General features: G+C 38.2%; 1 protein-coding gene across 1 annotated transcript; it reads left to right on the forward strand.

The window, feature by feature from the left end:
• Positions 1 to 2095: 2095 nt before the first annotated feature.
• Positions 2096 to 107718, forward strand: LOC114065304 (threonylcarbamoyladenosine tRNA methylthiotransferase-like; the record flags this gene model as incomplete). The annotated part of the gene is made up of 5 exons (XM_027899108.1): positions 2096 to 2276; positions 18555 to 18617; positions 78948 to 79031; positions 83427 to 83591; positions 107033 to 107718. Coding segments are annotated over 5 exons (697 nt in total), but the record flags the coding sequence as incomplete, so codon positions are not given.
• Between the last annotated feature and the right edge of the window lie 36461 nt (positions 107719 to 144179).

The following is a 144179-nucleotide window of genomic DNA, read 5'->3' on the forward strand; positions in this document are numbered from 1 at the left end:
TGTGTGTTTTATATTTTTCTGTGATTATATCTTTTTTCTGCTCCTTTTTTTTTCATTAAGAAATTATGTTTCTCATGTGGAACTAATTGTACATATTTTTGTTCATCTGTGCTTTGAAAAAGTCTAAGAGCTTGATTTTTGACATTTTTTATTTTATTCTGAGTGAAATCTTGTGCTTTTCTCCCTGTTTTAAACTTCTTTGAAAACAACATATTCCACAATGATATAAAAATGCACTGTGCAATGTCATATTTTAGGCAGTTACACTGGATTGAACTGTAATTAATTGCTATTGCTGAATACACTGTGATTCTTATTCTCTTTTCATACCCAAGCTTTTCATTGTGTGTAATAATTCCATCCAGGAATAAATCTAATTACTAAGATAATTAACACCTTATCAGCAAATGGAGCTCAGACATTTGTGGAGTTTATGAATTTTTAAAATATGTAATTTCCTTTTAACTGAATGACAACTTGTGTTATGGAGAAAAAGAGCATATTTTATTGTATCTAGCTTGATTGGACCTTATAATTCATGTTGCTATAGAAACAACCAAGCCTTTATAAAGGGTGGTATTACTACTACCATTGGTAATAAATGCTTTGGCTGTTGCCAATAGTGTCATTAAAACGGTTAAAATAACTTCATTATAATGGTTTTGTCAAATGCAATGAATGTTCTGTTCATATTCTGAGAAATGGCAGCTGATGTTAGGTGATTTATACTGATTTATAAAGGAATGTGCTCTTTCTTCCAAGAGCTAACTATTGCTGCACAAGATGTTTGTGATATGAAAAAAATCATGTTGCAGAATACAGTGCTGCTGCTTTCTCAGTCCATAAAGCTAACAAATTCTGTTGCTACTTGATAGCAAGCAGAACTTCATACCTTGAAATTCATCAGTCAAGATCCTTCCTCTTGGTGTCAGAAGTCACCAGCTTCCACCCTTCCCCTTCTCCAGAGTTCTTGCTTCCCTTGGTAGTGAGCATTGACACTACCTGCTTCGGTACTGCAGATCAAGGGGCACTTCAAACTACTGAGTTGCAGAGAATTATAGAATCATTAAGATTGGAGAAGACCCCTAAGGTTATCCTGCTCCTTCGGGACAGAGAGTCCTCTCTCCTGGTTTTAGAGAGAGCCCTCAAGGACTCCTTGCAGCCTGGGACTTAGAGGGCTGCATCCACCATCTGAAGCCCAGTCTGGGTGCAAGCCTTGACAGCTGCTCCAGTGTCTACTGGGGAAAACACTCCATGGCCTGTTACCACCATGTCCAAGGCTGTTACTGTGGCACAATTTCAGCTAAGGGATCCCTTACTTCACCCCCTTTGGTACATCCTTCTGCAACCTTGGTACAACTTGCCGTGTCTGGCGGCTGCCTCTTGTTAGCTGCTCTCTCTGTTGAGCTGCTGTGTGTAAGGGTTCTACATATTCAGTCCAAGGGGAGCAGTTGGGAAATGCTGACCTTGCTTAAATAACAGGAGACCTCCGTGCCTGTGCATTTGTGAGCTTAACTATTTTGTTTTTCTTTTGAAGCAAGGCATAGGCTGATTTTTATAGAGTACTGAGTTAGAAATTAACTTGTGACTAAGAGATGTCCTTTTGACTTGTAAGCCAGTTTTGTTTGAATTTGCTGGGTTATGTGACGTGCCAGTCCCCCTCTTTTGGATACCCTGTTCTACTTTGATAGCAGCGTTGAAAAACATTAAATGGTTGACATTTTCTAGTGACTAAGTCTCAAACGGTTTAAATGTGATGTATTAAACAACGAGAATTCAAGAAATAATGAGCTCTGCTGATCACCTCTAATTTCAAATGAAGGAAGAGTTGATCTAGATGTTTTCACTCTTCTGTCACAGTACTAATCCAATATTTGCTGCAATATCTTTATTCCATTCACTCTCGACTGAGTACCAAATGCATCCTTCATTACCAAGCAATGGTGTTAAAATATCTTTTTTTTTTTCCAAAAATCATTTTAGGTCCTAATTTCTGTAGCTAAAGTTGAAGAGTTATAAGTCTGTGTAAATGAGCTTTTAGGGCAGCCAGACTTTTACATTCCTTATTAAGTTTTCCTTTCTACTTTCTTTACAGAGTGCCTGGAATAACAATTGCTACAGACATCATTTGTGGTTTTCCAGGAGAGACAGATGAAGATTTTCAAGAAACAATGAAACTTGTAGAACAGTACAGGTTTCCGAGCTTGTTTATTAATCAGTTTTACCCACGCCCAGGAACACCAGCTGCAAAAATGCCTCAAGTTCCAGCTGCAGTGGTAAGATCCATTTTCTTATGCTGCAGATGCGTTTGATACATAAAGCATGTACATGAAAATGGAGATTTTTCTGCAGAACTGGGCCACAATTCAGTTTAAGGTTTATTGCAGTCCAGTAAGTGAAATGATTGTTAAATTGCCTTTAGATGTTAGCTGGATCACTGAATGCATTTTCATATATACCTGACTTGTTCAGATTGCTAGGAAGGGTAAAATCATGGTTATACTGAAGATCTTGTCTGCTCAAGTTTGGGGTGAATGAGTACCAAGAGCAACAGCTGATTGTTTCGAGTATTAATTTTTTTTCCATTTTAAGACTTTTGTGACTCCCTGAATCTCAAGCTTATTGTGAATAATTATGCAGAGTATTAATGACAGAGCAATGATAATCTCTGATTTATCAATCAAATGGCAAATTTGCAGGCTAATTCTTGAGAATCTCCTTATACACTGGTCAGAAACTTTACTTCCTTCAGCATGCATGTTAGAGGCCATTAAAAAAATTACATTTAATCTTTCATTTTTTAGATGTTGCCCTTCTCTCTATCTCTCTTTCCCTCTTTACCCTCTCCTCTCTCTTCCCCTTCTTTCTCTCTTTCTTCCCTTTCTTTCTCTCTGTCTCCTGTCTCTCTCCTTTCTGCCTGCCTGCCTTCCTCCCTCCCTCTCCCCCTCCCTCCCTCTCCTTCCCTTCCTTCCTCTCCTTCCCTTTCTTTCAACACTTCCTGACTGCCAACATTCTCATCTTAAATTCCCATGAGGAAAACAGCCTGTTTTGATATAGAGGGTAGATGGCTATTGACTGTATTTTCCATGATATAAATAGCTATTTATAAGCAATAATAATAGCAATCATATCTGGAGGCATGGTTTGATTTATTTCAAAGAATTTGAATTTGTTATTTTTGTAATCTGAGTCTCAAAACAGGGAAGTATACAAGACTGATGCCTGTAGTAATTCTACTCATTATTATCTCATTATTATGGGCATAAATAACATTTATATTTCCTTTCAGTGTAAGAATGAAAGTCAGCCAGCAATGTAAATCAATTTAAATAAGAACCTGTTTCTTTCAGTGTATGTATCCTGGTACACCAACACAAAGTCAAAACAATATAGAAGAACTTGTGTCCCTCTGCTTATATGTCTGAAAGCTAAACAGAGTATTTCTGATTACTCTCAGTATATACCATGAATTCCATAGGATGTGTCAGCTGGTGGAGACATAAAAGGAGATTATATTTGGCTTCTTCAGTTTATTGTTTAGAGAGGTACAGCTTAAGCCATGACTGTTCATTCACTATACACCATCTCATAACAGGAAATAGTAAGTTTTCAAATATAAATAGCTGCTGTCGAGGTAGTCTACTTAGTGTATCCAACTCACACTGTTGCATTATTTTTGTTAGTTTTGAATGCTTTTTATAGACCTTGGTAAATGAAAAAAAAAAATTGTAAATGTAATTTTTGGAAGGTAGGAAGCTTAAAAATCAAAACATCAATTTATATTTTTGTTTTGCATTCCTTCATTCACAATTTCTTAAGCGTGCTATTTTCACAAGAGGTACAAAATGCTTAAGTTAATTTACCCAATTCTGTTTAACTGGGTGTTATGGGAAGGCAGTATGTGAAAAACTAAATTATTAGAAGAACATAAGCTGTTCTGTGGTTAGAAGTTTTACTTGGAAAATGGTAATTGTCAATTTAACCCAGTTTTACATTCTTTCTTCTTTGTAGCACTAGTACTTATTGCTTTCAGTGAATTAGAACCTTCAAAGAAGATGGGGCCTCTAATCCAGGGCTGATGAAAATCTGTAATTAATAGATTTTGTTTCCCTTTTTTCTTTTTTTTTCCCCCTGTAGTCCTTCAAAAATCCTATGTTATGAGATCCTTTGTTCTTTTATCTCTTAGGAGAAATGGAGAGTAACTAGTCAAACAGAGCAGAAAGAGCTTGTGCTAATCTCTTATGTTTTATATTCACATTACTTCTAGACAGCAGCTGATGGTCTTTCCTGCTCTGCCAAGAATGGACAGGCATTTAATTTGTCATTCCTTGCCTAGGGTAACTTAAGTATGTTTCTCTGCTAGGAAAAGGAAGTAGCACATGATCAGCCACATTATGCACTCTTACCCTTTCATCCTCTAGTAAAATATTATCCATGTTAATAAATTTATTTTATTGCATTTGCGTAAGGGAAGAAATAGCACGTGAGCTGACATAAAACTGGCCCATGCGAGTGTCAGAGTGTGCCTGTGGTACGTTGCATCACGAGTCTGAACTTGTGAGCCAGTGCTTTTACAGGATGTTCAAAACATTGCCCTCTGCAGTGCATGTGTTGGTAGGATCTATTTATAGGAAAAGAATTGGGACTGTGTTGTTCAACTACTGATGCTGGACCAGTGAGCAAGTTACCTGACAGTTGTTATTCTTGTGGGATGTTTTCTCTCGAGACTGCGTGTATATGCTGTATTATTTCAGTTTTGCAATACTCCTGCAATGGACAGATCTGTTGCTATTTAGTGAGTTCCACTTCTCCAGCTCTGGTTCACAGCAGCTTCAGTGCTTCTACCCAAGTATCACAGCCACAATAATAACATATTTGCCGTGTCACTTCCTTTTAGGTTAGTTTTTTTCAGAAGACCTTATGACTCCTGGGGACAATCGGTAGAATATTAAGCACAGTAATATTTAGTATTTTCAAATTTTTAATGCGTAGTTTGGGTGGAGATCTTAAATGTAACTGTCTTTTTGGAGAAGATCCTCATTTGAGTTTATCTTAATAGAAAAGAAAAAACAGTAGGTCAGCATGGAATCATCCCTTCACATAGATAATTTATCTTTGAAAGCCTCACAGGCTCCAGTATTTTTCTAAAAGGGCAGATGACACTAATCTAGGTGGACGGTTCTGCCACCATAAATTCAGAATAAACAGTTAAGGCTGCAGGCCTTTCTTAATTCTCTTGGAGAAAGAATGTCCATGGAGAATCAGACATCTGTCTAAACAGTCTCATCATTTCATAACCATCAGTTAGATTATGCTTACCATAAATACTGTCTCCAGTTTAGAGAAAAGTTAGAGCGAACCTAGATGATTTATTTTTTTGATAAGCAATTACGGTGATGCTGAGTCATGCATGTGGAAAATGAGTCAAGGTGTTGTTCAGAACTTAAATGCTATCCCATTTCTTTCCTTGCCTTTGCCCCCATTTTATCTACCTACTGCTAAATAAACTGTTTCAGAGATGAGTCTGAATGCTCGATATGTCCAGTGGGCTGTTGGTAGCAAATTCTCACTCTGAAGTGTGTTAATGAGGAAATGCTATTTTGAGTATTGTTATTGCTGCTATTATTATTATTATTATTATTATAAATCTGAATTTATCCATTTATTTACTGTGCTTAATTACAAAAATTATAGTGTTGATAATTGTGTAACTCAAATTACAGATTCTAGTCAAACTAATAATATAATAAGCAATCTAAGAGAACATGATTTAGATGTGTCTGGTAGGAAATTCATATTTAGCTGCATTGCAAAGGATCAAAATACTTTAATCCTAAGTGTGAAAATTACTCTTTTTTTCTAAAATTAAGGATGTGTAACACATTATGTTCTTGATAACTTTAATTTCTCTGTTCCTTATTTTTTCAAGACAGCTATTACTCATGTGGGGACTTGCAAGGAAATTGTTATCTCTGTCCTGTGTGATTTGATCCATTACAATTTCTGAAACATTAGGGGAGATTGTCATCTCAGGATCAACTTGACTTCTGTCACTTGGAAATTACATGAGGAAATAGCCATTTTGAAAATAAGAATCATAGTAAGGTACAATTAGGTTAATCTCTGCTGAGAATAGTAGATGGCAGCTGTTTTGAGAGCCGTAATGTGACTGCAGCTTCATGATTACACTGCCATCAACTGCAGTGTGGATTCTAATCTTTCTCCATCTATTTTCAATATGTAAGCAATTCAGTTTCAATGGTTGGTGTCATTACTAGATTAAAAAAAAAAAAGGCATTGTGATATCTAGATAAGACTATATGTTCACTTTCTCTTTCCTTCCCTCTTTTTGTATATCATCAGATAATTACCTTGCACCTACCTAGAAAATTTAGACAGTCAACTATTGAATGTTTCCTTTAATTCCTCTGAAGTGTCTCACTGAATTTTTCTCTCTGTATTAGTTGTATTAAGCACTATACTTACTATACTGAGGTGAATAACCAAGTTACAAACTTCATAACTGTTCTGATTTTGGCTGGGAGAGAGTTAATTTTCTTCCTAGTAGCTGGTATGGTGTTGTGTTTTGGACTTATTAATATGAGAATCATGTTGATAACACACTGATATTTCTAGTTGTTAAGCAATGTTTATACAAAGGCAAAGACTTTTCAGCTTCTCATGCCCTGCCAGCAAGAAGGCTGGAGGGGTACAAGAAGCTGGGAAGGGACACAGCTGGTACAGCTGACCCAAACTGGCCAAAGGGATATTCCATACCGTGTGGCATCATGTTTGGTAAACAAATCTGGCCAGGGGCAGCAGCTTGGGAACCGGCTGGGCATCGGTCAGTGGGTGGTGAGCAATTGCACTGTGCATTCCTTGGTTTTGTATATTCTATTTCTTTTATCATTATTATAATTATTATTATTTTCTTCTTTTTCTGTCCCATTAAACTGTCTTTTTCTGAACCTGTGAGTTTTATCACTGTTTCTCTTGTGATTCTCTCCAACATCCTGCTGAGGGTGGTTGGGGAGCGCTGAGTGAGCAGCTTTGTGTGGTGCTTAGTTTGCAGCTGGGGTTAAACCACAGCAGTCCATTTTAGCACACAAGGTGAGGCCTCTTCAACATGCATCACCTCCTTCTCTGGCAATATGGAAATTATTGCCTTCTTTACCAGTCCGTGATCACTTCCAAGACTGCTGGATGGCTGGCATTTCCTATTCAATCCCTCTGTGTGATCAGTGCCACACACTTACTCCACGTAGCATCAGTTGGGTGGTGTGTGGAGGAGACCTGTCCTTTGAACATCCAGTTCAGTGCTGCCAGTTAGGATGCTAAGAGGAGCTGTGCTACAGTACCAACCACTTCCAAAGCAGCTCAAACCCTGCCAGTATCTCTGTTTCAGTTGGGGTATGGCAGGCTTCAGATCCTTTGTATCCATCTCTTTAATCAAACAGTCACTTAGATCTGTTATTACATTTATCAATTGTAGGAGCAGCACATGATGTACTGAGATTTTTTTCTGTAAGGATAACATAATGGCAATGTACACCTTCTCAGTGTTGTCTGCCAGACAAGTTGTATTTGGCATTTCTGTGGCAGGAAACCAACCATCTTGTATTTTATGCCTTTATTCTATGATGGATGGCTACCTATTTTTCTTAAACTGGCTTGCTTTTGCTTCCCTTCAGGAGGTCTCCAAGAAGTTTTATGACACTTTCATGACTGAATGGCTGCAGAGCCACCATATCCCTCTTTGACTGAAATTCTGCAAGGTGTATTCTTGGGATACAGTGGATACAGTAAAATGTTTAATGGGATGGATTTAGAAATACCTTGTTAGGGTTTAAGGTACTCTGTGATACATGACAGAACCAGTTGCACTGTTAAGCACTTGCAGGTGAGAGAATGCAACTTGGGGTGGTGTTAATTAGTTGAAGTGATTTAAATGCCCAGAAAGGAAGGAACCGTCCAGTTTCTAATACGGGCATAGCAGGGTCACCAATACTTCTTGCCTTAGCTTAACAGTGACCGATCCAAAGATCATGCAGTAGGATTATGTAAGGATTTTCTTTTTCTAAAATATGGGGAGATCAGAAGGTGGGAGAAAAGGAAAGAAAAGTGAGCAGAAAAAGGAACAATGCCACTTATTCAGCAGTACTGCTACTCCAGCCTCCCATCACTACCTTTGAGCTCCCCTGTTAAGTGCTGGGACTAAATGGCATTACATGCCCCAGGAATTAGATGCAGCTGTGATAACTGTTTCTGCTGTATCAAAGATTCTTGGCCCCTGACACATATCCCCCCTCCCCAGCACATGCAATAATGCATGGTGTAACGTGCAGAATGTACTTCATGTGTACAAGAAGCCAAGACTGATTAATGTCTGAGTTCAGCTGGTGAACCTCTGTACTAAACTTTGTTTTTTCAGCGGTGCACTTATATTTACTGCTTGCTATTCTGCCAGAATAAAGACCTGAGTGAAGACTTTTATGGCAACTTTGGGACCAGGGAGTTAAAAATGTGAGGGCTAGAGGGGAAGGCAGACCATGAAGAAAAAATCTAATATATAATTCTTCATATTTTTCACTGAACTATTGTAGCATTCCAAGGTAACATTTTCCAGCAAGTTGCTTTCTAGTAGTTTTATTTTGTTCCCTTCTGATTTTTATGAGAAAAACACATGAGGTACTGCAGAAAGCCCTACAAACCACCCAAGATAGCTATGAATTCTCTCATCTAAAATCCCAGTTATTCTCTGATGAGATTTATTTTGGTTGGGATAACTGTTGGTTAGTGGCATATCAGTGTCTGTTCTTTTTGTTACTTTCTAGATGTTTACAAATAGTTTTGTATGTTTTCCTCCCTGGTGTTTTGGTTTTTTTTCAGAAACTATATAAACTGGCCGACCTACAAAAGCCAGGTTCCTCCTTTCCCCTCTTTGAAACACGGTCAGAACATTTGACTACTTTTATGCTGTATCTTTAAATCTACCCCAGTGCTCACCATTTGGTGTGTAGCCAGAACTGCGGGTTTTTGCCATGAATTCAAAGGCAAGTAATTACCTGTGAATAGGGGTTTTGTGGTTAGACAAAGCTGCTAAATAGAATTTTACAAAAGTTTAAAGATTGCTTTATTTTAGGGTTAGATTCAGCTCGAGTTCATACCACTTCAAGTTATTTGACCAGGTGCTGAAATGAAAATCTGGTTTAGTTGTTGTGGGAGACAGTTGAGCTGGTAGGTTTTAAAATAGGTTGTACCCTTTTTGGAAAGCTGTAAATGATCTGCATATGGAGCTGCTGAAAATTCAGTTCATAGCTGAATCTGGGGAATGAGTTAAATTGCACAGTAACAGCTGGACTGTGCACAGTCAGACCCTTGAGAAAGGACAAAACTATTTTTACTCTGGCCTGGAGCTGTGGCTGTTCAATCCTGCACTGTTGTGCTTCAGACACTCGGTAGAATAGAAGTCTTACATTTTCAAGGAGCACAACTGTCCTGCTTGAGAAAACAAGTCAAAATTCAAAGCTAGATTGGATTACACTTAGGAAACCAAGTTGGTGCTCCACATTTTTGAATTTTGCTTTATTTTTGCAGCAGGCACTGATTGGGATGAAAATTACCAACAGCTTCCTCATGAACTGTATAAACCCAATTTGAAAATTTGAGCGTCTCAAAGTAAAATATGGCTACGGGTTCAATCTAGGCCATGTTGTTAAGAAAATCAATTAAGGAGCATTGGAAAGTGAAATGTGGATTATATACATGTGGAGGAAGAGGCAAAGTTCTTTCTAAACTTGATTGGCAAGCCTGAGATCTTTACAGAATTTGCAAAGATTATGAAACTACTCTTAAAGTCATGTAATTTTGTTGGCTGATACTTGTAGCCATGTGCAGCCCACATGTTGACACTTAGGCATAAAAAAAATTACTTTTTGGAAACTGTAGTCCTGTAATATTTGTAGTGGCCATGAGCATTCATGACCCGTCATTCCTTCCCCTGTGAGTCTGTCTGAAAACTCTGATATTATTAATCTGATATTAAAAACTCTGTGAGATTTTTAGTTGCAAGGAAGCTGACATGGCATCAGGAGTTTGGAACAGCACGTGCTCCTGTGCAGAATAGAAGGAAAGGAAGATACTCTCACAGATAAGGTAGAATAGTCTTTTATTTTAAGGGAGAAAACAGTTTTTATCTCCAATATAAATATACATATCGGCAGCATCTAAGGGAAATTTCTCCTTTCACTGTAAATCTTTTTCTTAGAAAAGTTGAAAAGTAAAAAAAAAAATATGGAAATATTATTTAGTGGCACAAATCTAGTGGTGTCCTGGAGGGATTTTTAATTATTTTTTATTATTATTTTGGTAGGCTTTTATGGTTTTGCATCTATGGCAGTTGCTTATAAAAACTCAGAAGTGTATATATCATTCTGTGTTTCCCACCTAAGCTTAGTTCATTGACATTTTCAAGATTATAACATTTTTCTTCAAAGAAAGATTATGTAACATGACATCAGGGGAAAATCAGTGCATAAATTTGTTTTACTTCTGTTATATTTAAATCACAGTACAAACCGTGAATAGATACATAAATGGAGTATATTGGAAGCCTTTGCCATTAATTACAAGGATTGGATCAGTTAGCTGACATGAGTGCAATAAAAGCTGAAAATTGTGCATCTTTCTCCTTTACTAGTGATTATGAATTATGTACTTTGATCTGGGGCTTCAAGTTAGAGTGTTACAGGAAGTTTAAGGACTGTTTTGTAAATTCCCTCTTCCCTGAGAGGGAATTGAAGTGAGTCAGAGAGAGAACCAAACATTTCTTCAAACACCTTTTACTCGTTAAGCTTCTGTTATTGGTAGAACCAAGCCATTATTGTAAGAAGCAGGTAATTATTTACACAACACATTTGTTCAGTTGCCGGCATTGACTCCCATGCTCACCCGTGGTAACCAGAGGAGCAGCGGGTGAGAGGCTGGCTGCAGCTGTGTGCTCAGATGGGGAGGGTCAGCCTCTGGCTTCCAGGTGGGGTGCTTGGAACACGCCTCCGGGGGATCTGTGTTCCTTAGTGTACAGATGAAATCCTGACGTCCTCATCTGCACAGAGGAGGCGCCGCCCTCTTGGATGTGGTCCGAGTCTCTGTCTGCCACTGGTCGTAGTGGCCTTGGGCAGATTGAACATCAGGCTGTTGTTGTCTTGAATTTGTTAGTTACTGCAGATTTGGCATGAGTACTAACCTGCTGAGCTTATTAGTCCTTGGAAAATTTTCACTTGTACGTTTTCAGCAGGTAATGTTATTGCCTTTGGCCTGCTGTTTTCTGTTACAACTGCATCAGATCTATGGATTTATACAGAACCCATTCACACAAGCTCATACAGAAAGAAACTCTGTGCTGACTGGATGTTTAGATTAGATGTACTTTGTCCTTCTGTCCATTTCATTGGCTCACAGTGAAGTGGAAGAACCATGGAACTGTGCCTTTTTATAATTTTTTCCTTGATTTACAGCTAGGTAGCTTATGTAATACTGAAAACTTCCCTATTTTTTAATTTGGAATTTTAATTCACTTCATAAACCACACTGCTCAGAGCTAGAAACAGTGCCAGCCGCTGTAGTCACAAGGAAGTATTGCCCACAAGTTATTCCATGAAACTGGATGTAGGCATCAGAACAGAAAAATTTTCAAAATTCCAGACTTCTTCAAATGCCAGTGTAGCTTATATCTAACAGTTTGTGACTTAACACAGACAGCAAATTAATTTGTATCGTGGAGGTAACTAGGCTTGTCCATAATTCGCAAATAATGTAACATTTATGATGGCCCATAAAATGTGCTTTGGAAGAAGAGGACACTGAAATATCCTGAGGTGGGTTCTGGGTGACCCTTTTTTGAACCTAATCTGTCTATGATAATCCCAGTACACTCCTTCACAGCCGTCACAGTCAATCAGGTCAGTGAGTGCTTTGGAACTCGTGTCTTTCGCTGTTTTCATTGCTGTGCCTGCACCTCTGGTCACTGGGCTAAAAATCTGGGAACTTGGAATTGCTGAAAAACTGAAAGCAGAGTGGAGGACTGAATAAGAGATTGAGGTAAAACAGTGCGAGGCATTTTGTGTGACTGGTGGATTTGTGCGTGGTACCCGTTTGGTCCCTGTCACACAGCAAGCACGTGAGCATTGTCTGCTGCTCACTATTTGTACCATGCTGTGCCCTCTGCAGCACTTTAATTTTTGTTCTTCTGGGGATGCTGGAAAACCTGGTGCTTTCAAGGCTACTAACATGTGGTAGAGTACACATATACCTCACCAGATGGTAAAAAGGAAGTGTCTTGCAGACAAATCATTCCTAGGTGTATGGATGTAGCCCATATATGTCCTGAGCTTAATATGTATATATAAAAATTACTTTTCGTTACCAAAATGCACTTTTCAGTTCATTCTGGTTTGTATTATTGTTTATATTATAATATATATAACATATATATTATGTAATACATATAATTTATATTATTGTGTTCCTTGCTGCAGTAACTATATATGCTCAGAATCAGTCTGTCCCTCGTGACCGATCACTTTATTTCTGATTTAGTGTCAATCTAATTTGAAATATGGCTGATACCCCAGGCCAAGTTTCTGTCAGATACTTTTGTCCTACAAATTTTTTTTTTAGCTAAACAGTCTCCCTAATCAGTTACATCAGACATCCTTGTAAAATACCAACCTCGTATAGATTATGATATTTCTATATAAATTTCAGATATAAATATCTACCAGAAGTGAGACAAGAGCATTTTACCAACTATACCCAATTTAAGGACCATGGAGGTAAACAAGTGCTGAAGGCCTTTTCTGAAATTAGGGGTTTCTTTGTGAAAATCTTCAGAATGTATTTTGCATAATTTATAGAATCATAGAATATCCTGATTTGGAAGGGACCTGTAAGGATCATCAAGTCCAGCCCTTAGCCCTACACAGAAGGGCTAAGATTCCCTAAGAATCACACCATGTGCCTGAGAACATCATCCAAATGCTTCCAGAACTCCATCCGGCTTGGTGCTGTGGCGTTTCCCTGGGGAGCCTGTTCCAGTGACCAACCACCCTCTGGGTGAAAAACCTTTTCATGATATCCACCTCCCTCAACTCAGCTTCATGCTGTTTCCTTGAGTCCTGTCTCTGATCACAAGAGTGAACAGAGCAGTGTCTACGCCTCCTCTTCCCCTCGTGAGGATGCTGAAGACCACAGTGAGGTCTCCCCTCAGTCTCCTCTTCTCCAGGCTGAACAAACCAAGTAAACTCAGCTGCTCCTCCTATAACTTCTCCAGACACTTCACCATCCTCATTGCCCTCCTTTGGACGCTCTCTAACAGCTGAATGTCTTTCTTATATTGTGGTACCCAAAACTGCACACAATGTTCAAGGTGAGGCTGCCCCACCTTGAGAGCAGAGCGGGACAATCCCCTCCCTCGACCGGCTGGCGATGCTTTGCCTGATGCCCCCCAGAACACGGTTGGCCCTCCTGGGCTGCCAGGGCACTGCTGACTCATATTCAACTTGCCATCAACCAGGACCCCCAGGTCTCTTGCCACAGCGCTTCTCTCCAGCGTCTCGTTCCCTAATCTATAAACACAACAAGGATTGCCCCATCCCAGGTACAAAATCAGGCACTTGTCCTTGTTAAACTTCACGTGGTTGGTGATTTGCCTGTCTCTCTAATGAAAAAATGACAAGAATAAAAAATTAATCCTAAACTAAATTAAAATAACTGAAATGTACCAGGAGGAATAAAATTCGGCAATATTTGTAAAATATATGGGTTTGAAGAGTTTGTATTACATAGCTGAAATTATATGGGAGATAAGGAGGAAATTGTAATGCACATGGTTTAATTGAAAATGAATCCTTCAAGAAATTATTTTCAAATAGGTTGGCAGATGTTCTTATGAAGATCCTGTGCTGTTTTTTGAAAATATCTGTAATTTTCCATAAATCAGAATCTCTACATAAAATGTAAACTAGACTAAAGCATGACTATTTGTGTTACTCTAATCCTGAGGACAGGATCGCTTTAATGTTTGCAATCATTTTCTAGTATTAATGATTAGTAAAAGTGTGTACAATTTTATATATTTTCCCATTTTAGAGAAAAACTCATTGCATGAAATCATAAAACTGTTCTATTTTTTTAGAAAGAATCACTCAGTATAAAAGAAGAGTATGCAAAATATGAATTATCAGTTTATAGTTCTCTTGTTAATTGGAATTGGAAAAAATGTCCACTCTCCTGTAACGCAGAGGGGAAGTGCTGCATAACACACGGTACAGGGCATGGTATTTTCAATGTATGGATAAAAAACTATTAGAAAGGAGTTTCGTAAAGCAAGTTGAATATGTGTGTGTGTGTCAGTAATCAAAGTAGAACACTGCGACTGTTTTAATATAGTAAGTCAGGTAGGTGAGATCAAAAAGACTAGCCAATCACCGAATTATTTGGTATGCTTCATTATAGCTGTGATCAGAGGGACAGGAAGAATATCAGTAGAAGTGAGTTAGCTATAGTAAGCAGAAAACTTGTCAGGCCCATGTTGTCACTTCTACCCTTTCGGACCTTAAAGGGCACAGATGCAGGAGCATAATGAACACCAATGATGATTTTATCAAGAAATCTGGCTGGGGCACAATGTTTTTTTCAGGATCATTTCTAAGAGGGTGATGCACTGAATAACTCAAGGTCAAAAGAAATCGGTTCACTGGTTTCTGATCGCTTTTTTGAAAGTTGTTTTGCAGAACAAAAAGCAATCTGCAAACTTTGATAACGTGGCAGTTCCAGTGGCTTGGCTCATATCTGTATTGTGGTTAGAGGTGCATAGATTTAAGGCTTTATGGATTGAATCTCCAAGCAAGGCTTTTAAATGTGCCTTGATTGGAGGAGTTACTGTCTCTCTCGCTGGTGTTTTGCCAAGTAACTCTCTGGAAATTGAAGTTAGTCCAGTTGGTGTTTTTATATAGGGTGCTCCCAGCTCCATTCTCTTTTATGGAAGTTTCTGAGGTCACAGATGTAATGTGGGGGAAAAGAAGGACACAGCTTTGTTACTGGTCAGCAAATGCATGTTGCTGAAGTTAGAGAATGCCGTAGCACAAAACATGTTAGACATTGCTGTTTCAGAAAAGAAAGCTCCAATGTTACGGTTTTTGCAAGCATCTGTTATGCTGGAGTCTCTGTGCTTTCAGTTATACTGGTGAAGAAAACTGAAAATACTTGCAAAGCTGCTTCATTCTTCTCCCAGAGCCTGTCGAAGTTAATTTTTTCCTTGACTCACTAAGTTTAATGTGGTTTTAACTCTTAGTTATGTAATCCATGAGATACTGCAGGAGGAGGTATTGTGGTTTTCCAAATTTGTTTGAAAGGAAAACACAATATTGCTATTGGTTGTTAGCTTACTCAAGGGTGTGAGATGGTCTGTAAGCTCTAAATTAAATAAGGTTCTGGTGGCAATATAAAATTGTTTTATTAATTCTGGTCACCAGTATGTAGAAGAGAAATGAGGGAGAAGATTGGTAGGTGAGGGAAGAGAACTGAAATAAAGACATTCATTTGGGTGCCTTGACACGTTATTAATCACTGTACTCATGAAGGAAAAGAAGAATATTTGAACAGAACAGGTATATGTCCTTGTTGCTGAAGGCAGCCCCAATTACTGGAGGGATTTTAATTCATGGGAGCAAAAAAACAGAGATAGGAGAAATTTACTGGCGATATATTGAGGCTGAGAGTGCTAGAATCTGCAGATCTGTCACAGTATTAGGCTGAAATTATTGTGAACTTTGAAGGTGAAAATAGACTTTATTAAATTGAAAGTTAAGTCCAAAGGAAATGAGTAATACCTTCATATTGAGGACTAATTTTGTCCCTTTTATTCCTAGATGAAAACTGAGAATATTCCATTTAAGTAGCTTCTAAGTAGTCTGTAATAAAAATACCTTGGCAATATCGTAGTTCTCCTTCACAATAAACATTGTAGACCTACGATGCCATGCTTGAAAGGAAAACAAACAAGTTTTACATTACATTAAAATCATCTGAAAGACAGGTAATTATCACCTGAGTATGAAAAGAGGATTGCCAGTTAAATGCAAAATACATGTGTGAGCTTACAATGCTTAGCATTTATTATTCTTCTGAAGTACTTTCTGTTGAAGAGGTTACCATTAGAGCAGGATGAATTCCTTTTTCTGTCCTTAGTCTCTGTGTTTTGAAATGTCTTATATTTCTGTTTTTTAGAGATCTGAGTTTAATTGCACTTGGTGTTCTAGAAAGACACAAATTATCACTAAGCAACCTTAACTCTCTGCTGAAGGCATTTTTATCTCTGTGTATTCAAAGTCCATACAAAACAGTCGAATGCTGTTTAGATTTATATCAGCTAAGCACGTGGGGCATCCTGGGAATTCTGGGACATTTTTGCATGTGCATCTCAAAAAGTTTTATTCTATGTTCTTCTGTGTTATGGGTTTCCAGCATTTCCCCTGTCCAGGAGTGTTTTGGTTTTGTACAAAAGCCAGATTTTTTGTGGAAAGGCAGGAAAGTAACTGTAATTTTCTATAACAAAATGTGGAAGACTATTAGTGTGTTGTGAAAGGGAAGCCATCTCCATTCTTCATCGAGTCTAGCTGAGTGTGTAGCCAGCATTTTGGTGAGAGTCGGAGAGTGAAAGACATTTTCGGTCATACAGTTTTATTGTGTGTTGTTAAAGTTGTTGCAGTCAAAATGAATACAAGAGACATAGTCTTCAGTAACAAAAAGCAAGAGTTAGACTTTTTCTGAATTTTGTAGGGTTTTCTTCCTGGAAGGATTAGTCAAGGCCTCCATAATCCATAGTAAAATGCTTTGGTCTTCTTGCATGATGCAACATTAAATAAGTTTTTTTAGCAATATTTTTATTAATCATTCCGATATCTCCTTTGAATTTATTATCACATTTCTCCAAATCATCTTTATCATAATTTAAGCATTTTGCCTGTGTGTAATGGTACTACCAGGAAAGAAGCCATTGTATGTTGGTGATTTCAATTGTAGGTTGGTTGGTTTGGAGTTTGGATTGATGCTTTCATTTGAGCGTGGGGTTTTTTTCCCCACTGAAAGTAAAGGAAATATCAAATGAGGGTTAGAGGGGGAGGGAGATCTACTCTACTAAGGGAGATCTTTCCTATGGCAAAGGTACCTGATAGGTATTAATTGTAGTAACTGAATAGAACTGTGAATGGCAGAAGTAACGTTTGCATACTGAGAACCAAATTTACCTTTCTCCCTCACCTTAAAGAGGGGTAGTGAGTAAAAATTTTTTTTCTTGACTCTTTAGTGGTCTAAAGCATAGGTGTATATGCCTGACATAAGTAGTAGTATTAATCTGATATCTTCAATGATTCAGAACTATCCAGATGTCATAAATTTGTGCTATTAATACAAGTTACCACTTTTATGACTAAGTTGTTGAGTGCTTTATTGAAAATAAAAACTGTGTAAAGAAAGGAAATACGTAGCTCATCGTGTACAATCAAAAATTGCTAAATTGCAATTGCAAGAAGTTGAAATGAATCCTGCAGTCATGCAGCTGTCTGTTTAGTTCCCAGCATGCTGAAAACATAAACAGATCCTCTCAATTGAGCTGGAAAACTGCTTTGACAGAAATGATGGCTAAATAAGACAGTGGTACAAACTTCATGCACTTGTCTCCCCTTTACCAATTTTCCAACACGCGTAGCCTTCCCGAACTATGAGATAAGTAAACATTGATTTTGGCATAATAAAACTTTGAACTTACTTGTGACTCATCCCTGCTTTAAAGGGGAAGGGTGTTTTTCTTCTCTCCCTGCCCCCACTGCATAGGATGCAGCTGAGAGAGTCTATTAGCATCAGCTGAAATCACTGAAAGCTCTTTCATTAAATTCAGTAGAAGGTGGATTAAGTAGGTTTTGTCTTTGAACTATGCTCTTGACAGAAGAAAATTTTTTCCCTTTGCCTTGGCATTAAATGGCATATCACCTATTAATTTTCCACAATCAAGGCAATGAGAGAATTAGCATCAAAAGAAATGGAAAAATAATAAATTATTCTTCTTTTAACTGACTTCCTTTAAACCTAATCTCCTATAAGGCGAGACTGCATGTACATGCTAGAATGGCAGACAAGTCTTTGCAAGATTGTAGCTAATCTCTAAGTTCTGTTATCTGTATTCTAAAACATTATTTATGATTTATTGTGCAAAATTAAATCTAATCTGAATTGTTTAGACATTCAACTGATGTTCCACAGATTAGTGTTTATTATTTATTAAGGATATTTTCTTAACATTGTTAATATATATGTTAATTATTTCCTGTAATATTTAATATACTTAATCTGCATACACCACTCTTCATACCTACAGTTCCATTAACAAAGTGGGGAGAGAATGTGTTTGTACCTGAATACAGCTTTTTTAATCAGTAGTCTCTTTCTTTCTCCCTTAACTTTTCTAATATGGTCTATTTATTAATATTCCTTTACAGAAAAAACAGAGAACAAAGGATCTGTCCCAGCTGTTTCATTCATACAGTCCATATGATCATAAGGTAAGAAAAAAATATGCTACCTATATTTGTTGCTAAGAAAAAGTCCAAACATTTGTGATAACTATATCATGTTTAATGCAAAAATGAGAGGAAGTTATAAAATGGAAAGCGCAAGGGTATTCACTTTGTTTAAATTTTGCTATCATATAAATATTTTTTTGCTTCTCCAAGCAAAGCTTGAAAAGGCACATTTTCTGATTTGCGAAACCCATGATTCACATTAACCTCATAGAAGTATAATTTACAGACTGACACTAAATCATGCAAAGTGACCATATGTGGTATTGGATTCCCCTCTTTTTTTGCTCTCTGTTATATAACTGTATTACCCTTGATTATGTTGCTTAACCTTAGTTGTGTCAATTAGGCCCTAAGATACATGATACTAGTGAATTATCTATTGATTCTGGGAGCATGTTTCAAAGAGGCTGCTTTGCTAGCAGCCTGGTGGTTGTCTGGGGAAAGAAGAAGAAATGGACATAAACATTGTAACTTGATCCTTATTTGTGAAGTCTGGAAACTCTGGTAAAAAAAATGAATTACATATTATAATTCATGCTGTAGGGGGAAAAAAAAAAGAAGGTCACTTCCCTAAAGACATTGCAATGTGCATTAAAAAAATAAAGCTGGTACAAGAAGATTTTGGAGAACCAAGAGACAGAGATCACAGCATTTCTGTGCTATAACTATTCATGGGGTTCTTGTAGACCTTATGCAAAAGAGAGCATTAAGCAGCAAATTGAAGGAGAATTAAGTAGGTTTGTAAATATTTTTGGGGAGTTCCTCCTGTCTTGGATGCATCTGTGGGCATATTTTTTGAGCAAGTGCACAAAACTCTTTAACAATTTGTCAGCATCACGAAACGTCTGTCTTTGCTGCTTCTGTTACGTGAAGTGTGTGTGTGATTTTTCAAGTATCCATTAAAACAAAGAAAGATTTGAAACATTTCTGTTGCTGTATGGACATTTCAAAGGAAAGTTCTGAACTCTACCTCTTCTGTTCCTGGCCCTGCACCAAATACTTTGGAAAAATCGGCTAAGTTTTATATCTGGGAGAAGAAGGTGACAGAGCTGTGTATGTGTGTGCACCTCTCTCTTTGTATGAACACACGCATAAATGTGTGTAACTGCACATACGTCTGTGAGAAAGAAGTACAATGTGTAAATTAATGGATGAAATTTGTCAGATAGGCTGTTGCTATGAGAGTTCCGTAGTTAACAGCAGCTTGAAAATTTACGGTTTAAAAAAAATATTGTCAATCAGTAGGTATATTCTGTAATTTTAAAAATTGTATATAATTTCAAGTTAAATCCGTCACTTCACAGTACTTTTTTACAGATAGTCTCACATTATTTACAAGGGTTGGTAAAGCAGATATTAAGGGCCTGTGAAAACAGAGAAACATGAAGAATAAAGGAAAATAGTTTGATGAGATTTTGAATGGGATTGTTGCTTTTTGGAATTGAAGCATTTTAAGGTAAATGTAATGGTAAGTCAAGTAAGATCTAGTAAGGAGACACAACTGATGAACTAGAAGCTCTGATATTCCTCTCTATGTCTAGATTCTCCTGTACCAAACACTTTTTATTCATAGTACAAGGAAATTCCATCATTCTTTTATTAGCACTTTTAATGGAACTTGGCCATTTGTAACTCCTGCTGCCTTCCTGCTCATATCCTTTGTGGCATTATATCAAAGTATCCTTGAATGATTTTGGCTGCAGTTGTGAAGACTTGTGCACTCTTTACAAATTAGTCATCGGGCAATGTGGAATTGAATATAAATGCTTAGATATATTTCCTTTTGATCTTTGTTTTAGGACCTTTAACAAATTATTAAAAGTAGCACAATTGTTTGATGAGTGATTTTTGAAGCTCCACTCTTTTACTTCCGAGCACATTCTACATACATATATATGTGTATGTATATATATATGTATGAGTTTAAAAGAGGAAGGGGAAGAGAACAAAATAAAGTTTATTAAAATGATGATCTTTCCTCATTTTCCACTTGACAGGGAAGGTTTTCCTTTTGCTAACCACTTCCTGTTTGTGGTGGCTTCAACAAACTCACTGCAGATTTCTTGCTCTGTGCTTCTAATTCCACCTTCAGGTGCCAATTTCACAATTTTTGCAGCCTAGGGGAGGGCTTTTAGTTTTTATATTGAATCTGACAGTAATCAGCATTAGTTGGAAGTACAGTTATTTCAAGTGGAGGTCCATATTAGTTTTACTCTAGTTCTGTTTTGCTTGATTTACATGGTGTATAAAGGGAGATTTCATAATGGCTTTGTGAAAGTGTTGGTGAGGGGGGATCATGGCTCAAATGATTGGAATAAGAGATTTCCAGCATTCTTACTTTATTGATTAAAAGATGTTTCTAAAGTAGAAAAGGGATGAACTTAAGGATAAGTTGGTGCTTAGTGGCAGTAGTTAAAACAGATATAAAGAGCTTATGAACCACAGTGGCTGAAACAGGATTTGCTACCAAGATTTGATAGTACTTCTTCCTTTTTTAATAGGATAAAAAAAAAAAAAAAAACAATCAAAAAATCAGAAAATGTTCATTCTTGCATGCTTGTGTTTCACTCACTAAAACAGAAGGTGTTTTGTAACTACACTAGTGGAGTAACTACACTAATCTTACTTACCTTACTGCTATTTATGCATAGTCAGGAGACTAATAGCTCTTAGAAATAGTAGCTGTTCTGGGAAATTTTACCTCAGTATATATTTGCCTATCTGGTGTAAGTCACTGTATCCTGAAAGATTTAAATGTTTCTGGTCCTGCATTCCCAGGTGAAAAGCTAGCTCTTTTATGGAGGTGGAAACAACTTTTCCTTCCACTTCCAGGTGTGGAGTCTTATCCAGTAAGGCGTTAATTCTGCAGCAGAGGGGGGCAGAGCTTTTAAATTCTTCTCTGCAGAAGGGATGGAAAAGTGGGAGATATCCTGCTCCTGCTGATAGCAGGGGAGATCCAGTTAAGCTTCTCTATTACATTACCATCTAGTTGCCCTACTCATTCTTCAGATGAAACCATTCAGCAGCAAATCTCAAAAACTGCCCTTTGGTTGTATACTTATCCTATCCAGGGGGATTTGATCCTGCTCCCTTTAACCTGGTGTCACCATAGTGCTTGCAGAGCCTCCAACTACAGAACCTGTGGGTCTCTCAGCTCCTGTGCCACTGACAAAACTTGTTGCAGCATCAGTCTTGAATGCTGGCAAACATACTGAATTCCTGATGTCAGACACCTTAAAAGAGTTCCATTTTCATAGACTTTTCTTTTGCTGTTGTTAAAATAAATGTCTTCTGAAATCCATTATTTTCGAAACTAAATAATTAGTTAAGAAACACTGACTATATCTTGGCTATGAAAAACTGTTCCAGGTGTGTGATTCCCATTGTTCAAACTTATTTCCCTTAGCATACGTAAAAATACATAAAACTCTATTTGTAGATGAAGCTATTCCTTGTTCTGAAATACTTGCTTTTTCCTGTGTTTATGTAGAGTAGGAATATGTATAGTCTGGCTTTTCTTGCGTGTCAAGTTCTGATTGCTTTGTAACTTTTCTCTAGTTAGCAGTAGAACAGCTTTTCCAATTATGTGTACAGTTTATCTTTTTCTAGGACAGTCAGAAAAAGAATATAAAGTTGACATCCTCCTGAAGCTGTACCAGCAATAATTTTAGTGTTTCAAAATCCAAAAGGTAGTTGAGGAGCACTCTTTTTACCCTTAGCTATAATCTGGCCAGTTTGCAACTAGCTCATTTAATGAAATATTGTGTTTGCACACAAGTAATTTCTGCTGAATGTTTTTTTGTGTGTAACTGTGAGGTTTTGCATTGCACACAGGAAGAATTTTACTCTGCCTGCAGTGGATGTTTAACTTAAAAATCATAGAGTTGGACCTTTCTCCCAAATTATGTTTGTCCTTTAATATTTATATCCCATTTTTTTTCAAAGCTATTAAGGTAGTTGTGATAGTAGGTCACCTGGTCAAAAAAAACGGGTTTGAGAAGCTTAATAGGATTTTCAGGACTCCATATGCATCAAGTGTCCAAATTCAGCATCATAGAGCCCTAGTTCCTTTTCTTCTTTTTGTCAGATGAGTTTCAGTATTCAGTCTGGCCCTGGAGCAGTTGTTTAAAACTATAATCCTCAATTTATGCTCTGCAAAAACAATGTTTTTACATATAGTAAACACAGTATACCAGAACTACTCTTCATTTTGCTGCTTTGCCTCCTTGGGAGGAGAGCCAGGGAGACCTTGGGGCATGTCCATACATGCCTCTGGCAGCACGGTGCTGTTTGTTACAGTGAGAAATCCCCTGGGCTTAAAACTCAGCTCTGTATTTATTTCTGCCTTTTGCAACCTGAATCTCTTGCTCTCAAATAGGGCATGATCTATGAAAAAATAAGGTCATGTCTTACAGCGTTAGGGATTTATTTTAACGTGTACCGTGTCCAACCAAGTAAGAAATAAAGTCAATATTCATGTGGTTTGAAAAGAGGTTTTTGAGATATTGTCTGCCAAACTGAAAGTGCTCAGGATTGAAAACGATAATTCCTATTTCAAAACGTGCTCCAGTTGATGAAATACTACTAAAATAAGTGTAAGATCTTCAAACCTCATGCTTTTGAATGTTCTTTATTAATGTGCTCTGGAAATGTTAACTAAAAAAACTAAAACCCCCTAGACAATGCATTTGTATTTGGCAGGTTATATGGAGCACTGTTTTAAGGTGCACAAGTAAGTAACAAAAAGCTTTTTGTTTGTTTGAGGTTTGGGTTTTGTGTTGTTTTGGTTGGTTGGTGGTTTTTTTTTGTTGTTTGTTTTGGGTTTTTTTGGGTTGGGTTGGTTTTGTTTGTTGGGTTGGGGTTTTTGAGGGGGTTTATTAACTCTTAGCCTAGTAAGCAATTTTGGGAGGCAGGAGTGTGATGTCCTGTACTCTGTCAGCTTTGATAAAGATAGTTATGTACATAACTGATTCAAGGAGCGTCAATACAAGATTATGTATGTCTATCCTTAAGGTGCCTACAGACTTAACCTGTTTTCAGCCAATTATTTCAATAGTATACAACCTCTTGCTCCAATTTTTAATGGAAAATAAATAATCTAGCTTCTTTAAACTGAGGTTTCTTTCGCTGAGTTCTGTAGTTTCTCTGAATAGTTGATACTTTGTGTCAGAAAATTTCTGAAAATTGTACTTCTACACTTTGAAAGAGGCTGTAAATAAAGAGAGAGTGAGATTGTGTTTCCACAATGAAACAGAAAGGAGTGACTATCAAATGGGTGGGATCTCTTTTGGCACTGTATGCTCTAAGTGGTTTTCACTGACAGCACAACACATTAATCATGGCAATGCCCAAGGCTGCGGCATTGTCTCGTAATCATCATGGGACCCCAGGTGAAGGGTGAGGGTGTGGAGTCAGTTGGCTTCTGATAGAAAAAAAACAAAACTGTCTAGTTCTGCAATCCTTCCACCTCTGTGCTGTAAGTGGTGACCTCTGGGGACCACATGCTGCGGCAGGGGAATGGAGGGTGCGGTGGTGGCACTGGGAACCAAAAAAGGGGTCTTGCCATGGTGAGTTAAACAGCAGAAATGAGGGGAGTTGGAAAGTTCAGAGCTTCAGCTGGGATCAGTTTTCCTACCGATGAACTACATCCTTTCATTTTTCTCCCGTGGACAAGGAATCCTTTACAAATAAGGAGATTCAAACAAAAGGAATTTTGGAGTCTACGCCAAGAAACCACTTTAAAATGCCTTCTTTTGGTTAATTTTCTAATGGCAGATATCACCATCCTGCTCTTGTTAATTAGGTCCTAAAAGCTTTGGTTTTGAAGATGTTTCTGCACTGGGGTATGATGTGCTTTCATAAGTGGATTTGTAAATTGAAATGTTGGACACTTGTGGAGTTGGAAGTGTTGCTACGAGAGTATTTTCTTAAAACAAGCTGGTGAAAGACTAAAATGTAGTTGCAGCATTAAACATATCTGGCAGGTGAGATTTACATCTTTCAGTAATCTATGTCCCAGATCTCTCAGATTTTGACATCTTCTGCTTCTGTGTTTGTTGCTGTCGTCTTTCATAGCTACTGGCATTCTGAAGTGGTTTGTTTTATACGTGAGGCATGACAGCTAGCATGTGTAAGTAAACCAGGTTTGGATGCTTTTTGGAGCCTGGAAATGGGAAATTACAGAACCGCTTAAAACCGCAAAAAAATTGTTTTTCCTAAGGACGGTAATCTTGCTCAGTTATTAACTGTGTTAGAAAATGTGCTGTGGAAGTGCTGTGAATGTGTAGGTTTTACACTTGAGCCAGAAAAAAAGAAAGCAGTTTTGAGATACTGTGTCAGCCTTCAGATTTTTTGGATAATGACTTGGGTATATGATTCTGGAAAATAATAAAAATCCTTTTAACCTGCTTTCCATTTATTCCAGGAACAGCATTGTGCTAAATCATAAGGCAAGTGTGAGGTTGCAATGCCTGTGATAGAAGCCATGGTCTGGATTTCCTAAAGGAGGTGCTTTGAATTGTTCTGTAAGATGAAAAGGTTTTCTAGGCTATTGCTGAAAAGGGACAGAGCCTTTTGGTATCTTTTGCCTTGAAACAGATTTCAGGTTTAATTTAATAGCTCAGATGTCAGATATGACTGTGTTTTATGGAAATATTCTTATTGTAACCTGCATCCGTTCTTCTCTGCTCCCTTCCCCCATGTTCAGAACTGCTTTTTTGGAGGAGGTTATATAAAGCTGTTTTATGCTCTTGATATAATGTGGAGCTTCAAAGAAGGCTACTGAAAGAGAAAAGCAATTTTTATTTGGAAGAGCAGTGCAGTGGCCTTGTGCTAATGGCACACTTGAACATTACTTGATGATAGAGAAGAAAATCTAATTGCCTGAAAAGCTCCTGCTTATTCCTGGCTTAACTCTGAGCTGCATTGAAGTTCACGCCATCTCTAACACAGAGCAAGTTAATATACAGACACCACTGTTCAAATACTAGGAATTTTTTCAGGATTTGTAGAGAACAGACAAAGAAACAAGGCAAGCAATAGAATGAGAGGGCTTCTCCATTGAATATGGTATATAGAGGAAGACATATCTGCAGTGTTTTAGTTCCATAGCTGAAATGCTGGGATAAAAAAGTTACAGTCTTATTTGAAGTGTATATTGCGTCCAGGAAATGAAAAAACAAAGAACCCAATGCATGGATATTTTGCCCTAAACCCAGTGTTTTATTGGTTGATTTTGTTTTACACAAAACCTGAAAAATATACAGATAGGTATATATTATTAATATTTTGGTTAAAACCATATTTAATGCTAGTTTCTTGTGCTGTAATTAGATATTTAAAGCATCTAACCCTGCCTGATTCTAACTGCATTGTTTGGGATTGTTACCTCAATTATCAACCAGAAGGGAGGCTTTTCCTGGTTTAGGCTAGGTGTGTATTTTTTCTGTCTTTTTAAAATGGTTTTTCAAAAAATTGTTTAACAGTAATCCGTTAAATCACGTTTGCACCTACACATAATGGTGCTGCTGTATAATCATGTATGTCCTTAGATGTCAAACATGGTTTCAAAGGTAGTGATGTATTATCAAAATATCTTCCTTAATGATCTTGAGAATAATTGTAGTAAATGAGATGATATAATCCTTGGTACAGCATGCAGATGCTACCTGGTATAGCAGATTGCCTCAAATAAGTAAATTCTACCTCCAAAAAATACTGAAGCAGAAAATGAGAGGCAAGTTTTATGGTGACATTAAATATCTGCCATATGAACTCAAGTAAAACAAATTCTTTGATGCACATTAATCCTCTTGTTATTTTCCAGAGAGAGGCATTACCTTTTGCTGCGTGTCTTGTATCATTTATGTACCTTGTCCATCACTGCTCTGTTACTGGCACAAAAGTTCAAAAAAGAAAGGTATTGTAGGTTTTTTCAAATTAGTTGCTGAAAAGCCTTGACATCACAAAAAGATAAAAAGGCCTGGCCCTGTTACAGTTTTTTAAGCTCCCTTCAATCTTATCTTGGCAATGTGATGGAGTGTTTAACTATCAGTTCTATGGACATTTCAAGTTCAGGTATCTTTCCTTGTCCCGTTCCCTAACACCTCATTTGACCTATATCTCTCTGTGGCTGTACAATTTGTAGTGGATTGGATTTCGCAGTTATCTCTCACTTTCTCTCCTTTCCCCACCCTACCCCCACCTCTTTCTTTCTTCTATTGCCATTTCTCCCCTAAAAAAAAACCAAAAAACCCTCTATGTACTCTACCTTCTTTTTTGTGTTTCTTCCTACCTAACTATTCTTTCTTTAACATCTTCTTCAGGCATTAGCATTGTATTCTCTCTCTTATTTACTTTTATCCACCTGCCTTTCTGGTGGTTTTTTGTGGTTTTTTTTTACTTTTTCCTCTTTATGGAGTCCCTTAGTTCTACAGCTGTACTTTGGCATGGCATTAAAGTGGCTGTGGGAGGACAAGGCGTCAGTGCATCAAGTGTAGCAGTGCGTGAGTGCACAACAGTGGAAACCCATCCACAGAGCTGGTAGTAGAATTCTTCACTATTTCAACTTTGCTATTGACCTACATATTCATATAACCAAGCTCTTGAGCTTGCTCGCTTTTAACTAATGACGTATCAAGAGACCATCAAGAGACATATCAAAAGTTTTGGGAACTTCACCAATAGATATAACTATCTTTTTGTTCTGTTCTCTATCTTCTCACTGAAGAACTGTGTACTTGAATTAGTTTGATATATTATTTAAGATGTTAGATGTTAATAAAGAAGGCATCAATACTTTTATTACTGGATATTTGAGTACCCAGAATCTTGGGTGAGATTTTGACTTTCTTGCATGGAGGGAGGATATTCCATTTATTTTTCTTCTTACTTACTCCTGTTTAAATGTTCTTGTTTTAATGACCTTTGGACGTAAAGCTGTGAAGGAGGTGTGGATTTGCTGGCTTTGTGTCTGATAATAAGGTATGAAAATGTTCATCTCCTTATCCTTTCTTAATATTCTTCTGCATAGCCTTGCATATATGCACATACATACACACAAAACCTCATAATCAACAGAACCTTTGATTTGAGATTGATTCCAAGTATCATCCAGAAACAATCTGCTGTATTTCAAGTAAGTCAGGGAAGGATGGGATCACATTTTTCCCAATTTGTAATAAGTCAGCACTGGCTGCTATTCCATCTTCTGCTGTCATATAAACTCTTGGAACTAGAAACGCTCCATTAGGTTTTATTTTGTTATAATTTCCTCTCTGTGCTATATTCAATTTAAGAGCATGAAGAAAGGGTAGTTATACAGTTGAAAAGACAACTTTGAGTAAAGTGATCATGTAAGACAATAGATACGATTTGTCCTACACAGGAAACTAGTTCTGCTGCTGTCTATCTGCACAGTGCAGTTTGGCCACTGTCTGTGTGAGCTGAAGTGCTCTGCTTTGAATGGCAGCTGGAGGAGGAGTCTCAGAATTTGCCAGCAAACCATGTGGATTTTGCATGGTTAATCTGGGTGATTGACACCTGCAGAGAAGCATCTTGTTTTAGTTGTGTGTGAAATTTAGGGTTCTCACAAACAGGGCTCTCAGTGGTCTTGCATTTGGTCTGCCTGTACCTGAGGGCACCTCTCCTGATCTTAGGGGACAGAGAGTGTTTGTGTTCAGATGTAACTAGAAAAACATCCTGTGGTTTTTGCCAATTATTCATTCTTTCTGAAAATTGCAGGATGAGTGCCGAAGGATGTCAGTTCTGATGATATACATGCTTACACTAAAACTAGCAACATTCAGTTAAATTTCCCACATCCTAACATATACTGTACTCACATGAATTACAACAGGCCTGAAAGACTTTCAAACCTTGTTCCAGGGTGGAGGTCCAGAGTGAGTAGACTTTGAGTTCATCCTGCATTGTGGACATACCATGAAGGTTTAGTCTGCAGTTCAGGGCACAAGAAAGTACCTAAAACACATGATTGAATTTCAGCTTTACTTGAGCTTTAGTGTATCAGAAGGAAGGAGTGGTGGTGTCAGTAGGGAGAGAGGTACAGACCTGGATGTTGTCATAAACACACATTAGTAAGACCCATTTCATTCCCTTAATATGACATGCTCTTCATAATTTTTTTCTCCTGTGTTCTGGTATTTTATGAGCATAAAAGGGTTTTCATCCAAAAAACTGCATGGGTCCAAAGGTGTGATTCTAGAGACTACCTCTCATTGATTTGCGTTGTGTGAAGTGTAAGATGCTTGTGGGGCTAATGGCAAATTTAAGGTTTGGCATCTCATGATCCTTCAGGATAAAAATGGGGGGTTTAAATCTCCATAAAGGGCCAAAAGCATTACAATTTCTTCATGATAAGTGTGGCATTTTCTAATATCACTGAAAGCAAGTAAGAAGTTGATCTTTAACGATGACATTTTAGTTCATATAAATGCTGCTACAGGTCATGTTTAATTTTTCTTTTACCTGTTTCTCATGCAATGATGACAGTCATACCCAGTCACCTAGCCCTATCAAAAAAAGGGATGGATATGGAAGTAGTTGAGGCAGGTCTTTAAATCAGAGCATGAGATTTATTTCTTTTTACAAAATATATTTCTGTGAAATTTGATATATGTAGCACACATAAGAGATATGCTGTGATAAAACACTTCAGGTTGCAAATACAAGCAGTCATGCTGACAAATCCTTTATTTCATACTGTCATGCTAATTCCAGGAAAAAAACCATGTATGTGTTATTACTGCTGCTCGCTTTTTCGTCTCCTTTAATATTGCTAGCATCATTTATGAAGCATGTGTATGGTGAATTTTGCTTCTTTATGCCTTTTATTTCTACAAGCTGATTTTTTAAATGATAGGCCTGCTTGGTAAAAAACTTTGCAAGACATGAGCCATCACTGTTTTACATTGCAAACTCCAACCTTGTTTTCCATATAGCATTTGCAGAAGATGTGTAATAAAAGCTAAAAATATGAACCATTTGTAAGTCCTGTGTGGGAACAGACATTAAATACCAATTCACGTGTCAGACAGACAGTGGCAGCTGCTTTGTTTATGTATGGCACGATCCCATATTAAATCAAATGGCAAGTGCACAGTTTGACAGATACTGTCATCAGTGCAAACATTATTAAACTCATTAAAGACACTGCTTTTAATTTTTTATTTAAAGTACATATCTTTGGCTTGCAGAGCCTTTCCCAGGCAGAGCCTACAGCAGCAAAATACTAATTCTGAAGTGTTTTTTGCCTAACAAAGCCTGCTGTGTTTCTGCCTGTTCATCAGGGGCAGTGCCACAGTGTTTATGACTTTCCTTTCACATCGTGCATTAGGATCTGTGACCAGAAATTCCATTTGAGAGCACATCGCTCTGGATAGCACTCAGTGGTCTTTTCATTTTGATTGATGGCTCTGGTTTTGCACCATCTGGCTCCTGATAGGCTGCATTAATCATATTCCGAACTACGAAAATTTAGACAAGGTTTTTTAATGATGTATGTTGAAAAGTGCGTGTGATTGTACGTATTTGTGTATTTAATTCCTGTAGGTTCCATTCATACAAAAGGAGCAAGAAGCCTCTCATGCAGTTTGTGTTCAGTTAAATAGTCTCTAAATAAATCTCTACTTACGAATGCCCATATTTCGATTTTATTCCTAGTTTTAACTTTATTTTACTTTCTATCAGCTGTTTATAACCACTGCCTGGTATTCACATTGTTTTTTGTTAGGAACAGTGGACTTGTCTAAAGCACTTGAGTCACATTTCAAGTGTTTTATGTAAGTCTTAAAATTTCTTTCTGCTGCTTTGATGATATGCTGAAGTTCCTTGCTTCTTTTTAAACTTAGCATGAGATCACAGAATCACAGAATATTCCGAGTTGGAAGGGACCCACAAGGACCATCACATCCAACTGTTAAAGGAAAGAAAGACCCATACAGGAATCAAACCTGCGACCTTGGTGTTATTAGCACCGTGCTCTGAAACAGAATATCATCAGGTTTTGCAACAATAATTAAGTAGGGTTTCTTTATCCTAAATTTCAGCACCAATACTTAATTTAACAACAGATTATTGGTGAATCACGATTCTCTCCACCCCATATGTCTGTTCTAAAAAGCTGTGAGACTGTAAACAAACAAGCAAGCATTGTTTTTAAAATAAATGTATAAGAAAACATTAATGCATGAGACCTCACTACTGATCAAACTGTGCCCATTGTTGAATTACAGTTCTCTAGTAAATCAGCAACTGATCTTGAGTAATGTTGCCATGGCCTCACAGATACAGAACTCCCACCATCTTTTGCCTGAATCATTGTAAATAGAGTTTACCTCAGAGACGTTACAGAAGTTAAAAAGTTAAAATCTTGCCAACAGGCATAATCAGTATCTTCTCTTAAGCTCCCTGTTGGCTATTCATAAAAGCTTGGATCCTCCAGCCTTCAGAATGCTCCCTGGTGTTCCCATTATTCAACTTCCAGCTTGGAATAGCAGCTTCGCTGTACCTGTGGAAGCTGGAGCCACCCAATACATTGTTGATAACAAAGGTCTGCAGTGAAAAGGGCAGTTCATAGTAGCATTCTGCAAAGGATCCTCTGAGCTTTGTGAGGTATGAACAAGATATATTATACTTAAAAACATGAAGAAAAAAGAAGTATATATATATATATATATATATATATGCAAGTATCTTTCTGAGAACGGAAAGATTATTGATATTGTCATTCAGACACTGGGATGTAGCATCAAAGGGTGAGTTCAGGGCCTGCAGGATGGTTGATAGAAATCCCTAACAAGTGAAAGATTTATACTGTGAATCTCCTTTCATCTCTTCCTGGATTTGTATATGCCAGCTTAGGAAAATAGCCCACAACAACCTGCTATGCAGACTAGTAGTGTTTTTGACTTTGAGTAAGCAGCTTAATACGAAGAAACGTTGTATTACCATATTTTCTGAAATTCAAGACCATCCTGTGCTTTTCAGCTGAACAACTCCAGTCAATCTTATCTTAGCCCATGCAGGTTTGATGACCTAGCTTCCTGAAGTCAATGCAGTCAATTAATTCTGTAGAAATATGCCCTGCATTGCCATACTAATGCTGCATGTTCTCTTATCACCACCGTGGTTTTGTTTCTGTTTCAGTAAAGAGAATGGAGGGATTTGAATTTTGGTCTGTATTTTGGGGTTGAACTTTTGTTCTGTTCTTTTTTAGTTTCATTGTGACTCCTTATGTTGAAAGAAATGTAAGGAGTAAGCAAATACTCTAAAATTTTTTAAGTTTTACCGGCTTCTGTATGCATGTTCCATCCTTTGTGAAGCTTTCCATTAACAAATCAGCAACTGAGATGACTAAACATTTTAATGAACTCCTTTCCAGGGATATTTAATATACTGGTATCTGGTTTTGCTGTTGTAGTATGTTTGGGTTTGGAAAAGAGATGACGTTGGTAGTTATCTTTAGAAATCCTGCATGTTTATATTTGGGAATCTAGAGGATTTGATATGAATTATAATCTGGAAAAGTATGCACGTGAAGATTTCTTTTGGTAATTATTATTATTTCGAAAGATCCTTCTTCCTTGGGACTATATATACAGGTTTTTGTTGCTTTTTAAGTCCTTTATAAATACTGTCTTTGAGCAATTCCTTTTCTTGTGATGCATGTAGTTTTAAGGTAAGGAGAAACCTTTTACTGGTTGGATTCTGTGGGTATGTAGCATAGATTCATCTGCTAATAGTGGGCAGCTCTGTACACTGTGCAAGCTCAGTGCATCTGGTAAGAAATTGGGCCTGTACATCAAAACATTTTGTGGAAGTAGGGAAAGTGAAAGTACTTACTGTAAAACCTTTGTAATGCCTCATATCTAAATCAAATTAATATAGTTACTCATATTGGAAATAGGATAATGTGATTGCCAAAAAAGCTATTTTGTCTTTAGTGGTAGATAATATGCCATTATATCTCATATATATACATCATTTCTGTTGAGAATGTTCTCCAAATTATCTTTAGAAAGAGCTCTGCTGGGCCTTGGTGTATTTTTTTGATTTTATTACAGTTTACCCCAATTCTGAGAAGATAATTCCACAAAAAAATAAAACCCAAGAACAAACGAGAAGAAAAAGTTAATTGCTGATGAATATCTGTGTGTGTATATGTTGTGGTGGCGGTTGTGACTTTTGAGGAACGGTCTCCTCTTTCAGAATCTTTCCAAATCCCAGTTTCACTGAAATATTTGAAATGAGGTATCAGCTTGTTTTTTTTCTGGAAACTAAGATAGCTTTTGAATTCCAAGCTAAAGCCCATAAATTATCTAGAATCAAAAATTGCTAGCAGCTTATTTGTGGGGGGAAAAGGAATTTGCATCCCATAGGAAAAATAACAAGCATGTGAGGATGTATGAGTGTGTGGAGAAGACTTGGCTGACATGTATTTGTGTGTCTAAGTCAAATACCAGTCCAAAGTTATTGTTCTGCTTTATTTCCTCAGCAGTGAACAACAAAGTGACAACTGCTGTGGTACTCGGGCACCATCTGTCTTGTGAACCCTGACATTCTGTTCTTGCCTGAATATGATAAATTTTACCTTATTTTTCCAAGAAAATTAAAATAGTATTTAACCCACAGTTCAAAAGCTGGATAAATTCCAAGTGAGGCCCTGCTAGTAGTGATATCCCTTGTCTCTGGGGGTGTAAATTTGGGTTTACACCTAAGTGTGTATGTATAAATATTACAGATTTATTGCTGTGTGTGCTGTGCTATGCTGTGCTACAAATACAAGTCTGTATACAAACATGCTGTATAAGAAAAAATCTTTTTAACAATCACAGTAATGTGTATCCATAATAATTATCTTTAACTTGCATATCTACAGTGAAGATTTAAAAGGTTGGGGTTGGGGAGGAGGGATTAAGGTGGACTTCTGTGTGATTTTGTATTTTAAACTCTTTGCTGATGGTATATTGTGGACAGTGTCTTTAGGTAATTTTTAATCTTAATTTCAGCACAGTCAGATTTGAAATTACTGGATAATTTTTCAAATGCAACCTTAGTGTTTTCTTCCATGTAAACAAACTTCATTTAGGATGGATTGTTTTCTCACCAGAATTCTCAATGAAGTAGTATTTTTTTTTGATTGTCTTACTGCTACTTTTTCCACTTTCAAACGTTTTCATCATCTTCAGTTTTGTTAAGGTTTAACTGCACTCATGTTCTCAGCCCCTGAATTGTTATGCTGCACCACTTTCACAGTTAAATACATTGGACAGCAACAAAAGTACCTGAAAGCCAGCTGGCTCCATGGACGGCTTTGTCTTATGAGGGGTCTAATGAATAGACACTTAAAAATTGTAACCAAAGATCTGCACGTGTCTCTGCAGAAATTTAAAGCACCTGCTTCACTTTTCAATTTAAGTGTTTTTATAAAGTCTGTGCGTTCATAGTCTTTCTATCAGGGATACAGGATTTCCAGTATTAATTAAAAATCACATTGTGCCTTGAGAAAAGGTGACCTCATGTAAAAGACTTAATTATTTTGAACACTCTATTTTAAGAAAGTGATATCCACAGTGTAACTGCAGTTACAACACACATATTGAAAGCAGTGTGTGAAGCCATGAATCCCAATTGCTTGGGTTTATGTACCAAGTGGCAGCAAACTGTTTCTTAAGAACTGAACACAATCAGATACCCTTTATGTAAAGCAAAGCAAACTTTTGTAATGACACAAAATATACAAGATGGGGCATCTTTACCTTCGTTACTTTGATCAGTCGCTTAGAATTTTTTTTCTGAAAATGTTGTGAATATATTTTCGTCTTGAAAATGTCTTTTCGGTATAATAAAGTACTTTTCTTACACGAGTGAAAGAAGTCCTTTATTGTTTCTGAATATAATAAGAATTTCATGCAGGAATTGGTGTGGGAGCAGGTTGTTTAGAAAGGTAGGAAGGTACGTTCTCAGACGTGATTTTCTTACTCTGCATGCTCTGTTGTGTATCTCCAGTAGGTACTGTTCCTAGTGGAGCAGGGAGGGTGAGATGCTGCAGGGCTCTTTCTGGATCTCCATAAAAGGGCCAACAACGATCCACTGGAATGGACCATTCTAAGACAGAATTAAAAGAGAGATAATGGGTAAATCTTTTGTCCCTTCAGATGACGAGAACCCGACATACATGCAGCATAGGGCAGAGCCCAGATGAGTTTTCTCACAGCATGCTGCACACATCCCAACCGTGGAGAAGTTTCTCTCTGGGGTCCAGAAAGGAGAAAAGGTTGCTCCTAGAATACACTTCAATCTCCTGTTCTAAAAAAACTCAAAAGGGTCTTGCTACCTTTTTTTTCTTTAAAGTATTCTACAGAATAGAACTTGCATCCAGATATGTTATATGCTGTCTCTGCTCTCCGTGAAATAGTCCAGGTATAGGAATCTTAAAAGAAAAAGGGAAAAAAAGGAGAAGAAGAAAAAGGAAGATTAGAAAACTGTTGTAGTCAAAAATAAACACATATGACCTTTTTAATGTCTGGCCCCTCTCCTCAAAAAGTGATGTGAATGGGGAAATGCCCTTGTAAATGGTGTGCCTCATATAAACACTGTTTATGAATACCAAGGTGAATGTGCCTTCAGATATATCTCAAGGGACTTATATATGAGAAAAACAGAAAGTGAGGAAGCAAATGCTTAAGGAAAGAAAAAACAGTCCTGCCAGACTCACTGTCTGCTTCACTTGGAGGAAAGACATAAATATTGTTTGCCACATAACACTGAAAAATGTGTGATGAATCTAGCAACTGTAAAACCTTCATTGTTCCTTCAGCTAAAACAAACAGAATGTATAATTAGTTGGCTGCTTCTGCCTAGTCCTAAATCCCAGGAAGATTGCATGCCATTTGAATCATTGTCTACCTGGTTTTTCACAGGCATATTTCAGTTGTTTCCAATCATCTCCATGTTTGCATGCACCAAACCTCTGCAAAACAAAAGAGAACAGTTAACGCTGCCCTGACATGCTGCGCTTAGTTAAAGGGGACCTTCCTCCTCGTATTTCACTGACTTAAAGCCATACTGGTAATTTCCAAATGTTTATAGTATTTTTTCACAGCCTTCAACTTTGTTTGTACAATTGGTTTTATAGATGAATCTCAGTACTAATTTTATTTTGTGTGGTTTTGTGTTTTTTTTTATTCCTGCTTGATCAGGCAGTTAATCCATTTTCATTTGTATCTTCTGAAGTAAAATTCACTTCCACTTAACTGTAGTACACAAGGTTAAATTGTTTGGGGTTTGCATTTGCAAGGCCAAATTAAATACAGAATCTTTCTGTGGGTGCACCGTAAATTATTGGTTTTATTTCTCTGTGAGAATGAGGAAAAGTTTTCATTAGAATTAATATAATGTAAACTCTTGGTTTAACTAGGAGGACTCTTGAATGAGGAAACCTTTACGGATATTGCTTGGGGTTTTTGTCTTTTTAGATAAAATTTCGTGGAAGTCCATTTTCCTCTCCTACCCCATCTTGTCCAAGTTTAACTCTTGTATATTTTAATGAGTAGTGAAATGTCTGCTGCTTCAGAAAAGGCCAAGGTAGTTCAGTGGCCTTTCATAAACCTCATACAGAGAATATTCGAACACATTGTTTTCACAAACGCAGTGTCTTGGAAGAGGAAGTTCATTGAAGTAATCTATCAAATGTCAAATGTGCGGGTCAAAGCAATAGTTCTGAGTTTGATCACACTTGTCTGTAAACCTCAGCTAAATGCCATTGTGGAGCTGCAGATCACTGTAGAGGACGAATGCAATAGTCCTGCAATCTCCATTCATTTCTACAGGAAGAAAATCTTGGATGGAGAATTTGGGTAAGTCCATCAAAGCTGGTGAAGTTCCTATTTGTAGAACTGTTGTTAAATAAGCCTCATCCTGGCCAGGCCACAGTGCCTTGTGCCATTCGGGAAAGCTCTGTGGATAAAGATGACTGCGAAGTTTATAAAGGCAGTCTGTATATGCAGAGATAACATCATTTATAAGCCAAATTGTTACTGTTAAAAAAATTCTCAGACTGTTGAAAGCACCTCTGTTTCTTTCAACTGTATCAGGTAATATCAATTTATTTTTTAAAAAATAATTTACCCTATGAATTCTGCTGTTCTTGTATCCTGAGATCATTATGGCTACAACACCACTATTTTAAGATCAGCGAAAGGATACGTTATTTCTACCCATTTTATTTACTTTGTTTTCTGAGTCGTCTTGGATTTCCTGAGCTTAAGATGCCAGAACTGAGTTGAAGGGGAAAAAGGAGAATTCTCTGATTTCTGTCTTAAAACTTTCTTATTAAGTACCAAAGTACAACATATACAGCCAACTCCAGAATGTTTTGCAGCTTTTCTCTTCTTCATTTCTTTTTTGTAGTATTGAAAGGAAGAACTAGTGCACTTGTGCCTGACAAGGAGGAAGAGAGCAAGGCTGAGGTTGGGCAGTGGGTCAGGCAGCTAAGCAGATGGCAGAACTAGAGGGAAACATAGAGAAGCAAGTGGAAACAGAAACACTAACCAAAGGAAGCATGTTAATTTTGTGTTTTCTCAGCGGGGTATTTGGATTACATTTATTTGATTAGCATTGTGATTTATAGGTGTAACTGGTGCTTTATTCCTGACTAGAAGCAACTCCGTGTCTTGTCATACATAACATCGTACAATTAAGCTGGTCTCAGATTTGCATATTATGAAGTTGTATGAGCTTATTCAAGCCAACAAAAAGAGGTCTGTCTTGCTAGGCTAGAGCGTTATTTGAGCTGATCTGCCTGCTTGTGTACAGTAATGTTTTGCATATGGTTCTAAGAGATATGTGCAGCTGGGTGGCATAGTTCTGAATTATTGGAATGATTCATGGCCCTGGTTTCCATGCAGTCACCTTTTCCTTCTTTAATAAATGAATACAGGCTCAACTCAGTAGAAATCCAGGCTTTCTTTGCACTGCAGCACAAGTATTGTTTGTTCTTTATAGCAAAGATCAAAGGATTATTTTTTTTTTTTAATAGCAGCAGGAACCACAGATCATAACTCATTAAAATTACCTCTCCCCCTTTTAATCTTAGAACTATACTATTGTGGAGTATTTATTGTTTTATTGTGGAATATAGATGTCACTGACTGCAGTTATGTTGATTCAATATGGCCTTTTGTGTATGTTTTTTAGAACTACAAATGACTGCATTTAATTGAAACACACACATTAGACCAGATGCTCCTTTAAATGGAAAAACTCATAAGTACGGGCAAGGAAGGCTCCCCTTGTTTCTGTATAAGGAACTTTCTAACCAGGAAAATGCTTGAAATGAGAAGGTATCAATACATGGATGGTATTCTAAAAGCTAAGAGGTACTAAAAAAGCTTGGTTTGGTTTTAGCAGCCTCCTTGCAGACTTCTTTAAAAGAAGTCTGCTTCCCCCATGGAGCAGGGCCTGTCTGTGCCAGCAAGAATCCCAGCTGTTGTGCTGACAGTGGCCTTGGCTTGGTGTCTGTTGAAGTGAGAGGTGCAGGTAGTTGAATGTAACACACAGGTCCATGAAGCACAAGCTGCAGTGTTAAGGGGGAACAGAGTCAGCAATCATCTTCCTTATTTCCTTGTTCTTTTTTGTCACCATATTCTACCCTTGCTGGTTTTGTTCCTGGGCATGAGTAAGAGGAAGTATGAACAGCTTGGCATTTATCAGCTGATGGAAGCTCAAGGACTGAGCTCTTGTTATCAAGTCCATGGTACTGCTCCTGCCTTGGTGACCAGAGGATCTGCAAAGACACGTGCATTGCAGGCAGAGCCAGGGCTGTGCAGTGCTGCTCTTTGCTCTGGTTGCTTCTGGTTATATCCCATATTTGTCCTTCCTGTATGCCTGCTGCAGCCAGATATCTCTTTCCCCTTGACCATGCACATGTAGCATTTGTTCTCTAAATCCCTGTGGACCATCTGATTGCTGTGTTACAGGTAAGGAAGGAAAAAAAATGAAACTTTTTTTTATTTCAATATAGGATAAATTTCTTGCTTTGAATTCAGTTTCCAAGTAATCTCTTGTAAACTTTTTACTCCTCCTTTATTTTATTTTTTCTCACCTATACCTCCTTATATTCTGACTTTTTTTGCTAAAACAGACATTTCTTCTGTGCAAACACCCCTTATTTTTTTTTCAGAAGGAAGGAATAAGAAAAATTATTTTCCTCCTGCAGGTTATTCCCATGCTTTAGTGCCAATACTACCCTCCTACACTCCTGTTTTATGTGAAATTATCACATTGGCATTGGGTCAAAGAAGATAGAAACTTTCAAATAGGAGGTGGGTGGTAGGGAATGCAGTTTCTAAATAGTCTTCCTCCCAGTTTGGAAATGATATTAGCATGTGTGTTGAAGGATATGTACAGGCCTAGAAAACAGGTCTGTTATTTAAATCATATTGAAAAATATGGAAACAACTTGGCTTGGTTTACCTTTTCTCTTTCTTGGAGTGGAAACCACATGTTTTATCTTTGGTGTGTTCTCTTACACTTGCCAACTTCTGAAGCTGTAAAGGTGAAGGTTTAGGGTGATACTTAAGGACATTAGGTGTTTTATTTGGTTTCAAAAGAGACTTTTAAGCAGATCACATGAGAATTGTTTAAAAAGGATTGGAGGAGGGACTTGTCCCTGCATATATGTAAGAGATGTATACTCCTTTTCCCCTTACTTCCACAAAAAATACACAGAAGTGTGATGCTGCTAAAATAGCTCAGTACTGCTCAATTTTTTTGGGTCTTGTGCTCCTGGCAGGAGAGCAAATGAGAGTGAGAATCCCACAATTTTGTTTGCTGTAGGCTGAGTCTTCCCTTATGATTCCCATCTCTTTCATCTACCTCACCTCAAAAGCTTCCTCTTACCTTGCTAGACCGTAAGAGAGAAGAGGAGGAGGAGGAAAGTGAGATAGACACAATGGAAAGAAAGAGCCAGAATGCTATACAAAAATCTACACAAGAAGATTGCTTTCAAAAAATGTCCTGCTGGACTTCAAGTTAGCAAATCCTCTCTGGACTAAAACTGAAGCTTCTGCAACCTTACTTGTGTCCTCAACATTGATCTCTCTAAAGAGACTTGAGCAAATTTTTTGCCATTCTCACACCTTTGCTTCCCATATTAACAGTGTTACTGTCTGTATCCACCTAAAAAAAAAAGGAGGCCTTGCTTTTTGTAGCCACACAATTCTTGCAAGGCACGAGAAGGAAGTAAATACGACCTCATCTGTGTTAACTTGGTCAGGATTTTTCTACTAACAATAAAAAAAAATGAGGTAAATTCCCTAGAATTCTGGGGATTTGGGTCCAGGTATTTTCAGGGCATTGTGAGTTTGTGTAAAATAGTAGCAGTAACACCCTGCATAGCGGGATTTTGAATGAAGGTGGTTATTAATGGTGGTGGTGCAACGGTATGAATCTCCTTCAAATCATGTTTCTTAGAAGTTAGTTATAATGTCTTAGAGCTCAGACTACCTTTGGTTGTTCACTGCTGTTCTGCTGCCCAAGGTGATATGAACCATGAGAGCTGAGTCAGATTTACACATTTTATATCTTAAGGTCTTGTCTTGACTACAAAAAATTATCATCCTAAGGTCTTAACTCAGTTGAGCCATGTTCTTTGTGAATAGATGCCAACTTGCAGAATGCTGGAGCAGTAGATATATCAAATGCAAGGGACTGGAATAATCATACCATAAAAATAATTTTTCTAAATAAAAAGGATTGACTGAGTTGGTAAGAGAGGTAGTACTGGAGCAGTCAAATTCAGCCTTCTGGCACTGCAGTTAGGTTCACAAAAAGAAAGTGAGTTTAATGAGACAGTCAAATCCCACCTCATTTTTGTCATATACTTTCAGGAATTATTTGAACAGTCAGCAGTGCTGAACTGCTGTAAAACAAGTCAAGGAACTATTGAAGCTGTTCTTCTGTAACCTTCAGGCAAATGAAGTATAACTTACACCTGGCACAACTGCATTTGCAGCTGCGTAAAATCATGATTGTTCTCTGAGGTGAAGAATGCTATTGTGTTTTTTTTATTTGCAACATCAACAGGGGCAGTTGTTTAATAGGTGGAATTTGCAAATCAGAGTAACATGCCTTTTTACTACTGCTGTTTTTTGATTGTTATTTTTGTTGTCTGTATAATACGGGGCTGACAGTACAGACAGCAGGAACCCTCAATTAGCCTTGAGGTCAGGCATCAAAGATTAAAAATCTTGACATATTCCTTTATGGTTTCACCCCAATCTTAAAAGGGCCTTCCTTTCTCATCTGTATTTAATACCTTGTTTCTTCTATATTTTACAGCACTATCAGATTTGGTTCATGATACCCCTAAAAGACCTATTTCTTTGGGGTGCACAGTATCATTTTATTAAGCTATATGCTTGAAAGGTAGTTTTGCTACTCTACTGAACCAGTGAGAACTAGCCTTTCTGCTGCTCTATGATGAACAAAGCTTCATTCTGAGAAGATTTTAAAATGCTGAAGTGGCTAATGGACACCACTTGAAGTGGGCTTCTGAGTCTTAAGTTTCTGCTTACCCACCTGATGGGGAAAGCAGACTTTATTTAGGATGTCTGTGCTTCTTTTTCCCCATTGCCACCATCTTCGTAGCATAAGTAGGAATATGATTCTATCTTTATGACAGTGTATTTTCATGATTTTTGGCAAACCTAGAACATAACAACACAGTGTGGGTTTGTTTGGGTTTTTTTTTTAAATGTCTGAGATCTGAGAAAAGATGATCTTTTTCTTTAAAAATGGTAGACATTTTAAAATTTAATACTAAAGTTTAAGCAAGGCATTTTGACTTCTAATCAAGTGAATTAATACTGGGGTGTATGAAGATGGCACAGCAGATCTACTGTCGTGGTTTGTCTATCCCTTGAAAAAAAAATATTTCTAGAATACATCAGAAAGCAGAATGTATCTGTGAACGTCACTGTCTAGCTTTATAGTTCTTTTTAGTTCGTTATTTCCTTATTTACACATGGAGAAAGTGCAGCTAAGGAATTACTCTGACACATGAAGACTTTCTTGGACAAAAAAACCACATTCCAACTCAGCAGGATTTAAAGGAACTACACTGAGGGGATGAGTCTTTGTTTTGTATATAGAAATGTGTTCTAATCATATCTTCCAAAGGGTTTTTTTCAATTATGCTAATTCTTTGCAATGTAATGTTAATAACTGGAAAACTACATTTTTTACCCCTGTGTACTCTTTTGCTTCTTAGAAATTGGCACCTTTTTCATGGGGTTTCTTTTGTTTGGGTTTGGGTTTTTTTTGTTTTTTTGGTTGGTTGGTTGTTTTTTTATAAAGAGTGACAAAAATTAATGTACTCTCAGGAAATATGTGACTAAACAGTGTTCCTAAGTACTTAAGAGAATTATAAGATTTCCTGTTATATATGAAATGGATTTGCTATGATTCAAAGTCTAGAAGGACCAGAATATTGCTGGTACCATTATTTTCATTAAATGATTCTCATATTTTTAAGACAAATTGTTGAATTAATTTATTCTTCTCATATAAGGTCATCTAGACAGGTCTGTTAAATTTAATGGCTGTTTCATGATTAAGGAAGAGTAAGAAGTTCTTAATTGAGGAACAGATAAAAAGCAAACTAATTAACTCCAAATACATTTCTTTAGCAGCATCCAAACAGCCATTTCTAAGATGAACTTGGGTTACTCATCTTTTGAGCTTTTAATCATATTTTAGATTGCATTTTAACACCATCTGTACTACAAAAATGACTGTAATTTATGTCACAGTTGGAAGCATCAGTTAATAAATGTTTTCTATTTTGATCTAGGGAGGTGTTTGAATTGAGGGGAAAAATATTCTTAAACTAATTGAGTTAATTTACAGTAGATTGAGGGAGAGTGTAGTGGAAATGGTTTACTCCTATCCATACCTGGTTTTGTTCCAACTTGAGCTTGCTCTTTTTTATTTAAAACTGTCCCAAATGAATCTCTTGCCCTAGCCCTCTATCTTCTGTAAATTGCTGCATGCGTTGGGAAACCACTGGTAGTGCATCCGTGCTCTCTCACTCTATTTACAAAATATTTAGCAGTTTGAACCTTTCACAAGACCAGATGGCTCAGAGCTCCATTCAACCTGGCCTTAAACACTTCCAGGGATGGAGCATCCACAACTTCACTGGACAACATTTTCTAGTGCCTCACCAACCTAACAATAGAGAATTTTTTTCTGATTGCCTAATCTAAACCTACTCTTTTGCACCGCTTGCCACTAATGTCCATCAGGACTCTGAGCTGTTGACCTCTAGGCTCTAGATGCAACTACCCAACCATTTTCTTATCCATCTAACTGTCCATTCATCAAATCTCTCTCTCTTCAATTTAGAGAGGAGGATGTTAGTGGTGACTGTGTCACAGGCTTTACAGAAGTTCAGATAAATGACATCTGCAGCCCTTCTTTTGCCCACTGATGTAGTTACTCCATCATAGAAAGACATCAGGTTGGTCAGGCAGGACTTTGCCTCGGTGAAGCCGTGTTGGCTGTCCTGAATCACCTCCCTGTCCTCCATGTGCCTTAGCAAGGCTTCTAGAAGGATCTGTTCCATGATCTCCCCAGGCACTGAGGTGATGCTGACAGGTCAGTAGTTCCCAGGGTCCTCCTTTCTACCCTTTTTAGAGATGGGTACAGTGTTTTTCCAGTCAGCTGGGGCTTCACCTGACTGCCACAACTTTTCAAATATCATGGGAAGTGGCTTGGCAATGAAGTCAGCCAATTCCCTCAGGACTCCGGCATGCCTCTCATCAGGTCCCATGGACTTATGTACAGTCAGGTTCCTCAGGTAGTCAAGAACCTGAGCTTTACTTACTGTGGGAGGGACTTTGCTCCACAGAATCATAGAATCAAGTGGGTTGGAAAAGACCTCTGTGATCACCAAGTCCAACCCTTGATCCAACACAATCTACTGGAGCTTAGGGTCAAGCAGGATCAGAGCCACTAATCAAGAAGCATTAGGCACTGATGTATCGACTACTGCATTACAGAGTCTAAGTTAAAAACTCATTGGGGTAGGGAATGAAAGTAATGTAGTAAGTTGTGTTATGGCTAATTGGTAGCTGCAAAAACTCAGTGCTTTTGGTGAGGAAAATCATTTAGTGTACAAATGTATGGACTAGAATAAAAAACAGTCTGTGTTCAGAGCAGTCTGTGTTCAAAGCATGTATGATGTATAGAGAATTTCACATGTATACATGTCATCAGTGTTATGTATAACGTACACGAGTAGTAATAACTAGCTATGCATTCTTCAGGGTGCTCAATTTAATTTAATTTCTGTGACAGGCATAGGGAATATGGATTCCCAACAGGCAGGTACTATTAAGATCACTTAAGCATATTAATATTTTGTTATCCTGATTTATTCATTCATAGAATTAATAGATTTATGCTTTTGCATCTTCTCATGTTATTTGCTTAGATGTACTTATTATTTCTATGTCCTGCACAGTTTAGTGGGAAGCTATGTGTTTCAGTGTGATCTTATTGTTATTCTGAGAAACAGATTTTTTTCTGAATCCTGAATGATGTCTGAAGTCTCTTGCAGTGGAGACGGTGGAGTTGCTTTATTTAGTACGAAGTTCACGCTTCCACAAGGACATTGCTTTCTTTTTTAGGGTTTTTTTTGCTTAGTCCAACTTACTCATGTGTTCACGGTTCACAAACAGGTTAGCTAGGGAATACTGGTAATTATCCTGATTCATTGCCAGACCTTTTCTGACATTGAATAAAGCAGTGAAGGTAGTGATGTTAAAATGGAAAACGCAGTAATAACAAAAGTAGAAGTAATTTGCATCTCTCCGTGGATTTTATATTAGATGTAATATTTGTAGTAAAACAGGAAAAGAGAGAACAGAAATATCTGGAGAAGTTGTTTGCAATGGTGCATTTTAATCTTGGGGCTTGTTTTTACAATGCTGGTCAACGGACTTCTTCAGGTATCATTAATTATTTTAAAACACAGATAATTTTTTTAATTATCATATATACCTATTAAATTGTTGATGCGTATTTGTATATCTTGCTTGAATGACAAACTGCTCTATTCCTTGGAGCAGAAATGATAAGGTTTTAATAATGAAGAAAAACAGCCCAAGGTCATCTGCCAAAGCCATCTGACATTTTTCATGTTCATAAATAAAAGAATTTGGTGGCCATTAGGTAACTCAGCTGCTGTGAAGCCATTCAGTTATATTTCACAATGATAATTTTAGTTGTATGTGTTTCTCAGGACAGTATTTCTGTTTTCTTTTTTAATCCCACAGGCCATTTAAGTGTCATCTTAAACTTGTGCAGGACAGTATACATAGCCCACCGTGAGGATTCTTGATAACAGGCAGACCTGAAGGAAAAAAAGACTTTTTCATATTTGGACCTCCTCTGTACCACATGCAGAGAGACTCGACTCTTAAATACTTCTGTCCACATGGCTACCAAGTGATGCCTTGCAGGGTCTTGGTAGCCCATAGGCACTGCTTGGAAATGTTAGATTAAACTGAAAAGAAAGGAGAATTGTAACATCTGGAACATGAAATTTAAGGCCCTGAAAAATATTTATGTTTCTTCATCTTTTTTGAACTCTAGGGAAGATGAGGCATTTAAGTAGCAGTTAAGCGTGTAAAGATCCTTGGGAATATATTCCTGAGTTCATGTTTCAGTGTTGCTAAACCTTTAGTTGGTGCAGATGTTGAGATTTGGCGAATAAAAGATACATAAATAACTGATGCCACATACTTATATCCATTTTCTATAACATTTCTTCATTTTTAAGTCTGCTGCTTGATTATTCTAAGTAGTTGTATAGTTCACTGTTTTTTTTTAGCTAGCAGCTAAAGAGCCAGCTCTGTCTGCAAAAGCAGCTGGTTTCAGGAATGCAGCATCTGTTGTGACTACATCTACAGCCTCGATTTTCTTGTTGCTACTAAGATCACAATTATCAAGTTTCCCTATACTGATTTTACCATTTAAGTTGTTTTGTGCTAATAGCAATGGCATGTTTTGTTGCCTCAGCTGTAAGTAAGCACGCTTCCATGGCCTGTTTCTTCTTGTTCTGTGCTGTGAGTGTGTCATGTCAGAGCACTGAGGTGGAATCTAACGAAATTCCAGAATGGCCAGCACAGCTACTGTGCTGTAGAAGAATCTCATGACTTAAAAGCACTTGATTTAATTGCATAAATGTGAGAGTTGTTAATTAATGCAGCGTTAATGGTGAGAAATCAAGTCTGCAAAGGAAGATATTCCAGAAGTATAGACTTTGTTATTAAGGAGACCATGTTGTGTATATTCTAATGTACAAGATATAAATCACATAAACAACAATTAGGAAAGATTTGAAGTTAAGAACAGTTATAATCTTTCCTGTAATAGGAGTGAGTATGTACTCTGTGAACATCAGAACTTCATAGAGAATAGTGACAACAGGACTGTTTTTGCAGATTTGCAGGCTGGACAAAATGGAATCCTCACTCCAGTTATGTCTCTGAAGCTTCTCACTGTTCTCAAAGGATGACTGAGATTCTCTCCCTTGTGTACGTTGCCAAAGGGGATCTCAGCTGTGTGAGGTTAGTTGGGAAACTGGTCCTCACACTGAGGTGCTTTTACGTTCATTAACACGTTCAGTTTGTGAAATAAACCAGCAAGGCAAAATCCATACCATGCCAAGAGGTGTAAAATTATTACTGTGTTAGCATGCATAGAGGTGACTTGGGTTCCTGAGCTACTGGCCGGTTAGTGCTTTCAGGTGTTGTTAATGAATCTTGCAAGTTTTCATGGTGTCCTTCCATGCCGCCAGATTTATGTTGTTTTAAGATACAAATTAATCTTTTAAAGGCCATATTTAAAATAAAGCTGCAAGTTTGGAATAAGTATGATGAGTTGAATCTTTTTAGGAATATCATAGATAATAAATGGGGATGTTGATCACAAGCTTACAGATGAGTCACAGCAGTTACATACTTGTTAATTCCACTTTCCTGAAGATTAAAAAAAAAAAAAAGCCACAAAAAAAACCCCCAGCATTTTAAAACTCTGCTGTTCACAGCATAAATTTCTATTGAGGGAATGCAGTGACATTTGTTAGTGTCACATTTCCCATCCTTCATAGTCCTAAAGGAAAAAAAAAAAAAAAAAAGCTGTATTTCCATATCCTCACATCTCAGTTATTGATTTGTCAGTGACACAATGAGCACAGTGATGTCTTGTCACCTTTTCTCCTCTCCATTTTGTATAAGGCTGTTTCAAAAATTATTTTTTAAATAGTATTGAATGCCTCGTAAGTATGGGGTTAAAGGGAAAATTTCTAAATTTTACTGATGATGGCTTTGTTTGTTTGTTTTGGAGTGGATTTTTTTTTTTTTTTCCAAGCATGTTTCAGGCCAGTGCTTCTGTCACTTAAAGAATGAGCATGTGACTGACAGGATACTGGTTGGGAAGTGATGTGCAGTCTCAGAGTAATATGACATTTTATGAGCAGCTTGACTGTTTTCATTACTTGGATTTATACTTTTATTTCTGTGCACTGAGGAATAAGTGAGGAAGGCAGCTGTGGGAAATAGAAAAGCTGTCAGGATGAAGTTGATAGGACAGCATTGAAATGATGCCATTATGTCTAGTAAGACATTATGACTGTTATCCTTAAACCCTTTAAATACAAAAATCTGATAGAGCAGCTTGGATCATTAGATTGGTGTTAGGTGGCTACAACTTTGAAAGACTTGTGTGATTTCAGCAAGAAGGTAAATGGTGATATGAATTAAATTTAAAAAAAAAAATGCATAAACAATTAAAATATAGTAAGTAGTTCATGGTGATACACCTTACTGTTAATGGGGAAAAACACACAGCTGCACTGACAGAGCATTGAGGAGTTTGGATAAGAAAAGCTACTTGTAGAAGAAATATGACATTATAGTGGTTGAGACAACCAAGTATTTTGGTTTGTTTGTTAGAAATCACTATAACATTGGTACAAACTGCAGTGCTTTTTCAGTAGCAGGTATCTTTTGACCAGTAAGAACATATGAGGCTCCTTTCCAAAATGTGTGTGGGTTGATGGGACAAGGCTTGCTAAAGCTTCTCTTGCAGTTGCAGTAGTTCAAAAGTTTGCTAGCAACAGGGAGGATGACAAAGGTGAAATTTGTGTGATAAATCAGTCTGAATTTTTGATTGGGAATGTAGTTCACATGATGCTCACTTTCATCCGTTCACCACCACCTAATGCATCACCCAATTTTCTTGAAATTTTATGGAAGATTGCTCCTCTCCCCTGCAGAACTGTTGAATACAGTATTCTGGCAAAAGATACAAATGCAGAAAACAGGGCAAGTCGACAAAAGTTTTCTGTGTAATGGTGGCTGACAGTAGATCTGGGTCTAGCAGGCAACTGTGGGAGGATATTTTTGTTTACTTTGCTTTTCATACAGCGGTACCAGGTGCTTGTAGTAGAAAATTGGGTGAATACTCACTCTGAGTGAAAATGAAATGAATTAAAATGAAATTTTAATTGCTCAAGAGCTGTTTTTATCGTGGAGTTATAGCCATTACAGATTTAGTCAGAGAGATCAAAGAGAAGTGTAAACCTCTTAGCAAGATATATCTTCCATTCTCATTTAAGTCCATTGCAGGACATTTCAGGTGCCAGCACAGCTAATGTCTCTCACTGGATGTAAAAAATAAAAATCATGATCGTAGGAAAAATGATTTATGTAAAGCTGGCAGGTTAATCAAAGAGAGCAATGAGTAATTACAGTAACAGTTAAAAATTACAAAATAAGTAATTACAATAACTAGTTACAGATCTAGTGAAAGAGAAGTGGTTAAAGTAAGAGGCCTGCCAGCATGTGTATAATATTGATAGGGGGTCATATTTGGGCAAGCATTCATATCCTATATGTGTGATATGGTGACATTTCTCTGCTCAAACCCTTGTATATCACAGATAAATTTTGAATGTGGTATCTGATCATGTCAAGGGATTTCTTAGACTTTCGAGGACAGAACGCTATTATTTCTGGGAAAATTGGAAGGGAAAAGGTAGAACATATTGAAGTACTGATACTTAATTAGCAGATAAGCATCTCACCTCTGTAGCTGTCTGTAGAGGAAAGACCTGATTGATAGCAGTTATTAACACCTTCATGACTTGAAGATGAATGCTTGGAAAGCTTGTCTTTTTTCCCCAGTGTGTCACTTGGTCCACTTTCACCCAGATTCTGCCTTGTTTACATCTTCTAGTAGAGTAACTCCCACAGCTCAGTCCTGTTCATTATTTCAGTATTTCTTGTAAAATTGGTTCCCTGGAAGAGAAGAAAGAAAATAATGACTTTGGGAGAAAGAAGGAAACAGATAATGTGGTTAGAGGTGTAGAAAAAGATTTTGGAATGGCAGAGCTTTTGGCAGAGAATGGACAAAAAGGTATCAGCAAGTGAATGTAAAAGCACATGATTTCTGGTAAGAAAAGAGTAACAGAAATAATATCCTAAAATGGAGCCTGGGAGTGATACCAGGAGAGCAAATAAATATCCATATGTACTTTCTCATATGTACAATGAATTTGGCCAAGAGAAACATGCCTTTTCTCTTTTTCTTCCCCAGTACATCTATATAAACATCATATATAAACACAAACATACATTTCTTACTAAAACTGTGTCACACATGCCGTCATGCATTAAATTACTTGCTCAGAAACACTCAGGTTGCACAACCTTGTGGCTGCTTCTTATTAAAACTTGTTTCTTCGAGGCTGGTCAGTCTTTAAATCTAACAAGCACATGGACATTGTAAAGGTTCCAAAATGCCAGAGTCTTTATGTAAGTAGCCTACAAGCCCAGGCAAAGTAATAAATGGCTGCCTCCATTTCACAGTTTCATTTACTCTACCTCACTTCTCCTACATATTCATTGTTCTTCCTCTCATGGAGCATGTCCTCGTCTTGTCCAATTTTTACCTGTGTTTATTTTACTGTATTTGATCCTGCAGATGGATTATACACTTCTGCCAAGAAAGTATGACCCACTCTTCCTCTTCCTTGCCTAAGCTTCATTTATTTCTTTTAGTTCTCATGCATTCTTTCTAAGTCTTTTGGGTGCCTTGAGGTATAAGATCCAGCTGTAGCATGTAGGCTTTTTTTCTCCTTTTAAGTGGAGTCCAATACTCTAGACTTCCTCCTCTTTAGGCAGGCTTGGCTGGCCAACTTCTCTGACTTCTCACTGTTTCACCAAGCTTCCACTTGAATGATTAGCCTTCAAGGTTTAGTGAGTCTTCATTTTATGGGAGATGTGTAAAAAGAGCCAGCCCTGACACCACACGCCTGAGTCAGGTGTTCACTGGTGCAGCAAGTTCATCACCTCTGCTGGGTCGTGTGCATTGTACAAACTCTGATTTGCTGAATCAGCAAGACCAAGTTCATGGTTGTCTGATGGCTTTTAATTCTATTGCCTTGTACATTTGAATTACGTTTACATGATCTCCTGCTATCTTATGCACTGCATAGGATGCACAGTCCTCACTGAATGATGAATTTGGTCCAGTAGTTTCTTATCATCCTTGTTCCCTGTGTGGCCTCCTACCTATTTATAATTAACATCAGCCATATCTGCATTCACAAGTTTTTCACAAGTACCTGTGGAGTAGTAAAGAAGCACTGCTCTAAAATCAGGGATCTGAAGCACAGAGCTGATGGCCAAACCTTCCAGAAATACCTTAGCTCACTGCCTCAGAGCAGGACTACTCTCTTATAGGTGTCTAAAACCTGCTTTTTTTTTTCATAATTTATTTGCGTGTGTATATGGAGTAGTGTTTTGTAAGTTAGAGATAATGCGAAGAACTTTACTCACAAATGAGTTCTTAAAAAGTAAGTGCATAAATGGTATTATTTCCTGGCAAAAATAAAAGTGAGTCACAGGGGCATTTGGCAGGGAATCAGTCATTCAGAAAGGAGAAAACTTGTCTGCTGAATAGGCAGAAAAGATGATGTTGGCAGAGATGGTGTTTTTATTCATCTGTTACACTTCAGTTATATCTAAATAAGGTCTTTAATACTTCACAAATAAAATCTTAATAGCACTCAGCACCATTTTCCTCTGTTGCCATCTTGACTTAGGGAAGAGTAAGCTCAGCAGAAAATCCTAAATAACTGTCATTCTGATTCAATCCTGAAGTAGTATTCATGCTGTGGACTAAGTAACTTTTGAATATTCAAGTTTGGATTCTTACTATAATTAAGCAATGTTAGGTAACCAAGTGTTCTCTGTCAACTTGTGAAACTGTGTGAGGTGAAAACCATGTATTTTATGAAGTGATAAAAAATGACATTTCCTTAAACCTGTTTATGTTCAGCTACTCTTTGTGTAAAAAAAAAAATTCACTAAAATCTGTTGGTATTTTTAAAGTACATTTGCCACTTAAGAAAGCTCTAAAATAAGTTTGAATATACTGTATAAATTTTGCAGATTGACATTGGGCCACTGAAGTAGACTATTAAGTTTCTGAGGGGTGCTGTTGCCATGTTGCTTATATTATTTCTTTTTTTTTTTTTTATCCCTTAGTCTATTACTTACATATATATATATAGATATATACTGCCTGAAGTGTATATGAAGGTAATAGTTTGTTCATCTTTCAGCTATTTAAAAAAAGTACAGGGAAAACATTAAAAATTTTTAAATGGTTGACCACTTTGCAAAATACCACTAAAAATTTATTGGCAAGCAGTTACTGGAAGGGAGATATGGGAACATATATAGCCCATATAGAAAGGAGACCCTGTTTTTCTCCTTCAGTGATCCTTAAAAAGGGACATAGCCTTAGCTAAAACATTCATCTTATGAGTAATTTCTCCATCCCTGGAAATTTGGAACTGAGGTGATGAAAGAAACATCTCTAGAAAATGATTCTTCTTGTGTTGACAACACCTCAAGATGTTCCTGACAAATGAAGCGTAAAATTTATTTTCAAATACCATTTTTCTCAGAGTACTCTGAAATATTTTATTTCCCTTATGATACTGACCCCGACCTTAAAACAAGTGCTGAAATTTTAAAATTCTGGCAAACTTTTTTGGAAAAGAGTGAATAACAACTCTTTTTTTTTTTGGAGGGGAAAACTGGGGCTAGTAGTGGTGGGGCATTAGTAATTGTTAATACACTTTGGAAAACATATTGCCTGTTAGTCTATTATTCTGTGCTGTCAAGTAGGTTTAATGTTTAGTACCAAGTCTTTAGCAATCAGAAAACTGGGAGTCTGTCTGTTCAAGATACAGTTGTGTATTTTGATTTTACGAATGTCCACCTTTCTAAATGTAATCAAGTATTTATCTAGTATGACTTCTAAGGAAAGCCAGCATATTAATGGCAGTGTTCTGCAGACAGAGCTGTTTCTTGTGACCGTAGTGCTAGGTGGCTGTAATGTGTAAGAGATTTAAATTGCCATATTCACCTGCTCCTGCAAAACTTCCTGCAATAATTTGATGTGTTCCAAGTTTGGTCATTTAGGCAACAGCTGGTGTCAGCTGTATTTTGCTAAACTCATTAAAATCCCTGCAGTCTGTCTCATTTCTTCTCCTGTAATTCTCATGCCTTATGATAGTTTATGATAGAACAGTTTATATGCTTCTTTACAGGATAACTGTACTTTTGGGTTGTGATAACATATTGGTTTGCACTGCATGATTTTCATTTTCTCTTAAAATATATGAAGAGTTTTTGAGATTACTCACACTATGACATAAGTAGTATTATTAAAATTAGTATGTTAAACCAAAAGGAAGTTATCTTTAAATTTCTATACTACCAGAGAAAATTCAAACATCAGTAAACATTTTAGATGTCAAGTGCAGTATACAAAGGCCAGTCCAGGTATTCAATAAGATGATCCTTGCCTTTTGGATATTTATTTTCAGGAGCATATACCATCCCATCAGACTTGCAAATAATTTTTTTAGCTCTAAAATTACCTATGGTGCTCATTATTTTTTGTAAGCGTGATGTAAATCTGGGGCTCACAATTTTTCTGTCATGTGGATTGCAGAGAGACGGTTTCTCTGCATGTTTACCCACAGCTCCCCAGCACGTGGAACATCGTTAAAAAACTACTTAGAAAGGATGGACTGGACCCAACAGGCATGGGTTAGCAAGTTGTTATTTATGGAAAGTACTCCAGCAGCACGGTTTTTCTGTGAGTCTGCCTATGTGCCAATAAAAGGGGCCAATTTCCAGAGAAACATAACTCTGCTCATATATTCTTTCGTGAGTGTGGAGATGCTAAACTGCCACAATGATGTATGAAACTGGGGCTTTACACAGATTTAAAAACATATGCAGCAGTTAGAAAGCTCCTTTTGTGAATCTGATTTCTGGAAGATGGAAAAGGAAAAAAGTCTTTTCATGTAGGTTTGCTGGGTTTTATTGGGCTTTAATTTTTTTGTTTTGTTTTGCAGTGGCAATGCAACGATGTAAAATAAAATTACTAGCCATGGGTTAGGAACACTGATTGTTTCAGTCTGCAGAGTGTATGACCTTCACATGAATCCTCTTAAATAAAAAAAGAGCATGTGGGTTATTTCTTCTGCATTCACATAAGGGTTCCTTTTTGTTGGTTTCACACAACCACACTCCATTCAGTGAAGTAATTGCCGTCCCCTTATCTCACATCCCAAGCTAAGTTCAGCGTCTGGAAAAGCTTAAGGACTCAATGCATCAAATTATCCTGCTCAAACTGTTGTTTATTGCGGGCCATTTTGTCCTGTCATCTCCATGACAGAACAAAGTCAAAGCTTTCCTTTCTGTTGCCTTCAGCTTCCAGCATCTGCAGGGATCCGATACGCTCCCCCTGCATTACACAGGGGGAAACCACCCCGCAGGCGTCACTAGGGCAGCGTGCCAGGGAACTGCAGTCCTTGGGATCCTCTGGGGCTGCGTGGCAGTGGTGCCTTCTCCTACAGATCAGACTGCACCCTTCTCAGTCACTGCGTGGGTTTCTCAGGCCTTCTGGCTTCCCATGTGATGGGCCATTCTTGCCCGTCTTTTCTCTTCTCCTAAAATCTTCCAAAGTGTAATGGCACAAATCTTGATGGCTTTGCTAAGTGTGTACCAGTATTATTTCCTCTCTCTCTCTCTCTCTGTGGGTTTACACATAGATGGCATAAAATTTTTTGCACATTAACAAAGCTACAGAGACCTTTGGCGATGTGGCTGGGTGGGGTGTGGAGGTGGGGAATCCTGTCACAGGATTCTCAGCTCTGAAGTGTTCAGATTTACTGTAAATTTTACTGTATTCTACCTTTTCCATTTTTCTTCTGGTGATACTAATTGCAGTGGCTATACATCATCCAGTCTTCTACTTGAAGCTGAGACCCAACAGTGGGATTCCAGCATTGCAGTTTTTCTACTGTTGCAGTTTTAACCTAAAAATATTTTGGGTGTATGCTTTTGAAAAAATACTTTGATTTACATTTGCACAGAATTTATCTACATGCACATGTTGAGTTTTCACAGTACAGCCCTCTTGGTTTGTAGATCTTCTACTATAAAAATGTCCCAAAATCCAAAACAAAAATGCCTTCAAGCATCTTCTAAGGTAATAAATTTGTCACTAAATCACCTTCTTCAGACGTTCTGACTCATTCAGACTCTGACTCAGCCTCCCTCCACTGGCCATATAGGAAGTTTGCATCCTGAATGTTGGCTCCCCAAAGCACTGCTTGTGCCTACAGTGAGCGTTAAACTGCTCTGCATCCCTGCCTGACAGCTTGTCTGTGTTTTTTGCTTGTGAAATACTACGATAAGTTGAGTCTCTGATAGGCACCTCATGGGTGACTTGCCTTCTCTAGATTGAAAAACCTGTGGCTTGAGGGATTTTCCAAGTTGTTCTTGGTTTGCAGAAAGGCACAGCATGGCTGAATTTGAAGTTTCTGTGTACTACTCAGACTAATACATTGAATTGTTTATTGACAAGTCTTTGAGGCAATTTCTTTGCATACAAATAATTGAGCTGATAAAATTGAATTTATTCTTCAATGTAGACTGGTTTATAAGTGTGTAGTGTAGTTCTTCCTAAGGTTGTTAAAGGGACTCTTGCTAAGAGTGGTACATCTGCAACACATCCTGCTGTACTGTAGTTATCTACTTAGAATAGTAAGGTAAAATTGTATTTGGAAAGTAAAATCTGAAGAGTTACCCAAAAATTTTTCTGACATTGTACAGTAGGACTATAGAGCCTGATTTACAAAGATATTGAGCTTATGTATTCAGCAAAGAAAAAAAAGGTTTCTATTTCGTTATGCATCTTGATTTGCTGCACAGTTTCGAATTGGAGATCCAAGCTCAGAGTTTAACATTGGAGGTTCTGTTATAACAGTATGATAGGTTATTCCACTAGTATAGCAGTTTCAGAGGTGACAAAGATTTGCTTCTTTCTGATTGCCATTTGTACTTCTTAGACATCATCAGTATGGGAAATGCATTATAGAAAACAATTCAGCAAATGGAATGTTTTGTTTATTAACTCTAGGGCTCCATACAGTTAAGTAATTGGATGTGAGAACACGAAGGAAGATTACATTTCACAGTTAAATGTGATTTGGCACTCTAAAAAGTAGCTAAGTAAATTTGGCGTATACTAATAATTCTTTTTTTCTTTCTACATTCATTAAAATTAAACTTTGCCCTCTTATAGTGTGAAATTTTTGAGAATATCAAGTAACACTGGATGATAAAAAGTATAAGTGATTAGCAGGTGAATATCTTCTGATGTTCAGAAATATCTGATATTCTATATAAGGATTTCATTGTTTGTATCTGAGTAGAAATTGTTTCTTGCCAATATAAGATTTGCTCTTGCTGCTTTTTATCTATTAAGGATCCTTAGCAAGGAAGCCAATTCAAAAATTTAGTCAAAACATAGCCTACTAGCAACAGAAAAAGTACTTTCCAGCATAGAAACCAAGCAGAAATAAACAATATAATTCATCAGGTATCATGTAAAGAACACCCAGATCTTAGGTGTCCCTTAGCACACGCTCTCCTCCTTTAACTGAAGAAGTCAAATTTCTGCCTAAAGGCCACTCTGTCACTGATCGTGGCCTGATCTGTGAACAGGGTGCTGTGTTTATGAATGTCGTGTGTTCTGGCACATGTTCAGTTTGCTACATCTAGCTCATTAGTTGTGTTTGTTGCATGGAGGAGAAATATCTGGGGGGTGAGAAGCCCACTAACGTGTGTGTACAGGTTTTTTGTAAAAAATTCCCTGTGTTGAAGAGGGAACTTTATTTCACACATGCTATTCAGTCCACCGAATCCAACTCTCGTTCTTGTGTTAAAGTGACTGAATCTGCACAGAATGCAGGAGGGGAGGTAGGACCCTGGGTAATGATCAGCACTCAAAACGTCACCTGATGCACTTGTTCTCCTTTCTGCAGCTTTTGAGCCTTAAAGGATGCTTTTTTTCTGGCTTTTTCTGTTTGTTTTCTTAGGGAGGATTTTTTTTTTTTTTTTAATCACTGGAGGTTGCATATGGTGTGTGGAATTATTTCGAAGAGAGATTGATCTTCCAGGACCATATGATAAATAAATGGGTATGATGGAAGAATTTCACATTCAGAGTGACATTTAGAGTACATGTCTGTGTGTGTGTACGTGTTTGTACATATGGCAGAGCAAATTCAGTTTATGTGTGATCAGTTGTACACACACATACATCCGAGTCTTAATTCAGGGAAGAAGGTAGCTGAAAACAAAAATATTTTACACTTGTAAAGATGGTTATGTATAAATTTTGCCTTTAAAAATGCAAATTTAACATGATTTTCTCTATATCATAGTTAGATTCCGTGAAATATTAGCCAGTACTTCAGTAACTCTCTAAAGAACTGCATTTTTTATCATGATACAGCAAAAGATACATTTACAGGGAAAAGAAGTCTTAACTGTTGGGTAAAGGAAAGTGTCTTTTCATTTAAAAGCTGAAGCAAATATGAAGCACCTATTTTGCTAATTGAACACATAAATGCAAATGTCTACCCTGACTACAAAGCATCCAATAGGAATTGTTTGCAGAGATTGATTTTTTTTTTTTTCCCCCTTGAAGTACTTCTGGTGGGCTCTTGCTTCACCCTTTATTTCATAGGACTGTTTCTGGTCTTGGCAGTCATGCTTTTTAGTTAGTTAGGTTGCAATCAAAATAGGTAGTAGGGGTTTCTTATTGAATGGTGAAAGGCAACCTAATGATTATTAATAAAACTCTGGTATATTGAGCACTGCTGAAAGGTAGAATGGTAAACAGCATCTGGCTGACAAGAGAAAACCTCAAATTATTGTATGTGGTTTGTGCCACCATTTCAGTTTTCCACATACCATCTGTTTTAGTTGAAAGTACCTACTCTAGCACTGTGAATATCCTCGGTGTGGTTCTCTAATAAGCAAATTCTCTTCATCTCAGTTGCTGTATTTCTGAAATCTGAGCCCGAGGATTCACAGATCTTAATTCTTCAGATAAATGACAGGAGTTCATCAAACTCTGATCTCCAAGGTTTCAAGCAGTTTGCAACCAGCTGCTGCTGGGTTCTGTTAAAGGCACAGGGGTTGGATCAATCCAACAAAACACGTGTTGACTTGAAAGAGAGGCTATCAGCTCTGGTTAGGTTGAAGGTTAAAGATGAAGGTGAACTGTGAACATAAACTGACAGGGACATGTCTTGTTTAGACACAAACTGAATTGAAATGTGAGGGTATGGATAAAGAAATACAGAAGGATTTATTTATATTGGGTTTATTGCTATAGCTAAATGATCTTTGCATTCAGATAGTCTCTCTGAAGTTATATGTAGGTTTGATCGTTCAATGTAATTAAGAGAGAAATCAAGCACTTCTAAGATTTGGGGGATTTTTTTTTGTTACCATGTCCCTTCTTCTACTTCAAAGTGGGGTTTTCCAGTGCCTTCAAAGTAAATGGATTTTATTGTATAATTTACATATTCTAAAAATATTTCTGGTCATTGTAGTTTGATATTAAGTAGACTAAAAGAACTGATATTAAAAGGCAGGAAATAACTTTTTTACTTGTCTTCAAAAGGCTTGTTGGGACACAGGTTTTGGGTAGGAGACTTGGGAATAGTTCAGTATTTCAGCATGGCAGACTACAGTTCTGGTAGGCATATTCACCACACAGCAAGTGTCCTGGCATGCAGAGATTGCCTGTGCTTGGCACACCTGTGGAGTCAAAAGCCTGGGAGAGGCTGTCTTTGGGCTTTCTTCAATTTTAGATATTTGTTCTCAGCCTAGCCTCAGCTCTTCCATCTGTAAGATGAGATGCTTGGCAACATAGTATCGATACCTTCCAGTGCTAATGCCTTTTTGGATATTTGAATTGCAAGCAGGCACAAGTTCCAAAATATTCCTTTATTTATTTGTCATCTGGGCTAGAGGACAGTTTGTGAGTGCGGAGCTGGCAAGAGCAAAACATCGCCAACTGTAGCTTGAATAACCTTCCAAGAGTGGCTGCAGCCTTTTGCCAGCTGAAGATTACTGCTGGTTACTCCTTAAAGTATACAAAGGTATATCTTGGGGATACAACTGGGTTGCCAGCTGAAGATTACTGCTGGTTACTCCCTAAAGTATACAAAGGTATATCTTTGCCCCCAAAATCTAGTAAGTTGACTTTTGCAGCTGCAGATGAGCAAATTAGCATTAGAAATACCAGAAAATGTATTTCCTCCACTACTTCTCATTATAATCTGAGCAGCTGAATGAATATATGATCTAAAAGTTGGAATAGGTTGGTTGATTGACATCTTATAAAGCTCCTGTCATCCACCAGTGCGTTCATAGCACATCAGAGAATATGAACCGATACTGCCTGAAAAACTGTATGTGTAATACAAACTAGAACCAACCTTATTTATGATGGTTTCTGTGAAGGATACAGTGAAAAGAGAAGCATTGGTATTAAAGGATTGGTCATTAAGGATGAGCACATGCCACTGACTTTCCAGCTCATTGCTGCTTTATACTTGCCAAACTTCTTTCTATATTTAGGCTGAAAAAGATATTGCTTATTACTTTTGCATAATAGCATGGGGTTTTTTGACAATTTCCACTCCACATAAATTGTAAATCTAAGCAAGAGGTCAAAATATGTTGGGATTGTGCATCCATTTCTCACCGAAACGAACTTCTGAGAATACTAAATGAATTTGATTCTTTTTAACATAAACTCCTGCAGGGTGTTTCACGGTGATAAAAATTAGTGCTAGGTAAAATGGTCTTGGCCAGTTTTCTCTTGGACAGAATTCTAAGGCCTTTTTCTGATCACTTGTACTTAATGGGTGCCAGACACCCTACAAATTAGATAAGAGACTTCAAATTTCACTTCATTATTACACAAACTCAAATGGGGATGAAAACAATTGCACATAGCATTCCTTAATTGTGAGAATGAAAAGCTATTTTGATTTTTAAAAAAAATTAAATGAAAACGCAACAAGCAAACTGCTAATACAAGTGGAAAGAATGGTAGACAGACTTCACATACTGAGCAACATATTTGAAGTTGATGGCAACGAAGAGAGAAAAAAAAAAGGTTTTCCTTTAAAATGTGACAATCCAATTTCAAGATGAAAGTGTATCCTCTTTCTGAGGGGCATCATTACCACCTTACATTCAAAGACAAAACGTGCTGCAGCAGGCTGTGTGCTACACGGGGTTTTTTTTAACATTTTGATTGGTCTGGCTTTAACCCATACGCTGAGGTTCCTTGACGAGTGGTTTTGTCCTGCCATATCTTCCAAAGGTGCTGTGCAGCCTCATTACTTCCTGTTATTCTTTTTTCCTTGTCTTTGTCAGCCTTGTGATCTCTTTTCTTGTCAGCTCCAGATTTCCAGTGTTAGTTGTTCTTCTCAGAATTCCAAAGTCTTTCTGTAATTTTACTTGTAGAAGGGACAGCATTAGCCCAGGTCCAATGATCTCAAAGCAGAACATTGCTCACAGCTGATTAGCCATTTATCTGTGCATTTTTCTCTTTTCAGCACTGAAGCCTTAGAAAATTGCAGTGATTTCTAGCTTAGTGTAGGTTTAATGTAGTAAAGCTTTCAACAAGAAAGGCAGGGGAATGAGATAGTGTTAGTAGTTTTGGTTTTGAGAGTAAAAAAAATACAAGTCTCTTTTTCCAGGGCCCTGAAGGAATGTTTAGGCTCAGTGGCTCAGTGCCACACTCATAATATAAATACTATGCATATTTATTCTAAAATAATGTAGGCCTGTGTTATTTTCCACTACTGTGTCACGTTACAAATTCATGTCCAGTGTTCTGTCCTCCCAACAATCTTTTTCAGCATTGTTGCCTTCCAAGTTTCCCGGAGAGCATCTGTGTTTCAGATTACATATCTCCAAATGGACTAGTTGACATTTTCTGAATGGGAATCTTGTTTTTCTGTACATAGCTCAATTTGTTTTCTCTTACAGTGTTTGCATATCCCCTCCATTTTAATGTCCTCCATGAATTTCAAGAGTGTATTACTTACTCCCTATTCCAGATCATTTATGAATATATTAAATAAAGATGGATGTGTAACTGATAGCTGAGTTTTAGATATTTTCTATCTGATGCTTCCAACAAATCTGAGACATTGCAGCTTGTCTCTTACAAACAGCTCCCATTCCATTACCAGGATGTGACAATGTTTTTGTCCTTAAAATATATATGCAAAATCTTATTCAATGGTAATTTTTGTTGTACTGTATAAAGTGCTTTACCAAGGAGTGTTTATTGTCCTTATGACTTCTCTCTTATCCCTCAAGTTTTGACAGCTGTTTAAAAAATCCAACAGCAAAACAATAAACAAACCCACCATACCCCTCCTTCCCACATCCCAGTCTTTAATCAAAAGAAAACATTTATTTTTTTTTTTCTAATTGAGCATGCTCATTTTTGTAAGGTAGGATTTCTGATAATCTGAATTCCACCAGATCTGTGTGGTCAGTGTTATCTGTTAAGAAGCTGCTTGAGGTGATCAGCTTCCATCTGAAGGTGTTCATTAGTGACAAGGGTGAGACAATCCCTTGAGGACTGCTGAACTGGGTTTTCAATGACCTTTGGGTCTTTTTCAGCTATTTTATGAGAAAAGTTTTGTTTAGAGGAAACTGTTTGATAGGAACAGAGCTTGCTTTTCTTGTGCAAATTACTACCAAGTTTTCTCCTCTCTTCCAAGATGTTTTAAGATCTGATCTTTTTTTTAGGGGGGATCATTAGGTAGAAAACCAAGTAGTATTCATTTTCTAATATGCTGAGTACTCCATGATTGTGACTGGTATTTGCATTTTGTAATTTTTCTTAGTTATTTTAAAAAGTCGAGCTGGGGAGGATTTCAATATCACCTGAGCATCGAGTTGCTAAGAAAACATTCATCTGCTTTTGATCCTAGTACTCCAGAAGTAGTATCTATTAATAGCAAGCAATGGACACAAAATTAATTTCCTTTGCTGTTCTTTAGACAGAAGAGACCTTCCAAACAAATCTCTTCTAAATTCTTTTTTTGTCACACACCGTGACTTTCTAGTAGAAGGTTTTTTCAGGTTGGGTTTTTTTTTTCCAAGCAATTTTATACCCTTTTTGAGTCTGCAGTGCAGATTGGCCAAAGAAAGTACATGTATATTGCATTATGTGTAGAGACTGTAATTTCTCTGTATGCTCAGCAGTCTCATTACTTTTGAACACATGCTTCAAGAAGATTGCCTTTTCTAATACTGGTCTCTTCTTGTATGCAGCTGTGAAGGGTATCTGAAACAGCATGCATTCTGTTTGCAGTTGTATGAATTTCATTTACCTAGGAGATTTCTTAATGCTGCTGCGAGGATATAAATAGCAAATATCAGATTGTAGCAAAGTCAGTGAGGGTTGCCTTACTGTCAGTCTCTCCAGGAAAATCCAGGGATAATTCGTAAGTTCTGAACTGAGCCCTTGGCCAATGACTCGTTTTTGTTCTGTTACTCTGAAGAGTCAAATTTATAACGCTAATGAGTACACCTACAGATATTATTATCTTTAGAAATCTGAAGCAGGCTTGCTGACTACAGCTTAAGTCTCTTTATAGTGCATAGTTATGCATAATCTTTTTAAATTACCAAAATTATTAATTACTTTGAAAGATTTCTTCTAGTAAAAAGTAGATAGGTTCTATGCCATATGACTGCACTTGCAATAATCAGCTCCCACAGGTCAATTAAATGCTTCAGGGTTTAGTCAGCAAGCAGACACCCATCACTGCTGCATGTACTTAGATGGAATGGAAGTTATTGCTTAATTATTCCATTTAAGACTGGATGGAAAAGGGGTCATTACGGGTTTAAAGCTTTACTTTTGATTTATATGGCTTAGAATTATACTTACAAAGACAAGAGCTTTTCTCTTTGCATAAATTAATTTAAAATCATAGACTTTTGAGTGCTCTTCAGAAAGTAAATGGGATTCTGATTAATTTTAGTTCGGCAGTTGCAGGACTTAGTAATGAACTAAATGTAGACTGAAATCATGAGGAAGTTGAAGAGATCTTTTGAAATACATGTGAAAATGTCAGATGGATCTACTGTACATGTGTTTCTTTTGTATATGATGCAAGCAAATGTTTAGGTTTCCATCTTATGCAGTAAATTGTGTGCAGTGACTCCCTCAGCCTTCTGTGGCATGTGTTCAAGGTGTGAAACCCATAATTCTAAAAGTTTTGAGTTGTCAGTGTAATTCTAGGAAAGTAGGAAAATATGTGGTATTACATTTTGTAAAGCAGCAATCTGTCTACTTTCAAGTGTTACATTTTTGTGTCTGATTTATTGCCATTGCATCCATATGTACAGCTTATGTGCAGCTCTGGGACACTTGTACTGAGAAATCCTACATTCTTCAAACCACATAATTTAAGAATTGTATAGAATGTCTTCCTGTTTTTAAATAGATCCCTTTTGATTAAACTGATGAGTGTTTCTTATGTAATTCAAATGTCAGGTGTATACAATGTAGAGTATTGAAAGACACATCAGTCTTCCTACTCTAATCTTGGTATTTCCTAGTGAGAATTTTGTTTTCACAGTCCATTTTCTCTTGTGTGTCGTACACCTTTAAAACAAATATGATCTTTAAAGAAAATAATTCTATGGAAGGTTGCATCAGTCTATCATAAAATTAAAATTAATTTAAATTATGGGGTTTTACTGTGCAGTCCCTGAAATTCTCCTTGGAATACATTGAAGTTCTGAACAGAGTCCGCCTTTCTATCTGTTTTTCTTTCCAAATTGTTTGTTTAAAGTGATCATTTATTTTTAACTGCCTCCAGCAAATGCGCAAGAAATAGAAATCAGTTTCAAACCATGAGAGGAGTGAAAACAAGTAGGTGCTTCTTTGATCTTGATTCAGACGAGTTTTGCGAAAACACCGACTGTTGTTACTTGAGGTATCTTATCCCATCTTATCCTAAGTGACAAAAATATTATTCAAACTTAAACGGCTGAAGTGAACCCGGTTTTACTGTGTGGTCTGTTATTTCAGTAGCATGCACACACGCACGTGCATGCGTGAGCAGTAATACAGTACTTTCAGAGTTTCATGTAACAGTGAGTTCAGAGAGAATAAGTGACTTCTAGCATGGATCTTTGAGCAGGGAGTGCTCAGCTGGAGCAATCAGAAATATAATACAGTGACGTTGTAACCAGAAACCAGGGCCGCAGACTGTCATCCAGCCAGCTACTTGCTTCAGGTCTCCAAATTACACTTAAGACTGGCTTTCTTTTGTTTATGATTTACACTGTTGCTCTTATATACAAAACTACACTGACTGAGTGAGCTGCAGCAACTTTTGGAATGCTTTGTCCAAGGAGGAGACAGTGCAGTTTGTGCAAAGAGCAACCTGTGGAAGAAGGGCTAGAGTCGAGGGGACTAAATCAACTAAATGGAAGTCTACAAAGATTAGAGATGTATTCTCTTTTAAAATATAGTGCAATGGGATTAAAAGATAAAGTACCTTATGTTCAACAAAATTTAAAGAATTATTTGTTAAGAACAGAACAAGAAAAAAAAAAAGAAAAAAAGAAAAAAACCAGGCGGCTCCATGAGATGACTCGACTTGGTTTGCTTAAATCAGAGCACCCAACCGTGGTGTTCTCCTGGAATAGTATCTTGTACACAAAGTGCACATATTTACTGGTAACCTCTCAGTGACTTTAGATAACAATTCTGGACACATGAATGGTACGTTGTAGCCCAGTTGCCAATATGAGCACCTTAAGATATTTTCTCAAATAATATTGTTGTGGCCACCCAGTGAGCAGCCAGCTCTTATCTGTAAAGCCAGTTTGAAGAGCAATGGCAGTTCTGTTGTAGATATTAGCTGACACCTTTAAACTAAATCTTTTGCTTCACTGATCATCAGTCTCTGTGTTAAACAAGCCAAAAAACAAGCAGATAAAGGAGAGATTTGAGATCACTGTAAAAACTGCAACGATAAAAGGATTTGCCAGTTCAGAGTCATCTGCCATTTGCCGAGGATTCAGTGTAACCACAAACTGATGTTTGCTTTACCATCATTTCCCTTTATTTTCAGCCAGTGTCCTGTGCACCATTCCATGCATAGCAGAATAATAATTTTCTTTCTAATGCCCAAGGCAGCTGGTGTGTCTTGAGTAAGAAGATTACATTTGCAATGGCAAGACAAGTATCTAAACACATTAAATTAATCTCCCAGTCCTCCTATAATTGAAGAACGTGGTTGTTGAAATTTTGCTGCCTGCTGGAGAATTTCAAAACCATGGAAGGGCTGGAGTCAGACTGTTATAACTGGACTCATAGTTATATCATTATTTTTCATGCAAGTCACAGTGTAAGAGAGGGCTCAGGTGGCAGGGGCAGAAAAGATCCTTATTATTGTATCTGCCAATCTCATTCGCACTGGCTTCCTCCTAAGAAGAGGCTGCAATATTTGATACTGAAACAGAAACTCTGTTTTAAAACGTTTCCTTAGCTGTTTTCTTCCCAATTTACAAGTTGACTGTATTATTACCTCTACAAGCAGAAGGGTAAATTTCCTAGTACAGGCAAAAGCATTGTGTAAATACAAGTCCTCCTGACAGTCATTCATAAATAATTAGATCTTTGTGCTCCTGAACTACTTTACTTTTTTTTTTTTTTTCCTCCATCCTTCACTCGATTTTTTAAGCAGTGTAGTAAAAAAATGAAGGTGACTGTAGCCTGTGTATTTTATGTCTCTGTGTAGGAATAGGAAGGGTACCACTGTCCCAGGCTGAGTTTTCCTTTCCGTCATAAAAACTCAGCAATGTGTTTATTTAGACTTTCCTGCTGACTTGCAAATTTCTTATTCTGTGGACACCAGAGAACAAACAAAGAAAAATCTGTGAAAAAAGTAGCCCAAGGACAGCTATGTGTTTTTTTCCAAGATGCCTGAGAGGATTAGACTGTATTCTGTCAATTATTTTTTCTATGCAGTTTTTTTCAAAGAATCGTTAAATGTTTAAGTGCTAAAATGCTGCAAAACTGTTAAACAATTTAAACTAAAAATAAATGGCAGTTTTCCACAGTTCTGACTTCATTATCTTTGGATTTGCTATCTATGCCTACCATGAGATTCCTTTAGTAGCTTCTGGAAGGATCTGTGTTCTAGGAAAAATATATGTTCCCTTCATTCTTTGCCATGCTTTTGATCTCGCTGCTGAAATTATAGAGGCACTTATGAAATTATATAAAAACGAAACAGTTAAAATGAAGGAAGAACGGGTGTAGTCTAATGCTAAAATAAAAACCACATTCACATAAGACTAATATTTTTGCTAGTGTAGAAACTAGCAAAATAACGAATACCCAAACACAAGAAGAAAGGCTGTAAAATGGAAAAGCACTCTCCTTGAATAACGGCTTGCCCCTATATTACAGATGGGAAAACTGGGGCGCGCAGAGAGCTTAATTGATTTCCCCAGTGTCACCCTATAAATCATTGATGTGACAAGGCCTAAAGCTGATTCTCTCTGAGAGCGGTGCAGCAAACTCTTTGCCTGACTCTCTTCAATAAACAGATTCTGAAAGCATGTTCTCTTCCATGCAATAATTTATACTTGATGCATGAGAAGCCTGAAGTATGAGCAGATAATGCTATTTGATCTGTATTTTGCAAAAAGCCCTTCCAGATACTCTGTTCTACTTGATCCGCTTTCTTTCATAAACAGATTTTCTGTTGCTGACTTCTTTCCTCTTTCAATCTCCTTTCTCTTTGTGTAAATGAAATGGCATATCCTCTCTCTCAGGTTCTGCATTTATTTCATGCTCTCTTGAGTTTGGATCATATAACTCATCTCAACCTCTTCTTCACTGAAGCTGGGTCATGAATAATTTCCTAGAAAGTGAGGCATTACCTCTTCTTCAACCCTGGAGCAGAGGGAATATCAGCTGTGAGCAATTATTACCAATAGCGACCATCTAAAAAGGTAAACCTGTGAGTTAGGCCCTTTCTCAGCAATGGACTCTTTATATGACAGAGTATATTACATGACTTACCAGGGCCCCTCATCTTCCTTGCCTCTTTATGAAGTCCCTGTTTTCTTTTAATCAGTCCCATTTGTTAATGTCATTCATAAATACTGGACTTCAGCAGTTAGGCTTCTGTTGTGTGAGGATTGCAAGGTACCAGCAGTCATGAGCCTTTATATTTCCTGCCTTGCCATCTGGCCTTGATAAAAGAAAACAGACCTGGGGCAAACCTAGAGTGAATTCTTGCTTTGTGGGCATTTTCTTTGCCCATCAGGTCACTCGTGGCACACGCTCTGGCTTATCTTACTTGCTGCGTTATAGCTTAAAGGAATTTATTTGGAAAAATGTTGGACAAATTTATTAAATAGTCAGAATTTTTATGAAAAAAGTTTAAAAATGTATTTTCAGAGTCCTACAAATACAAATACAGATGTGGCTAGTTATCTCGTACCACCTGAAGAAATTCTGTCCTTGATTAAATAGAACAAATAAAAAGGAAAATATTTCCTTTATCAGAAGCACTCTTCAGAGATTAGTTTTAACAGTATTCCTCAAAAAATAGGGCAAAAGCTCTTTCTACTGGCATTCAAGCATGATGGAACATAGCAAAATTCATTCTATAAAATGGCAGGGCTTTTTTGGAAGACATGTCTGTAACCTGCTTTAATTTATGCTCTTGAAAACGGAAAAGCGATCTAATAATATGCCCAACTTCATGTTGACTTAATGATGAAGCTGCTGATATTCACAGTTAAGATGTTGTGGAGTTTCTCTTTATTCAGACAAAAATTGTTATTCTGTGACTTCTTTAGACAAGGAGACTCTTTTCATTTAATAATAGGTTTTGAACCAAATATATTAACAGTTGCTAGATATCTGTTTTATGATTTATACTCATCTAGAATTCTGTGCACTGTGCAATACCATGTACTATGTAATACATTTAAATAACGGTGCAGCAAATGGGAGAGCTAGGGGAAAATGTGATCCTGCCCCAAAATGCATGAAATGAATCAAAGTTCCAAGATGCTAACCTGTACTGTGGTGATAGGCAACAACTGCTGAGTTCACAGGGTTGTTGCAATGGCTTCGTAAGTATGGCGTGGTTTCTTCTGACCACCTCGCCACAGAAATCCTGTCCCCTGCTATGACAGCCCCTGGCCTAGTTCACTGAAAACAGTCTGGAATCAGCACAGCCTCCTTTCCCCTCCCATCAGATGGGCAACAGCCCTGAGCGTGCCCCTGAGTGGTAGAAACAGCGTGAGAATTCTCAAGGTCAGTCATGTTGCTTCTGAGAATACTGGAATTTAAGATTTGTTCTTTGATATCCAAAAATATAAATTTACCATATCCCTAACAACATGGAAATGTGTTGCCATTGCATCTGAAACTGGCGCTTTTACATGATTTGCTGAACTAACTGATGGTTGCAATGAGGGTGATGCCCTTTAATTCTACAAAACTTGTGCAAAAACTTTGTGTTGCCCAGTTCTGTTTAAATATTTTATAAATATTTGAAAAAGATTTCTAGTAATTCTCAATTAAATTTGTGCACAGTTTTCCATCACGAATCCCTATCTTTGCTGTAATCCTTGGCAAGTTTCTAGAGCTTGAGAAACCTGAGCGACCCTGAGGTATCGTTCTTACCATAGTAGCGAGGAAAGACAGTAGGATGAAAGTGCAAATATGTGGAGAGTCACTTGGATGCAGGAGATACCGGCTAAAATTTTGGTAGCTAGAACTGATGAAAATATCTAGTTTATGTGAAGATATGACGTTTTTTAATCTGGTGAATTGTGGTGCCATTTCTACCACGTCGTTTTAGAGAAAGAAACAGTCATAAATTATTTTAACCAATAGCATTCTTATTTTTAGGCAATAAACTTCATTCTCATTTCTTTCTCATTATGCTGTACTGTAATAAAACTCGACCCCATGCTGGTGCTCTTGACAATCTTTTTTATTTGTGTAATACAAAGCTTGCATCAGCCCAGACCTGTTTACCAGTACAGCTGATGAACCCAGCTATAGGTATTGTCTTCATAATGGCACAAAAACAGTGTAAAATCTAAATACCATTCTTTTCTCCTGTCTCTCATACCTGTTTTGTGTGATCACCCCACAGAAAGTAGTTTATGCTCTTCTTGCTGTTTCTGACATAGAGATAAAACAGAAATGATGTAGGGCTGATTTTGCTCCAGAATTCTCTGTGGAGAATTCATAGCCAGCTTTTTAAGTGTAAGAAGGACTAAAAAAACCTAGGCCTTTCTCTTTTTGTGCCCCATCTCAGTTGTTTAAAAGGCAATTTTTGGTGAATTACTGGCATTTTTGACTTTGAAAACTGGCAGCTGATTGTTTTGTTGCCTTTACTGGTGTACAATAGAGAGAGAGGTGTAAAAGGGGAAAGGGGCACAGATTCTAAAAGTGGAGAAACAGGGAAGAGAAAAAAGGTTAGGGCAGGAAAATAAAATGCTGCATACTACTGATCTTCTCATATTATCCAAATTGATTGAAGGCAACAGCAAAAACAAACGTATCAACTTTCCTCACAAGTATTTCCACGTAATTTTGGTACATTCGTAAGTCTGGCTTTGAGAACGTTAGAATTCAGGATTTACAGCAGTGATGGGAATACAACAGTGATTTCTGCCTAGTGTGCCACATTCATTAATACATTTCTCTTAATGGAAGGTGATTTGCTTCCTGTGCCTCTGATTTTATGTTGTGCTCTGAGTGTGATTAATTGCAGATTGCTTACAAAAGGGAATGACCATAAATAGAATTTTGAAATATTTTCCCCTTGGAGAATTCTGGTATTTACATGGCACATTCTATTTGTATGTGCAGGCTTTTGTCACAGGGGCTTAAGAGGATTCTTTATTCCTGAGGCCCTGTTTTACAACCATCAACCTCCTTTGTGAATGGTCAGCAAAGATCATAAAGACAGGTAGGACCATTCCTTTCTTGACTGTTCAAGACTGCTGAACAATCTGTAAAACTCCCTCTGAATCCCCATTTTCATATACACTTATATTATCCCTCTTGCCATACCCACAGAGAGGGTTAAAAAGATTTTTCATGCAACTGCTGAACAATCATTATTTTCCTTGTACTATCCTGTTAGCAAAGACTTTGTACTTTAAGAAGTTTCGGGCCTGCCTAGGCATTGCATTGTTTAGTGGTTGTGTCCAAACTGTTTTAGTGGGTTTATTGATAATGTAACTGGTCTACTTGGTGTGGAACTGGAAACCTACTAGGTGAGAATGTAATAGTCTGATTAGTGATGTGATATGCACAGAAATGCAGCCAAAATGTTTGACGTCAGCTGCAGGGTTTTTTTATTAAAGGAGTTTATAATTTGGCTTTAACACCTGTGTTAGAAACTCTAACGTATTTCTTGTTGACCCATCTCAATAATTAATTCACTTGCAGTTAAATTGAACAGCTGGTTTCTCTTTTTGACTTGTTAAGATCCAACTACAGCAAAGTCTGCTTAGTTTGAAAGATTTTAAAAATTCCTAATATTCTTCGAATTTTTAAGCACTTCTTACTGCCTGGGCTATGTAAGGACTTTTTTAAAGAGGAAGAGGTTGCACACAGTGGTATAGGTGTTGAAAAGAATTTACAAAGTAGTGAAGCCTTTAATTTTACATATTTCCTTCTAATGTTGTGCAAAAGGTGGTGTGCTGAGGCATATAGAACAGCACACAGTTGAGGTTTCTGTGATAACTTTATGCTTAGCCTTGAGAATTGAGTAGGTTATGGAGAAGAAAGAAAAATGAAAAACTTAGTCCACAGTAGTAATGTTTTTCTTTTTTTTTTTTTTTTTCTAGAACAGAAGTGATTTATCTTACTGTTTTCTTGAACTGATTTCTTTTAGCTTCCTCTAATGGATAATAAAGAATTGGTCAGAATTATTGTTCTAGTATGCTAATGAAGAGGTGTTTCTTTTGCTTACCTTTTTCAGATGCATATGATTGGCATGCAGTTTAAAAATAGTAAAATGCATTACAACTGGTTTGACAGTAGCGACTATTACATTCTAAACAACATAAAGTCACACTACATTTATCACTCTTTAATGAATCATTCACTTTGTTCCCTCTGTGAGCCCTTGATGTTATTTGTCACTCAGCACTATGCCACTAGAAGTGTCAGCAGTTCTAGGGTCTTACCTTGCCTTAGATTGAAGTAACCCCCTGAAGTGTGTAATTTTTGATCATACAACGTCTACCTTCAAAATAGAAGAAAATAATATCATTATCCTATCCTCATTAACATTATCAGCTTCTGACGATATTCAGTTGCTTTTTTTAGTAGCCTGTGATTCATGTATGCAAAAGGAGTTTTATTATGCTTTTGAAAAGAAAGCTGATACATATTTATACCTTTTTTTTTTTGAACTCTCTCTGTTAGTACCACCATTTTGTATTCTAAGTTAATTAGCTTGCAGCGATGTTATGTTACGTATTTTGTGTGGTTTTAAATGTATTAACACAGCTTTTAGTGGATTTGGGGGGAGAGTTGGGTTTGGCTTTGCATACCAGGATCATTTTGGACCTTTGTTTTTTCTGTTTTATCCCATCTGCTCTCCCTTTGTTCTCAGATGAGATGAACAGAGAAGATTGGCCTGACTTGTAGGATGAGCAGAAAAATTGCAGTGATATTTTGGAGAGAAACTCAGCTTTTTGGAGCAGTCTTTTTGGTGTATTTGATTTTTAAAAAATCATATTTGATTTTAAAATAATCAGGTTACAGACGTATTCTAGGAGCACCCAGTCTTATTGTGGGGATTCCCGTCTCATGTCAGGGAAGACAGTACCGACTGTTGATTTTTATTAGTGCTGTGTTCATTTTGTCATCTGTGTTCTTCAATCCGGTATTTCCATCTATTCCTAACTTTTTTCCTGCTTTATTTTGTCTGTGAGGAAGCAACGTGCGGTTCTGCCTGCGATTTACTGGAGTTAGGGCCTTTTATTATTACTGGCAATTCTCTCCAACAGCTGGGGATGCTGAACACGGTATTACATCGGTCTGTGCTACATCAGCACCCTTCTGGCAGAGCCACTGGTGAGCAGCTTTATTTCCGTAGTGTAGACAAGACTTTAGTCTGAATAAACAGTTTGGTATTGCAAGTTCCTAAAGCAATTTCTGGAGGAGTTATTTGATAGGGTATTTACCGAGATGATTTATAAATTCTCATATAACTGATACTTGTCTAGGCTTATGCAGCTGTTAAAAGAGATCACCGAAACGGGAATTGCATATTGTTGCCTTAGCAACTGCCACTTCATATTGTGCTTAAATCACTTGGAAATATGCAGTGTATCTTAAGGAATTGCTTCCAACAAAAACACCCAATCTTAAGTAATTTTAAATAATTTCACAGCAGAAGCATAAAGCATGGCCTATGCTAACAAAGACCATCATGGTTTTAAGCTTGGTTGCCTCAATTCACCACAGGCTTAGCTTGTTAGAAGAAAAAACCCAATGAAATTTAAAGAACCGAAATATTTGTTTACCCATTACACCATTATCTATCTGATTGCCAAATTGACTGGAAGCTGAAAATAGTTTAAAAATATTCTCCTAAATGCCATCCTCCATGCTACAAGATCAGCATTGATAGTATATTTTCCCATATTTATATTTTAAATGTCAAGTTTCCTTAGGGGAAGACTCTTTGTCTAGTTTTTTTGTTTCGTTTGCAAAATATTTTGGGTATGAAAGGAAAACCTTAAACATATTTTACCTTTTCAGATGTTTCTTGTTCCAATTTTGAGCTGATCTTTTCATTTGGACTTTTTCTATAGGTATTTGCCACAGTTTTATGGGGACTGTAAAATCATCTGAAAAAACAAGGGGAGAGGCTTTTGCCACAATTAGATTAAGGTAGTTGTTTGACTGCTCATGCTATATGATAGTTTCAAATACCAGTTCTGCATAGAGTATTTTAAAATAGTGTGGCAACTTCCCCATCTTTGTGGTCGCCACTCTGTGTAACAATCAGAACTGGATTTTGCACGTGTGAAAACAGAGTTTCAGAGACCGCAAGAAATCAGAGGGAGTGCCTTAGCAACCTTGTGCCAGAACCAGAATAAAGCCAGATTCTGACACCTCATCCTTTTACTGCCTATGCCCAGGTTTACAACAGAAAGATCAAAATGAGAGAGACTGCTTTTGGGGCAAAATATATCTCCTGTTTCCGAAAACTTTATTTCCTTTTATAATATTGTACACAGTCAATGAAATTTAGAAAGGTGGTATGACAGAGTTGTCAACATACTACTTTTATTACCCCCTTTCTAGGCAATGAAAAGAAGAGACAAGCAAAATGCAAACTTACAGAATTTAAAAGGAATCAGATATTTTGAGGACCGGTTGTCATTTTTAGGTCACCGCTCACATCTCTGAATATAATTTTCATCTGAGCTGCATGGCAGAGTTTGTATGTGCTGGGAGAAGCTACATTTTCACAGCAGGAGACCAAATCAAAATGAAGCAGTCAGATGCAGGTGCACAGCAATAGAAAGGATCTATTTACCCTGAAGCGTGAGCAATGGGCCAAGACAGCAGAAGCAGTCTACTTCTATCTCTCGCCTCCTTCTCTCCCTACCTTTCCCCTCCCCCATAGCTATGCCAGCAAATTCTTAAGGGGACCAAAGAGAAGGGGTTCACTTGCTTATAATGAGCTGCACTGCCTGCTGCTGAGGGCCTGAGACACCTTTTTGTTATGCTGATTGTGTACTATCAGAGCTGGCTGTCTTTTAATTTGTATCTAATCCTTCTTTCCTGCTTGCACAGTCTCAAGCCAGCCTGGAAAGTGGTTGAAAGAGTTTGTCCTGTGGGCATCTGTTGGCTGTGTCCATTCTGAATTTTGAATGATGCTGTGGAAAGAGCAGTGTGTCTGAAGCAAGTGTACCTAAAACAGAATTAAAAAAAAAAAAAAAAGGCCATTTGCTTAGACGTTTTATAAATCAAATGTTTTGAAGTAAAATTTTGGCAGCTTAGTTTAAGGATGGGTGGTTTAATATTCATGGTTTAACAAAGCTGTATTGGTTGACAGTGAAATGAGACACCTTGATGAACATTGTCTGCTTTTCACTTGGGATTCTAGAGTTCTCTAGTTAAGAGCTAAGTGCTGTTCTGTGTGTGAAGAAGACCACCCAATGCTGTTTCCAAGGCTGCAAAAAAAACTGAGCAGTGTAAGTAAGGGAAAAACACTGACTCATAGCAAGTGTGAAATGGTAAAATTAGCACATTGGACATAAGTGCAAAACAGTCTGATGTGTATAGGGGGACCAGTAACATCCACTGTCGATTCACAGATTTATTTTAAGAGCATCCATAGCTCTGTGATCTGCGTAAGAGATCAAGAATTGTGGTTTGTGTTGCTGATCAGTGGTGTTGTAGGACTGAGGCAGCAATGTCTAGGTCTGGGAGGGGGAAGTAGGAATATACGAAATCCATGTGGTGAAATCTGCTGCTTACTCTGCAGCACTGGAGTGGTCAGGTTCTCTGTTTCTTTCCTCAGGTGTAAAATGGGCCAGACACATATTATAAAGACTAATGTGATTAATTATTGTATGAGGTAAACGATACAGAATTTTAAACTCTCCTGTCACTGTGTTACTGCATTTCTGTACAGGGTTATGCACTGAACATAACGTAATGAAAAGGAGGCACCTTCCCATCTGAAATTGGACAGCAGTCATAACATAAGCCCTAGTGGAGTAGCAGCTGTCTATGCTGTGTGCTGAAAAGTATTTTTATCCTGGCATAAAAATTGTCATGCTCGAGAGCTGAACTATTTTAATGTTACTGTTTTCCAGTCTCCACATTGAAAACCCTAACAACTTTGTAGAAAAGCTCCGAGACAAGTCCATTCTCCTGTACTCCCTTCAGAAAGGGATGTATGTACACACCCTAAATTTGGAGGAGCAGTGCTGCATAGCTGAGCAAAGCAGTACAAAGGAGAGTTTGAAAAGAGATGTGTTCTGGTGTCATCAAAACAGGACCATTTTGTAAGTTTCTACAAACTTCATCTTTTTCCAGGGAGGTTGTGGAAATCTCTTCAGGGAGACTTCTCTGTCGGGAGGAGAAAGTACCTACAATGTATAAATAAAAGACTTAGAGAGTGCTTAATTATAATTTTCAAGAAATGTGACTTCTATTTACAGAAGGACTCACTTGATTAATAAAAAGTAGGTCCTGCAGTTCTTGCCTGCTTTATGGGGAAGAACACATCATCTGCATAAAAATTAAAATATATTTTAAATAATTAGACTGCAACTGAAAAATCAGGAGAAAAGTACACCAAAACTGATGTAGAATGAACACTTTCTAAATTACTTTTGCTTAAACTCTGCTATACATAGTAAAGGTCAAAGTATGCATGTTTACTAGAAATACTCTCTACATCAGAATAATCTGCTAAAACATACGCATGTGAATTGTGACAGTGTGTATTCTTTATTGCCTGCTTTATGATGGATTTAAATAACAAATACAGGAAAGAAACTTTTTATGTGGCTTCCAAGCCTTGTACTATGTTCCATAATGATTTGGGTCAGAATCCAAGCCAGCCTCCTTCAACATGAATTGAGAGATGCTCATCAATTCCACTACGAATTGAATTCAACCTGAAGGAGGCTTTGGGGAACTGTCTCTAAATCAGTGGAGATGCTGCATGTGCAGTGTGCTGTCTTCTGTGGGAGAACTATAGAAATATGGTGGTTATTAAAATTTATAATTTTTTAGCCAAACAGAGGCTCTTACAAACAAAACTAACAAAATTCAGTTAGAAGAATGAGAAGAAAACAATGAGAAAGATCATGTGCTACATGCTCTGGCTGTAATAAGTAATAAATCAAAACTGGTGCAATCCTAGTTTTCATTAAGTAAAACAAAAAATTAGGGGTATGAATGATCTTAAATGTAATCACAGCAGGCCACTGTAGCAATATTCTGTCATAGCATGTAAAAAAAGGACAGTCCTTTGCAACTGAACTATTGCAGAGTTTGAAAATCACTCTTGTGTTTTAGGTGATTCAGTCAGTTTTGGTTAAAAAAGAAACTTAATTTGACTGCAGCCAAGAAGGATTTTGGGAATTTCTTACTGTTCAATTATTTTATAAAATTAGCCAGCTGGAAAAACTGCTTTTTGTGGTTTTTGGTTAAGGAAAAACTGAGTTAAAGAGTTATCATGTCAGAATTTCCTGTAGGATAAATGAAAAAGAAATAAAAGTTTCCAAGTGATTTGATTGCTAACTCTGAGATTTACAAACTTCCTGGTAACTGTTTCAGTGTAGGAAGTGATATGACCAGCAGGGATGTTGTGCTGCTTTTGGTGAAAACAAATTCTCTTTGTGTAAGTTATGTGACCAGTCCAACTTGGGATGGGGGAGGTTGCCAGACAAGTTTTTTTGCTGTCATTCATAAGAATTTTCATACTGCCATCCATAAAGAAAAAAAAAAAGTAATGTTTCTAGAGGAAACCTTTCCAAATTGAGATGCCAGGGCTGAGTTTCCTAAGTTCCAGATGCTTTGGCAGAATTGTAGTTCCCTGAGAGCTGGAACTCGTGTGTACCTGTGGAAGCAGATGAAAGAATAGGAATAAAAATAAGATACTGAACTACTTCTGCTGGTACATGCCTGAAAAAAAAAATCATCAAAGGTTATTATAATTATGACTGTTATTAGATATCATGTCTGGTTTCTGCATATTTAAATTCTGAGAGGGGTGAAACTTAGGCACTTAGAGATCCCAGGGGAATAATTGCAGAAATGATGACATATTCCACTTCTTGAACAAATTTCAATACCAAAGCTGCATTCTGCGTACTTACATTTCTTCTTAATTATACTTGGATGCAGGATAGATAGTCATTTTCTGTCTTACAAATGCATGTAGCCAATTAGTCTTGTAGATCATGAATACTCAATGGCCTAACTCATTAAATGGAATTTTCCTTTTCTGTTGTTACGGCAGAGGAATCTGCAAACGGCTGAATGTTGTATCTTTCTGTGAGTTCAGTCTTGGCCAAGGCTACAAATCCAGTAACTTCATCAAGTGAACAATTACTGGTTTTACCTGTGTTCCATGCAGTGTGCCATCTTAGTCTTGTGTGCCTGTCTGTCTGTCTGTATGTGTGTGTTCTAAATTGGTCTGGGCTTTTTGGCTCCTCTGCACTTCTGGTGCTCAATTTAAACGCCACGGTTCTGATGCTATGTTACAAATTTAGTCTTCCTGATTTCCTCCCATTCCCGAGAAATTCTGAGCCCAGAAGCTCTTTCTAGCCCACTGGGACATGGAGACCTGAGCTCTTTGGCTTATGGAAGCCAAGGTGAGAAAAATTGGCAACGTGTCTCTGAAGAAACCACCGTTTATCTCAAATGATCTAACACAGGTGTTCTTTTCTTCTTCCCTCTGATTTTTTTTTAATTTTTTTTTTTTTTTTTAATAATATGGTTGCCATTCTTTCATCTGCGAGTATGAAGATAACACGTGTAGCTCAGTCTGCCTCACAGGCAGGATTTATAGCGACAATAATGGCAGAATGTTATGACCAGAGGGATCCAGGGAACCACAAGACAATTGTGAAATGAGTTACAGGCCCAGTATTGCTTTGAGCCAGTTTTGCTAAGTTTTGGTATCAGTAAATAATGAATACAATGTGAGGACATGACTCGGTGATTGGCTTTGGTGCTTTTCAGTGGTAGCATGTTTGCCCGAGGGTGAATGTTGCTTATTTTGTCCTTCTCTTTTTCATAGTATCACATGACATCTGAGACTTTGGCACTTAAGTGCTACAGCAGATATTGAGTTGTGATTTTTAAAAGCTATGGTTTCAAACATTATAGAAGTAACACAACCTCTCGGTTTAGGGGAAATCTTATTATTGGAGTAGTTATCCTAAGTGTCTTATTGACATGTGTTGCAAAACTCCTTTGGGGATTTGAACTGAACAACTGTTTCCTTGAAAATAATTTTAAAAACCCACCTCACTGTTGGCTACACTGAATTTTTACTAAAATTTGAGTATGTTTTGTCTGTTGTTATGTGTAATTCAGACTTCCCAGAGAAACATGAATGGAAATTCTAAATGTGCTATAAACAATTCTTAAACACATCTTAAAAATACACAAATATATACATCCTTTCTACAATTAGGATTCTGTTACTGGGTCTGGAAGTCAGGGATTTTGCCCCTTCTGGTGTGCCCCACACTTGTAGTCCTGAGAATGAACTCTTAGCTGCCTTTGGGGAAATGAGCTGGGTGCTTGCTGTCTCCCTTGCTCTCCAGCATTTACTTTGGGAATATTTAGATATGTGCACAAGGAACAGAAGGCAAGAGTTATTCTATGAAGTCTTTCTGTTCAGTGAGTGCAGAATTATATAGATATCGTGTGTGTGTATATATATATATGTATATATACAATATATGTATATATACAATAATGTAGGTGTGATATTGCTGGTTTTACTTCTTAACGTTCTATTTTCTGCCACTGACTGTTAGAGAAACTTCTAATCTTATCTTTTACTTTTACTGCTTGTACATTAAAGAATCAAAACATTATTATCTGATCTGCAAGCTTTTGCTAGTTCACATCGACCTTATGACTGAGCTGCCACTAGGATGTGGTGGAAGTCTTTCAGGGAGGGGGCAGGGTCTTAAATGTACTTTGCTCATAGATATTAAAACTTCGGAGTAAAATGTGAAACCTTTTTGAGTCTCGAAATAGTAATAAAAGCAGTGAGTAAATTTAACTTGCTAGACAGTTGTAATTTGCAGAATGCATTTGTCAAATAGTTTGGAAATAATCCAGGACACATTTAGATGGAAAAAAATAGATACAGGCTCGGACTAAAAATGTGAGCTAAATGTCTTCAAGGTTTGCAGAAATTAAGCTATACATTTTCATTGCACAACTCAGTAATGGACAAAATCAAAAGGTGCTGTGTGGGAGATTTTGAACTTTGGGGAAATTCAGATTTTGTTTCATATCTACTTGGCCTCTATATGCCACTGATTTGTCTCGGCGTCTTTCGTTTAACTAATTGTAAAACTGGTGCTTCCCTTAAACTGTGTTGGAGCATTTGGAAATTGGGAATTTTAACTGAAACGAAGGGCTTTTTTACACCATTTTGCCTTTAATATTACTGTGTCTATGAGTTGCTAAAAACTCTTCTTCTTGAGTCTTTGTAATATGCAGTGTCGTGGAAATCAGCGTGATCTTGCAAGCACAGCTTAGTGAGATCACCAAAAAGGGATAAAGACATGCCCTAGCATTGTAAACAACAAGTGTGGCTTTTAAAGAAAATATACCTTTTGGGTGATTGGTTGCACAATTTTGTCATTAGTTGGATGAAGATGCAATGGACTCTGTGCACATCTGACATGTTTATTTGTTATCATGCTAATAATAAGTAAAAATTGGTGTATATTTCTGAACATGATTTTCATGTTAAGCCATTATAGCCCAACAGTTCTAGCCCTTAATTCTGACTTGTAACCCTGTCAGTTTTAGATAGTCTAAAGTAGAGCTTTTCCTGTTCCACTTTCTTGCCGACACAGAATTTCCTCAGAGAATTTGATTATTTCTTCTAAGAGCATTTGTTTGTAGTTGCAGTTCTCTTCTCAGCATAATTCCTTGTTTTTCCTTTCTGAGTCCTCTCTCTCATGTTCTATTTTCCAGGTTGGTGAGAGGCAGAGAGTTCTGGTAACAGAAGAATCGTTTGACTCCAATTACTACGTTGCTCACAATCCTTTCTATGAGCAGGTACAGCTAAATAAACCAAATAACATCTTTTTGTTTTATCTTTGCTTTCTGATAATCTCAGCAGCACAGTGTGTTATGGTACAAAAAAAAAAGGAAAACAAAGAAAGAAATAAGAATTTTCCAGGAAACATGTGATCAACAAGACTTGTTTATGAGATATTTTGCTTCTGTGTTGTAAATATAATTAACCTGAAATTACATTAAGAAATGTACAGTGGCTGTTTGAGTATACAGCATGGTTTAAGAACCTGTTAATTATTGCAGTAATGTTAATTACTGGGTCCCCAAAGCATTGTTTTCTGAATAGTTGAGTCATGATAGCTTCCATACATCTTTCTGAAAGGCATTTCAGGCAATGCAATTTGAAAAAAAAATAAAAAATTCTAGCAGTAGAAGGGTCAGAAAATTCCTTAGATTACCACTTTGTCATGGTATGATGTATCTCATAGAATCATAAAATGGTTTGGGTTGGAAGGGACCTTGAAGATCATCTAGTTAGAACCCTTTTGCCATGGGCAGGGATGCCACCCTCTAGACCAGGATGCTCAGAGTCCCATCCAACTTGGCCTGGAACTCTTCCAGGGATGAGGTGTCCATAACTTCTCTGGGCAACCTGTTCCAGTGCCTCACTGCCCTCCTGAGTATAGATTTTCTTCCTAACATCTAATCTAAATCTCTTTTAGTTTAAAATTGTTCCCCCTTTGTGGCCCTCCTCTGGAACTGCTCTGTGTCCACATCTGTCATACGCTGACGACTCCAGACTCCAGAGAGGTCTCAGCAGAGTAGAGGGGCAGAATTACCAACCTTGACCTTGACAAAGCGTGGTGCTTTTCTAGATCACCCTCCTTTTGATGCAGCCCAGGATACAATTGGCTTTCTGGGCTGCAACTACACATTTTGCACATTCCTCATCCACTTATCCATTCAAGCCTCTCATCCCCCACAACCCTCAAGTCCTTCTCGGCAGGGCTGCGCTCAATAAGTTCTTCTCCCGGTCTCTACTCCTGTCTGGGATTGCCAATCCTGGTGCAGCACCTTGCACTTGAGCTTGTTGAACCTCATTAGCTTCTCATGGGTCCACTACTCAAGCTTGTTTAGGCCCTCCTTCTATTTTTTGTTGTTCCCTTCTGTGTGGTTTCTGTAAGGGAATTCTTTCCACACAAAAAGATTATCTTTGAGCTAGGAAGAAAGTACGTTTATTTCACAAAATTACTACTTTTGCTCAGAAGCAGATGACTTGCTAAGACCCAATAAAGTTTGCTTTTCAGAATCATCATGATTTTATTTTCATTTTGCCTTTGGGTTCTTGTCTGTTTCCTTGCACTGAGCTATCTACAGTTTGCTTTTGCTGCCTTTAGGTATTCAGTGTCTGAACCTGGAGAGGCTATAGATGATGGTTGTGCTTACACAGTCACCATTAGTGGTTTCTTCTGGTTTTGGGTTATGTTACAGCATTTATTTATTTCTGCTTACTATTAAGTAACATTGCTATTCATAGAATATCTGTTTCTATTAGATATCTGATTCACTACTTATTTTTTCCTCACTTTCTCTTTTTTTTGATAAATCTCTTTGTTTTTTACATATTTAACTTCTTGTCTAAGTCCTATGTGTCACTAGTGGTTCCTTGCTTTTGTAGCATATCAGTCAGATTTGAGGAGCACTGACTTCCATACAGAGATTAAAAAGAAATTGCTTGGGGCTTTTTAGTGTTCAATGCTTGTTTTACGAAAACCTAATTAACTAAATGAAGAGCAATATGTATGGGAAAAAAAAATGTGTTGATGTTTTGTGTTGTGTTTGTACAGCACCTAATACAGCTCCCAACTGGGATTGGTAAAGAATACACAAAATACACATAGTAACATACATAGGGAGTAATTTTGAATTCAATTATGCAAGAAATACTTTTCATTAATAAATTACTTTTCCCTAAAGTCCTATGTGGGGTGTGTTTCACAAGAATAATATCCTACTGCTCACCCAGGTAAGCACAAGAATTGGTGCTAGTGACTAAGATTAATAGCAGTAAATTGAATGATAGTAAATTGAAAACCACTCTAGAGTCACTAAGTATCATGCTATATATTCTTAGAAGGTGAAGCTCAGAGTCCCGATGTAACATTCTGTTAACTCAAATAGTTACCAAACCTGATCTCTCTTCACTAAGGTCATCTATATTAAAAGAATTTGCTATTAAAGCCACATCGATAGAGCTAAACTGACAGATTTCCTGGTAGGGCTGCAGCTTACATTTGTGGAGGCTTTGGTAATATAGTTTTCATTGAACAGAGTAGTCTGAACTGACTAAAGGGTACTTTGCCAGATCAACTATCAAGATGACGGTTTCTGTTGGTGTAGCTTTTGTTTCTTAGAAATGTGGTTGAGGATTTTTTCCCTAACAAATAATGGTATCAAAAAAATGTCTGAGTGTATGTCAAGCCTGGCTGCTTGGTTGTTTACAGAACCTCCCAGATATTTTCACTTAACCTCTTCCTTTTTCTGAAGTTGCATTTATATTTAGTTACTGCCCTTTTGCATATGGAGACACCAAGATTTGCAGCAGTCACAAGCCCAGTGATACACTTAGCTTCCTAATTTTCCTTTGATTTAAATTTCCCCTGATGAATTACATGGGAAGAACTCTGGTCTAGTTGTATTGTAACACTGTCCCAGCATTAGGACCCTGGCTTTGTTTTGGCTTAGTCTCAGCTTGCTCATCTCTGAAAGGCAGAAATGTCTGCTTTTCTTGTAAGATGCTTAGGAAGCTCAGCAGAATCCTAGGATCTGGAAACACAGGTGTGAACACCTTGAGCCTTTAGGGAAAAAAGGGAAACTACTGGTGGTGATTTCCTCCAAGTGGAACAATCAAGTTGTGATAGGTGAAAATGGAGAGGCATTGTTTGGCAACAAAATGCTCTCCAAATGTGGCTGGCACAGACTTTTTCTCTGAAAATCCTCTGCACATGTAGTCTAAAAATCAAGCCTTTTAAAGGAATTTCAGTTTCAGCATCAAGGAATCCAGATATATGAATGTGATCTTTGAAAAACTTTCCTCAGTGCTAGAGAGGCCACATCTGGAGTGCTCCACAGTACAAACAAGACAGGGAGTTCCTGGAGCGGGTACAGTGGACAGTGATAAAGGTGATTTAGGGACTGGAACATCTCTCTTATGAGGAAAGGCTGGGGGAGTTGGGCCTTTTCAGCCTCGAGAAGAGACAACTGAGAGGACACCTCATCAGTGTATCTAAGTATCTGAGGGGAGGGTGCCAAGAGGGCAGAACCAGGCTCTTCTCAGTGGTACCAAACAATAGGACAAGAGGCAAGGGTAGAAACTGATGCACAGGAAGTTCCACCTGAACGTGAGGAAGAACTTCTTTGCTGTGAGGGTGACTGTGCACTGGAACAGATTGCCCTGAGAGGTTGTGGAGTCTCCCTCACTGGAGATATTCCAGAAAAGTCCTGTGCAGTGTGCTCTAGGATGGCCCTGCTTGAGCAGGGAAGTTGGACCCGATGACCTACTGTGGTCCCTTCCAATCTGACTCATTCCGAGATTCTGTGTGTGATGAGGTTCAAGTAAATGTGATTAAATAAGTTTCCATGATTCAATTTTTCACTGTAAACACTGTAAAATATGTCATTTCGCCAAGAAATTACTCCACTTCTCTTTTTTAACTGCTTGTCTATTTTAGATCCTTTTTTAAAGCCTTTTTTACTCCATTTATTCCTCCCAACAAAAAAAGTTGCTCGTGTATGTTGGGATCTGTCTTTTGTAAGATGCGTGAGCTAGGAACAGCTCTTATGTGTTGTCTTTTTTGTGAAATGGGACTTTCTGATATCATGATTGTGCAAATTCAGGAAAGGATGGCATTAGTTGCTGACCCATCCATTTTTACAGACATTCGCTGTCAGTCATGCATTTCAGCTGCAAAGGATCTGCACAGTCAAAATAAAGGCTTGCACAACGAGAAACAAGGGCATCATTTCTGTCCAGAAGCATTTACAGACTCAAAAACATTTTTTAAAACAGTGTTATGGGGTGGACATGAAAACAGGAAGCTTTACAGCAGGCTATTAGAATTGTGTACTACGAGTACCCTTGGGAACTGTTTGGGTCTGGATTCAAAAGCTGCAATTCAGGCCCGACTTCCTCATCAATCAAAAAACAGGACTCACAGTTGGAGTTGAAAAATGCTGAGCTAACACTGCAAAGCTCTTGAAGAATGCAAGCTGGAGATCTCATTGGTCAAATGTGTCAGGGTCTGTAGTGTATGCTGATGACTAATATTTTAAAGTTTTAGGGTTTTCTCTGATGTTTATCATCTGTTTTCTGAGTGGAAACTGGAGATTGATTTTTCTTGTGGTATTTAGTAATTATGTCTCTTTCTTTGAAAGGTCCTTGTGCCAAAGGATCCTCTTTTAATGGGTAAGATGGTAGAAGTGAATATTTATGAAGCTGGAAAACATTTTATGAAGGGGCAACCAGTGTCAGACGCCAGAGTTCACACTGCATCCATCACCAGACCGTTAGCGAAAGGAGAAGTTTCTGGTTTAACAGAGGTGAGTAAAAGACATTTTCTGCTTTACTACCCTGGTAAATCAACAGCTGTTCAAGCAAAATGATTCCATGCTATGTATCTGTTATCATTTAATGGTTACCATTTATATATGCATAAAGCTTTAATCTCTTCTGACAGATTGAAATTTGAATTCAAAATATGTTTTTGCTGATGCCCATAGCTTTGCTGACTATAAAGGCAATAATACACTTGTTTCTTCTTTCAAGGTGCAAGATGGGGAAAGAACTTACTAGAATTGAAAAGATTTAACATCAGTACCTTCATTTCAGTTGAGGAAGGATGAATCAGCTTACTTTTCTTTACCTAACTTTTTTTAAAAAAATGTGTATTGATTACATATCTGTTAAAACAGGTCAAAACACAATTCAGAGATTCGAAATTAATTGATGGCTATAAGTATGGAATATTTACAATATATTTTGGAAAAAGGTCAACATCTGATTTAGTCGTGTAAAGAAAATGAAACTCTTTTAAAAAGAGATCTGATCCTTATTTTACACCTCAGTAGATATGGCTGTTAGCCAAGTATCTCATACATTTCATGGAGCTCTAGTTGTAAAAACTGATGGAGTGTGAAATGAAAATGTGTATCACATTTCTAAGCATCATTTGATGTCCTTTCTCCAGCACTGTTAGGATCTCCAAAAATATGTAGCACATGGAAGAAGGATAATTGGCAGTTTATCAGCCACCTTACCGCTTTTGCAGTAAATTGTTGACAAGTATTAAAGTATATACATATCCTTGTTCTAAGTGCTCATGTTTAAAATACATAATCAAGGCACACCTTAGGTGTCTAGTGTTAAGCTAAGCTCCTTGGTCTCTTGAATAAGCCTGGCTGTGGGAGCATAGAGCAACAAAATAATGCACCTACTGTAATGTGTTCAGCAGATCATGAAACTTAAGCACAAACACATTGCTAAGCTCTCCATTGAATACCGTCCGTGTGTATGTGTATATTGGCCCGATAAGGGTCTGTAAGAGGAAAAAACAGCCAAAGCCCTCAAATTGTCTGCTTGGACTATGTAGCTATTTAAACACAGCTGATTTTTTCATCAGGACATTTTTCTTTTAAATAATCCGTTGGAATAGAACCAAGTCTGTCATTAAACTAAGTACGTGCTGCCAGAAGCTTATAGCATGGTGACAAGCAAGCAGATTCTTGACTGAAATTTTTTATGGTAAAAATGAGAGATAAAATTATTAAAACCAAGGAGACTGATAATTTCCGTAAGAACTCACTGAGATGCATAGATTTGGTCCTGCCCTTTGAATAGCTATGAACAAGTACCTTGGAATGCACAAGTAAATGGCTGCAGCAAGCGAATGATAAGGCAAATTGCTGTTATGACTTTTGTGGTTACCAGTGCTCCTTCAAGGGAGTATCTTATTTATGTTTGGTCCACTGGAAATGTTAGGAACTTTTGCTTTATGGAAAAAATAGAATCTCGGTACTTCAGTAAATGAAACATCTTTTGTACATGGAAACTGCAGCTGAAAGCTTTTAATCACACTTGGCCAATGTATAATATATAGAACAGGAACTGAAATTCTTAGTGGGAAGTTCCTCCTGACAAATCGTATACCTAAGTAGCAAATCAGGAACTTTTCTTTAGGTTTCCAGGGAAAAAAAGTCATTTTTTCACAAAATTTACTGGGGGCTTCTGTCTGGGTGCAAGATGCTCTTTGGATTGTTCTGTTTGGTTGGACTGCTGAGGAACATTTCCTACTAGGTGTGCTCAAGACATGTAATTATAACCAAAGGTGCTGTGAACAGGATAAAAAAGGCAAAGTATGTCATATGAGCCTTTTATAGCTTGTTATGTGCACAGATGACAGGTTGGGGAAAGAAGGAGGCAACTCAGAATGTATGAATTCAGATACTCATTCAAAAATAGCCAAATATCTGAATCTTTATAAAGATCCCAAGTGTCTCCACTAGATTTTCTGCAGCATGCAAAACTGAACCCCTCCATAACTTTTCCCCTGCGCACACAAATGAGCAGGAATGAGGGTCTGCTTTACGTTCCCAGGCTAGAAAGGAAAAGTAGCCAGCTGCCAGCTGACTCTTTTAAAACTAGACACATTTCTGTTGCTCAGCAAGGAAATACACTGGGCAGGAGCTCTTTCAGGCAGCAACTAACATCCTGTAGCTGGTGTGCTGTCTGAAGTGCTCAGGAAGTTTCAAGTGGACTTTCAGTCTCACCCTGTTGATGCTAAGACTTCCTCTGAACTGCTTTCTGTTTGCTGGTCCGTGATGAGAGCTAGGTCAGAGAAGTACGCAAATTTAATTGTAGATTGTGGTGATCTAGATCAAAAGAATGAGATATCAGGCCGTACTGCTGTAAAACATTCCTGTGCTTCAGGCTATCCCCGTTCAAGAAAGCACTCAGCTCTTTCCTGACCCTGTGTACTGCTGGGGCTGCAGTGCACACCTTACAGTTCAGCATGCTGAGCAACTACTGTGCTGAAGAGGGATAGATTGCTGAGGACTGTTACATGGTTGTTGACAGTCTGCAGCGGTTTAAAATATGCTGGTTTTGTAGTTTATGCTAGGCATCCCTAGCTATTATTAACAGTGTCTTCATTAGCTTCTGTGTGACACAGTAAAAGATGTTTCAAAGTCTGCGCTTCTCTCTAATGAGGAATGTTCACAGAAAGAGTGAAAGCTTTCAGAACTGTAGCTTTTAAGGAAATTAATCATATGGCTAAAAAATAAAGTTATAAAAATTGAGAGCACCATAATGTGAGGATGTTAAAGCCAGTCACAAATGCATGCTAAGCACGAAGATGCTTCTGTAGATGCTGTGAGGAGAAGTACCTCCAAAGGATTAGAGTTTTATCTGCAGTTGTGTGCTCTCTTTCTCATCTGATACACATTCCTCGATAATTTTTACTGACAAGTTTAGAGAGAGCACCACAGGCAACACTGGGTGTCTGAAGGAACAATGGTAGGCCTTTTTTTTTTACCTTTTTGACCACATGACTGTGGTGGCAAAATGGTGCAAAGAGATAAAGAAGTAGGTTGCCAACTGGAATCAACATATTTGACTGAAAAAGAGGGAATGCAAAGTGCAAAAATGCAAAGGACATTTTAGACATTCCATTCACACATTGTGTATCTGTAACAAATAAGGAGGCAAATATTGATAGGATTAATTCAGAGTATTTCTAGCTTATCTTTTTTTCATGCTTTTTCAGTGTATGAAAAACACAGTTAATGTGAATATCCATTAACGTATTAATGATGTAGAATGTCTCACAGTTATTATATTCTTTAAGGCAAAAACTGTGACTAAGTAGATGGGCTTTGAGTCAGGTTTTGACATTCGGTAATGTTAGGCTCTGTGGCAGAATTTGGGACAGGAAGGACAGAGGAGTCTTGGAGTCAGCAACTTTGGTTAAAAAGCTGTCAAAGCAATCAGATTTACCGACTGCAGTGGTAAGTAGCAAAATGCACAGATATTTGCCAAGGTGGTTTGTTTTGTTTTTTTTTCTTTTATTACTTCACAATGCTTTTTTTATAAAAGTCACTCAAAAGGCAATGATATCTCCAAGTTGCAGAATTTTACAGGGGAGCTGTTTGGAGGGAGGCAAACACATTTGGAAATTTCATTTAACTCAGATCTGCTTTAGATTTTTTGGTCCTAAAATGTGCATTTGCTGATTCAGTAATAAAAACATGTTTGAAAGACGTAGATGGCAGAGGATATATGGGTGAAAGTTGAAATCAATCAAGCATGAACACATGTAAAGGCATTTTTAGACTTGATTCTAGTAAGTCTAACATAGGATGAGTGTGAATTGGGCATTAAAAAGTAGTGACGGGAACATTAAAAATGAACATTCAGAGAAAACAAGCATGTTATGAATTACTGGCTGCAATTTAAAATATCAGTGAATAAGTGTTTCAGAGCTTTGATCGAGAATCAGTTCTACTAAGTTTCACAGGAAAAAAAGAAGAAGTAAATGCTGTAGATGTGATACTCTTGCAGTGACGTAGGCTTGGAGCTGACAAATCACTAAGGGCATATTTCAGCATTTTAAGATTCAGAAAAGCAATTTAGTGTGTCTTCTGTGTTTGTAAGTGCTTTGGTAAACTTGCCTTTGAGATTTTGGAGATAGGTTTGCAATGTACATAGTGCTGAGTATATTATCACTGGATGAATATTTTGGAAAAGTCAGCAAAGTGTGTTAACAGTAGGAATGTCATCTAATTTAGAAAACATTGTAATATTTTTATTAGTTTTATTTGACCATATTTAGGGATCTTGACAGTTTATCAAAAGCATAAAATAAAATACCTAATAAATATATCCTTTTGACAGACAAATGTTTGCCCAAACCTAATAACTGAAAAAAGTTATAATCTGCAAGAATATGATCTCTTGATAGAAACAGGAATAAAGTGTGTTATGCTGCTGTAGTCCAAAAATAATTCCAGTTGTTTACATATGTTCTGTGACCAGAGGAGAAAAAATACTGCAAGATCATAAATGTATGAAGAAGAGGGCTGCAGAATAAAAATAAAAGATTTTTGCAACTCTGCTACCTGCCAGAATTGCAATGCATTGCCCTAATCAAAGCCCTATAAGTCTGAGGACCTTCGGTGGGAAATTTTAATCAGATGGAAAATTAAGGCAAGAGGAAAAAATAATTTTAACAGGCTACTTAATTGCATAGTTACGATTTTGTTCATAATACCTGTTTCTGTAAGGCATCTATGACTGATTTTCTTTTAAAACAAAGAGAGGCACATCTTTGAGTTTTCTGTTTTCTTTCGGTTTATGTGATGACATTCTCTGTGTCTAACACTTCCCCTGCAATCAGCATCTTCTGGGAGCCTCCATTTGCAGTGTCTGCTTTGGAGAGTCTGGGATCTTGGTGCACATCTTTATGTCCATGATAATATCCACAGCTGGCCTCTAAAGCTGAGAGCTGTTCAAGTCGTTGGGCTCTTTGGAGGAAATGAGGAATGGGATTTTTAGTTAGCAACCAATTGGTTGTTCTGCTTGTTGCTGCCTGCATTTTTTTGCAGTTGGTTATTATGGCATTGCACTTCTGGATGCTAATGAAGAAGTTTTATGTTCCTGGTCTTACAGGTAGCCACAGGTATGTTCTAGTTACATTAGCAAAAGATGACCTCTAAACATTACACAGCCTTTTTTTTCTGATGTTAGAAAACAGGAAAGATGCATATATCAAAGACTTCTTTATAGCCTGCCAGAAAGAAAATTCAACAAAGCGTAGCTTGAAGGAAGCTCTCTGATCTCAGGTAGAAAGGGTGCTTCACTTGCAGGCAAAACAAAATGGAGAAGGGGGGAAAAAAGATCTTCTCCTGGAACAGAAATGAAAGAAATCATGTCAGAATTGAAATCTCTGCATTGGAAACTTCCTTCAAGGACTTGGAAGGAAATGTGGAAGATGTGCATTAATTATTGAGGGCAGTTTTTACATATGCTGGAGTTTCAAAGTGGTGGAAAATCTGGTTCCTGAACAGGAAGTAGAGATTAGAGATTTAGGAAAAAAAGAGGATGAGGAAACAAATTTTAGATCAAAAAACCAACATGGAGGTGTGAGGAGAGGAACTTTTCATAAAATTATGGAAACAGAAACTGTAGAACATATGAGTAATGCTAATGAAAGATTGGAATTTCCAAAGAAGAAATATAAACTAATATAAAATACACCTTCTGCCTCTCTTGGAAGGCTACTTTGCATATGCATCTTTGTATCATGAAGTCCAAGAAGGGATAATTTGAGAAACATGTGGGGAAGATGTTTCTCTTTCTCTTTAAGAGAAACGTACTGACAAAAAAAAAAAAAAAAAAAAAAAAAAAAAAAAAAAAAAAAAAAAAAAAAAAAAAGAACATTTCCTGGTAATGCTCTATGAAAATGTGGTGTGCTATTTGGTGCTCTTGCATTCTTGGGAGCATACCTCTTGTTGGCTCATTTGCACTCTCTCCCTTTTCCTGACACCCTTTTGGTGACACCAGGCTGAGGGGATGGCACCAAACTGAGTGGTGCAGTTGTCACAACTCCAGGATGGGATTCCAGCCAGAGGGACCTGGACAAGCTCAAGAAGTGGGCCAATGGGAATCTCATGAGGTTTAATAAGACCAAGTGCAAGGTGCTACACCTGTGTTGGGACAACTTCCAGTATCAACACAGGCTGGGTGATGAATTGATCGAGAGCAGCCCTGCTGAGAAGGACTTGGGGGTGCTGGTGGGTGAGAGGCTGGACACGACCCAGCAATGTGCAACCACAGCCGAGAAAGCAAATTGTATCCTGGGCTGCATCAAAAGCAGCGTGGCCAGCAGGTCGAGGGAGGTGATTCTACCCCTTTGCTCTGCTCTGGTGAGACCCCACCTGGAGTGCTGGACCCAACTCTGGGGTCCTCAGCACAGGAAAGAGCAGTGTTTGAGTGTTTGAGAGGAGGGCCACCAAGATCATCAGAGGGATGGAGCACCTCTCCTGTGAGGAAAGACTGAGAGAATTGGGATTGTTCAGCCTGGAAAAGAGAAGTCTTCTGGGTGAGCTAATTGTGGCCTCCCAGTACCTGAAGGGAGCCTACGAGAAAGATGGGGAGGGAATTTTTACAAGAGCATGTAGTGACAGAACAAGGGGTAGTGGATTCAAACTGAAGGAGGGTAGGTTTAAGTTAGATATTCAGAAAAAGTTCTTTACTGTGAGACTGGTGAGACACTGAACAGGCTGTCCAGTGAAGTGGGTGCCCCATCCCTGGAATTCTTCAAGGGCAGGTTGGAGGGAGCTTTGAGGAACCTGGTCTAGTGAAAGGTGTCCTTGTCCACAGCAGGGGATTTGGAACTAGATGGTCTTTAGGGTTCCTTCCAACCCAAACCATTCTATGATTCTCAGAAAGAACTGATTGTAGTGCAAGGCATACAAGTAGGTAGTGCTTTTGCACTGCTTTATTTAATGTGTTACTTGTGTTCCCTACTGGTTGTAAATAGAGATCATAAAAGACGGTGTTAAATCCTTCTTAATTAATCTTTTTTTCTTATGTTTTCTTCAGTTATTTCATGAAGGTCGCTATAAAGTTAACATAATAAAAGAGTTATTTCCTTTTGAAGAATAGAGCTCAATGCCACCTATGGATGTTTTTAAAAAAACCTTCAAAAGTCTCATTTTTTCCTGGAAAAAGAACACAAATTTGTAGTGTGATGTTCCTTAGATGCAGATTTTTGTGATCTACACATTATCTGCATGCCGTGTTAGCTTTGCTTGGAGAGCCTAGTTGACTTGAATTTTTCTTCTACCTGAAAGCCCAACGTTTCTCTGTTTAGAATCAGAAATTTGGGATGGATTATTTCTTATGGGCGGAACAGATTTTTCTTGCTGGGTTTAGATAAACACTGAATTGGTTCACATGTAGTGGTTGGGGAAGTGGAATGCAGGTCAGCCACCTTAGGTCATGGGTATGGGCAGGATGACCTCTCAGCTTTGTTTCCAGCCTTATCTTCTAGAGTTCTGTAAACAGTTTGATTTAGCCAACGATCATTTGAAGACAAGAAAACTGGAATAAAAGGTAATGCATTGATCCGAGACATTTCTCTGCACTGGTTAGAGGAGTGAAATACATAGAGGTGATTTAAGGCAGGAAACCCAAGAGCCAGCATAAGACTTTCACCAAGCAGTTTTATCCTGAGGTCTTTAATTTAATGGGCATGTTGTCTTTCTGCCCATCCCTCTGGCAGGGCTGAATTTCAACTACAGTGATCAAAGCTCAGCTGAAACAGCTCTTATTACATAGCTCCTTTTCAAACAAATGCTCACTGAAGTCCATTTCAGGTGAAAATATCTGAACTTTAGTTTATTTACTTTTAATTTCCTCAACAGACAGTGTTATTTGGCTGAATGTCACTGTTTAATCACTTTAAATCACATAATTATGTTAATCCTGTGCAGTGCGTGCAATACATGGCAATAGTAATGGCTGGGATGATTCACCTTTAAGTCATTTTCTGGAGAACAAGAGAAGGTTAAACAGAAGTGCTCTCCCCCTTCTGCCTCCAGAAATAAAAATCCAAGTGCTAAAATAGTTCTGCCATTTTTGTGCATTATTTCTCATACTTAATCTGCTGATGCTGCACTATAGGGTGAGGGGGTGGGTTCTGCTCTCTATTGGCATAGGGACAAACTGGAAGTGTGTAGCCATGGTAATTTTAACTACTTGACACTCCCTGTGATATTTAGGAGCTCCTTTTAAAATATTTTTTCCTTTTAATCACATCTCTAACAAGCAGACTCTTTGGAAAGAATCAAAAGGCATTGTTTTTTAAATAATGCTGTATTATTTAATGTACCAGGTTATAAGTTCACAAAGTTTTAATTGGCTTTAAGGGAAAAAATTTAGCAGCCACAACTTTTCTCAGGTTTTGTGTTGTTTTGGAGGTCATCTACTTCCAAATCACAGAAGTCATTATAGGTTTGACTTTTATACCTCTCCAGTAGAGTTTAATGCAAAGGCAGATGAAGGATATTCAGTCCGTGTGTACATTTTGTCTCTGCTTGTAATGTTTAGTCATCCCTTTTCTTTTTATTAGTACTCATTAGATCAACAAAGAGCACATACTGGCAGTATTTCTCTCTCAGTTTCTTCCCTCTCTCTCCTTTTCCTGCAAGCAAACACACAGTCAGAGGCATCAGATATTTTTATCTTGGATGAATGTTATTTCTATCTCTTCCTCCTCTACTGAAGCTGCAATCATAGTAGTCTTTCTACATGAATATTGAAATGAGACAGCACGTAAAAGTCACATGGAGCTTGTGATATAGCTTTCCCCATCACCAAAGGTCAGTAGGAGATTTGATTTTTCACATACAAGGTGCTGGACTGTTGAACTTCAGCCTCTTAGAAATGTATTTGTTGCCAGAACCATTTCAGTCAGATGATTCATTCGCTTTGAGATCGTTTTGAAGAGCAATAAAAATTACAGACTTGAGATTAAGCTATTTTTTAAGTAAAAACTGTTTTTAAAGCGTATCTCATTTCAAAGAGATTAGCAAGCCATGTTAAAGGTAAACTGGAGTCTTCTGTATCCTTTAACATTATTACATGTTCAGAATTTTTATTGGATCTGAGTACATTAATGAGTTTCTAATAGTCTAAAATCAACATTTGTGTTCTTGTGGATTCCCTTGATGATAATGAAAATTTACTAAGATATGTATAAATTTTGCAAATAACTTTTTTTTTTTGTTCTGACACTTCTATTGAAACAGCGTTGAACTGATCCAGCAATATTAGGATTAATTGTGAGTCATAGTAGGATGCCAAGATCCATTTGTAATCACAGTTTCCCGGTCAGACTTTTATAATATTTGGATATAGTGATTTATGTGTGTGCTTTTAATATACTTGTAATATTAGATAACAGATTTTTTTTGTGGTGTCAAGGGTAATAAGATACAGAAGAGGGGGAAGAGGCTTGTCATTAAGAGAAAAAACCAATTTTTTTAAGGTTTACCAGTACTAAATTATAGTTGGGGGGATATCTGCGTATAAAAATATATAGCACTGGCTGTATCTTCGACTGAAATTAAATTGCAGTTGAGTAATAAGAACGAGGTTCTATTTGGTGGCTACCTTGGAGAAACGGTATCTTAAAATATTCAAATACCATATTTCAGTGAAGTGGATGTGAAATTCAGAGCCTTAAATTTAGTCCACCAGGAATATATACTCCTAGTTACTCTAGAATATCCAAAGACCTGTGACTGCTGAATATGTTAGAATGGTTGTATCCTCAAAGACAGTCCACAGAATGTTGTAGCATCTTTGCAAACATAGTGAACTAATGCTTGTTCAAAGGCTGCATACAGTAACTTTGTGTTTATGCAGGCTGTATTCCATATCAAGTTTAACATCCACTCTGGATCCTTTGTCATGTTACCAGATCAAAGCCTTTATCGTGCCATTAGCCACTAAAGCACGTTTTTGCAGTTTTACTGGACCAAACAACAACAGAAATAAACCCTTGCCCTCCTCCTACTACAGTCTCTCCCCCTAAGATATCTTTAAAGGAAGAATAATTTCTGTAAAAGTTTGCATTCTCTCTCTAAGAAACTTGGCTTATTGCCTATTACTTTTCACAAGACCTGACTCTTAAATTTGACTCTAGGATCAGTTCTGATTTGTAGCCAGTTCCAAAGCAAGCTGTTCCTGTGGGCTTTATCAAAGACCATTAAGTCAAAGAAACAGTTAGAAAAATAACCAATTATTTAAGTACTTCATTAAAGACAGCTTTACTTGTGGTTAGTGTACAGCACACCAGTCTTTGATAACCTTCCTCTGACTACTTCTCATTGTGTATTTAAATTACTTGAAGGCTTCCCCCACCTGTAAATTTTTATTTCAGATGTTAGAACCCTACTGAAAGACACAAAAAGGTTTTCTACTGACTTATTCCAATGTCATTTACTCATACTAGCTAAAATCCAGAAATTACTATTAGATTTGGTGTAATTGTCTGATTGGGATGAAAGATTGAAAAGATGTAATCAGGTTAGCATGAAGGGTTATGGTGGTGGTGTGATAGGGTTAGTGTAGATAGCCCAAGTCCTGTACATGTTCCCACTAAAGTAAAATGAGTGCTATGTCTGTTTGCATGGTCTTGGAGGTATTATGCCTTTCTTTTTCATCACAACATGTTCCAAAGCTTGTTCTTCATTTTCACAGGAGGTTGACTCTAAGGAAATTTGCAGATTAACATCAGAAACTGTTCATGTTCTGAGGTTCCAAAGAGTCAGAGGGCTTAAAGCACAGCTTTTCTGTATTCAAAACTCAAGCCCATGGGATGTTAAAATTTCAGCATATTTACTTTCATTTCTTTTACTGGAGTCAGGATCACAACCCAGATTTGGTGTAATAATTAAATTGCTATCTAGGACTTATTTCTTCCACACTAGATATTATAAAAACCTGAGGTTTTGGAATTATTGTGAGGAAGATATATGTACTTCGGTGTTGCTCCAGCTTTTAATTGTTGAGATGACAAGCACTGGTATGAAGTCATTTTTCAGTAGGATGTAGTGGTGTAAAGTCAAAACCAAAGTTGAACTACATGGTGATCAATACCACTGAGGTTTGAAGGAAATAATATGGATTTTTCTCATTTATTCTTTATTGTAGAGAAGGAATGACAAATCCTTTGTAAAATAAAAACATGCATTTAAACATTTTTCAATTATAAACTTTTTTTAAAAAAGAAATGCACATATTTAGTTGTTCTTGTGATGGCAATCCCACAGAATAATTAAGAGCCTGATGGCAGAACCTTTTTGGTCTAGGTAGCCATCAACCCACAACAAAATAGTTATTTCCAAGTTATAGTTATAAAATAGTTATTTCTGGCTCAACTTAAGTGAGTGTTGATTTTACTGTGCTATCAGTGCCTTCTTTATGACAGTTTTCATTTTGCCTTTTTAGCAAGGACTAGCTTTTTTTAAAAAAAAAAATTCTCCAGCACAACTTGGGCAAATGCTCCATTTTGGATTGGGGTGGCTTGGAAATTTTTGTGAAAGTTCTTTTGATGGAAGAAAGATGTGCAGGCAGTACATTTCAGCTCTTTTTGTCAAAGAAATCACATAGCTACAAAAACTACCTATGCATAATAGCGACCAGATGGATCTCTGGTCCTCAGTAAAGGGTCTTGTTATCAGGACTGGAGAATTTTTTTTTAAAAAAGCTAGTCCTTGTTTTGACATGACTTCATATGTGATTGTAAGTCATTTCAGTCAGTGTGACTGTGATTTATCTTATCCGTATGGAAACTATTTTGCAATTCTCACATACAAAATCTCTGATAAGTGCAGATAACATAATTATCATACAAAAAGGACAGCTGTGAATATCCATTTCTGACACAGATAGTTTTTTCAAAATACAAGAACTTTAATTTGGTAAAATGATGGAAGTAGTGCTTAGAATGACAGGAATTCTTTTCCTTTTTCAGCTCGTGTGTCTCTGTCCAACGAAACATTAGTTCATTATTTTTTCAGTGAGGAGTGCTTAAGATTCTGTAGCATAATCAGATTTTGTCACAGAACCACAGGGGAAAGCCAGATGTACAGCTCTTAATAGCTGGAAAGGAATGAATTATACTTGAGAGAGTATCTCGTGTGATTAAAAAAAACCTGTTGTAGTGCTGTTAAGCTGTAGTATGGATACATGAAGCACTTTAAATTCCAAACCCATCAGTTTGTTAGAAGAACTACATTGAGCCCAAGAGTTATCCTGTGCGCTTGCATTTCTCACCCCTGTAGACACACCTCGCATATGTTTGCCATTTTCGGGTTGCCTTCTGTTTTATTTGTGATTTTCTCCATTTTTCCTGATTTCTTTTCCTGGTTTGTGTAACTGCTGTGTGTGATTTGGAGTTTTAGGAGTACCGAAGTGGTCAGCGGGGTGATGGCATAAAACAGATTGTTGAGGCTGGGGTCTGGCCTTCCCCTCAGCAGGAGCACTGATTTAGATTTGGATGAGGTTTTCCTACCAGCCCTCGACATGACTTTCACTGGATTGTTCTCCCATTGTTGAACTGAGTGAGTAGGCTCAAATATTGCTAGGATGGGCAGAGATATTGAAGTGGTGTGGGGTACACCGCTTGCCCGGCAGTAAATTGATGTTAATAGTTGTATTCGCCTAGAGACAAAAGCAACAACAAAACATCAGAGAAAGCTGTACTAAAATATTATGGGTTGTATTCTTACAAACCAGTAGCCTTTTATAAATAGAGAAAAGTTGAACACTGCAGTGATACTGAAGACCTATAATATGTGATAACAAGAAGAATGTAAGCATTTCTCGTGTACATGTGTGCACAGATTATTTGGAGTGTTCAGTGAATTACTCTGAACTAAGGAAATTCTAGAGTTTTAGTTCCTCATTTCCATGTAAATGCCAACTGTACTATATTTCAGCCTTTAATTAGGTGCTTGTGCAGTATTATCTCACACATCAGCACACAAATTTGTTTCCCCTGTGCACAGAGCTGAGACTATTAGTTTCGAATCAGAATTGTTTAGGTTGGAAAAGACCTGTAAGATCATCAGGTCCAACCACTAACCCAGCACTGCCAAGTCCACCACTTCCCTGGGCAGCCCATTCCAATGCTTAACAACCTTTTTGATAAAAAAAGATTCCTAACATCCAATTCAATAAGGTACTGTTAGGTATTTTTCCTTTTCATTGTTTGTCATGTAATGACAGTGTTATTTGCTACATGCTGTTTAAACCTTGCTTTCAAGGGAATTACTGATTTCTTTCTAACCTTTCCTGGGATCCCCATAACTAAATTTCTGAGTGCTTCAGCAACAATATTAAGTTTACGTTTATTATCCTCCTGAAATGCAGTTTTTTGTCTTCTCATTTGACGAGTGAGGATGAGGCAGACGTTCAAAGTGTTCGCTAGAAGGTTAGTCTTAAGAACAAATTTGATGATGGTCAGTTAAAGATACCTGGGACTAGATACTTACAAATAATTAAAATTTTGTAGCATGTATTTAAGCAAGTTGCAGCAGTGGCTGTTCAGCATTTAAGAGAAACGAACTCCAGGGGATGAAGTCTCAAAGAAACAGAGGAAATTAGTACTTTTTACTTCATGGCTAACTCCAGAGGAACTTATTGTCTCCTCATTAGCTAATCGTAGGAATTATCAGATACAGTCTGATAGAGCACTCCATGTAAAATCATTGTAGGAGAAGACTGAGGTCCAGTGGGTACAAATTGCCAGTATTCGAGCATGACAGGACAGAAATTCGTGCACAGGCACTTCAATCTTATACAGCTACAGAAGTTGGTTGTATGTCAGACCACCCTGTGAATGATACAAATGCTCTCCTGAGGGTAGATATTCGTTACAGCCTGTAGATTGGATACTTACTGCTCTTTGATGTCTTAGACAGAGCGCCAAGGTGCTATCATGATTATCTAGCATAAAATACACAGCAAGCCAAGGAAGGTTTTTCTCATGTAATCTTTATTGTGGGGAAGGGCTGACGAATCATTTTTAGGCTGGGGATAGAGAGATTGTGTTGGAGCAGTTAGGCTTGCTAATCACAGAAAGTAATGTTTGATGTTTCCATGAGAGAGTCCTCCATTAACTGCAGTTGAACTTGACTGAGTATGAAATTAAAAAGGAGACTCAGATTTCCAGACACTCCCTTAGGTGCTCAAAACTGTGCTAACTGGCAGTGTGGGAGACCTCCTAAAACAACTAAGGAAAGAGGCCATGACAATATGAAAAGAAAACCTTTGTATTATCACTGAACCCACAAAGTTGGTCAAGATCCCTGCATTTTATTAACTGTTAAATTTCAGGCTTACCTGAAATGCTTCTTTTCGCCACGGTCTGATTCTGGCTGTGCTTGGTGAGCATCTGCAGTCCCAGGAACTGGAGCTGTTTAATACCAGGCAGAAAAATCTGTGAAAATGGCTGTAAGAGAAATTGTTAGGAGATAACTTTAAGGCATTGCCTAGCCTTAAGGAAATGTATTTAGAACTAAAGCTTAACAGAGATAAAAGGTTTTACGGGCTATCTTGGCTTCTGTTGGCACTGGAATCTGAGACAGGAGTTGTAGTGGCCTGATTGCTTACTTATGCATTATGGCACTGGAGATACTTCAATCTTCTGTATTTGTTTCTCTGCCTATAAAACAAGGGAGGCATTTAGATCCCACAGATACCTACTGGTATGGAATTTGAAACTCTGGAACCTAGTATCGTTTCAAAAGATATAAAATGTTCTTTTTTTAACCATGTTTATTATCCATGAGGGCTATATCCTTTGTCTCTGGCATTGCTATATAATATAGGTCTCTGTGAAAAATTCCATATTGATGTTTAGTGCTGTAGGAACATATGAAAACACCATAAATTCAGGATTATGACATACTCTGGGAGTAGGGAGAAGGCTTTAGCCAAGAATATGTGTATCAGTTTATTTTACTTTGCTCAATGTGAAAGATCTTTAAAAGCTTTTTCTTGATTTTGAGAGAGAATGTCCCTTGAGTAAAAGCAGAATTACTCATTTCACTGTTGATATGTGAATATCATTCAGTTATACTGGTGGTTCTTGTGACATGAATATATATTTTCAGATCTAGCTATTCATTTTACTGGGGCACTCCTTCTGATTGAAACCTTTTGTGTCTTTGCCTGTAGCTACCGTTGACCTCCATATAATTGTCATTGTTATTTCAAGATTTAAAAGGGAAGCAAAAAGGTGATGGTCTCTGAAAGCTTGTGCTGTAAAAAATGTATATCATATTTCATTTAATAATCTCGTTTGTAGATCAGTCTTCATTCACATACTGCTAGCCTTTTGTCATTCTTTCATCATCCAACAAAATAAACTGGGGAAATTTTTGTGTTATAAACACAACCTTAAAATACTTAATAAAAAAAAAAATCAAAAAAAATCAACAAAAAAGTATCTGTGATCCTTTAAAGAAGGAGCAAGATGGAATCCTGTGGAATGATATCCAGTAAGGCAAGCCATGGTATGCACACTGAAAAATTATATCTAGTGTTGCTACAACTAAATGTGCATCCTGTAATTCACTGTAATGTATTTTCAAAGCCGTGAAGCCTGTACTGGTGATCTCTAGGAAACAGATTTGTCTGTTAGCCAGCTAATTACCAGATAAGTGCCCAGAGCAAATACCTGCCATCTCCTTCATAAAACTGTGCTGGGCACAGGGAGATAAATAGTGACAGAACCCCATCCTGAATTTGTCCACGTTGTGCTGCTAGGTTCATTCTTTATTTCAAGTCATTACTTGGATGACTGTGATTTTTGAATTGCAAACTTCTTCTATTTAGAAGGTCTTCATGTTCTGTTGTGGTTGCAAGTGCTGACTGGAATGCTGGCTTGCATGTCCCTTGTTTCCAGCAGAGTGATTGACACCCCCCACACCTTATTACGAAGAAAAAAAAAAAAACTCAGAATCCAGACATCACACTATTTTTTTAAAAGTGTTGTGTCTGACTTTGAATGGCAAGTTATTTTGACAGTGCATTGCTTGTGTAGTGGAAGCATACTGAGTCACTAAGTTTAATAGCAGCATAAAATACAAATAAGTAAAAAAAAAAGTGAAAACTTGGCTGGAAGCATTTATAGGTAAATATAAAGAAACAGGCTAAAACAAGTGGGTATAATGAAAAACAGCACAAGACTGTGTTTTAAACATTTTGGAAGTGGTTTTTGGCTTGTGTTTTCTCGCTTGGTTGTTTCTCTTCTTATTGTTTCTTTTGTTAGTTGGGCTTTTTGGTTGTTTCACTCCTCCTAAAAGTGTACATCAAAAAGGAAGTAATTTAATAAGCTCCAGTTACTCTGCCTTCTGTCTAGCTTCTAAGTGTTTTATGAATTTTTAGGGCTGATTGAGGGAACAATCCTTAAAGACTGTTTGGGTGAGGAAAGAGAAGTAGATAGGCAAGGGCCTACCCTTAGGTAAGAACATGGAAGAGAGCAGAGAGATATCTGCCAAGAAAAACACCAGTGGAGCCTTACAGTAATGGTGGGAATTTACAGAGAGAAATTTGAATTATTTTATACTCCTAAATAGGAATATTCAGCTTTGAATTTAATGTTAATTTAGGAGGAGGAAGTTCCGGATACATGTCTGTGTGACAGGGACAGAAAGTCATGATATGACATGTCATTCCAAATTTGTGTTCCTACTGGCATCTCTGCCTCTGTGTGTTAGGAGAGGCTGTATGGTCAGATGATATGAGAGGAGAGAAGCAGAAGGAACACAGAAGAGGCAGAAGGGACTGTAGTAGTGATCAAGGCAAAAGGCAGCTGAGTAATGAGAAAGGTGGGGTTTTTTTTCTATGCTGATCAAAGCAATCAAACAGATCATGCAGATGTTACTGGAAAGAAAAAAGATTTTGCTGACTTGCTATGCAGGTCAGAGGTAGGCTCTGGTTAAAGATGGTCTCCATAAGGGATGGCTACTGGAAGAAACTGTCATATGTAATGCAGGTGAGCTTAAGGTCAATCAATCTCTATATCCTCCCATTATTAAATGTGTCGTTTGATTGTATTTGACTTTGGTCCAGCTGCTAGGCGTATTGCTGACCTGATTTGACTGATTTGACTCGCTCATTTGCAGTGATCTTGATGTAAATTAGGAATTGGTAGCTGGAATGAGTTTGGCTTAGCATCACGGAGATGGTTAGGTCGTGGAGCACTTGGCCTGTGAGGAGAGGCTGAGGGACCAGGTTTGTTCAAGTCTGGAGAAGAGATGGCTTGAGGACACCCTGACAAGAGGCCAAGCAGTCCCTGTGGGAGGGTTACTGAGAAGACTGAGCTTCACAGTGGCACATGTGGGAGGATGAGAGACTGGACCTAAGTAGAAATGAGAGGTTCAGACTGGATATGAAGGGAAACATTTTCCTCGTGGAGATGGTCAAGCAGGGAAACAAAGACCCAGAGGGGTTGTGTAGTCTCCATCCTTGGACATTTCCAACCCCGGCTAATTAAATCCCTCAGCAAACTAGGCCATAGCTGACCCTTCTTTGAGCAGGATCTGAATTATCCCAGGATTCTGGGAGAGGCAGTAAGACTGTTTAAGTGACTATAGCTATTTGCAAGATACTTTGCTTAATTTGTTTTAATTGCTATAGCTTCAGTTTTAATGATTTGGGGTTTACAGATGAATAATTCTAATCACTGCCAAGACTCTGACCATTTACTGAGAAATTAATAATGAATCTATATATCCTTTGGCTCAGTTCTGTTCCCTCACTTATATATTAAATCACACAGTCATACATCCCACACATACACAAACACATATGTATATATGCACACAAAAAGAAGAAACAATATGAAATTCCTTTGCAAAAGCGCCAGCTTATTTATTTTTTCAAGGTTTCCCATTTCTTAAAATTGGTGTTGGGAATCACTGAATTCCTAGGTATGGTTTACAGCTGATAACATCTGACACAAGCATGCTTGTAGACAGCATTTTCTCTCAACAGCATAGCACTGTGCATTGGAATACATGCTGGTAGGCATGCTTCTTATAGGAATTACTGTGTTAATTCCATTAGGAAAAAAATACTTTCTGTGCCATTTATTTTGTCAATTAAGGTCAGCATGCCACATCTGCAGAAGGCTGGTGGAATTTTTTAAGTAATAAATCAAAGGAGCTCTTTTAATACCTACAGAGCAAAATGTGTCTTCCGGAACTGTTCAATAAAATTCAGTTTACACATTTTTTTGTTATGTAATCTATGTGACCTTCAGTAACTGTTTGGTTTTTTTTAAATCTGAAAAATGCCTTCAAAGTGTAATAGCCCAGAATTTCAAATGGTGCAGCAGGATATGTAATGCATATTTTAACATGTTTTCTTTTAATTTGTCACACAGTCTTGTTGTGCATGATATATAAAAGTCCATATTTTTAAAGCCAGTAGTACAAGTGTGTAATGTACTTGGTTGGGCTAAAAAATTCAGAAGTTTAATTTATCTTAAAGGAGTTTTTCTCAGCAGTTAGCTAACACTTCAAGCTCTAACAGTGCCCCTGAGCCATAAACGAAATTTACATGTAAGAAATGTTTTGAATCTATTAAAACCTCAGCTCAGAGCTAAAGAGTTTCTCTCATGTCTTTGTTGACTAACATGAAGTGAGATCTTACAAAAACCTAGCCTGTGATCGACAGATGCCAAATCTTAGGTTTTGATGTGATTCTGTATTTCTTTCATGCACGGTGGTTTAGTTCTGGGACTGGAGTTTCAGAAAGACAGCAATCAATGGGTCTGTGGAAGAGTACACAAAATTTATTACTCCTGGCAGTCGTCAAGGCAGAATTATTCAAAAAATAATCTGAAATGCATTTGATCATACACTAGAAGTTTAATAATTTATATTATACCTTATTAGCAAAGTCTTGTGTTTACTTTGTGACTGCCAAAACAAGATGAAAGGCTGCCTCCATGGAAATGCAAGATGCTTAGCTCAAAGTGTCTGTCTTTGCGTTTCAGTTTCATGATTTCCCTTCCTCCCCTTATTTTGATTAATAGTCTACGGTGTGAAATCTTAAGAGTACCTTTTCCTTCCTTTTCAGTGGTCCTTTTTAGTGAGAGCAATGTTCCTTCTCAATAAGTCTACCGAAGATTTTATGGCCTATCTAGACTGAAACTAGCACAAACACATATTTTTGGAATTTCTTTACCTTAGGGTTTCCTCCAAGTCATTTTTGGTTAAAAGAGGCTTTGAATTTACTTCTAAATTCCACTGAACTGACTCATTATGATAATCTTCCTAAGTCTTGCAGCTACAAAAGTGTGATTTCTGAGCTCAGCTTAAAAAACTGTTGCGCTCTGAGTAACGATCGTGTATGGTAAATATCACAGCTGTATCAGTTCAGAATATATAACAGGAGTGATGTAAAGATTTCCTTGAAAAGCTAATGCACTCTAAATATTTTATCTAGAGGTACAAGTAAGGGCTGTTCAGCATTAATACTTCTATGAAGTGAGAGCATGTGGAGTGGACCAGTGTAAAAATATTAGTTCAAAAAATGAGTTCTTAGCCTCAACCCAGGTTTTTTACACCAAAGGTTCATGAAAGAGTTCTAATAAACTTGGTTCTCTGTAGAAAACTACCGTCCTCCCAAAACATGAAAGTTTCTTTTTCTGCAGGTGACTTGGATAGCTCTTCAAGGCACGGTATATGGAAAGCTTTAGGGAAAGCAACAAGTATGGGAGGATCTCAGAATAAAGCTCTACAGTGCTGCAAACTCTGAAGGTCACATGATAACCCAGATAATCTCTTGTAATTTGCCTTGTCTACCCTAGAAGGCTTAATTTAAGTTTTATTTTCTGTAGCTTCCTCCTTTCCCCTCCTTCTCTGTGTGTGCAATGTTACGCTACTGTATACTTCACCTGAAAACTAGTTCCTCAGACAGAGCCTGCAGAAGCCCTTTTGCCCACATAAGATTATATATGTAGTGTTTTTCACCAATGCGTCTGGTTTTATGATACTTGTGTGTTAGGAAGAACTGCTTGTATTTTTGGCAGGCCCTTCACTCTTGTCCAGACCGCAGCGAGGGCCACTCAGCCCTCATTTCGGAGTATGAGAGTGCATGAACATGGTCAGCTTAGCAGATTCCTCTTCCCACTGAGAGTTTTGTGCCACGTCCTGCAGAGCTGCACAGCAGACTATTAGGAAGAGGCATCCACCTGCAGGTGTCTCTGAGTGATTATCCTGGTTTTAAATGCTCTTGTGTGAATCTCGGGAGGGGGACAAAAGACTGCCACTTTCTAAGGGAGCCCTTCGTTTGCAGGGAACCAGATGTACCCTTGTTTTTACAAAGACATGTTCTGTGACAATAAGGAGGGAAATTTTCAGGGGAGCCAGTGGTATTACCCATGTGTCAGTGTTGCAAGGCAGAATTTTGGACCATTCTAGCGAATAGTTTTTAGAAAATACAGATCAGATCAACGCATTCTTTACTTTTCCTGTCAGAGAGTATTTGGCGGGATCATCTGAAGATGTGCATTATCAAACAGAAATGCAGTAGTGCTTTAAGTGGTAAGCTGTGAAGGGCATCTTTGAGAAAAGAGTCACTTCAGTTTTCAACAGTTTAATCCATGAGAAAATTTGTAAAGAAATCAGATTAGCAAGATAATAGGGGTAGTATTTCATGTGTGCATCCATTGAAAGAAAAGCTTCTGGTTTAAATTTTTTGATAATCTCATATACAAGCTGAGACACTGTGAAAAACTAAAGTTTTGAGTGGTTTGAAATAGAAATCGAATAAAAACGAAACAAAAGAAAACAAAAGCATAGTGAAATTGTGAGAATTGTACCTCTAACCAAGTTAGGTTTCGATATTAATTAAATACTGTGAGATAAAATCTCATCTACGGAAAGAAAATAAAAGATGGGGTTTAGTGTATCAGTATGATCATCTCATTCATGGCAAATATGATAAAGTAAAGAAAAAATTGGTCTCACAGGTTTCCTGGCTGACTTAGATGAAATGCTACTTGGACAACTGGTCATAGGGCCAGTGGTGTTCACCACTACTGGAACTTTTTAAACCTTGTTAAAATCTGTTTTACCATTCTGTCCTGTAAGCAGTAGGGCAGCACTACCCAATGCATATGCATTGCATGTTGCAGTAGAGGCATAAGAAAACAAAGGGGAAAAATAATAAAAAAAAAAAATCTCTCAAAACATTTTACAACTTGTAACCTGTGTTTGGGGCATTTTGCTGGCCATCCCTAGTCTCGCAGATACAGGGAGGTAGGAACTGAAGCTGCACATTGAGGAGAAAATGACGTAATTTATGAAGTACTGGCCGTTTTTATCTGTTTGCTAAGGAATAGCATCTAGTCCTGTGCAACTAAATATTCAGGGCTTTTATCATGCAGTGGAGAAATATTTAATTAGGAGTTGGTAGTCTGATTGTAGTCAGGCAAATTTTAAGTCACGAATCAGTGAAAAATAAATATCAGAAGAAATCAGGCTTTAGTTATAGTGATATTTTTACAACCTTATTCATTCTTTTAAATCACTTTAGCCTTAGTGTTAATGTACCAACAATACAGGTAAAAGCTGGTCATTACCATAATTTATGCTCTGTAGATTAGTAGAGATTTGTGAGACTTGCAAAGAGAAGAAAGGCTTTATAAATGTCTAGAAAGAATACATTGCAAAGGAATTCATTTATAAAGAATCCTGTACATTTTCAATTTTACTCTGCAGGCAGAGTTCAATCAGCTTTGATTTGGGAGGATAAGATGGCTGTGGCCAGGTACTAAAATTTCAGATGTCTTAGAAACTGATTGTAATTAATAACAGTATGAAGCAGCTTCCTGTTTTTTTATGAAGGCAACATGTTTGTCACAATATAGACTGAAGTCCTGGAGTATTGTTCCTTCCGTGCCTCACACTGCAGAGAACTGCTACACCCCAATTTGCTTACCTATTGCCTTTCCTCTGTTTACCCAGTTGATGGTGTTCTAGGTGCAGTATGTATGAGAAGTCATCCTCATTTCAATGTTCACTTGATCAGTAACCCTTTGTCTATGTGAATTGAGATCTAATTCAGCCGTAACTCAGAATAGCACTTACCCCAGGCTGTCGTTTGTCCCTTTGATGCTTACTTACCTAACTAGTAGTAATCATTATTTTCCTTCTACAATTATTATATTGGAGCTGATTGCAGAAATGGAAAACAGGAGGCAGTAACAGACAGTTTGAATTGTGCGTCACACTTTTGTGGGCAGGCACCTTTCTTGGAGCTTTGATATTTCTTTGAGTTTGCCCAGAAATATGTTTGGTAAAAGAGGGAGCAGGCATCTGGTCTGTATTTTCATGTGGACCTGTTTCAGCTGCTTGGAAATACAAGATTATCCAGATAGGTACTTTCTGGGTCCCTGACTTGTTTTATATGAAATGTGAAGCGGGGAGGAGGGGGAATAAAAAGTCTTTTTTAACAGGAAAATTTCAAGCCAATTAGAAATCCAGCTGAACTCAGTTGAATTCCTGAGAGATTATTGAAATAGAGGGAAGGAAACAAAAATTATTAACAGAAACACCGAGCCTTATGATGCAACATCATTACACCTTTGTTTAATTACACCTTTCCCACTTAAACCTCTTGCAAATGTCATCAGACTACAGTTGCAATGGATGCTTTTACTTTCGAGTATCTACTGTGCTAGCATGCTGAACTGAACAAGGTGGCAAGAGGGAAGAGCTTTTTATTGTTTTCACTTGGATTTTCTGCTGAAATAGTGACTCACTATCTGTAACGTGCTGCAGTCAAAAGACCTCATATTCTTGGGGATCTTGGTGCTTGCAGTCGTGTTGGGAACGGTAATGGCAGGCACAGCAGGGAACTCAGATGCAATATGCTGAATGAGAAGGTGAGTGTTTTAGCACTCCTGAGGGTCAGGGGAAAGGAAAAGCCCTGTGGGAGGATTTTCAAGCACCACTGAGCTGGCACACCAGGAGACGATGATTGACTTTAGAAGAGCCCTGCTGTGCAAAGGATTGTAGTGTTTTGGTCCCCTTTATCACTGGTTAGACATTTCTTTTGAAGAAGCCAAAAATGGGAAAGTAGTAAGATAACGCAAACCAAAAAAAAAAAAGTAATAGTCAAACAACTCTCTTTGATGATATTGGGGTCTGGAGATTTATTTTTAACAGCTTAATTTGTTTGGTGGTTAATTTCATTAGAAATATCTATTTTATATGGCATTGATAAGATTTCTATATGAAAAATTGGTGGCCTGATGATGATGCAGTGCAGGTTGAACTGTTATTTGTCTTGAAAAGGTATATTAATTCGAACCTCAGTTTAAAGACGATATTGTGTTCGGTATGTACAATCAGCAGACGGTTTCAATTTTAATATGTGCATTTCTTCACAGGAGTTCAGATGTGCACCACAGAACGGCACAAACTGGAAAGCACACCCTTCTGCTGAGATCCCAGTGAAAACACCTCTCAGCTCGTGGATGGCTTTGCGGCTCCCATGGCAACAAGGAGGTGGACTGAAGATCCTGTCTGCCAGCCTGGCTTTACTGGCAGTTCTTGTTATGTTTTACTACGGTGGAATGAAAACAGAACTGTGAACTGAATGAGGCTTTTATGAAAACAATAAAACTGCTGTTTAAAATCTTCAAAGGAAACACTTTTATCAACAAATATTTTCCTTTTTTTTTTTTTAATATAAATTGGGCAATAATTCGTACCCACTATGCCTTTCCTGTCACTCAAAGGAGAAAATGATATTAAGCTGTGGGGAGACCTATCTTGCCAAAACCTGAGATCCTTGTTTGGCAGAACAGTTTGTTGCATCTTCCCTTTTCTTTTTTTTCTAAAATGATGCAATGTTTGCATTGCATACTCTTTTCATAACTGCTGTATCAGGTCAAATTGCATGAAGTTTATAAGAAATCTTTCCATTGAGTGATATTGGTAATCTTTTATGGTCAGAATATTTAAAGCTTTCCTAAAGATTTTGCATAATGCAGTGTGATGGTTTGATATGTGTCTTTTTACATGAGAATCAAACACTGCAAAACCATTAAAGTTTGTCATTTGTTGCTATTTATTTTGCTGTCATGTCTGAAAGAATTTTGCCTGCCATCTTGCCTCTCACAACTTCACAGTGAATACAATAAGAATTATTTTTACATAGCAATAGTTTTAAAGGTATTGGGGTTTTATAATTGAATGGGAATATGTGGAGTTCTAATAGAAGATGGATTTAATACAGTCTATAGATTTAATACAATGCTCAGAGAAGGACATGTGAATCTCTATGAGCTGTGCATTGGATCCTGCTGTGCATATGACACTATTGCTGTGTTAGTGGGGGGGTTGCACGCTGGAAATTTCTAATTACTTTCTTCAAGCCATTTTTGTCATGACAGGATCTCCATGCATCTTGAGAGTGTGCTGGTCAGTCAGGGGCTGGACTCTGTGCCCAGTTCTTCCAGCAGCTAACTGCCTGATATTGTTCATCTGTTCGTGCCTTGTCACCTTTCTGAATCTTCATCCAAACTTCTACTTGCAAAAGCTGTTTAAGATATTAAGAACAGGAACTCTAAGGTTTAGGGTTTTTTTGCTTTTGGGATGTTCGTGTGGTACCCAGGTGGAGTGGAGCTGCCTACATGGCTGATGTGATTTAACCCCAATAGGCAGCTAAAACAGAGCCACCCACTTACTCCTCTCCCTGTGGGGTTGGGGCAAGAATCAGAAGAGGAAAATTGATAAAACTTATGGGTTGAGATAAAGACACTTAAATAGGTAAAGTAAAAGCTGCACAGGCAAGCAAAGCAAACCAAGGAGTTCAGTCAGCACTTTGGGAGGCAGGTGGGCAACCATTCCCAGGAAAGCAGGGCTCCGTCACACATAACAGTGACTCAGGAAGAGAAACGCCATCACTCCAAATGTGCCCTCTCCTTCTTTTTTCCCCTTAAGTTTTTATTGGTGAGCATGACGCCATATCGTCTGGAATATCCCTTTGGTCAGTTGGGGGTCAGCTGTCCTGGCTGTGTCCCCTCCCAGCTCCTTGCCCATCCTCATCCTCCTCGCTGGCGGGGCAGCGGGAGAAGCAGAAAGGGCCTTGACTCCGTGCAAGCGCTGCTCGGGAACAGCCCAAACGTCCCTGTGTTAGCAAATCTAAAACACAGCCCCACACCAGTGGCAATGAAGAAAATTAACCAGTGCACTGTCTCTACAATGCAGATGAATAGTCCACTAGTAAGAATGCTTTGTGCTTTATAAGCTGGGCGTGCATAATGGTTGCAGGCAGTGAATCGGGAAGTTCCACCATGATGCTTTCGGTACAGCCTGTAAATTATAACAACAGACGTAACTGTCTTCAGGAAATCAGGTATGTGATGACTCAAATATTATACTTCTTATTGCTACCACTGAAGGTCGTGAGCCAAGACTCAAATTTCATGAGATTTTAAAAAATACAAACCAAACCGCGCCCTTTATTTGCCTCGGTTTGGTTTGGGGTTTTTCCATGCTTTTCTTTACGATCGGGAATATGTAACAATCAGTAATTTACATTTTTAACAAATCTGAGAAATTCTTACAAAAAGAAGATGAGCTTGACTCAGGGAGTTGAAATTTTCAGGAAAGAACCACAGATTGCAAGATTCTCAGGAAAACTACGGATTGACAAAATCATTATGTCTGAGCCAAATTTTTGCATGTGATGGGAATAAACTATGCAGATATGTTCTATGCCTCTAGCATTCTCTCTGTCAGCTACTCTAGCTTATCTAATCATAGCAATTACAGATTCATTGCATCAGCTATTACAGAGATTTACAGAGCTTGTGATTTAGATACTGTGCATTGTGTACTTTAATGGGACCAGCTTATTTCCTTAGAAAAAGTGCAGTATACTGAAAGAGGCCAAAGAAGACTTTGTAAATGACATCGCCTACAATTGCCTGCAGATGCAGTATATTCACAAACTATCTTAATCTGACAAGTAGGAAGTGTTGTTTATTGAGTATTTTGTTATCTTCCTTTAGATTTTTGAGAGGGAGTTTTGACACTTTCTGTTGTAGAGCAGGAGTGTGTTTGTTTGGTTGGGTTTTTTTCCATTTATGTGCAATTAAAGCTTTCAAAGCCTCTGAGCTGAACAAATTAGTGCTGATGAAATAGCTCACCTGGACCTTCAGGCCAAGCCAAGACTTCATTGCCGCCTGGGGCTACTGGTGCAGGTTGGGAAGCCTGAGTGAGCGTAGAGGGAACTGCAGAAGTGTATCTGCTTCATGGGACAAGTTGACCTGAACGTATTTGATCTGTGATTTTTGACCCTATTTGGCTCCCTGAATGCTTCTAACTGCCATGACAGGCAGCATTTTTTCATTTTTCCATTGGCATTATGTTTGAGGCCTACTTCCACCAAGGATTCTTTCTTTACAGACCATCAGTGTGGGTGAGAAATCTACTGCACTCCAACTGATCGAGGTCATTGCAGGAGAAGTTTCCCCACAGTCAATTGATCCCACGTTTTCACATGCTGAACACACTCATCACTAGAGAATGTGTCTGCTAGTAGGCAATCTACATTCAGTGTCTTTTTTTTTTCAAAGCAAAAAAGAATATAATTTCCATTTGGTACCAAGAAAACCTCAACTATTTTTCTTAAATGTCTGTGGTAGCTCTGAGTTCTCTTTGGCAGTTTCAAGTGAGGAATCTTGAAAACCACAGAACCCTGAATAGCAAAGACATCTTAAATCTCTTGTGAACAACATTAAGTACACACTTTATTTTATACTTGTGCATTGTATGCTGGAGTGCTTTGTCATTTAACCTTTTCATTGTAGCTTTCTATTAAAAAGAAGGCTAAGAAAAAGAATATGAAATAGAAGAAGGGGTTTGTGTAAAGGTAGTTCTATAAAGCAAGAGAAAGAAGGAGAAGAAGGTACCTTTTGAGAAGAGTGCATTCACCTCTGTCTCATCGATCCTTGCACATCTCTGAACATCTGACAGCTTCTGTTAATCTAGTTTCACTCCGCAGTTCAACTTCCATATGGAAAGCTGGAGTGATTTTTGAATAACAGCAAGTAATATCTGAAGTGGCAGCAACTGGCAATTCTGACACTGAGCTTGGCTGTGGCCATTACCCAGAATCCCTCCGCTCTTCTTGAGAAGCAATTACAATTTCACAGGTTGGAATTAAAATTCCCTGCGGTATGCAGCAGAGTAAGTGAAACTGTCAAAGTGATTTCAAGCTGCTAATCTCTCGCCGCTCGAAGAGTGAAAATAGAGCCCCTCTTACCCAGGCACAGATCTGACAACTTAAAAACTCCAGCCTTCCACTACGTTTAAATACATATGGAGAGTGGCTTGATCTGCTCACAGAGGATATCTGTAAAGATGTTATGTCTATGAACATTTGTGTGTTATTAACAAGTCTATCTTTTTCAACTTTTAAGACGTGTGTAACTTCAGGGACTAAGATGAATATAAAAGAAGTCTTATTCAAAAGCTCTGAGAGTTTGGAGGAATGAGTAGGCATGTGCCTGTTTCTGTGAGGCTCATTAAAATCTTTATTTATGTCTCTTTGAACGTGTACTTTTTGCTAGAAAAATTGCTTGCAACTTTCCCAAATTTTATTTTCACATATTTATATCCCACATTATATTTTGTATGCACCGTGTTTGATTGTATAGATAGGAACAAAAAGCATTTAGAAATCAAAAACAGAGTTAAAAATTGAGGGGCTGTACGGCTAGGGTGCAAATCAAAAAAAATATTAGTGCAAACACTGCAGAGCAAGTTTGAACTAGGAGACACAGTCCACAGAGTCGGGGACTGACTGCAAAACACCATTTGACTTGTTCACAGGCAGGGTTCATCCACTGGATAATTAAAATTAGAATTAGAATGACTGCTGGAAAGTGTTTGTGCAAATATCATTAAATGTCTTTTAGTTCCACACGTCCTTTTAACATTCAAGTGAATGATTTTTATCTTTAAATGAAGGTGCTTCAGTACCTGGTAGAGGGGAGATGAATTATGAATAGTTTTATTTTAATTTTAAAGAAACCTGATACAAAAAAAAAAAATCATATTACTGCACCTGCTGGTATCCCAGAGTCTGTTAATTCCCACTTGGGAAACTGTGGTTGTGGACTTGGATCATTAATGCTGTCTATTCACGTCCCATGAATGGAGAAAGAGTAATATTTGAGTATCTTTTCAACAACCTTTATTTTGTTGGAAAATACTCAGCCATTCTTCCTGAAGAGTGGTGTTAACATGATGTTTTATAGAGGACAATCTGCCTCGCTGGTTGTAGGTAATGGAGTGAATTTCCATGTTGGTGACCAGAGTGTGATGCAGATTTGTGCCTACAACTTGCATGCTTTAAATGTCCCATCTGTCTTTGAGTGTGAAAACAGGCTAGTTGTGCTCAACTGAGCATAAAATATTGTGTTTACTCCCTTCCTGTCTAGTGTTTGTGGGGAGGGTTTACAAATGTTAGTTGGCAATGGGTTACAAATTACAGGAGAAGCGTGGAGATAATAAAACACACCAAAAAAAGGGCCATGATTGTTTGGCACATTGTAGGAGCTGGGGATCTGAGAGAAATTAATGTGATGAAAACGTGACATGATGGGAAATTTAACTTTGCGTAGTTAGGGTCTCATTACAGTATAATCTGAAGAATAAAACTTGTATGGTGCTTGGAAGGCTTTGCTGCACAGACATCCTTCCCAACTGCTCATAACTCTTGGGCTCACTGCGGTGTGTTAGAGCAGTCTGTTTCCCCACACTGGTGTCACAGCCGTACAAAAGCTGTCCAGCTCACCTGGCCTGGAGTTGCAAACTTGGCACGTGCAGTTTTGTGGAGGAGGGCACATCTCACCCTGCTTTGTCAGAGTATTACATGTCTGTCTTCATTGCTCCATTGGTAAAATGGGTAAACTGTCACCAGCAGAGAAACTTGCTCAGTCCAAACGGCATTCAGAAAATAAGTCATGCTATTTAGTGGTTGATAGCTTTGACTACTTGTTTGGTTCTTAAGTACCTCCGTTCCACTGTGGGCCTGTGTTCGCTCTTATCCTTTCTTCCAGCTACTTTCTCCAAGCTGTTAGCAACTCATTTTGTTTTATGGAAGATGACGTGTCTTCAGAAGGATAAGTATTAGTCTGAGCAAGGTGGCTTGTTCTGTGAAAACAAGAATGCCACTTCTCCAGTGGAGCTGATTTGCCAGAAGTATCAGTGCTTGAAAGCTATTGCGTTTCAGTGTCTGTCCTTTAACTAGCTGTGTGGTGTCTGGTTGCCACAGCCTTTTGGGTATGTTAGAAACTCAAATTTGCTGGTAAGCGGCATTAAGAGGCCTCTTCTCTTGTGCTATATTAGTTTTAATCTTGCAAACCCCAGAAATGTAGTAATTCGGGGCAAGAAATACATCACTGATGTCAGTTGAACAGATAAAATTTAATACCCACTGGTGGCTTTACGAACCATAAAAGTCAAAAGCAAGATCTCTGTACAAGAGATTATAGAGGGCTGCATGTGCATGGTCTGCAGAGTGTTAGTGTGAGACTGCAGAAGGAAACCAGTGAGCAAGTTACTGAGTCGACTGTACAGATAACCAATAACAGAGAGAAGGATGTTCCCACTCAAGGGACAGCCTAATCTCCAAGTATTATGGTAATATTAAGGAAATTAAAAAAGACAGATAGCAGCTTGGTCATGCTGCAGCAGCATTAATTCGCTTCTGTCCTGCTTGGATTGTTTAGTAGGCAAAAAGGGCAATCTGAATGACATTCTCCAGCAGAAGGATAAAACACAGCCCAACAGCAGTTAGCAGCCTTGGGTGTGTGAGAAATAAATTGTTTGGTACAAATTTGAGCCTCTTGCACTTCCATATCTTCTCCCCATGCTAATCCAAAGAGACACCTCCTTGTTTTGATTTGGTTTTCTTTGGCATTTTTTTCTGCAAACACCTTTTTTATTGCACCTTTTTATTTTGTCTGACTCTGAAACAGGACTGAAAAAGTAATTCACTTATGCTTTTGTTTTTAAGATCAAGCTTGTTGGCATTTTGTTGCATGCCCTGTGAGCCTGCACCGATTGGTATCTTAATTGTAGGAGGGGTGGGATTAATTTTTATATTGATTTGAACATAAAATGGAAGTTTTCAGTTGATTTTTGGGAGTACTACTAAGGGGATCAAGAAAATCAAGCTTGGCTGGCAATCAATTTAATATATTAACTGTTTTTATCTAGAGATTTGCCAGTATTGCATACTAAAAATTGTTGAAACCAACTAATCTAAATCCACTGACAGATTTCCAGTTTCTGCCCATTTATAGTGTCATTAAAATCAGGCACACGGATAATTTGATAGCCCTGCTCCAGCATAAATCTGCTGCTAGAATCACTGCTGTAGGTCAGTGATATTATACACTGCTCTCACCACGTCCTCCATAACATCTGCTGGGCAAGAAATAAAAACAAACAATAAGCAGCAGATAAGAGGCAACTCCTAAACTTTGTAAAGAAGTGGCTGTCTTGAGCCTCAGTACAAATATTCATATTTAAATGTTGTGGTTAATTTCATTCAGAAAGTCTGTTTTAGGACAGCTATCAGCTGTATTCCAGGATAGTAAGTTTTCCTGCCATTATGGAAGGGTGGAGGACCTCTTCTCTTCCACTACCCCGCAGCAGCAGTGGTCCAGCACTGTAGAGGTGGATGAGCCTTTTATATGTTGTGTGTCAAAAAGTGGCAGGGCTTCCAGGGCCAGCCCTTTGCCACCTTTGTTTCTTTCCACAGTGTTTGAAAGACATTTGCTTACCACGTATCCTGCAGAAGCCTTACGTTGTCTGATGTCCTTTAATGAGCTCAGAAGCTCTTGTGAGTGTATTCTGCAGAAATCCAGGATTACAGTTCCAGCTTTCTGAGTCACAGCAGGGAGAATAAGCTATTTCAGCCTTTCACATCAAAGTTGTTGTCATAAGAGGGTTCAATAGTATATTTCCTGTTCTTGGTTCAAACAGTGCTGCAAAAGTTGAGTCATCAGCATATAAATACTTTCTTGGCCTCAGAATATCTGATCTCTGTGTGTGTATGTGTGTGTTGATTAGCTGCCCGTTTCATTTCTCTTTCCACACTTATTGACTCATCTAAGAATAATGAAATTGGGTTGCTGCCAGTCATACTACATATTGGTTCAAATGTAGGAATGCTAAAGCAACTCATAAATATTATCTTATCTGCCAGGAAATCCATGAAACTGAATTCCTACCCATTCCCATTCGCAGCAGTAGCTCGAGCAAAAGACCTGGAATAATGGCAGTAAACAAGTCTAGTTCTGTGGGCAGTCTTGCACTGTGCTCTCAAGTGGTGTGCTTGTGAGCAAAGAAATTAGACGAAAGTCTGCTTCATGGAGGGAACAGGTTTTATTCTGTTTTCTTGAAATGTTTATCAATCTGGTCCAAACTCACTTGACAGGTGGGATTGACAAGGTCTCCTTGCCTTAAAAAAAAAAAAAAAATGACAGTGCAGTAACTAGTCTGATTTTCCAATTGTCAGAGTTCAGTTATCTGAACGTGCTATTCATGTTTCAGGCATCAAAGCAAGCTGGTGTGATGGCCAAAGAAAGCTTAAAACTTTTCTCGTCTTTTCTGAGGCACTTCAGAGTTGGTTGGAAAGCAAATGTTTTGGCTGTATGGAAAGAGCAGTGCTATAGACAGTTCTTTCTATACCTTTTAATTGTCAATATGGGACAAACTTCAAATAAAACAAGACTTTAAAATAACTATATTCTGTTGTGCAATATGGATTTGAAAACTACATTTTAAGTGTTATATTCATTAAAAGGGCAATTGTGGTATTTTGATTTTTTTTTTGTTTTTAATGTTACGTTTCCCCTCAGTTCTTGGCAGATTAAACATTTTCATTTCAAAATAGAATAGCTGCAAACTCTTGTGGTGCTGTTACAGAAAAAAATTTCAAGTCACAGTAGTTTCTACGGACTGAAGGTAATTTCCCAGACCCTGGAATCAATGTGGCAGCCTCAGGAAGTAAGTAAGTGCAGTGGTCCAATGAGATTTGAACCAAGGATACTGCCTTTCTGTCCTACCTCCCTCTATTGACAGCTCTTGCTTGCACCAGCAGTGATGTCATGACACTGCCTGAAGAGAAGTTTGGTTGGCTCATCCAACTGAAACAGTGTTTTGGTGGGGTTCATTTTGAGGTGGCTCATGTTGCTGTGAGCATTTTTGCAAGGAAAGGGCTGATTAACATTGGCTTGAGCTGCCAGAGAGGATTTTGTGTGCCTTACAAGCTGAACTGCCTCTTGCTGGTACAGCTTTGAAAAGGTCCTTGCTGTACCACTTTATTTGAATTAGAGTTGCAGTAGCATGCTGTGGACACACAAATATGTGACTGAAAACAGAGTAGTATTGCACAAGCACTGTGGAGCAGAGCCATAAACTTGTTGTTTGAAGACCTCCACACAGCCTTAGAGGTAAGGTATGCTCTGGAACTGCAGAGCTAAGGTCACAGCCCACAGTGCAGACAGGATGTTGCTAAACTGCAGGATTTACTTCAGTGATCTTTTATGGTCAGCTCAGGATTCTGTCAACCTGTCCTCTGCCTTAGGCTAGTAACTCCTTTTTGATATCTAGATGTACATATATAATATGACTTTTTTTCCTTTCTTCTCTCTCTCTTTTTTTTTTTTTTTTTCCTGTGGAAGAACAACATACTGGTTGCCTCCAGGAAGTGCTGTTCATGTGGGTACAACAGACTTCATCTTTCAGGACTCCCAGTCTGTCTCTTTTGGTAGCTGTAGAAATCAGTTTAAAAAACAACTGGCAAGTGAGTGGGTGGTTTTGGTTGTTTATAGTTTTGGGGATTCTTTTCTCTTGTTGCTTACTTTCCTGATGCACATGCTGCTAAATTTCTATTTGTTAAGGAAGTTCAAAGGAGGAAGAAGTAAGTTCTGCGTCATTTCAGTTTGCCTTTGTGCTTAGATCTGGTCAGAGCCAGCCAAACTCTGGGCAGTCAGTAATGTGAGCAAACATAAAGCAGATATCTAGCAAAGGACTTGGAGCTTTAAAGTCACATTAAGGCTTTGTTATAAACTTCTGCTTTGAAGACTTGCAGTATGACACATGAAAAAAAATGTTAACTTCCATTAAAGGCTCTCATGAGATTTGTTACCAAATGTTAGCAAAAATTCAGCAGAGCATTTCGAGGGGTACAATTCAAAAGTTTCTATCATGCTTTTGATGAAAACATCTTTAAACAGCCTGATTAGTGTAAAGCAGGAAACTCTGTACGTGCACCAGAGTTATATTAAATGCAAGTTTGTTTTCTGAGAGCATTTAGGAAAACAGTGACTTTCAGTGAGAGCTTAAGGGAAATATGTGAGAACCAAAATGGTCTTTGCTTGATGGCCTGTCCAGTGCTCCCATAGTTTGTGGAAAGCAAGTAACTAGACATTTAATACTGGGAAACACCAGGGGAAAAAAGAGCACTTTACGATCAGTATTCTGAATGGAGTATTGTGGGCATCCTGCTATTTCTACAACTACATTTTTTTACAAGTCTTTCCCCTTGGCTTGCAGTCACTTAAGAGTATATACACTGTTTGTATATGTACTCTGATCTATTTTTTTCTTTCTCCTGCTCATTCTGTAGCCAGTGGTTTGAGGAGGCTCGCTTGAGTTTAGAAAGAGGAAAATTAGGTTTAAGAAGCAGTACTGTGTCTTTTTCTAAAGGCTCCGAAATTCAGTCATTTCAGTTGCTTGAAACAAATGTCCTGGTCAGGGCCTGTGAGAGAAGGAGCTGTGTCCCCTGCCCAGACCTGCCTGCAAGACAAATGGCTCCATTGTTTCTGGGGTGTGCAAATATCACCGGTCCTGGGAGGTCAGGATTGCACACACTGAGTGGTTGCTTAAAGAACTTGGATGAAATGCACATGGAAGATTTTAAAGATAAGGAGTCAGTAATGGTAAGGCTTGTGTACTCTTTAACCATGTTTTGGTGGTACAATAAAAACACCAAGCACTGAGCTTGTGTAAACTTACTTATTCTGCTAAGATCAAAATTGTCAACCAGCTAAATTTCTACTAGGAGGCTTTGTGCCACATAAGGTATCATTTTTCCCTCCACAGCCAGCCTAAAAACAGGAGTTGCCATAGACATTAGGGCTTATATAGCAGCCAGCAGGCTGATCAGATATTACAAAAAGGCACAACAGTGCTGGTGAGCTGGTGATCTTTGCTTTGGCTGTTGTTGGTGTTGTTCTGCATTGGGCTGAAACAGTTCTTCACAGAAGATCAGCGATCATGGAGTTTTGGCAGACTTCTTAGTTACTTATGTTCCAAATAAAAAAATCTTCCTGATGTATTTTATATCACTGCCTGTTGCTCTGACCACGTACAGGAAATAAAAAGCTTTGTGCTGTTCTTGAATTACACAGATGGTTTCCACTGTGTAGTGTCCTTCATAATTAGCTGTCGTAGAATTGGAACGGAACCATGCTAAGAAGTTTGGCATCTCAAGATGCCATGTGATCTTGTAAGATTTTGGGAGGGTAGTCTTCACCTCACCCTGCCACCCTTAGCCTTAGGAGAGGAAACTTCTCTCTGTTGTCCGGCGTCTTCCGTAGTGTGAATTCCCCCTTCAGCTGTGTCTACTAGAAATGGCATTTTACCAATTTTGGGGACCATTATTAACTTTTATATTGCATACAATGAAAAATCACTCTCAAACAGGTTTCATTGTTGTGGTGGTTGTTGGGTGTCTACTTAAAATGCAGTTGTATGAGTTTTAGTGACTTGTCAGTGTCTGCCCTTAGCATGAGACTCCATAGACAGCAGTTACAGCTGGAGACAGTTGTCAGAACGAGACAATCCTGATGGCAGAACTGAGTGGGCTCATTTAATTCCAGTGCAACAAAGTGATTTAAGGTCCTGCTTCCCTCTTATTTCAAAATCGGATTTATATGACTCAAGGATTCCTACATGGGCTGCATTCCTGGGGTACAGAGGCAGCAACAGAACTGTATGCAAAGTTAGTTTTTTGAAAGCTCAAATTTTTTGATACATCTGCTGATCTCCTGGGTTTTTTAGTCCACTAGAAAGGGCATATTTTCATAATTTTTCTTTGCAAATATCCATTAGAGTATAAAATTCTAATATATGTTTTAAATGAAAGATTAAACCCTTCTCTTCCTATTATTTAACCACTCCTTTTGTTTTCATTTATAAAGTCACTGCAGACAGATTTTTTTTCTGATGTGTGTTTTCTGGCCTTTTTTTAAGGGCTTGGAGGAAGGGCAAAAATAGTTAATGTAAGAGAATGATTTTCATTCCACTAATGTTGATTCACTTGGCTCGTGAGCAGAGCTTATTGCTTTGTTTACTTGGAAAGAATGAATATCAACACATAAATAATCAGCTGAGAACTAGATTTGCAGGAGGAAGAATTTTCCTAGTCACTTTTCTGTTAATTCAAAGCAATATCTTTTAAAATTGATGTAACTCACAGCCTTATGATGATCACATTACTTTCCCTTAGGAGTAAACAGACAAAAGTGTCTGCTTAGTTTCCAAACTAGAGAGCAGTTGTTGCCTCAGGTACTTAAATTTCAATAGAAAAAAAGCTTTCCATAGCTCTTGTAGCTGTAGATCCTGAATGCATCAGTGCACCTGGGGACTTCCATGCCAACTTTTGCGAAGTACCAGGAACTCCTCTTCAGAAAGACATGGAAAAACAATTTACTGAACAAGCCTCCCAAAAGTGCTTTTCTTCAGACAGTCTTTCACCTAGCTAAAGTACTCAGGCCTGACGTGCTATAGCTGGAAGGAACTAACTATATCATATAATTTCTGAACTCTTTTTCCCCTTCTTTTCACTCTTGGAAAGATAAGTAACCTAACAGGACAACAGGGTCAACCCTTTTTTCAACACCGAAACCTCCTTCTGGAAAATCCTCTTGGGCTAATACATTGCAATCCCACTTTTCAGAGTTTGCAAAACCTAATGTATTTAGCTTGTTGACAGCATCCCACAAAATCTGAGGTCCCAGGGACAATTCCTGTCCTTCACAGCTCCGGGATTTCATAATGCTTAACAGCAGTAAGAGAGTTGTCCAGGAGGAAGGTCCAGGCCACTGGTCGTTATCCGTTTCGGTAACGTAACTTGGTTTTTAAATTTATAATGGGAACTGTATTACTTACATTATGCATAACTCATCAAATGCTTTTATCAACTACTTCAGCTGTTCCAAACTGCGAGTATGTTTTTGGCCTATGCACATCCAATGGGCATTTCTCTATCATGGTTTCATAACACTGGAAATAGATAAAGCAGATTCGTTTTCCTCGAACTGCTTGATGTGAGAAAATTACGCTTGTAGTTCATGCTGTTATAAAAGGTTGCTGTGACCTGGAAATGTACCACTTAGCTTATCACTTTCCAAGTTTAAAAGAATTAGCTGTCAGAAACAGAAACTTACTCTCTGCTTGCTTTTAAAGCATTTTGCAGAATGCAATGCTCTTTGGTGTCAACTGACCTTGGATGCTACACAGGAACACTTAAATACAAGTAAATAAATAAAATCATCACACTGGCTTCCAGATATTTACAGTAATAGTACCAAAATCCCTCCTTAAGACCTTGGACTTCTATACCTAGTGAAGCAGGAGGTGCCAAGAATTAAATAACTTTGAGAATAAGAAGCTGGAGACAGAAGCTGTAACAAAGACAAGCTCTAAAACCATATCTTAAATGCAACTGGGGCATTTGGGGGTGAGGTGGAGTTGTTTTCTGTGCAGAATACCTGAACTAAATTGCTAAGTTTTGAGTTCAGCAGAGCATTACCAACATTACAGATGAGGAATGTATTTTCTACCCAGACTGAGTCAAATGGAAAACCAACTTTAGTTTTGTAATAAGAATTGCATGTGATTAGTACAAAAAAAAAATAGAGATCTTCTTGGGTTGTGTTTTCATAGTGGGAAAATATTGGTCCTTTCTGATGGTACTTGAAACTGGCCAGAGCCTCTTGTTCAGATGTTTCTGGACATTGTTCAGGATGGAAATCCTTGGGTATGATTAAGCTAAAGTGAGTTTTTTGTAGGTGGACAGTTATCTGAGTTACCAGTAAATCTACTGTTTAATGCTAAAATGAAATCACTGCCAGAACTGTGCTGGAACATTCCACTTTTAATTACTATTCAATTATAATTTAAAAAAAAAAAAAAAAAGTGGCCTTAGACTTCAGCTTGCTCAGTGGGACAGAAGAGGCTGAGGCATATGCAGAGAGAATCAGTGTGATGCTTTTTTCCCCATTGTTTTGAACTTTGTGTTCATTTGCATGTGACACTGCAAAGCATGACTGTTAAATACTGCCAAGTCATGACTGTAACAAATCTGCACCTACTTGCACATAAGGTGGTCAGAAATCAAGCATGGGAATATTTACTCCCTGCAGACTGTTGGTAGTCTGGCAAAAATATGAGTACACACCCTTGTCCAGAATAATGTTAGGGCCTCATTCATGTTTAGCTGAATCTACTTTGGAAAAGGAAATACCTTGTGACATTCTACAGTGGCCTCTGTGGACAAATAAATAAAAGATTTAATGGAGCCTTCACAGTAGGATACTGGCAACTGATGAGGACTCTGAGGACTGAGTTGTATAAATTAGGCAGAATTGGGATATTTTCAGAGCTCCATAAGGGATGAGGAAGAGGACTTTCATCCACCCAAGTTCCTGGGACTGTAAAGGGGAAAAAAACCTGCACCGGGTTTTTTTTAGCACAGGGAACAACCGTTTCTCATGAGTGTTTTGAGGCTGTATGTGTACATCGTATGGTCTGGCCTTGTTCCATCAAATACATTCCTCTGAATAGGATGCTAGATGGTAACGGCTTTTAATATGTCAGCAGGTAATTAATTATGATAAATGTGCAAGTTGTCTTTTGTCTCAGTAGGCTTGTGACTAAATGGTGTCTATTGTCTCAATAGGTTCGTGTGACTAAAAATGTTCTGGTTAAAGGTCTGCAGTAGTAATGAGCACTGCAGCAGTGTGCCACACTGAGTCATTGAGAGCTGTGCTGTCAATTATCTGTGGATTAAGGACCAATGCGATTTTAACCAGATCTCTTACGACCTGAATGGAAAGCCCCGAAGGGTTTTGTGGCACTACCTCTTACAAATGCTCCGTGGCCGATCTGTTTTCAATTCTTATCCTTTCTCTCTTTTTTTCCTCCTTTTTTTCCTTAATTTTTTGAAAGAAAAGCAAACTCCAAAGTGACAGCCTAACTTATGATTAATATGCCTTACAGTATGTATCCTATGACTTTTTTCCTTGTCCCATTCATTAGCCTCCACTGTAGTTTCTGCACCTGGATGCTGGAGGGAAGGAGGGGAGGAAACAGATAATGCATGCCAAAAGAAAAAAAGTAATTGTGATGTTAAGAAGTTTTAGCAACCTGGAGAAAAAAAAAATCCTTTCCCTCACGTTTTTCCAGCCTCTTTTGGCTTTTGTGCTACCCTCTCATTGTTATTTGTGTGTGGGTACGTACATGTGTGTGTGTGCCTGTGCATATTGGGCACATCATTATATGTAAAGAGGAAGGTTCTTCCCTTCAGCACATCATGAGGAACTCAGAACCACTTTGTCAACGTAAGTAAACTATTAGACCATCCACAACTGATATCTTTGAGGTCGTCTTCTGTAGCCAGAATAAATTTCTCTTTAGCAGTACAGATGGATACTAAGAAAGCCAGCAGATGCATTGTAGCTAATCAGAAAGAGACTCAGCAGGGTAACTAGAATCTCTGCTAGAATTCGTATCCCTTCGCGGAGTTTAATTAAAGAGCTTTGTGTGCATCCTTTTGTTTTATCTCTTGCCAGTGTTTTGTCCCCTATTGTGGCAGTTCCTTCAAATAACCATCAATTTGCTGTGATAATCTACTGAGGGGAATGAGCAGCACCGTTTAATTATATAAAAATGATAATGAGCTTTGGCTGTCGAAGAGTTAAGGAGCTGCTGCTGGCCACTGGAATACAAAAGAGTTGGTGCCAAAGGGGCCCCTGGAAGTCTGTGACACTTCAGACTTCATTGCTGAGCAGCAGTAACTGGCTTGAGCAAGCAGCAGGCCAGAGCAGCTTCCTTTGGGGAGAGATAACTGAATTATTGAGCAGCCTCCTAACAGCAGGAAGCAGAAAAGGCACGGACAGAGTTCTGTTTCACACCCCAGCAAAAATACAAGGCAATCAAAAAAAAAAAAAAATCTCTTGTCCTTCATAGGTGCAATGCCTTTAGCACTGTACTCTGTTCCTCATCCTTATGCTAGAAGTTGGAGTTTGGGCATAACCAGGTGTCATCTGGTGACATTTTGCTGCGGGAGGTCAGAGAACTTGGGAGAATGGGGTTCTGGCTGCTAGGGAAATCATGAGCCAAGGTACAGATAACTCAGATAGGCCTGTGCTCTACCCAGGAATAGTGGGGATTCAGGTTTATCAAGAGAACTCTTCTAAGAGGTGAAAGCCTTCTGTTTTCAGGCCTTTTTTCCCCAATCCTTTTTTTTTTTCCTTTTTTTTTTTTTTTTAGCCAAGAGGTAAATAAAATCTTATGCAACCATCTTATTTTGCATCCAAACTACTTAGTCACTGAAGCTGTTGTTTTCCCTTTTCTGTTTTCTCTAGCTGGAATCATGCTGAGGTAAGCACGGGGCGGGGAGCTTTGTAAAGCAGGAACAGCAGTGGAGCAGAGAAGGAGAAATTGCTGGAATCCCTGTTTCTTAAAGCAGAGAACCGAATCCCTGGAATTCAGCGTAATGTTATGCGAGTGACTACCACGTGCTTCATGTCCTGACTAATCACAGCACTAATGAACTCCCGAGGTATACAGTGCCTGCATGGGAAGGCAAGGGCATAGGCAACCGAGGGAAGCAGGGACAACCTGTGGCAGAGCAATATTGGAACTCTGATGAGAACGGGGCACTGGTGGTACCACTTCTCACTGACACTCCTGTACTACTGACCCACAGAACACGGAAAACACTTTGAGGAGTGTTCTGTTTTTACCGTGGTGTGTGTTGGTTGTATGTAAGGAAGGCTGCCAAGGGAAGGGTTAGTACTGAGTTGGTAAGAGATGCAGTTTTGCCTTTATTGAAGCATTCGTCCTACACTACGCTGTGCTGTGTGTTGGTATTTCTGCAGCAGAAGAGGTGTGCTGGGATGGATACAGATTTAAACAGCAAGATTAGGGTAAGTTTACATTAGGAGCATTTCACAGCTGTGGGACCACAATCACTTTATACAGGTAAAACATTTTTGTTGTTAGTGATGGTCTTTCAGACACTGGCCCCTTTGACCAGATCCTTTGATTCTGTAAATTTCTCACAAGAGCAAGTGAGCAGATGTGTCATCTTTCTTCCTTCGCTTGTCCTCCACACCTCTTCTCTGCAACTGTGTGTTCATACCATCCATAACAGGGTCATTGATCCACTTTCCTTTGTGGCCCCTCCCTGTGCCACTGTCTCTAAGCTTATATTTCATTATATTCTCCACCTTTGTCCTTCTTTCATCCCTATGGGCCAGACAGTGCTGTTCAGCTCCAGAGCCATGGAACTCCTTTGGCACTGGCTCTTTCGTGTTCCAGTAGCAAGGCACAGCAATGCCTGCACGGCCAAGGCATGTTATCATTTTTGCACAAAGAGTACCATGCACCTTTCTCACCAGGAAAGATGTGAATCTGAATTGCTTCCTCCTCTTTTAGCCCTCGCTGTTTTTTGACATCCCTTCTATGCCTTCCATTTACAACCCAGTCACCTAAGTTCATTCTGCATGCCATCTATGCAATACATCCTTCTCTCTCTACCCAGACAACTACAACTTTGCTGTTACAACTTCAGCTCTTGTTATCTTATGGATCAATCACTGTACTCATCCCCTCATAAATCTGACAGATGTACCATACCAATCCCCAGTGCTCTTGCAAAGATAACTTTCCCAACGCTTAAGTTTAACCATGTTGTCTGTTCTCTGTGCTTTCCCATTGCTTTGCTCCAGAAACTTAAGCTACTTGTTTTTACTTCAAGGCTTACTGTGACCTGTCTTCTCCCTACCTATAATCACCTCCTCAGTGTTGAAGAGTTAGCTTCCACCTCTGATAACACACAGCCCTTGTCTTCTCTGATCACTCGTTTCATTTATAAACATTTTTCATGCTCAGAAGGACCATCCTGTAAAGCTCTGCAAAACAGGTTCTTTTGGATCCTATCATCCCTTCATAAGACTCTTCCTTTCCACGTTGCTTCTTAAAAGACTTTATGGCTGGCTGACATTTTCTCGTTTTACTCCCCTCCCTGGCCATTCTGCCCCAATATTCTATGAACAGGCCATAAATTCTTTGGGATTGGAACTGTCCCGCTGTTCTGCCCAGGTACAGCACATAGCACAAGGGAATGTGGTCCGTGAAATGGGCTCCTACAACGCTTCAGTAATAAATACTTAAGTGGAAGGAGTGCACCTGTAAAAGCAAAGCACTATAAGCTTAGTAGCACAGTAAAATCGTCACCTTTCCCTAGTGAAATAAGCAATCCACGAGAAAAGCAGAGTTGCTGGTATCTTTACGCCCACAGTTGGCTCATCCACACTCAGAAGAGATCAGATGACTTTCTGCCCCTACATGACATAGCTCATGCCCAAAGCTCAGGATGTGAGTTTTAGTGGCATCACCCAAAGGATGGTGCTGGGCTATGCATTGAGGGAGACATCAGTGAGCTCTGCAGCACTTCCAAAGACAGCCAGTGCATTTAAGGACTTGGCAGCTGGCCCCGCTGCCATGCTGATGAAAAGGATGGTGTAAGCACACCTTCATCTATTGCAGCACAGTTTCATCAGCTTATCTCAAACTGCTTTATCGGTGGCTTAAACTGTCAGGGCTCGGTGTGCACTGTTGCAGGCTCAGTGGGGAGGCACATGTGGACCCACTGGGGTGCCTTTGGGGCAGTAAGTCCTGGTAGTGGGTTGGTGGAAAACAGCCGTGGTGTGGGAGAGGAGGAGCAGCTGTAATGCCTTCAGTCCTTGCAGCTGCTTGCAGTGTGTATATTTACAGCACCACTATACTCACCAGCACTTCAGAGAAAGTTGTCCTTTCCTTTTGCAGAGACTCAGGAAAATGTTGTTGTTTTTCTTTAGGAACTAAAAATCCTTCATTATCTATGGAGTTTGACTAGTGTCTCACTGAAGTGAACTTCAAAGCAAATTCGCATCGAAACTGCTAGAGACTTCATGTTTGCTTGGTTTTGATACAAAACATGAAAATCACCTCAGGCTAGCTGGCAATGCTTGTGACAAGCAAATCTTCTGGTGAAACAAGAGAGGGCTTCGAGTTACTAATGAAATCCTCCCCTCCCCACCCTCCGATCCAGTGGGCATTTACATGGTTTTCTTGTGAACATTTCATGCAGCTTTGAAAATCAAATGCTTCCTTACAGGAAATGTTTTTTCTCTGTTGTGCATCTCTTGTGGCTGGCTGCCAAGAGATCCTGATCCGACACCCAGCTGTGCTTCTCTGACCGGCTTTTGTGACTGTGGAAAATCTTTTTTTTTTTTTTTTTTACTTCTGCCTTCTCCGATTTCTCCTCTCTTTAATATGTATAAACAAGTTGGAAATCAGAGCCTGTATGTTCTTTGCAGCCACACTGGACAGAATTGTGATAGCAAAAGGTTAGGGGCTTACTATCTTAAAAAGCCTCTAAGAATAAAACGGATGAACTTTTTTTTTAAGCTGACAAAAATTGCTTTTTATTCTCGAGGTCAGAACCGTGCAGTATTTCAATGCAAGTTAAAAGGGTAAGTGACAAAATACTCATGCCATATTAAGTTTTGTTAAAGGGGGGAGAGATAAAGCTCATGCAAGGAATATGCAAGGAAATCAGTTTCCTTTTCTGGAAAACACGTTTTACTGACACATATCCTTCTACACTGTCTCAAGGCATTCTGAAGTAACAAGGCTGCAAAAGCAATCTATGTTAGCTGCATTTTTACTTTAATAATGAGGTAATTGGTAATGAGGTAATTTCACGTGGGCAGATGCATGAAAACACAGAAAGACACCCTGCTTTACACTTATGCAACTCTGAGTGTTGCAGTTATAAATATCAAGAAACAGTGAGAAAAGGGGTGTGGAGAACAGGAGCAGGTCTGGCAAAAAAAGCTGGGCTTTATGCAGCCAAAGCACTCTGTTTACATTCTGAAAGCAAGGCCAAATTAGCAAACAGAAGGATATTATGAAATAATGCCCAACAGGAACACTTCTTGGACTATGGTGTTAAAGTGACTGTAGACCCTACCCTTGGAAAGTCCCACGTACACATGTTGCTCACAGGTGGGGCATCGCTACGCTGAGGACGCAAGGATTCAGCAGTGGAGGTTTTGAGCAGTTCTCAGGTAGATGTCAGCAGGAATCCATTTGACCCTCACTGAAGTTTCTTTTGTGCTTTAAAAACCAGGAATTTGGCTGGTGTGTAGACCAAATGCCCATTTTGATTTGGGAAACAGATGAAGTCTTTAATATACAAGAAACATACCATGGCATCTAAGGAAAAGTTTACCTTCCTTCCTTTGTCTTTTTTTTTTTTTTTTTTAAATCAACGTTTTGGCCAATGCTCTGTGTTCCAAAATAACTGTCTTGGATATGATGGTATCTTTCTTAAGCTAATCACAAGAAAATAGCATTGAAAATAAATGTATTTTCCTTTTGATTTGTCATTATGATGGTTTAGAGAATTTAAGATTTGTCCTTCCAATTTCTCCTCATCTCTGGCAGTAGATTTGATGTATGTTTCTTTTCTTGATAGTGAAAGCTGAGGTTTTTGCTGACTGTAAAACTAGATTAAGTATCTCCTGCTTTCCCAATCTATCACTCCAGTCTGTTAGCTGGCCTGGAACACTGGTTTTTCTTTCAATTTCAGATTTCTGAAAATAATGGCTAAGAAAAGCTGCCTCATTTTTTCATGAAGATTTACTTTCATATTATTTTTCTTTTTATCTGACATTTGTTCTGTGTAGTCAGTAAAACTTTCCAAGTGGCATCGTGAGTATGATTTTCCCATGCTCTGATGGCCTTTATGATTGTCATCCCTGCTTTTCATTCAACTCCCTCGTGAAATGGAAGCCTCGTGAAGGGTAATGCCATACTTTCCTCCAGAACACCACTTTTCATCTATTTGCTTCGGTGGTATGACACTGAGGAAAGTGGTTCTGTCTGTGCTCCTGGTCCTATGCTTCTCAGGAGAAGTTTATCTACAGTAGTTAAGACCTAGTTAAGGCATATTTGCTCCACTGGAGATTCCCTGTTCTTCTTGCATCTGAAAGATATGACTTCATGATGTAACAAAGATGACTCAGTGTTTTATGCTTCTCAAGAGAGTAGATTAGACCATTCTTCTGAGTCTCAGAAGATTATTCTTAACAGACTGCTGATATTGTAGTCTTCAAAATGAACTTGACACAGCCTGCCTCCTTGCATCCAGCAAGACTCGTGGGTAGTCCTTTTAGAAGGCACAGCAACTGCCAGAGATGTGGAAAAATTCTGCACCAACACCCAATTACTGTTGGTGGACTGTGGAACAAATTTGTGAGGGGGAAGTCCTGACTGCCACTGCTCACTTTTCTAAATCAAGAGAAAAACCAATATCAGCCTCAGAACAGCTTGTTCATTGACCTCTAATTCAATCAGGTTCACAGTTAAAGTAACCTACCGATCAACAAAATAAAAACATAACTGTAGACTGTAATTCCTCCTACCTGTTAGGAGTTAATTATTCTTTTTATCTGTCTTTTCAACTACTGAAACTTGGTTAAAATAAACAGAAGGAGAGGAAAATGAGTATTTCAGAGAGGGCTCTTCAGAAAATTCAGGAAGTCTTATTTAATTTTTTTTTTTTTTTTTTTTTTTAAGGAGATACTCCCTGTTCACTGAGAAGCTGCACTTTCCATTTGGGAAGGCTGCTGTGGCAACCTCAATAAGCAGTTTAGAGATGTCATTGATCAGTCATTGGTGCTGAGCTGTCATTTTTAATGTACTGTATTGTCCTTACCTGTGGCTGTTGGGCCCATCAGCTGCAAGGCTGGCAGGCTCTTTCTTTGCTCTGTTCAGTCAGCATGGCTGGTGTAGCATAGCTGCATCTGCAACTCCCATCCTTTCGCTCAATAAAAAAGTTGTGGTGCTTCATGGTGGTCAGGGGATCTTGGGCTGGCATTGCCATTCCAGTTCTGTTGGGCTTAGGATTTGGGCACTTTCAGTTTTATTCCTAATTCCTGTAAATCTTTACAGAATTTGTTTTAACAAGATATCAGAGACATCTCCATTTGCTTGACTCTCAGTATTGGGGGTGTTTGAATGGGGACAGAAGCGCCATAACCTGTGGGATGAGCTTGGGAATTCGCTTAGCTAGGATAAAAGAAGAGGAAATTGGATTCTTTGACAGAGAACAAGGACTTAGAGAAGTGTTAGAGGAGCTGAGTTTTGTAGTTGTTCCCTTCTATAATTGCATCATATTTCCTTGTAAGCTTGGATGACTTCAGAATCTTCTTCACCAAGTCTCAGTACCTATCAACTAAATTTATGATGATATTAGCTTGTGTTTTCTTGAAGCACATTTCTTTGACTTGTGGTTGCCAAGAAATAGTTGGAAACACTGCTGCAGTGTCTACATAAGAGTTCTTTTCCTTTCTTTTAAAGTGAATTAGGGGAAAAAAAAAAAAAAAAAAAGCTACAGCACAGCATAATTACCTTTTACATTTAATAAAATCCCATGATTTTAGAGAGACTGACTCATGATATTTGAATACAAGGAGTTGACAATATTGCTAGGTGAAGTGTTAAATCCCCTCAAGATCTTCCCTGCTCATCAGCTTTATTTCACAAAGAAGAGTGAGTAGACATTATGCTTATAACGAAAAAGTTAAGATCGTGAAAAGGGTCATTAGATGCTCGAAGTGGTGTTACCTTCCAAGATCAAGGAAAAAAATACTCCAGAGCATTTCTCTCAAGCTGAAACTATGATATTGGAATGTCTTCCATTGCCTTGTGCTGCAACATATTAATGGAAAGAGCACTGGCATTTAAACTGTGGTTTTCAAATTACACAGCCCGTGCCCACCTCTTTGGATATTGTTTTCTTGTTCTGAAAACCCAAAGGAAAGTCAGAAATATTTTCAGCTAAATATTGGCCATGTACAGGTCTTATCACTTACGCTTCTCCCCCTTTCCACCAAGCATACAAATTCTTTTATATTTGTGGTTTATGTATGGTCTTGTGGTATTTTCTCTTGCTATTTGGCTAGTTCTACCTTTAGGCAGTATCTTATGCCTCTGGGGCAGACTGCAGTGGAGGAGGATGTTTAAAATTAGGTTCAAAATTATAAAAATGCTGATAAATATTTACATAATGTGTACTTAAAATCTCTCAAAATCAAAGTAACCATTTTAATGATAAGGTAAAATAAATATAATTAGATGCTATTGGAACATTTTCAGCTGAGTCTATTTTGTGGATGCAAGAGGTTTATCATGAGACACAGAGAAGTTGGGATGTGTGGGATATTACCTATGCTGTGCAAAGAAGGGGCTTCCTGCTATGGAAGATATACAGTACTCTCAGCTAATAAACTGAGGAACGTTTCTTATAAATAAGCCGTATTTAGTTAGCATAAATGAGTGGAAAGGATGTAAATCACAAATATATTTCTATTTATATTAATAAAAATTTAAACAGTTTAGAAGCTGGGTCACTGGTAAATCAGAAATGCCATGGAAACAGCGTAAGCTTTAGCAGCAACGATGAGATCATAGGCAAGGTCTTTAAAACAACACTGAATGATTCGGTGGATTTCTTGACTGCTGTGCTTAATATTTTTAATCTGAAATTACTAATAAAAATATATGCTGCCCTGGCAGATTTCAGGCACAGGCTCCTAACATGGGGGGGGTAGAGCAAATGCCCTACTATCTGCTGCAAAGGCAAAGCTGTGCCATATTTTTTCTTAGGTATTTAAGGCCAGGAGGGACCATTACAGCCGTGTAGTTTGACCTTCTACATAACACAGACCAGAGAATTTAACTCAATGATTGCTGCCCTTGGGCTAGATTTCAAAAGTGGACAGAGATTTATTCCTTTCTTTTTTTTCTTTTGATCCCTCGATGTGCTCAGCTCTATCTGACTCTTTGTTAAAATGAAGAGACTGTAATTTTAATTTATGTTTTGTTTTCAGTAAGCGTACATACATGTATATATATATATATAAGATACACAGGTGTGTGTGCAGACACACATTTAAAATGCTTTGCATTTGTAATAATAGTTGGCACCACCATAGAGATGACCTCATATTTAGAAGGGTATACAGACTCACAGGAAAATTGGGAAAGGATGGCAGAAGGAAGCATGACCTTCACATGCAACTCATCATGGGCCTCTCTGGTGAAGTGTTTATACTTGATATTAAGTCAGCACAGGGAGGGATTAGAGGCCTGCAGAGAGAAACAACTTGCCTCACCCTGAATAAATTGCCAAAAATGTAATGCAGGACAGAGACTCCTCATTTTATGAAGGCAGAGACAGTCCAGGCACTCAGCTCTTTGCAGAGATGTTGGAAACTCCTTCCCTGTGCCTACTGTGGGAAAAGGCTGGGTGGAAACACGCAGGCTGAGGAGCAAGTGTGGAGCCACCCGCTTTGCTGCCCACCGCATCTGTGCCAGATTGAAGCTGCAAGGCTTTTATCTTTCGCTTCAAAAAGTTACTAGTGAAAGCTCCAGTGGCATTATTTTATTTTACCTTATGTGGGCTAAAAAACAATTTTTTAAAAAGCCTGGAATCACTCTACGTGCTCCAAGGAGTTTGTTGAACGTGATGGGATACTGTGCGGGCTTTCAGCCATTTCGTGTTTACTGCCAGTGAAGACCCTTGGCCACCCTCAGAGAAACAGTTTCTGTTAAGTGGTCCATTAAGTGCTGTAGTCTGATTAATGAGGCAGACTTATTTATTTATTGTCACTGGAACTTGACCTGGAAGCTTATTTTAAAGGAAAACCGCAGGGGAAAGTTATCACGCTTTGGATGGGTACGTACTTGTACTTAAGAAATAAGACTATATAAAAATGATTTTTTATTAGTATAGCTACCCTTGCTTTCACAATTCCCATAATAACCGTGACCAGTCTGAATGACCTCCCAGTGGGCCTTTTTATTGATACTTCCCAGCAGGAGTTTCAGTCTGATAAGTAGGTCAGGATTCAGTTGGTCTGGTTCCCATTTGAATGCATGACGAAACAGGAGGATTTCAGCTTTATTGTCAAAAAGGTTCTTCTCTTTCATGTTCAGGTTATCTAATATTTAGAGGGCAGGTGCAGGGGTAAAAAAAAAAAAATCACAGTGGGGAGAAGAATATTAGGGAAAGGAAAGTATCAAAATTTAATCCTCTTAGTGATAGCATGACTAATAACTCCATAATCTGTACTCTGCCATTTCCTATCTACCACAGAGTTGTCCTGCTGCAGATAGTTCTAAATGTCCCAAAATATTTTGTAGCCACCTTTAATTTATGAAGTGATCTCCCACTTTATCGTCATAACATTATCTTTTTGGAGTGGAAGAGAGGGTGTGTTGATACATTCTGCCCTCCTCCACAAAAATGCAGAAGGTCCAGGGGGCAAAACTGAACTTGCTCTGACAATTCCTGCTTCTCCCTTTACTCCACGTGCCTTGTCCTGGGAAGGGAGCTCATGCAAATTTCCCAGTGCCCCTCTGGCACTGGGAAAGGAAATTTAATCTAATTTACTAATTCACCCATAGGCTTACGATGAATAGAAAATGAAGAGGTGTGTCATCTTGTCCAGTGAAGTTGGGGGTGATGAGCTGCAACCAACGAATATATTACAGAAAAGATATCAAGCTGGACTAAAACCAAATTCTCATTGGTGAATTATTAGTCCACTGTTCATTATGATGTCTAGTTTCAATCCTAATGAGGTGGAACCTGATGAGATAATTACTTTGAACTATAGGATTCTGTTTGCCCACAACAAAAGCTTATAGTATGGTATCATCTCATCAAGCCCTTCCCTTTTTCTCAAAAGTTATTAGTTTTCTTTTAAATGGGATGTTTGTCTTTTCTCGTTTAATGAAAGTGGCTCGTTGACTGCAGATATCTGGCACCTATCAGGATTTATCTGAAGGTAACCACCATCTGCAGATGGTTCCTATTCAGTCTGATAGAGAAGAATCTCAAAAAAAGGAATGTGGAAGCGATATTTGCAGTCAAACCTGGCACAGAGTTGGTGCCATGCGTGTTGTCTGGTACAAAACGGATGAAGTGACCTTCTGTTATTGAAACATTTTTTGAGTTACAGGTTTCACAGAGCGTATATTACATAATTTGCACTAAGTGGGTTGCAGCATATGGGGGTTGCACGTTCAGCTAACTGGCACAGTCGTTGGGGTGTAGACACCTCGAGTCTCTCTTGCATCCCACCTTTGCTGACCATTTGTTTCAGTCTGGAATATAGAAGCATTTGTGAATCTCCAAATGAAAGAGTTCCTGAATTTTATTGCTTTGACCTGTGGTGGGAGGATGTGTGTTCACCGAGCGGTTACTCACCGTTTGAGGGGTTTTTAAATCCTTTTCCCACTAAAGTGAGCCTCGTCACTCTGTTCAGAAACCTAGAATTGCTGGATTTACCATAATTTGGTATGGAAAAGGGGATGAAGGAAACTGTCTTCAAACTAACAATAACAGGAGTATTTTTCTGTGGGTTCCAGTCTGAAGGATGCAGCAATATGTTATAGATACAGCACAGGACAAGCAGTCTGGTACCTGCTTATCTTCTTCTCCAGAAATATCACAGACTTTGGATGAGGCAGACTTTTTCTGTGACAAAAGCTTCTTTGTTAAAAATCAGACTGATACAATACAAATCTTGGGGATGACAAAGGGCCAAATGAACTCCTATTTTCAGAGAGTCTAAGACTGAAGGAGCTCCAGAAGAGCTGTGTTTGTAGCAATCAAGTGAGATTCATTGAGGGCATGGGAGGGTGTGTTGAAACGTTGTAGAACTAAGGGAAAAATGAGGAAAAGAATCAAAACGAATTAGTAGTTAGGATGGAGGCAAAATTGAGCAGATTAAGAAAGAAATTACCAAAATCTAAAATACAATCTTACATACTTTGAGATGTGGAGGCAAAAATGATGGCACGTATTTCTTCCACTCTTTGATGTCTCACACCAGTAATGGCATTAGTACAGAACAGTGGCTTCTTTGCATTTTGAGGTCCTTGATTTTCTCCACAGAGACATAGGCAGGGCATGGACTAACTCCACAGACCATAAGAACTGCCATTCTGGATATAAACAGCTTCCTATCTCATCTCTACATCAATTCTTAGCCTTTTAACCAAAATCTAGTGTAGTATCCATTCCTCTCAATTTAATGCCAGACATATCTCTAGTTTCGGGTCTTGCTATTACATGGATGTAATATCCAAGGTCAGCTTAGAAATTGCTCTATGCCTTGACATAGCAATGCAGTGCCCCTGAAGGAGCAGGGTGATGGGAGGAGTGAGTACTAGTGAATCCAGAGGCAATAGTGTGAAAGCAAGGCAAGCATGCAGCAATATTTCTCCCCAGTATTTTCCCAGACTCCAGTGACCCATGGTTCAAGGACTATCCGGGCCAAAGCGAGTCTTTGTGTAAACTCTTCTCCAGGGCTTTTCCAGATTTTTCTGAGCCAGGTAAATTTTAACATTTTGCAGTAAGGAGGTCGTGGTAACCCTCTCAATACACTGTGGAAAGAAGCATCCCTTCCTCTTGGCTTTGAACCCCCTTCCTGCCTTTTCCATTGTGCTCCCCTAGTTCTTTTTCTTTCAGAGACATAGAATAACCTTCCTCTCATTCAGCTTCTTTGTGAGCAACTTACGGTTTAAAAGGTCTGTGCCGTGGCTCCTTAAAAACCTGTAAATTATGTTTGCAATAGGAATACAATTAATTTCATTTAATGGCAGGCTGTGTAAGAAAAAGGCTAGCAGGAAGTTAAAACAATGATACATCCTTTAACAGACATTTCAGTGTGATTAAGAGACAATACAGGAGCTATTAACTATCAGACTGCAATGAAGTTAAACAGCTTGTTTTGTTTTTACTGGAAAGCAGAAGGACTATAAAGAATTTTAAAAGTCTTTCAGATCAGGGCAAAAGAGTTGCTAAGAAGCTATTTCCTCATGTAAAAACCTTACTGATAGGTCTGAGGAGCTTGAAGCTTCTAAACTCTTTTCACAGGTAGGAGGGTTGTGTAGACAGATCATTTATAGCTCTAAAATTCCTTTCCTTTGAAGTTTGTTCTGTTCTTACAATTCAGACAATACTGTGGTACTTACTCTTTGTTAGAAGAACAGAGGGAAGAAACAGAAGTGCTGAACCCGGTCAGACCCCCGTGGATAAGCCCTGTTGACATCTGGGGCATTGTAACCCATGCCAGAGCCTAAGCAGAGAAGAACTTGGAAGTTCCCAGGAGAACTGGTGAAGATTCAGGTTCTGTCAGTGGAGGAGATGCAATGAGGACACTGTGGGTGTTTGGGAAGCCCTCCAGGCATTGTTTTCGTTTTCATTTATTTTTAATGGTTTCAGGGTTTTCCCTCCAGGAAAAGATAGGTTTAGGGAAATTGTAGAAGCATGCATCATCTTTCAGAAAACCCAGCCTACATTTCTTTAGAATTTAATACCTTTGCTGGCATTGACCCTTTTTTATTAAATTATATATTGGGGATTTTTATTTGTCTGCATACTTTGGCACTGGCTGTTTTGAATAAGCTTATGCTTCCATAATCCTGACTTTTCGTGCAGAAGTGCTCTTTTCTGTTTTAGCCACAGTGCTAAAGCAAGATGTGCTGACTAGCTGCAGGTACTTTTCAACACTGCTGTCTCCAAAATAATCTTCAGACCGTGTCAGTGTCAAATTTGCAGATGTTTAACCAGGGGTCCCAAGGGTTGTGTTCCTGGCTGTAGAGATGTCCTGTACCTATTAGAACACAGGACGGAGAGCAGGAAATTCAAGCTCCAATTCCAGGGTTTCTTGTCGGCTTGCTTAGCACTCTTTTGCTGAGAACACTGAAACCACTAAAACCACGGGGTGGTTTTAGCCTCCATGAAACAAATGCAGTGTGACCCAGTGAGCTGTTTCGAAACTCAGTAAGATTCATCAGTGAAAGAAATTTCTGAATGACACCTTCAGTAGTAAGGTTGGTAATTAAAAATTTCTCAATAGAGTAACTACAGCAAATGCTATAGTTGTCATTTTATCTAGATTGTTCCCCACTAAAGGAACTCAGTCAAACCCTTGAACTATTTCTTCATATGCAGAAAAATATTACTGCTGTGAAGAAGTCATCATCCAACCTGGGGAGGAGGTGATGCACAGTTTTTGCTGTGCTGTGAAGTGCTGTACCAAAGCTCTTTGTTTCCCCTTCCTCTGCTCCTCCTTAGAGTCTGCTGAAGAAATTATAGAGAGAGTTGTGGAAACATCTACCTTTGAAAATTCAGGTCTAGGTGGCAGCATCCACAAATACCATGTGGGGTGGCTGGCCCAGGGACTCACCTTTATTGCATGTTCACGATGAGGGGTTCCCCACCCTCTTCTTTTACACGGCCTCATCCCCTCAGAATTGGGTTGCCCCACACATCTTAACCTCCTTCTCCCATCTACCTCTTCTGTCCCTGCAAACTGTCACAGTAACATCCCTTCACTAACTTTTTTTTTTTTTTTTGTACAAAAACACAGATTAGGCCCATGTTTGCTTAGTGTCAAAATAGACTTGCAGATGCTTGATAAAAGTCTGCAGCCACGATACTGCTCTCTCCATATTGCAACTATTTCCATGTAAGATACCTGTGTCTGAGTATTGTAAAACATTTGAATTAGAGATTACAGGGATTATTAGCCAATGCTCCTGGCAGCAGCTAAGGATGCAGGCTTGGGAGCCTTGGCAGAGCACTTGTCGCTAAACCTGCACTTCCTTCCTCATCTGGCTTCCTGTTCAGCTCTCAAGAGCATTTCTGATCTGGGCAATGGGTTATTGACTCAAATGTTTGCCTTTTCCTCTTGGTTGAAGCTCCGAGTGTTTCCAAGCTGTGGTTTGCTGGCTGCTGGCGACACCCAAGCGTGTTCAAAACGCTACCCAGCTGGGGAAGAGATCAGTGCTCTCTTCCCAGTGGTGGTCCCCGCTGCTGCAGGAACTGTCACCGGGAAAAAATGCGTGGGTCTGTGGTTTTTAGTCTCTTCTGGGCAGAGCCATCTCTTGTAAAGCCTCGCTTTGGCCATTTTCCAACTGGGTGAGGTTAGAAAACAGTCTGGCAGCAGCTTCCACGGGTCTTTCATGTTCGACAGACTGGGCCAGGTGGACTGTTTCACTCAGGAGCTCATGTGTTTTGCCAGCCAACTTCTTTTCTATGCTTAATGACTTTTACAGCACGTTTTGGGCAGCTCCAGTTAATCTCATACTTTCATCCTCCTGTGATCTCACTCAGTTTCCTGGAGAATGAAGTGTGAAGGCGCAGTTGGCTTCTTCTGTGCTCTAAACCCTCCGGCTGCCAGCACTGGAAAGAGGAACACATGGTAGTGCTCCAGCTTGTGCTTAGTTCTTGAGGTGACTGGAAAGGTACCTGTCCTTGCAGAGATCAGGCCCCCATTGGAGAAATCCTGATAACATTGGTATTTCAGTGCAAATTAATCTTAAATTATAAGTCCTGGCCTGTGTATACAAAAACATTAATTCAGCTACACACTGAATTTATGCAGGATATTTTTTTTTTTTTTTTTTTTTTTAAGAAAAAAATGTGGAAACCCTTGCAAATATTCCTAGAGAATAAACGAGCCATAACTATATTTATTTAAAAAGGATATAGAATGCACAGATGGCTGGCTTAGTGTCTACTGCTGTATTAACATATGCAGAGAGATGCTTCATGTGCATATGTGTAGCAGTAACTGAATATTAAAATTGAACAGTCATGTAGCACTCTCTATATTTTCCCTCATTTTAAAAAATCTGGCCTGCTTTATTTAGACAATTTATTGCTATTCTTTTTGGAACGTCTGTGCAATATCTACTGAATTCATAAGTCAAAATATGAATTCAGTTTTCATAAATTGAAGAACACTCACCATTTCTGTGGTCTCATTTGTTTGCATTTGATAGAAAATTCACAAGTTGAATAATAAATGTTGAAAGTGAAAAGCATTTCACAAAAGAAATTTATAAAGATGTCTAGTTCAGAGAGGATATATCAGATGGAAAAGTCCTCAATATGCTAGAATAATTACAACCCCCTTTTTAATAAATTTATTAATGTGATTTTTTCAGATGTTTCTTAGGATGCTCGTATGGAGCACTTAATAAGTTAAAGACTATAAACACTCCACCTAGGGACTGGAATCATTATTTGGACCATCTTTAGAAGTTCTGCCATTTAGTCAATAGTCTGTAATCGGCTTTATGAGCTGTAGGATTTCATCATGCAAATACCTATTTAAGACTTGTATGGACTACAGTAAAAGACACAGCTGTAGAAAATACGTTGGTCTTCCATGCTCAGTAGACATGCTCCAAAATGAAGTATCTCCACTTCTTAAAATTATTTTAGTTCAAAACTAACTTAAGAAAATTACATTTTTCCTATGTTGCAACCTGTGTTGCCCTACTTTCCCCCTCTTATTTTCTTTCCAAGCCTAACAGTCAAGGACTACCATTGAATCAGGACAGAGAATGAGATCTGTTCAATATTGCATATCATTGTTAGGGCATGTCAGGGCATGTTCTTAGGAGACCTTTTCTTGCCAGCACCCTCAGTAGGTTATATCTTCAAATACACCTGTTTGTATAAACTTAAAATGGCTAAATTTTATGAGAGATTTTTGAAAGTATAACCTGTCAAGCCTGATGTGTCAGTAAATTATCTCCTTGAATCCTTAGGTTGTCACAAGGGTTATCTCCGCAAATGTGAACAAATACTTGCCTTCATTTTGCCTTTTGTCCCCAGTTGCAGATGTTTCATTTGCCTGCAGTATGATCTAATCAAAGGAGTGCTGCCCCTTCCCCTGTTTTTTTATGGAAGCTTAGTATAGGGTCTCATCTGATAAAAGACTTAAAGCTTTTCCTGCCTTGCATTTGCCATCAGTGGAAGAGAGGCGTTTTCTGTCACATGTGAGGTGCAAATAAAGTCTACAAGAGTCTCTTCAGGACACTAATATATAAAATCTTCACCCCACAGAGTTATCATTCTAGTGTTAAGTTGCAAATGAAGTGGAAAATCTTCTGTGATAACAAGACATAGTAGTGAAGCGATTGGATTGGGGGCTTTGTGCCCTTTCTTTTGTGTCTTACAAGAAATCATCGCTAGTATGAAATGGAGAATATTTTATTCTCTTTCAAAGCAGTGGTATGAATTTTATTTTACAGAGATTATGGTTGTTGCATTAAGCTTGTTCATGTTCTCACCTAAGAGCACTAGCAGTGATATTGCAAGTGATGAGTTGTTTTGTACTCTTTATCTGAAGATCCCACAACAATATAAGGTGAAATTACTCGTAGTGGAAGCTAATCACATGTTTTGTGTCTCCTCCCCTGATGCTGCCAGATTGCATTAATCATAAATGTCAATGAAGTCTCCAGATGACTTCCTAACAAAAGGCCTTCATCTCAGCCTCCTCAATTCCAAGGTCAAGAGGAATGTAACATTCAGAATAATTATTAGCATTATTTTACCTTGACATTTCAGCCCTGCTTTCAGTTTAGCATTCCAGCCAGGCAGTGAAGATGAATGTTGTCTTTCAATTCTCTGGAAGGAATTGCCCCAATTAAACCTGATTTTAACCTATCTAAAGCCCTGTATAAATGTGCTGTCCTGTTTTTTTAAGCAAGAAAATACTTCTTGAAGGAGAGAAACTTTCATTAGAAACATTCAAGATTTACTGTCAGAAGAAAAAGCGGTTTTTGAATTGTACTTTTACCCCTAGGCTAGGATAATAATCAGTGCTTCTCATTTTCAGGGAAGTGAGCAGTTGTGGTGCCCTAAAGATTCTTTCACCTTTTGTTTCAGCTAAAAGGTCAAAGTTATAATTTTGTCTCACCACGAACTATTAGTGGTACCTTGTCAAAACCTTTACTTGTCCAGGATCTTGCACCCATCCTTTGTACATACCTGTATTTACTTTATTTTTTTAACGTCGTATCAGGTAATAGGGACAGAATACATTGTTTGTTGGGTTTTTTTCCCAGCAAAGGAAGATGTTTTTACCAAAGCACAGACAAAAAGAAGACATAACCACTGTGCCACACACAGCCCTGCAGCTATTTGACCTTGACTGGGTGGAGAGCTGGCAGTCTGGTTCAGTCAAACAATTTTACTTACTCACTTCCTGCAAACTTCTGATGACCCTTGCGATTCCGGAAGTCTGTGTTGATAATGAGGTAAATAACTGTATAAACATCGTTCACTGTAAATTGGTCAGAAAGCAGGTGCGTACAGACGAACCACAGACACTGGTTCATGTCTTCAGACAGTGGGGGTTTTTGGTGCAGTACAGAGAACAAAATGAGTTCCTATAATAAGCACAATTTATTTCAATTTTCCCATTTGATCCATGGTAAAGTTTTGCTGTAGAGATAAAAATGGAGCCAAGGTGCAGAAGTATATACACGACTGCGTAACATTTGCTCCCTGTCCTTATTAATTGCCATTCCTACTGTGCTATGCCTTTCTGTGAAACCTTGAAGATGAAATTGGTTTGCATGTTTTGGGCTGTAATTCGTGGCTGCTCTCCAGCTGATAGCAAATTGCTATTTGCATCTGTTATGGTTGTGTGCCCAGTTTGTGATTTGACACAACCGCTGTGGCCGGTACTGCTTCAGTGGAAGTGAATTCTAGTGGCTTCCACCTAAATTTGGCTTTGGTACTTCACCTAACTGGAAAGTAAATTGATTGATGCTGACACTCCTTTTCTTCTAACCTCTAGCTCCATGCAGTTTCATACTTGATGTGCTTTTGTCTCCAGCATAAACACACTCTTCTTCCTATTCTTTATTTTTAACTAGAAATCTTGCATAAATATCATATGAACATATAGTTAACTGCATAAATGTGTAACAATCTGCAGTGTTTATTCCCTCAGAATTTCCTAGCAAATTCAACATTGCTTTCTTAAATGCTGTCAACTTTGACATAGCTTGTAGTTAAAAGTCTAATTGCACACAAATGTCAGAGCACTTTCTATGAAAAGCTGGTTAAGCAATGCACCTCTGCAATGTACCATGGAAGTCCACAGGAGTCTTGAGCCCGTTTCCATTTTCCATTTCCTTCCCTGTTTCCTCCTATTACATATTTACTAAGGACAGATGACTAATCTCTGGTGAGTTTATGGCCAACAGTTCCTGACCCATCTTGAGTTAGCTTTCAGTGACTTAAGCAGTGCTGTGATTAATTGTGCTGATAAGAGAAGTGGAAGCTTCTTTCCTCCTGCCTGTCAAGCTTAACGAAAGCAGCGAATCCAAAGAACACGGCAGGGCTAGAGAATAGATACTGAACCCTGTGGAGACGATGACCCTGTGCTGTCTCAGCTAAGGATCTGGCCTATTTTGTGAAATAGAATGAAATTTATTCACTTATTACTTCATTATGTAGGTGTTGCAGTAAAGCACATACACTGCATGCATATATACATGTAAGGATATAAACAAAGACATTGGTCTTTTACATCATAATTTTTACTGATTACTATATGGTGTTTAAATGAGAGTTTAAAAAGCATTCCATTAAACAACTGCATTTTCCTTCCCCCCACCCTTCCCTATGTTGATAATGTACTTCTTAATTTTGTAACATTTTTCCCGTCTGAATGTCTCATTAGTGCTAATCTACCAGATGGGATGCTGGAGAGTGGGAAGGAGAGATACAGGAGACATAGCTGTAACCTGGGAAAGCAAGGTTTTCTAGACCCTCTGTCATGCAGCTGCTTTGTATATTCTTTTGGGGCTGGCTGTCTTCTGGGATTTGATCTGTATTCCCTCAGGATTATCTGACTTCATAAAATCACTCTTCCTCCTACTAGCATTTCCTTCTATGTCTCCAGCAAGCCCAAAACTGGTGGTTTTGAGGGCTGAGGACACAAATCTATCAGTCTCTAGCAAGCTCATTGATTTTTGTACAAGCAGTACATGTTCTTTCCTCTCGATGTACTGCAGCCCTCAAATTCACCTTTTCAGGAGACCGTGTTCTGGTGCCATTTCTAACTTAATTAGTCCTTTTTACAGTCCTGCTTCTAAGCCCTTGGAACCTAAAGCTCGGGAGATAATTATTTCCATCCCTGAAGAGAGGTCTTTCAAAATCCTTTTGCATTGGGTAAAGTGTTTAATGTTTCAGCTGGAGATTGGTAAGCACAAGAACGGAAACTGAATGGAGTGCATTGTGTTCAGTGCCCATCCATTTTAAATAATTTTCCTTTAGGCACCAAGCTTCCTTTTTTTATATATATATATAAAAAATGTATTTGGAGTTTCTCAGTGAAGAGGAACTAGAGATTATTTTTCCCCCTTTCAACTGAAATAAGCACAGGAGTGTCTGGCTGATAATGGATCTGCAGCAGCAAAACTCCAAGGCCTCTATTGTCTGTGTTTTTCATTAAGTTTGTATGTCATCCTAGTAATATAGAAATGCTAACAAAAGGGTGTTGTCAAGTGTGGAGGAGCAAATTGATTCAAACCTATTTTTGGAGTAAAATTTTCTTGAAACATAAAAAAATAAAAAATTACTCCATGCTGACAAGTAGTCCTGAAAAAAATGGTCTGTTGAGGTAATTTATGTGTGTGTACACACACAGGCAGGTATTCTGGTCTGGCTTTTTAGTTCGAAACAGTTATAAAAGTGATTGAAAACAAAAGGAGTTGTTTGGGAGCACTGCTTCAGTGAATCAAAACTATTAGGGATTTTACTGTTGTGAAAACAGGGTTTATTTAATAGGCCTTTCCAAAGCGTTTTTTTTCCCCTCTGCCTCCAAGCCAGAGTGGACACTGGCATGTGAGATGATTGCAGGCTGTGAGTTTTCAAAGAGGTTTAAAGTAACAAGACCACCCCAGTTGCTCTGCTAATGCTGCTGCTGCTGCCCTTCGAAAGAATTCTGTAAGTGTTTGAATTGCAGAGGCAGCACAGTAATTGAAGAGACTTGTTCAGGAAACAACTTATGAATGTTTCCTTATTCGAGAGCTCTTTGGTCAAGAACATGAAAGCAAATGTAGCTTAAAGAAATCTAGTAAAAACCTTAATGTAACAGCATTGATTTTCTGATTTGTTTTTTTTTTTCCTGCTGTTTTTTTTTCTTAGATTTTAATATATCCTCAGTGCCTTTTCTAAAAAATGATAGTATTCCACCCATTGCCTAAGAAGTTTGAAAAAACCCAGTTGAGCAATTAAACAGATTTCCAACTGCTTCAGTTGCAAACCATTGGGCTGCATGGAGAATATTCTGGCAACAAACAACTGATATAATTTAATGAGGTGTAACTGAGTAATTTGGGGCATCCAGCAGGTTTTTGCTATAAGGGGCTACATCAGAAGGCCTCTTTAAAAAAGTATCCTCTGATTGGCTTTTGGAGTTGTCCTCACAGAGTAGTTTTGAAATGCATTGTGCTGATGCTGAACTCTGGGCCCAGAGCTCCTGCTTTTCACTCATTTAATTAATTAGAGAAAAACAGAGCCAGAGGATAAGTGACTCTAAGGTCTCATACTTTCTTTTCACATTGTATTACTTACAAAGAACTTGAACAGGGAGAAGGTGACCTTGCTTGTAATTGTTACATTCCTTGTCTTTTAATATGAGCAAAAATCTTTTGTCCCTTATGTTCACATACTCTCAGAATTATGGGTAGCGATTTACTTTAGATATGGAGTCTTCTATAAGGAAAATTGTGTCCATCTGCCATTGCAGAATTGGGCATAAATTTTCCAGATTTGTGTCTCATTACAGTAATAGCACTGTTTCAACAGCAGTTAGTGTTGCACACTTCATGACACTGCTTATATACTCTGTGGGTCTGAAAACATCTGTGATGTGATTATTAAAAGGGACAGTCACGAGCACTAAACTGAAGACTACAAAAAAAAAAAAAAAATTTTTGCTCTTTTATTTTTGAAATACTAAATTGAAATGCATCGATCCATGTAATAGCCATTTCTCCAGCGTGAACTGCCACCAAGTCCATTTTTTCTGGTCAGTGGTGTGTGAGTCCGTAATGCTCTGGCTCTAAACAAACCTTCCCTGCTTTTGGAGGGCTGGATGCTTGGAGGAGTCCTTCTTAGAAAGCAAGTCTGCCTGATCATCAAGCCTGCTCAGGTCTTCCCCAGAGGGAGAGAGCAAGCTCTCACAGGAAAATGGCAGAAGAATGATATGTTTTTGGCTTGGTTTAGGAATATTACATGTAAAAATTAATCGCTTGACTAATATG

The sequence above is a fragment of the Empidonax traillii genome, unplaced genomic scaffold (assembly GCF_003031625.1).
Source record: "Empidonax traillii isolate 1590-97213 ecotype Southwest subspecies unplaced genomic scaffold, ASM303162v1 scaffold642:size393756, whole genome shotgun sequence".
NCBI lineage: Eukaryota > Metazoa > Chordata > Aves > Passeriformes > Tyrannidae > Empidonax > Empidonax traillii.